This window comes from Solanum verrucosum, unplaced genomic scaffold (genome assembly GCF_900185275.1).
Source record: "Solanum verrucosum unplaced genomic scaffold, falcon-dt-bn FXZP01000273.1, whole genome shotgun sequence".
In the NCBI taxonomy this organism is placed as follows: Eukaryota; Viridiplantae; Streptophyta; class Magnoliopsida; order Solanales; family Solanaceae; genus Solanum; species Solanum verrucosum.
In genome coordinates, this window is record NW_026020163.1 from 253,298 (window position 1) to 359,933 (window position 106,636).

Sequence of the window (106,636 nt, forward strand, 5' to 3'; positions counted from 1 at the left end):
TTTGAATCCATAGGCTTATTTTATTGACTTTAATAACCTTAGCAACCTTTTTATCTCTCAACTTTCCTAATGTCCTTTTTACTTTTATGAGATGGTGTTTATATATATATAAGATGGAGAATTGAACCCTTATTGATAAAATGAAGTTTCAGGTAGTCAATCAATTGAGCTACATATAATTGCATGAAGGTGTATTTTCTACGTATCAGAGTCAAATAATTCAATTTTTAATCAATAGTGCATGAAGTAGTCATTTATATTTAGCACATGGCCTCTGAATTTCGTTCTACTACGCTAACAATTTAGTCCAAACTGGAGCTACATAAATGTACAAATTACTTCTTAAATAATTATATCCTTGTCTATCTATAGTACTTAGTCAAAATGTGTGGGTAAATTAAAAGATTATAAATCAAGTTGTGATTTGAACAAATCTATATTGCACAACTACTTCATTGTTTAATCTCAGCTGACAAGTAAATATTTTAATTTTGAGAGTGCACATTTAGATAAACTCAACTCATTTCCACTGTATTAGTAGAACACTTCAACTTACAAATTCAAATGATCATTTAGAGTACACTTCCAAAATATGAAGCCGGAAATAGACCAATTTTATATCACTCTTCAATTCGAATTAGCAAAAGCAATATCTCCTTGCATAATATAGATTCTAATTAAACATTCATGATCTAGATGTGAATGAGTCGAATGACTTATCCCTCGATCTATTAGTGAACTATCTCTCCAGAGATTGTGAAAAATGTTCTACTAGAAATATTCTTGTTATTCCTTTGATTCATATTCCCCCAAAAGTGGATCCCACTCTAATAGCTCCGAATAAATTAAATATGTGTGTTGAGATCGAAAACACTTTTTCACACTTTCATATATTAGGAGATTTCACTTGGAAAAAAAATGTTATTTATGTGTCATGTTGGCGTCGAATGTTCATGAGTCAGAGTGAGAAGAAGTTGAAGTGTCAGTTGATACACGATGAGTTGATGCCTACATATACACTCTTAAAATTAAAGACCTTACCTACCAATTGAGATAAAGTTTAAATTTCTATTGATGTATTATGTATATTATGCATAAACTAATTTCATATAATATATTTAATGTAATTAACTTATTTACCTACGTGATGTATGCTTGCAAACCACTCACAAAGCATATCCAAATTTTTAGCTTACAAAGTGTCTTATAGTAACATTTTATGTACATTTCGATCACTTGGAGAATTGAACAATAATACGACTAACACAATGAGAAAAATAGAAAAATCTCAGTAGTTCAGTTGATTGACTATTTGAACTTTCACCTTATTGGCATGGGTTGTACAATACTAAATTATTACTTCATCTTTTACAATGATGAGAAAATGGGAACACCTGGTAAGGTACCTCCACCATCGACAATGAAGATATTGCCCGTTACATATTCAGAAGAATCATGAATCAAATATCGAATTACTGTTGTTAAAGCTGGATCTGTTGTTCCAATATATATCTCTGAGGGAGGGTTTTATAAAGAAATTTATGTAACCATTTTTGTTGTAAAAGGCTCTCTGTTATCTCAGATTTGAATATTCTTGGTGATATTGAGTTCACCCTGATCTTGTCTACTCCTAATTCAAGAGCCATTATCTGCAATTCGATCATGATCAAGTAGATTTATCATAATCTATAAACTCAAAATATTGACTCAACACGCATAGTGAAATATCTATGTGGAAGAGAGCTAATAACAAGTCATCTCAACGTACATTCATCTTTTAAGTCTAGAGAAATTAATTAACGTACCTTAGTGACCATGTCAAGAGCCATCTTTGAAGAAGCGTAAGCAAGAGTCCCTGGTACTACTACTCGATTTAGGGCAGCTATTGAAGTTATATTAATAACAGATCCTCCACCCTGTTTAGCATCACGCATATGTCTACAAACATATTTTGACACTAACCATGCCCCTCTTAGATTTGTCTTAAAGGTATGTTCCCACTCTTCCTCTGACAATTTGAGTGAAGAGCTCACACTACCAATATAAATTAGCCAATTTCCTATTATTATCAGTAGTAGCGGAAACAGGATTTCATACTATAAATCAACATATATGTACGTTAGTTAGCAATGTTATGTTCAATTATATTACTTCTAACACTGACATTGTTAACCAAGACATCGATACGTCCAAAGGCGTCCCAAGCTATTTTTACCGCGGCCTCAATAGTAGCACCATTAGCCATGACATCAAGCTCGAGGGCGAATGCACGCCGGGCCGGGCCCTCTGAATTAATCTGGTTGCAGAGATTTGTCAGCCTGTCAACACGACGGGCTGCAGCAATGATCCTGCAACCGGCTTTTGCTAAGTCGAGACAGAACTCTAGCCCGATTTCCGAGGAGGCCCCTGTCACCATCACTACTTTCCCAGTCAGGTCTTTCCATGGCTCCATTGTTCAATTTAATTATTATGCTGAAATAATGCAATAGTGAGAGAGTTATATATGCAGGGTTCAAGAATCTAAGTTGGCCAGCCTAATTAGCACTATCGTACCTCGTGAACCGTAAATCCTTAAGAACAACTTGTATCAAATTATATTATAGAGTGACGGAATCAAAATTTTCATAACATTTCAAAATATTAAAAAAATAAACATACAATATAATATTACTAGTTGTGATTATTGTAATTAGTTTAAATACAATCATGTGGTTGAATTTTCCTAATTATAGATCTTGAAATACATCAATAATTTGTTCTAATTACAACTTGATTTATAATCCTATAATTATTAATTCACGCATTTTATAAATAAACCAACTATACACAAGGGATATAATTATTTAAGAAGTAATTATTAGTACACTAGATTTAATTTAGACAAAATTGTTAACGTAGTATTGAACAAAAAATTAAGAGGCCATGTGCTTAATTGACTACTTTATGCACTATAAATTATGTGTATATTTAAGAAGTAATTATTAGTACACTAGATTTAATTTAGACAAAATTGTTAACGTAGTATTGAACAAAAAATTAAGAGGCCATGTGCTTAATTGACTACTTTATGCACTATAAATTGTGTGTATATTTGGACCATTCCATGTAACTAGTTCAATATACAAAAATACAAGCACCTCTAGATCTGTAATCGACGATATGTATTAATTAAATAACTTTGTCGTATCTGATTCTTAGTAATGAGGCCATTAGTGAAATCTGTTTTGCTAATTTTCTTAAATAACTCTCGCATGGTTAGTTTGGCAAGATGTGCAACTATTGAATGAATAAAATAAGCCAAATCATTAGTAAATACGTACTAAATACTGGTAGGTAATTTCAATCATTTAATTTGGATCATGACCATATACAATTATTGATACAAGTAATAGGATTAGGAGAAATAACTATACATATAGCCTTTGTCATTTTATTGATGTATTGTCGGTGAATGTTTTTTCTTCCTAGTACTAGATTCCAGTTTCATGTTCCATCATTATTAAAACTTTATCCATTAGAATATTTGTTTTATTATATAAATAATTATTAGCAATATTTTATAAACCCCAGACAGTACTCACGTTGTTGTTTCCATGGTCGGTGTCTGGACACCTGATAACAGTGAGGAGGGATGACGTTCTTGATATCACCAATTGTAAAAGGAGGCTTTGAAATTGGTACTCTTTCGAGAGGATTTTTCTTTTGTTCAGTAGTCTTAGTTGTTGGAGTAGACATATTGCCACCGCCTCTCATTTTTTTGTTCTTCTATCCTATCAACGTGCGGAGAATTCGTTGAGAGTTTGTCAAAAAAATAATAATTAATTTGTTAATAGAATAGAAAGAAATATTTTTGGTAAAAATTGGAGAAGTTCAAAAGATACCTTCTTTTAGCCTCACCTAAATGCGTAGAGAGTTCTCTCTTCTTTATAGAAAATAGAGAACAAGAGGTCTGGCCAACTCTTTTTAAAAAAGGAATAACCATATGGTATTCATAACTTAATTATTAGTTTGACTAGTCCTGATCCTTGCGATGCAGAGAAGAAGCATTTTCTATCAAATAGTCAAATTTATTTGACTGAGGCCTAAATATTCCATTTACCCCATTACAACCTTTTGGTGGTCGACTAAGCCAGCCAAATTTATTCGTTAAATAAAAATAGTAGATATAGATCTGAAAATAAATTAGTATACGCTAGTAGAAAATAAAAGCGGCCATATGTATATATATATATATGAGTTAAAATTTTCACTAGTTAAGATGACTCATAATATGAAGAAGTAATTAACACAATAATTTTTTTTATTAGAGTTCGTTAAAAATATGATTGTGATAATTTTAAATGAAAATAGTACAATCACGTGGCTGAATTTTCCTAGTAATAAATCATGAAATACGTCAATATGGATTTGTTCTAATTACAACTTAGTTTATAATATTTTAATGAACCCACACATTTTGACTAAGTACTATTGATATAAGCAATTTATTTAAGAAGTAATTAGTACACTTATGACGTAGCCTACTACTGGATTTGCATGCATGGTCAGAAATATGAGATTTCTGACTGTCTCCCTCCCTCGAAACTTTCCATCAGAAATTTGATGTTTTTTTCAAAAAAAATAATATAATTAATTTCAGCAATTATTTTCATAACAGGAAGTATTAGTACTCATTCACACCAAAATGATTGTTACATATAAGTAGATATTTATTTTATTGCATAATGACGGATTTAACAATACAATAGTAACAACTTAAACCAACATTTAACAATAAAATACAACAAAAACACACAATTATTCAAAATCCTTGCACCTTCTTAATTAGGTTAAAACATTTAACCAATTCCAAGTAATTGGTCTCTTGGTATATTACTTTCAAAGCTTGTTTTTATACCAATAAACACCTCTACCTTGAGATCCTTCATCCTTTTCCACATAGATGCACTCCTTTGTATCCCTCCACATTGCCTTTATAATTGGGGTATCATCAACTTGGTAGTAATCTCCTAGCAATGGTTTAATAGCGTTGGTCGCCTCCATTGCATGGTAATGTGATATGTATGAGAATATATGATGCAAAACATGAGTATCTGTAACATTATGGAACACCTTATTTAGTATACCATAGTCTCTATCCACCGTAGCTAAAGCTCCTCTTAGAAAATCCCACTCCGATGAATCATAATGTGGCAATGAAGCATGAGTGTGGTGCATAAGAGTGATCAGCACTATAAATCCATTCACAATTAGGAGAGGCACTCCATAGATGCATAGAACCCAAGTTAGCCCTTGTGTCATAGCAAGGCGGTATAATACATAAGTAGTTGCAATCACACCTGCATCTGAAATGTAGATTTGCATTCTCTCGCGGTTAGAATATAATGGGCTATTTGGATCGTAGTGACATGTAAAACGTTCATATTTTTTGCCGGAGATATTGAACATCAAGTATAAAGGCCAGGCAAAAGTGAGGGTGAAGGCAAGTACGAATACTCGTCCTAATGGATTGTTCAAGTATTTGTAGTACCATCTTAGTTTGGATTTAAACCTAGGTATGTAAACTTCATCATTCTCAAGGGAACCTGTGTTGGCATGATGGCGACGATGACTATGCTTCCATGCAAAGTAGGGTGTTAAAAGGGCAGAGTGGAGGATATGGCCAACAGTGTCATCTACCCATTGGTAATCACTAAAGCCATGATGACCACATTCATGCCCAATGACCCATATTCCAGTGCAAACACAACCTTGAGCGATCCAATAAGCAGGCCATGCAAGGTAAGTTAATGGGGATGGAAGGAGGTGGAAGTAAGTGTTGGCAATATAATAGAAGATGGAGACAAATATGAGATCTTGAATAAGATAAGAGAAGGAGCGAATTAGAGAACGTTGGAAGCAGTGAGGTGGAATGGCCTTCTTGACATCGCCAAGTGTAAAAGGGGGCTTTGCAGATGGAACTCTTTGGAGATGATTTTTCTTTTGTTCATTTTTAGTTGTTGGAGTAGACATATTTCCACCAGCTCCCATGGTATTCTCCTGTCTCTTGATTAATCCTAAAATCTGCATCAATTAAGTTTACCTCAAATTAACTTTGGTTTACTATTATATATAGTTATAATATAAAACAATTAATCATTACGTAAATATGATATGTATTAAACAGAAATTAAAACAATTCAACCATGGCAAATCAAACATAAATGTTTCATTAAGAAAAGAAAATGTTAAAGTTCATAGTTTTTGATAGGATGATAAGCGGTTAATCTAAATTAAAGCCAAGATCAAAAGAGACAAATTTTTGGCCTTACTCTTTGTTTAAGAAAAAGAGATGAAATGCCTTAATAATTCTGATGAGTGGTTTCTCACTTAGTGAAAATATTGTGTGTATATAATGGCTATACATGGGACCCACTAGCCATCCTCTTTTGACCAATCCATGCACACTACCAATTTTATTATTTGGTAAATTTAATCTATTTCCATGGATATTTTGATTTAATTGGTGAGAAAAGAAAAAATAACAATATTTTTATACTATTTTATTGAGAATCTGTTTCCACCACATATTTTTTTTAGTGATCTGATTAAATGGAAATGAAAGGGGGATTCATAATCTATAACACAAATTTTTTAGTGATTTATATTGAGAAAAACGTTTGGGTTTGATAGTGGAGCCATTTTCCTGGCAATTTCATCCATGTCTATATACTACATCGCAATTGGAAAAAATAAAATAATACAAAGATTATTGTATAAGTTAATTATACGCGTACATAACTATTCTGGAAATTAAAATAGAAAACGAACAAGGAACAAATTAATGATGCAATTTTTTTGTACATAATTATTAATTTTCTTAATACATTATAAGGCCTCCAACTTTAATAATGGCAGATCAATAAACTGACAAGGTGGCTAGAGTTATTTAAGAATGTAATTAAGTACAGATTACCGGCATGGGTTGTGGTTGTTAACATCCAATTGACCTAATATTTTCAAAATTCGTAACTATTAAGTTTTATTTATTCAATACTTCAAAATACAACTTTTATAATTTTAAATAAGTTTTATTGATAATTATCTTTATTTGTCAAAATTTCAGGATTTTTTATCAATTAATTTTAATTACATTATTTTTTGTCACAGCCGGTTGACTACGTTCAAATATTTGTTCATTTTGATTAAATCATTGTTTCTATTAAATTACATTTTTTACATGTCATTAGTTACGTTCATTTCATTTTATTCGTTACATTTGTTAATATTCATTTTGATATTTTGCACATTCTAGAAATTCATTCAAATATAGATAAGTTTTCATACACAGATATTTTATTAACTAGTGATTTTGGCTCATAGTTTTAAGATAATGATATTGTACTATTGGTGGTTTTCGATTTTCTATTTAAGCTATTTCTTAGTCATTAAGTTAGGGTGGTGGATAAGATTTAGGGATAATTTTTAAATTTTTTTAATCTTTAGAAATTTGTTATAGTATTCATAATTTTCCATCATAATCTGATATATTGTGTGTTTAATGAAAATTTTGATTCCGTCATTTGATACAAGTTGTTCTTAAGAATTTACAGTTCGCGAGGTACGATAGTGCCAACTTAGATTCTTGTACTCTTGCATATATAATTTAGGACTACATAGTCCTAAATTTTGAACAAAATTCCACGTGCTTGACTATTCGTGCACTTAAAGTGGGTGACTCAAATAGCAACCAAATACTAATTTATTAATGAATAATAATTTAATATCAATCTACAACTATACATTAAAGCAAATCAAATAAACATTACTGTATATCCAATAAAAATATAATAATGGCCCAAATGATAGTTACTAAATTTAAGGTACTTGTACTAGGAGGGTTTTTTCTTCTTTTCTTTAATCAACATGTACTAGGTAGATATTAAACCACTTTGTCCTAAATAAGTTTAATTTGTGCAAGTTACAAAATTTAAAAATACATAGACATACGGTTAACTTAACCCCAATATACACAAACTTATTCATTGATCAGCTAATTAAATACGTCAACTTGACACAGATATATCTCGTGAATTATCAGACAAGACATGACAAAATATTTGTCTTCCAATAATTGCATGATATGTTATTATATTCTTGTTAGAATGTGTGTTGATATATCTTATAATTAAGATCGATCGATCGATTCACGCTAGTGACTAGTTGTTTAGCATAATTATTTGATATTGTTGGCACCTACTACATATAAATTGTAATACCTTAAAAATACATTTTCCAGTAGCTAGTCGACTATATTGACTAAAGATTAAACAAAAAACTAATTGTGCCAATTATAAAATTGGGAGAAGGATATTGCGTAAGATTACGGAAACTAATTAAACGTTTTTACGTTGAAAGTGCCATTTGATTTATTTTATTTCAAAAAAAACAAATTAAAGTTTCATTTACCATAATTTAGTTAAGGGTAAGTATAGCTCATAAATAATGGACAGGATGGAGTATAGCTTATTAACAGGAAAAAGTGATAAGAGCCTTAGGTCCATTCAGTTTAGGTAGAGTTAGTAAACTTCACTTAAAAATAAAGATGGTAATCATTTGATTCTAACAAGTGGTATCAGAGTTAAGGTTATGAGTTTGATTCTCAAGAACAATATAGTTGCATGACTCAGCATGAGACAAGTATTGGAATGAAGAATGTTAGGTAACGTTAACATTCTACGTACCTATGAAGAGACTATAGGCTCTTAGTAGATATTAGACTTAATTAAGGTGTCATGACCCAATCTCAGATTCGTGACGGACATCATTGACAACATCTCCCTTATCGAACGAACCTTAACTCAAATATCAAATATATTTGGAAAGGGGAGATGTTGGATGCCGATCAACAATCAATAACGACAATAACATCATTATAATTAATACTATATCACAAAGACACAAACTGAGAATTTTCAAAATCTAAAGAAAGTTCATTTTATATGGGACAAACTTAGGATGACAAAGTTGAAAAAAAGAGGTTACTTTAATTTTGAAATCTTAAGTTTTCTTGTGAATACTTTATAGTAAAAAAATTTAATACTTAAGAAGAGAAAATAAGGTAACTTTAATTTCCCTCCATTCATACAATACAAAAAAGAATAGACTTTTAGGAGTAGTCCGATTGGAAAAGTAAAATGATATATTTGGACTCAACCAATTATGAGTAGGGTCGGGTATAAAATATCGAAAATCGAATTAACGAATCGAATAAAAATTTTTGGTTATTTGGTATGGTATTGGGAGTAAAATTTTAGAATTATGGTATTCGGGTTTGGGTTGGGTATGAGACATTATAACCATTTGGTATTCAGTATTTTCTGAATACCAAATTATTTACTTAATGAGGGTCATATATCAACATATCCATTACTCATTTGTACAAGTCCAAAGAGAAAGTTAAAGAATAAGCATGAATAATCCAAATACATGTCTTTTAGTTGTATTAGTCTGTTTTCTTGATGTCTTCTTATTTGTTGATCTTCTATTATATCGTGCGTCCACATAAAAAAAAATAGAAATGATTAGAGAAATAGTATTTTCTCAACTTTCACTTTGACTAACATCTATTTTAACGAATTAGTTATATTGGAGACATTTGACTGAAATTGAGCACGAGGAGTGACAAAGACTTGACGACCTCTACCTTATTACTAATTAAAATTAAAAAGATAAATACACTATGTACAAAGTGCAATTCCCTTCTTTCAAAATTCATCAAGTTAAAAACTATTTTTTTAAAAAATAAATAGGAACATGTATAGGAGATTTCAATTTAATGTTCTGTGAAGGTATATATGGTTAACTTTTAAAATAAAATATATTCATTAAATTTAGTAATAAATTCATGACATGTATTATTTCTCATATAAATTTTTCATCGTTCAATTATGACTAATTAATGTATTCTCACTTTTATCTTTTATTTGTTCTAATTATATTTCTTTTAATTAATTCACACATTTTAACTATTGGTAGACAATGATATACATATAATTATTTAATAAATTAGTACACTTACATAGTCCTAAATTTTGATAAAGTAGTTAACGTAGCATTGAACAAAATTCAGAGACCACGTGCTTGACTATTCGTGCACTAAAGTGGGTGACTCAAATATCAACCAAATAATAATTTATTAATGAATAATAATTTAACATCAATCTTCAACTATACATTATTAAATAAAAAAACCTTACTGTATATCCGATATAAATATATAATAATGGCCCAAATGATAGTTACTAAATTTAAAAAGTACTTGTACTAGGAAGGTTTTTTTTTTTTAAATCAACATGTACTAGGTAGGTATTAAACCACTTTGTTTGTCCTAAATAAGTTTGTAGAAGTTTCAGAATTTCAAAATACATATACATACGGTTAAACTTAACCCCAACTATTAACTTGATACACAAACTTATTTATTGATCAACTAATTAAATACGTCAACTAGGTCCAAGTGTATCTCGTGAATTATCATATGTACGTGACAAAATATTTCTTTCAATAATTGCATGACATGTTCTTATATTCTCGCTAGGATGCATGTGTGTTGATATATCTTATAATTTAGATCAAATTCACATTGGTGACTAGTTGTTTATAGATTAAAAGTTTGAATAATATTATTTGATGTTGTTGGCACATACTACATATACCTGAAAAAATACATTTTTTGAGTAGTCGATTATATTGACTAAAGATTAAACAAAGAAGTAATTGTGCCAATTATAAAATTGGGGAGAAGGATATTGCGTAAGATTACGGAAACTAAAACGTTTTTACGTTGAAAGTGCCATTTGAATTTTTTTTAAAAACAAATTAAAGTTTCATTTACCATAATTTAACTAAGGGGTAAGTACTATAGCTCATAAACATAAATAATGGACAGGATGGGAGTCTAGCTTATTAATAGGAAAAAAATGATTTAGAGCCTTAGGTTCATTAAATTTAGGTAGAGTTTGAAAATTTCACTTTAAGCGTTTGATTCTAACAAGTGGTATCAGAGTTAAGGTCATGAGTTCGATTCTCAAGAGCAACACGATGCATGAGACAAGTATTGGAAGAAAGAATGTTGGGTAACGTTAACATCTTGTTTATGAGATTATAGTTCGTGACCGGCATCATTGACAACATCTCCCCTTATCGGACGAAACCTTAACCTCGAATATCAAATTGGATGCCGGTCAAGTTGATCTTGTGAACTTAATAACACTATCATCTCAACAATCAAATAACGACAATTAATCAATATATCACAAAGTGAGAATTTTGAAAATCTACAAAAAGTTCATTTTATATGTAAATGGGACAAACTAAGGATGACAAAGTTGAAAAAAAGAAGTTACTCTAATTTTGAAATCTTAAGTTGGATTGTGAATACTTTATAGTCAATTTTTTTAGTACTTTTAAGAAGAGAAAATAAGGTAATTTTCCCTTTATTCATACAAAATACAAAAAAGAAAGGACTTTTAGGAGTAGTCCAGTTAGGAAAGCCCAATTTATGCAACTTACTTTCCTTATTAGTCGGTATAAAAAAGAATGATATATTTCTATAATAAGTAACAATTTAACTATAAAATGTCTATTTTATACTTAATGAAATGATTTACAGCCACACAAATTTCTATAATTTATTTTGAACCACAAATTTTAAAAGTCTTAATTTCTTTCTTAAACTTTGTGCCGAGTCAAATTACCTCACATAATAACAATGGGACAGAGGGAGTACAAATTATGAGTAATCTTAATAAACGTATTTTGGGGGATTTAACTTTCACTTTCACTTTGACTAAGATTTATTTTAAGGAATTAATCAATGATAGATTAATTATATTGGAAATATTTGACTGAAATTGAGCACGGGGATATCCAACGAACATGCAATGTACTGCATGAAACTGCCAATATAATCTTATGCCCACCTTTATTTACTTTTTGGATATTAAATCTTTTTCAAATCTGCCATGTTTGAACAAATTAAAGTATTGGCCAAACCAACCATCAAAGGGTGTCATATGATGGATTGAACTCTTTCATGGGTTTCGAGTTTGAGCTATGAATATGTATACATATAATAAAATAATTATAAAGAGCGCTTTGTTAAATAGATGGTAAGAAGCGTTTCCGCTTGGAAAGGCCTTACACAAGGCGAATTTGAACTAGTCAGACCAATGAGTTACGAATATAGAAAGGTCCAAGAATTATACTAAAGAGGTTCAAATTCTTCAAGGATTTTAGCACTGAAGTCTATTGTATTACTCCGTCCATCCCAATTTATGTGACACTTTTCGAATTTCGAGATTCGAACAAGTCTATCTTTGATCGTAAATTTTTCATATATCTTTTAATTATTTTGAATTATCAATTAATGTGACTTATAATACTTTTTACGTAGTTTACAAATATATAAATTTCATTTCAAAAAAATTGAAGATTTCATGCGCAAATTTCTGGTCAAACTTTAATTGTTTGACTCTCGAAAACGAAAAGTGTCACATGAATTGAGACAGAGAGAGTAAAATTATGAGTTCAGATGTATTGTTTATAGTTTGTTATAACATTAATAAACTTTTACGTATAAATTTATATTTTACATTGAAAATACTGAATTTAGATGAACTAGACATATATAGCAATAATACACTACCTTTTGTAAAATAAAATAAAATAGAAGGGTTAGGGCCAGACCATTGGGCTCTCGTTTTCTACAATATCTATAAAAACCAAGAGAATGTGGGAGATTGAAATATCCAACTTCTAGGTAAATTAAACGCTAAAAGAAGATCTCTTTTGAACTTTGAGGTATTCAATTTAATTCCTTTCTTTTCATAACAAAAAAATCATCTTTATTTACAAAATAAATACCATTTTTATGAACTATGATGATTTGAAGCTAATTTAATTTAATTTAATTATTGCAGATTTAGGATTAAGCAAAAATGGGAGCTGGTGGTAATATGTCTAATCCAACAACTAAAAATGAACGAAAGAAAAATCCTCTCGAAAGAGTGCCAAGTTCAAAGCCCCCTTTTACAATTGGTGATATCAAGAAGGCTATCCCTCCTCATTGCTTTCAACGCTCTCTCATTCGCTCCTCCTCCTATCTTATTCACGATCTCATACTTACCTTCATCTTCTACTACATCGCCACCACTTACTTCCACCTCCTTCCATCCCCGTATTCTTACCTTGCATGGCCTATTTATTGGATCGTTCAAGGTTGTGTTTGCACCGCCCTATGGGTCATTGCCCATGAATGTGGCCACCAATCCTTTAGTGATTATCAATGGATAAATGACACTATTGGTTTTATCCTCCACTCTTCACTTTTAACACCATACTTCTCATGGAAATATAGTCATCGTCGTCATCACTCCAATACTAATTCCCTTGAGCATGATGAAAATCATGTGCCCAAACTTGAAGTCAAATTAAAATGGTACACCAAATTATACGTGAATAATCCACTAGGACGATTATTATTAATTGCATTCACACTCACTGCTGGCTTACCTTTATACTATACCATCAATATAGCCGGTAGACCTTATGATCGCTTTGCAAGTCATTTTGATCCATATAGCCCTATTTACAATAATCGTGAAAGGCTACAAATTTACATCTCAGATGTAGGTGTAATTGCAATTATTTATTTATTATATCGCGTTGCTCTAACACAAGGGCTAACTTGGGTTATATGCATCTATGGGGTGCCCTTACTAATTGTGAACGGGTTCATCGTGTTAATAACTTTACTACACCACACTCATGCTTCATTGCCACATTATGATTCATCGGAGTGGAGTTGGCTAAGAGGAGCTCTAGCTACAGTAGATAGAGACTATGGGGTTCTAAATAAGGTGTTTCATCATATAGTAGATACACACGTTCTACATCATCTATTTTCAAGTATACCACATTATCATGCTATGGAGGCAACCAAGGCTATCAAGCCATTGCTAGGAGAATACTACCAATTTGATGGAACTCCATTTTACAAAGCAATATGGAGAGATTTTAATGAGTGTCAATATGTGGAGAAAGATGAAGGATCTGAAGATCAAGGCATTTTCTGGTATACAAATTACAACATATAATATTCATCAATAACTACTTAACTAGAATAATTGGCTAAATGTTTGCCAATTCATGAGTACGTTGTTGTTAGTATTTTGTATTATGTATTTTCATAATAATAGTGTATTTGTATTGTTACTTTTGCTAAGTCATTGGAAATAATGTTAAAACGATCAATTTATTGTTGATGCACTATAATTTATTGTAATCATGTTGAATTTTTTTAGTGTTAGAGAACTAAAACATATAATTATAATATAAATATTGGATTAATTGAGAAAGGTCCAAATAAGTCGGTATTTATGGGTATATAGTGAGAATTCAGATATTCTCAACTTAATTTGAGATTGAGGTATTGCAATATAAAGTAAGTAAAAAAGTTTGTATGATTATATTTGGACATTTATTTGTAGCTTTTAATTTGAAAAGAAGAAGAAGAAAAAGGAGGTTTGTGATATTTGAAGATTTATAAAGTAGGGGGAAATATGGTGAACAATTGAACAATACAAATGAGTTACTTTTTTCTAGTACATAACAATTTTTTGACCAATTTATCACAATAGGTAACATAAATAATATCAAAATTTATTCGTCCGTTGTAATTTGTGAACAAATCAACAACACATGCAATGTTATAACTTACTTATGATGTATAACTTATGTTGCATTGAACAAGTTCAATTGAATTTGACTTATTTAACTGTCTCATACTCTTATTTAACTTCTTCATTTTTTCTTATATTTATACAAAACGTAACCAAAAATTCAAGATCACTCCTTATAAAAGTTATTCATGTAAATCACTCCAAACAAACTAAACCTGTACTGAATGGACCCAAGTCTCTATATCATTTTCCAATAATAAATTATAGTGCATGAAACATTAAAAGTTTTTTAATGTCACATGCAACCTATGTTTTATTTTTGGAAATCTTACGTACGCAATATCCTCCCCCAATTTTATGATTTAATTAGCACAACTACTTCATTAATTTTTATGGTATGTAGGCACCAGGGATACCACATAATAATATATTTTGTTTATCAATTATTTATCTAAGATAAGACAAATCAACACATGATTAATTAAAAAGAACCACATGATATACGAAATTGCAATTTTTAAGTTATATCTTTTTCATCTGACTCATTTGGTAGGTGTTGGAATCTAAATTAGTAGGCGTTTAGCCATGTGATACCATATCACGATATGGTATCGTGAGATGGAATCAGCGTTTGGACATGTGATTTTACGTTGATTCCATATCATGAGAGGTGATACCATATTCTCCAAAAACCATGATATGGAATCATATGGTGATTCCATATCATGATTTGAGATATTTTAATACAATACTTGATCCATGAGATTATATTTTGTTAAAACAACCCCACATTTTTATCTACTAACCATTTGTTTCATATGTAAATAAAATTTAAGTGCACATTTATATTTTATGTGTAAGTTATTAGTATTTAATTATATATTTCCTATCAACTTTGTTTAAAGAGATAATATTTATTTTATGACTTAGCATTGTCTTGGAAGCACTATTTTTATTACTTTTACAAACATTATTTTTATGAAGTGCATTCTATAATGCTTCCAATTTATTTTATGTTCACTAAACTAATATTGATGTATTTTTTATTTGATAGGATTGTGTTGGTGCGATTGATGGAACATATATAGAAGGGGAGGTTCCTAAAGCGGTGCAACATACATATCGTAATCGCAAAGGAAGAACATCACAATATGTCTTATGTGCTTGTGATTTTGATATGCGATTTACCTTTGTCGCTGCTGGTTGGGAAGGTACTGCACATGATAGTAAAGTACTTGAGAATGCACTTGTTGAACCAACGTCACAATTTTCATTTCCGCCACATGGTAACTTTAAATTACATCCTTAGAATAGATATTATTTATTTACACAAAGTTGTCTCATTTAAGTCACATATGCTTTTAGTAATTCTTTATAAAATATTTTTTGGTAGATAAATATTATGTTGTTGATGCTGGTTTTCGAAACACACAAGGATTTTTAGCTCCATACAAATGACTACACTATCATTTGCAAGATTACCGAGGAAGTGAAAGAGAGCCTCAAAATGCCAAAAAATTATTTAATTATAGGCATTCTTCTCTGTGCAATGTGATTGAACGGACTTTTGGAGCTTGGAAAAATAGATTTAGAATACTGAAACAAGGCATGAACCATTATGATATTGATACACAAGTGAAAATTGTCATAGCTTGTGCAGTGTTACATAATTATTTGCGAGAATACCAAAGTAGTGATGAAATATTTATGGTCTATGAACATGAAGATATAGTTGCGGAGGATATTGACCAACAAATGGCTCAAAGTAACAATGTTGGTTCGTCTTCTCGGTCACATGATCGAGAAATGCAAGTTCAACGTGAGGAAATTGTCCGTACTATGTGGGAGGATTATATTAAAGACTAGTACACTACAATTTATGTTCAATTTTTTTTTATTAAATTAAAGTTAGATGAAGCAATTACTTAAGTGGAGAACAAATAACTTTGTAATAATTTATTATGCGATTTTATAATTTTTTGTTTATTTGATAAGATTGAATAAACAATTGGGGCTATTTTAATAGTTTTACAACTTATGGAATTTTTATGTTTATGAGAAAATATACAACACAAAAATTCCATATCACATGACCAAACAAACCTTCAATTTCATCTCATGATATCATATCATGATTCCACATCATGATACCATATCACATGGCCAACACAGGCCCTTATAGCTACCCTCTTAATTTTGCTTAATACTACTTTAACAATTTTAATTTGTCCAATTTAATTGTACTCACTTTTTAAGTATAAGTACTCTAGTCTTGACTATAGTTAGTCAAAAAATGTGTGAATTAATTAAAATTAAATAAATCAAGTTATAATTAGAAAAATCTATCAGGAAAATTCAACCACATAATTGTACTCTTTTTATTAAATTACAATCACAACTACCATCATTAGTAAGTATTAAAAGCGAAAATGTTGAATAATTTTTTACCTTTTTGACTAAAAAAAACGAAAATAAGTTATTTTATATATATCCAAACATATGAAATCTTTCGTACTTCAAATATGATTAATCTCTACTTGCATCACTTTGTCTTATACACTTATTCCATTTTTTGGGTGTTTGGTTACAATTTTCATTTTTCAATTCCAACATGGTTAACAATTTCACCGGGTAACTTATTTTGACATTATTATTTAATTTGTACTTTATTTTTAAAAAAATATTTGCATATTATATTCACGTAATTTAATTAGATATATGATGTTCATACGTTTCTATTTAAAATAAACAAAAATAATTGAACTTCAGGTTTTTTGATATATTACACTTCGTAGGACCATTAAGTCTAGCATAGGTGATGCCTACCTAAGGTCTGGTCTCTTTTTTGAAGATATATTTTTATAAGATATATTTTATGGTATGTAGGTACTAGGAATACCACATAATAATTTTTTTTATCAAATAATAAAATCATAAACTATAATATAAAATAATAATAATAATAATAATTATAATAACATATGACAAACAAAAACATCCTAGAACATAAGAAAAGGAGGATGGAGCAGCACATGAATCTACTAGTTGTACGATACATTTAAAAGAACAACATGATATATATATTAGGTGTATACAATATTATATTAATTTGAATTTGGCAAATTATTGTATACCGAATCTAAGATGTATATCTACTCTAATAATTAACGATGTCAGTCCATTGGACAAAAGTTTTAATAATTATAACAAAAATGACAATAACATTATTAGAAAGCTAGATACAATCTCCACTAGAAGTGAATTAATAAGAACCATATGATATACTTTTATCAACCTTTTTTATTCAACATTTGTTTTTATAAACTATACTAAATTATAGTATTCAATATTCATATTCACATAAATGAGAATATACAAATTTGATTCTTTTTAAACGTCTATAAACAACCAGTCTCAAGTAAAATTAAATAAGGATGAAAGGAACATACAAACGTTTATATCATTCAGCACAATTTTGGATCAATTCGTTTGGTATACAAACTAAATTATTTTGAGTTATAATTTTTTATATATAAATTTTAAGTTGATTTATCTTAACTAAAAATTGCGATAAAGTAATCTCAAATTTAATTGATAATAGGGATATTAAATCTATACCATTAACTAAATATGATGTAATTGTAATATTAAATTTAATCTGAAAATATTCCATCTTATCCCGGTGACCAAATGACTAACTTCTTAAATAATTCATATAGTTAGTCAATGTGTGAATTAATTAAAAGAGAATAAACTAAGTGATGTAAATTACTAGTAAACATCAAATGAGTAATTTTTTCAGCATTATTTGAAAGCGAGAGACAAAATTTCATTAGACGTGAACTAAAAAGAACCATATAATATACTTTTATTGATTGATATTTGATTCATCTGACTCATTTGGTACGTGTTGAAGTCAAAATAAGAGCACAAATATATGGACTATTAATAGTGCATTAAGCAGTCAATATATTACATGCATTGATATGTTAACAATTTTGTCCAAATTTTGAATTATAGTCTACTAGCTTCTTAAATAATTCTATCCTTGTTATTTGTTAAATAGGTAGTCAAAATGTGTGAATTAATCAACAAATTATATTCCAATAATATTGATATTAATAATTACATTAGTAAAATAGTCATGTTTGGCTGCCATTTTTCGTCCATATATTAAAGGTGCATTGCTATTGGGCACATTATAATTGTATATAAATAACAATGGGGAATTGAAAAGACTTAAATATGTCATCGAACTCATTTACGTCATCGGTTAAAAAATTGTCCAATTTATGCCATATCGCCATTATGAAACAAGCTCGTTTATGTCAGTACAATCTCACAACTAGAATTTAAAAAATACTAACATAGCTATATATAGTGAAGGGTGGACACTTGAATACTAATTCGTTGAAATATTATGCTAGGTATATAAAAAATTATACAAAGTATCTAGATTAAAAAAATATTAAATCTCGAATACGAAAATGATGAAACTGGAATCTAAAGCACATTGACCAAAAGCATTGATAAATCGAGCCTTTCACTCTTACCTAACGCAATCTATTCTACTTTTATAGAAAGTATCAGAAACTAAATATTATTCCATTCGTTTCAATTTATGTGGCACTATATATTTAGCTTTTGTGATTCAAATAAATTTTTATTTGATCATAATTTTTTCATATATCTTTTAAATATTCTGAATTTTCAATTATTATGACTTATAACACTTTTTATGTAATTTTCAAATATATGAATTCTATTTCAAAAAACTTGAAGATTTCATATCTAAATTTACAATTAAACTTAAATTATTTGACACTTGAAAATATTCGAACTGTGCCACATAAATTGAGACAAAAAAATTTATATTTTATTAATGGAGAAAAACTTTTAAATGATATATTCTTTAATGATGCACCAACTTCTCCCCTAAATAAAGATATTCTCTAATAATTACACTACATTACTGAAACTTTTGATAATCCACAAACTTCTTCAACATCACTAGCCAAACCTAAAATCAAACATATATAACTTTCTAATTCAAAGTTCTGAAATGGAATGTGATTAGGGTGTTATTGTCCCTTTAGAGTGCTAACAGTCTCACTACAAGAAAAACGACCTTTATCACGATCCAACTCGCCACAGAGTGGCAATGTCGCTACAAAAAGTTTTTTTTGTGGCGAGTAAAGGTCGTTGTCTTTTGAGATCCTCCCTTGGTTGATACCTTCTTGTGGAGACAACAAATATTTGCCACAACTAAATAATCAACTTGCCACAAAACTACGTACCCTTTTTTTCCCCTAATAAACCATTCACCTAGACTATACTAGCTCGAGGTGATTGGGGAGGGGGTTAGACATTGACCTCTACCTCGTATATAAATATTAGCGGTAAATGAATTAATGCTATGACATACTTTAGCGATGTTTATATAGAGTATTGATTATAAATATCATATTTATTATCACCGCTAAATATAATATATATAACATTAATTATGTTATTGTCGCTGAATAATTACCACAAAATCTTTTATTTATCGCAATGAGTGTGTTTCTTTGCCCTGATCCCGAAGACAGGAACTTTTAATTCTCTATTAATACATATATAATATTGTAAAGAGGTCACGAAAAATTGAGCATTATATTTGTCGCAACTTATAAAGTTGCCGCAAATACCTTTTGTGGCGACTGATTAACTTGCCACGAAAACTTAACTTTTAGCAACGATTAATAGAGTCACCATAGAAAGTTGTCGCAAAAATTCTAACACTCAAGCAGCAAGGAATACTCTATAGAAATGTTGAATAAAGCACGGTATGCTTGTGAGTTACTTTTTCTGTCCCAATTTATGTGACCGATAGTCAAATAGACTAATATTTGGAGGTAAAAAAGTTTGTATGATTATATTTGGACATTTATTTGTAGCTTTTAATTTGAAAAGAAGAAGAAGAAAAAGGAGGTTTGTGATATTTGAAGATTTATAAAGTTGGGGGAAATATGGTGAACAATTGAACAATACAAATGAGTTACTTTTTTTCTAGTACATAACAAATTTTTAACCAATTTATCACAATAGGTAGCATAAATAATATCAAAATTTATTCGTCCGTTGTAATTTGTGAACAAATCAACAACACATGCAATGTTATAACTTACTTATGATGTATAACTTATGATACATTGAACAAGTTCAACTGAATTTGACTTATTTAACTGTCTCATATTCTTATTTAACTTCTTCATTTTTTCTTATATTTATACAAAACGTAACCAAAAATTCAAGATCACTCCTTATAAAAGTTATTCATGTAAAATCACTCCAAACAAACTAAACCTGTACTGAATGGACCCAAGTCTCTATATCATTTTCCAATAATAAATTATAGTACATGAAACATTAAAAGTTTTTTAATATCACATGCAACCTACGTTTTATTTTTGGGAATCTTACGTACGCAATATTCTCCTCCCAATTTTATGATTTAATTAGCACAACTACTTCAATTCATTAATTTTTATGGTATGTAGGCACCAGGGATACCACATAATAATATATTTTGTTTATCAATTATTTATCTAAGATAAGACAAATCAATACATGATTAATTAAAAAGAACCACATGATATACGAAATTGCAATTTTTAAGTTATATCTTTTTCATCTGACTCATTTGGTAGGTGTTGGAATCTAAATCTACCCTCTTAATTTTGTTTAATACTACTTTAACAATTTTAATTTGTCCAATTTAATTGTACTCACTTTTTAAGTATAAGTACTCTAGTCTTGACTATAGTTAGTCAAAAAATGTGTGAATTAATTAAAAGTAAATAAATCAAGTTATAATTAGAAAAATCTATCAGGAAAATTCAACCACATAATTGTACTCTTTTTATTAAATTACAATCACAACTACCATCATTAATAAGTATTAAAAGCGAAAATGTTGAATAATTTTTTACCTTTTTGACTAAAAAAAACGAAAATAAGTTATTTTATATATATCCAAACATATGAAATCTTTCGTACTTCAAACCTGATTAATCTCTACTTGCATCACTTTGTCTTATACTCTTATTCCATTTTTTGGATGTTTGGTTACAATTTTCATTTTTCAATTCCAACATGGTTAACAATTTCACGGGGTAACTTATTTTGACATTATTATTTTATTTGTACTTTATTTTAAAAAGAATATTTGGATATTATAGTCACGTAATTTAATTAGATATATGATGTTCATACGTTTCTATTTAAAATAAACAAAAATAATTGAACTTCAGTTTTTTTGATATATTACACTTCGTAGGACCATTAAGTCTAGCATAGGTGATGCCTACCCAAGGTCTGGTCTCTTTTGAAGATATATTTTTATAAGATATATTTTATGGTATGCAGGTACTAGGAATAATTTTTTTTTATCAAATAATAAAATCATAAACTATAATATTATGACAAACAAAAACATCCTAGAACATAAGAAAGGGAGGATGGAGCAGCACATGAATCTAATAGTTGTACGATACATTAAAAAGAACAACATGATATATATATATATATATATATATATATACTAGGTATATACAATATTATATTAATTTGAATTTGGCAAATTATTGTATACCGAATCTAAGATGTATATCTACTCTAATAATTAACGATGTCAGTCAATTGGACAAAAGTTTTAAAAATTATAACAAAAATGACAATAACATTATTAGAAAGCTAGATACAAACTCCATTAGAAGTGAATTAATAAGAACCATATGATATACTTTTATCAACCTTTTTTATTCAACATTTGTTTTGATAATCCACAAACTTCTTCAACATCACTAGCCAAACCTAAAATCAAACATATATAAACTTTCTAATTCAAAGTTATGAAATGGAATGTGATTAGGGTGTTATTGTCCCTTTAGAGTACTACAGTCTTACTACAACAAAAATGACCTTATCACGATCCAACTCGAGGTGATTGGGGAGGGGGTTAGACATTGACCTCTACCTCGTATATAAATATTAGCGGTAAATGAATTAATGCTATGACATACTTTAGCGATGTTTATATAGAGTGTTGATTATAAATATCATATTTATTGTCACCGCTAAATATAATATATATAACATTAATTATGTTAGTGTCGCTGAATAATTACCACAAAATCTTGTATTTATCGCAATGAGTGTGCTTCTTTGCCCTAATCCCGAAGACAGGAACTTTTAATTCTCTATTAATAATACATATATAAGTGTGCTTCTTTGCCCTAATCCCGAAGACAGGAACTTTTAATTCTCTATTAATAATACATATATAATATTGTAAAGAGGTCACGAAAAATTGAGCATTATATTTGTCGCAACTTATAAAGTTGCCGCAAATACCTTTTGTGGCGACTTCTTAACTTGCCACGAAAACTTAACTTTTAGCGACGATTAATAGAGTCACCATAGAAAGTTGTGTTGGGTTTAGCAAGATGTGAATGAGAAATAAAAAGAGAAAATGGAAAGTGGAAGAACCAATGAAAAAGGGGGAACCAATTTTGGAGGGAAAATGAAAAGTCATCATTGCAAAAGTGCAAATGAAAGGTCATTTTTACCATATCGGTAGAAGAAAGGAAATTGTTGTCCTTATATTAGGAAACACTTCCTTTAGTTCTTAAAGGGTTAAGAAGAAGGTACCCCCTCGCGCCGTCGTCGTCACTCGGCCTCGGCTTTGGATTTGGATTTGGATTTGGCAAATGATTTGATTGATAATATTTTTGGACAAAATTTATTTAATCAATCTTGTTAAATCATTTCCTTTCTCTTATAAATTAATTTGGCGCAACTGAATTTATTTGAAATTCACGTGTCACAGTAATCCTTCCAAAAAGTCGTTACTTTTCCCAAACGGTATTCATTCCGAAAAGTCGTTACTTTTCCCAAAGGACACAATGTTCTGGAAAAAACGGGTCTGAACAGATTTTCTGAACAGACGCGTTCCTTGCTGCAAATGGCTATAAAATTGTCGATCGACTGAGTCTGTGTGTGCTCTTGTTGCTGTTCTTGCATTCGCTGAAGTTATTGAAGTTTGAGGTACCGCTACTTCTTTAACAGGTTAATCCGTTTTATCTTGGGAGGAATTAATCTGCAACCTCGGGTACAGTGAGGGGATTAAATTTCTTAAGGAAACACAGTGGTTTCTATGGACTCGGATTAAAAATCATTCTGTCAATTTCATTTTTTTTCTGTTTCTGTATTTTTGACTAACCTGAATACAGGAGATAACAATCTTAAGAAATTTAATAGTTTCTGTATTTGAGGTTTCTGGAGATTAAAACCTTTATGGTTTTCTACTCTGTTTGAATTTTTAAAATTCATTCGGTTAACGATTAAAAGAACATAAAAACTTTATCGTTAAATCAGAAACAGTCTGTGTAAAGATTTAGTCTTTACTGGTAGTATTTCACATACTAAATTTGTCTGCCATTTGTGACAGAAAAATGACTAATTCAAGTCAAGTAAATGCTGGAACAGTAAGTGCTGCAACAACATCGGTTGCACACAATCGTTCAAATGCTGCCCTAGCACCGGCTGAGAAACCTGCAAAGTTTTCTGGAGTCGACTTCAAGAGATAGCAGCATAAGATGTTCTTCTATCTGACTATGTTGAGTCTGCAGAGGTTCATTAATGAGAACGTTCCTGTTATGTCGGATGAAACTCCGCCTGAAGAACGATTCTTGGTAACAGAAGCATGGACACATTCTGATTTTTTGTGTAAAAATTATATTCTGAGTGGCCTGCAGGATGATCTGTACAATGTGTACAGTAATATGAAAACCTCAAAAGAACTCTGGGATGCTTTAGAAAAGAAGTACAAAACAGAGGATGCCGGAATGAAGAAGTTTATTGTGGCAAAGTTTCTGGACTATAAGATGATAGACAGTAAGACCGTCGTCACCCAAGTTCAAGAATTGCAGGTCATAATCCATGATCTCCTTGCTGAAGGTATAAATTTATTTAATACCTATGTTGAAAATATTAAGTTTATTCTTAATACTCACATAATCTTTAATGTAGGATTGGTTGTGAATTATGCGTTTCAAGTGGCTACAATTATTGAGAAGTTACCTCCATTGTGGAAGGACTTCAAAAACTACTTGAAACATAAACGCAAGGAGATGACTGTTGAAGATCTCATGGTAAGGCTGAGAATCGAAGAGAATAACAAGGCCGCAGAAAAGAGATCGCGTGGTAATTCAGCAATATCTGGAGTAAATATTGTTGAAGAAGATCCCACAAAATCAAAGAAAAGAAAGAAAGCATCTGATCCAAAGAGCAATCCTCCTAAGAAGAAATTCAATGGAAGCTGCTTCAACTGTGGCAAACGTGGTCATAAGGCTACTGAATGTAGGGGTCCCAAGAAGGACAAGAAGCAGGATCAAGCAAATTTGGCTGAATCCAAAGGAGAGATGGACGATCTTTATGCAATGCTTTCAGAATGCAACTTGGTTGGAAATCCAAGAGAATGGTGGATAGATTCTGGTGCCTCATGCCATGTTTGTGTCAACAAAGAATTATTTTCATCATATACTCCAGCACCTACAGACGAGAAGTTGTTTATGGCAATTTTCGCTGTTGCAAAGGTGGAAGGAACTGGCAAGATCCTCCTAAAGATGACATCAGGCAAGGTGGTGACTTTGAACAGGGTCTCGTATGTTCCGAAATTGCGAAAGAACCTAGTTTCTATACCAATTCTTACTAAGAATGGATTCAAATGTGTATTTGTTTCTGATAAAGTTGTAGTAAGTAAGAATGAGATGTATGTAGGAAAATGTTACCTCACTGAGGGCCTTTTTAAACTCAATGTAATTACAGTTGATATGAATAAAGATTCTGGTTCTTCTTACTTGCTTGAGTCTAAATGTTTATGGCATGAACGTTTGGGACACGTTAATAACAAAACCTTGAGAAAACTGATTAACTTAAATGTTTTGCCTAAATTTGAGTGCAATAAATCAAAATGTCAAGTTTGCGTTGAATCTAAGTATGCTAAGCATCCTTATAAATCTGTTGCAAGGAGTTCATATCCCTTAGAACTGATTCACACTGACATTTGTGACATGAAGTCAACACTAACACGTGGTGGGAAAAAGTATTTCATAACTTTTATTGACGATTGCACTAAATATTGTTATGTCTATTTGCTAAATGGTAAGAATGAAGCAGTAGATGCATTTAGGCAATATAAGACTGAAGTTGAAAATCAGTTGGATAGAAAGATCAAAATGATCAGAAGTGATAGAGGTGGAGAATATGAATCTCCATTTGCAGAAATATGTTTGGAAAATGGAATAATCCATCAAACTACTGCTCCTTACTCTCCACAATCTAATGGAATTGCAGAAAGAAAAAACTGAACTTTAAAGGAAATGATGAATGCCTTACTTATAAGTTCAGGTTTACCACAAAACTTGTGGGGGGAGGCTATCCTTACAGCAAATCGAATACTCAATAGAGTACCTCATACGAAGACACATGTTATTCCATATGAGAAATGGAAAGGTAGAAAACCCAACTTGAAATATTTCAAAGTGTGAGGGTGTCTTGCCAAGGTCCAGGTTCCTATACCTAAGAGAGTGAAAATAGGGCCTAAGACTGTGGATTATGTATTCATTGGATATGCCACAAATAGTAAGGCATGTCGATTTTTGGTTCATAAGTCCGAGCATCCGGATATTCATAATAATACGATAATGGAATCAGATAATGCTGAATTTTTTGAACATATCTATCCGTATAAAACTAGACTTGAGTCATCTAGTGGGGGGTCTAAACAACCTCGAGAAGAACCAAAAGAGAATGAAACCAATGAAGAGAGTCCAAGGCGCAGTAAACGTCAAAGGACAGCTACTTCATTTGGATCTGATTTTGTAACATTCCTTCTTGAAAGTGAGCCTCAAACATTCAAGGAAGCGATGTTGTCTAGTCTAGCGACTCAACCTCTTGGAAGGAGGCTGTCAATAGTGAGATTGAATCAATCTTAAGCAATCATACATGGGAGTTGGTTGATCTTCCTCCAGGGAACAAACCTTTGGGTTCTAAATGGATCTTCAAAAAGAAGATGAAAGATGATGGAACTATTGACAAATATAAAGCAAGACTTGTTGTCAAAGGCTTTAGACAGAAAGAAGGTCTTGATTATTTTGACACATACTCGCCAGTGACTAGGATTACATCAATTCGGATGTTAATTGCCCTAGCTGCAGTATACGGTCTTGAAATCCATCAAATGGATGTGAAAACTGCATTCTTAAATGGAGAGTTGGAGGAAGAAATCTACATGGAACAGCCTGAGGGCTTCGTAGTTCCCGGCAAAGAAAAGAAAGTATGCAAACTTGTTATGTCACTTTATGGACTAAAACAAGCACCGAAACAATGGCATGCTAAGTTTGATCAAACCATGTTGTCAAATGGATTTAAGATCAATGAGCGTGATAAATGTGTTTACATTAAAGACACTACGGGTCAGGAAGTCATTGTATGCCTATATGTGGATGACCTGCTGATAATGAGCAAGGACATTGCCAATATAAAAGCTACTAAGCGTATGCTTGCTAGTAAGTTTGATATGAAAGATCTAGGAGTAGCCGATTTGATATTGGGAATAAAGATTCAGAAAACTCCTAACGGTCTAGCATTGTCTCAATCTCATTATATTCAAAAGGTACTTGAAAAGTTCAAGTATTTGAGTTTCAAAAAGGCAAAGACCCCAATTGATGTGAACCTTAATCTCGCTAAGAATAAAGGTGAAAGTCAATCTCAATTGAATTACGCTAGAGTATTGGGAAGCTTGATGTATGTCATGAATTGTACACGACCAGACATAGCCTGCGCTATAAGTAAACTGAGTCGATACACAAGTAATCCCAATCAAAATCATTGGTTGGCAATAAAGAGAGTTTTGGGGTACTTAGAAGATATTCAAAACTATGCTTTGCATTACAACAAATATCCAGCAGTTCTTGAAGGATATAGTGATGCAAATTGGATTACTGGGTCAACTGAAACGAAATCCACGAGTGGATATGTTTTCACTATTGGTGGATGAGCAATTTCTTGGAAATTATCCAAACAAACATGTATAGCTCGCTCTACAATGGAGTCAGAATTCATCGCCTTAGACAAGGCAGGTGAAGAAGCTGAATGGCTCCGGAATTTTTTAGAAGATATTCCGTTTTGGCCCAAACCAATGGCCCTTATATGCATACTGTCACGCCCCGAGCCTACACCCTGGGCGGGACCGGCACCCGGAGACCATTTCTAGCCCCAAGCGAACCCTTGGCCTGGCTTTCTTAACTCAGCGGAAACCTCAACAGAATAACTCAATGCAATGCAATATTACAAAACAACTTAACTTATAAAATATGGCCATAAAGGCAACTCGAATCTCAAAATAGAATATTTACATATATATATAGATGAGAGACTCAAAACTAACTGACTGACTGTCTGTCTATGAAGCCTCTAAAATACTGAGATGGATGTTGGGACAGACCCCGCAACATCCTAATAAAACAAAAACTAAGAACACAAAATAATTGAGTCCTCCGGAATGCAAGGAGGCTCACCACTGACTCTGGAGTGCTCAGCTGGATCAACGACGTGCAGGATGCTGATCCGGGGTACCTGAATCTGCATCATCAAACGATGCAGGCCAACTGGCATCAGTACATGAAATGTACGAGTATGCAAGCTGGAAAACTAAGCAACAAAGGCTAGAAGGAAAACTGGAAGAAACTGAATAGCTTACCTGGCTCAACTTAACTCAACCTGACTGACTTCTTTCAATATAAGGCAATTTAAAACAAGTGCGATATAAAGAAAGATTGCTTAAAACATGCTATGAACTCTGTGTGTATACAAGGATACAATAAGCCTGAAATGTGTATAAAAATACAATGAACTGATGTATATAAAAAATACAATAATCTCTGTGTATGAAAAATACAATAACTGCTGTGGGAGTTTCTCTAACCGACAACCATCACATAAGAGCTATAGTGATGATACAACGATCGACCTCACGCTGCCAGAGCATCTTATACCCGGCCAAAGGTATAAGACCTGAACTGCCTAATGGATCCACTAGTCTAATCTGAAAAGGATTCATCTAAAAAGTATGATCCTTTTCTACCCATGGTGGCTAACATGGTTCTATGGGGGCTGTGGGTTCTTTGAACGCTCCCCCAATTCGGTGCTCGATACTACTCCCAAAAATGTACTGGCTCTTATGTTTTTAAAACATATTTCTTCCTGCTGATATGAGATAATTACTCAAAAACTAGCCCGAAGGCTTTTTGGAAATCTCAGTTTCCAACCTTGTTTAAATGTAAAAACATTTCTTTAAAACTTCTTTGGGAATACATAGTTCCCTAATAACTTTGAGAAAAGAACTCAACTTTAAACTCTTTACTTTACTTGAACTCTTGGCTTGATGTGAAACTCTTAACTTAACATGAAACTCTTAACTTTTGACTTGACTTGAAACTCAATACTTAACTTGGAACTTGAGCCTTAGAATGAAGTTAAAACGCTCAATGAAGACTCTTGGAAAACCTTAAAGACTTGCTTTGACTTACTTACTTCTAAGCTTGACTTCACTTGACTTGGAAACTAACTTCACTTGAATTGGAAACTAACTTCACTTGACTTGTAGTTTTACTTGACTTTTGGAAGTACCTTGGAGTGTTGGAAACAACTAGGAAACATAGGTTTAATACCTAGGAACATGTATAAAAAAAGAAATGGTGAATGAAAGGGAAGGATTGGTGTCCTTGGCACTAGGAGAGGTGCAACAGCCCAGCCCCTTTTTCCCCAAAAATCCGACTTTTTCCCCTTGTTTCTTTCCAATTCTAAACCCTCTCAACCTCAAGGTTTCAGCAGCAACACTTAGAATCATAAAGACCCTTATTATACAATAGATTCAACTCAAAAATCACAGCCAGAAATCTGTACTAAATCAGCAAGAACTTCAACACAACACCACTACAACTTCAACAACCAATAAATCTTCTCTTGGAATTAAAAACGAGTTGGTGTGTGGGGGTATGAACCAACCAACACTAAGGATCATAAAATCCCTCAATATACAATAGGTCACAACTCAAATACACAGCCCAATCCTGTCCCACAACCAACAATAACTTCAACAACACAACTAACAACATCAACAACAACTAACAACTTCAACAACTTCAACAACAAATCCAATCTCTTCTCAAATCATAAAAACGAGCTTGGTATGTGGGGGGAAAGGATAAACCCACACTAAAGACTCACATACCTTGATAGGGATCACCCCCGACGAAAATCCACAATGATCTTGACAAATCTTGTTGATCTCCTCTTTCTTCTCTTCTTCTTCTCCTTCTTCTCTTCTTCTTCTCTTGAACCCTAACTCTTTCTCTTTCAAAATGGGACAAAATGATCCAAATATCAGCCTAATACAACAATATAAGCTCAAAAGAAATTATTTGTGAAAAGACCAAAATGCCCTTAAATTTCCGGAACGGAATCCCTGCCAACTGCCCAACTTTCAAAGATCATAACTCGCTCATACGAACTCGGAATCGAGAAAACTCAGTGGAGTTGGAAAGATCGTTCCACAAGCTTCGAAACCATAACTGGAACTACTCCTAAATCATCCTGAGCTAGGAGTTATGACTGCTCAAAGTTGGCCAAAAACTCACTGATTTCCACACTTAGCCAAATTTTCCAGATTTTAAATTTTTCCAAAAATGACTATTTCCAAATTTCAAGCTTCTTCATATTCATTTTTAAATTGTCGGATGTTACACATACACTGCGATAGTCAAGCTGCAATAGGAAGGGCTGGAAGTGTTATGTATAACGGGAAGTCTCGTCACATAAGACGAAGACATAACTCTGTTAGACAACTACTCTCTAGTGGAATTATCACAATTGACTATGTAAAGTCAAAGGATAATGTGTCGGATCCACTTACAAAAGGCCTAACTAGAGAGGGAGTTGAGAGATCATCGACGGGAATGGGACTATGGCCGAGAACAAGTCATCGTGGCGGTAACTCTACCTAGAAGACTGGAGATCCCAAGATCTAGGTTCAAGGAGATAAAACAAAGTCATAGATAACGGTTCAACATTGTCAAAACATATTTGATGGTCCATTCTCATGATGAGACAATGTTCAGTAACCAGGATAAAGGCATAAGGACTTTTTAATGGTTTCTAAGTTTGATACAGGGTATATCAAATAGTGTATCTACGGGATAACACAATTAGAAACCACCTATCTAAGTGTGAAGTGTAAGCCGCTTCAAGGAGAATCCGGTAAGGCCAGTTCTCTAAGCACTTATTAATCGAGATGTGTTCATGGCTGAAACGAACAAAACAATGAGAACCAAAAACAGTTCAAGGGTTGATTGTGTGACTTATGTTGTCTAGGTATACACTAAAGCTCGACGGTTCAAAGATATCAAATCTACCGATTGACCGAGTATATCCGATATATGTTCACTACGGAAAGTTTAAAGGGAAACCTACTTATCCAGATGCGATTAGCCCTTACTTACAAGACACACAAGTTTTTCATGCATATATTTTAACAATAGCCATTCCCCATTCATGTGGGGGATTGTTGGGTTTAGCAAGGTGTGAATGGGAAATAAAAAGAGAAAATGGAAAGTGGAAGAACCAATGAAAAAGGGGGAACCAATTTTGGAGGGAAAATGAAAAGTCATCATTGCAAAAGTGCAAATGAAAGGTCATTTTTACCATATCGGTAGAAGAAAGGAAATTGTTGTCCTTATATTAGGAAACACTTCCTTTAGTTCTTAAAGGGTTAAGAAGAAGGTACCCCTTCGCGCCGTCGTCGTCGCTCGCTCGGCCTAGGCTTCGGCTTTGGCTTTGGATTTGGCAAATGATTTGATTGATAATATTTTTGGACAAAATTTATTTAATCAATCTTGTTAAATCATTTCCTTTCTCTTATAAATTAATTCAGAATGTTAATTAAATAACATAATCAATTTGGCGCAACTGAATTTATTTGAAATTCACGTGTAACGGTAATCCTTCCAAAAAGTCGTTACTTTTTCCAAACGGTAATCCTTTCGAAAAGTCGTTACTTTTCCCAAAGGACACAATGTTTTGGAAAAAACGGGTCTGAACAGATTTTCTGAACAGACGCGTTCCTTGTTGTAAATGGCTATAAATAAGAGGGTTTTTTTTTCGTTTTTTCAAACACTGAAATTTTCCCTCTCTGCATACATTTTCTTACATAAATAAAATTATCGATCGACTGAGTCTGTGTGTGCTCTTGTTGCTGTTCTTGCATTCGCTGAAGTTATTGAAGTTTGAGGTACCGCTACTTCTTTAACATGTTAATCCGTTTTATCTTGGGAGGAATTAATCTGCAATCTCGGGTACAATGAGGGTATTAAATTTCTTAAGGAAACACAGTAGTTTCTGTGGACTCGGATTAAAAATCATTCTGTCAATTTCATCTTTTTTCTGTTTCTGTATTTTTGACTAACCTGAATACAAGAGATAACAAGTTGTCACAAAAATTCTAAGACTCAAGCAGCAAGGAATACTCTATAGATATGTTGAATAATGCACGGTATGCTTGTGAGTTACTTTCTTTGTTTCAATTTTTGTGACCGATAGTCAAATAGACTAATATTTGAAGTTAAATTACATTATGGACAGGAAAATAATATGCATGTGAAGCTGCCAAGTAACTGGCTCTTTTGTTATGATCTACATTTGCCATTGATGAACTAATAAAATTGGCAAGTGTGCATGGATTTGTCAAAATAGGATGGCTAGTGGGTCCCACATATATTCACATTATATAAACACATAATATTTTCACAAATGAGAAACCAATCAGAAGTAATTAGGCATCTCATCTTTTCCTCTTTTTCTTAAAGAACAGAGTAAGGCTAAAAGAATATCACTTTTGATCTTCGCTTTTAATTTAATACCAGTTGTTAGGATTAAACGGTTATTATCATATCAAAAACTATGAACTTAAACGCTTTCTTTTACTAAAGAAACATTTATGTTTGATTTGCCATAGTTGAATTGTTTTTCTGTTTGATACATTAATTGTTTTATATTATAACTATATATAATAGTAAACCAAAATTGATTAGAGGTAAACTTAATTGGTGCAGATTTAAGGATTGAAGAGTACAAATGGGAGCTGGTGGAAATATGTCTACTCCAACAACTAAAAATGAAAAAAAGAAAAGTCATCTCCAAAGAGTTCCATCTTCAAAGCCCCCTTTTACACTTGGCGATGTCAAGAAGGCCATTCCTCCTCACTGCTTCCAACGTTCTCTTATTCGCTCCTTCTCTTATCTTATTCAAGATCTCATACTTGTCTCCATCTTCTATTATATTGCCAACACTTACTTCCACCTCCTTCCATCCCCATTAACTTACCTTGCGTGGCCTGCTTATTGGATCGCGCAAGGTTGTGTTTGCACTGGAATATGGGTCATTGGACATGAATGTGGTCATCATGGCTTTAGTGATTACCAATGGGTCGATGACACTGTTGGTCTTATCTTCCACTCTGCACTTTTAACACCATACTTTGCATGGAAACATAGTCATCGTCGTCATCATGCCAACACAGGTTCCCTTGAGAATGATGAAGTTTACATACCTAGGTTTAAATCCAAACTAAGATGGTACTATAAATACTTGAACAATCCATTAGGACGAGTATTCGTACTTGCCTTCACCCTCACTTTTGCCTGGCCTTTATACTTGATGTTCAATATCTCTGGCAAAAAATATGAGCGTTTTACATGTCACTACGATCCAAATAGCCCATTATATTCTAACCGTGAGAGAATGCAAATCTACATTTCAGATGCAGGTGTGATTGCAACTACTTATGTATTATACCGCCTTGCTATGACACAAGGGCTAACTTGGGTTCTATGCATCTATGGAGTGCCTCTCCTAATTGTGAATGGATTTATAGTGCTGATCACTCTTATGCACCACACTCATGCTTCATTGCCACATTATGATTCATCGGAGTGGGATTATCTAAGAGGAGCTTTAGCTACGGTAGATAGAGACTATGGTATACTAAATAAGGTGTTCCACAATGTTACAGATACTCATGTTTTGCATCATATATTCTCATACATATCACATTACCATGCAATGGAAGCGACCAAAGCGATTAAGCCATTGCTAGGAGAATACTACCAAGTTGATGATACCCCAATTATAAAGGCAATGTGGAGGGATACAAAGGAGTGCATCTATGTGGAAAAAGACGAAGGATCTCAAGGTAGAGGTGTTTATTGGTATAAAAACAAGCTTTGAATGCATTCGTTCAGAATTGTTAAATGTTTACCTAAGAAGGTGCAAGTATATTTTGAATTGGGTGTTTTTGTTGTATTTTATTGTTAATGTCACTAATATGTATTGTTAAATCCGTCATTATGCAATAAAATAAATAGCTACTTTTGTAGCAATATTCAATTTGGTATGAAATGAAAAATGGGAAGGAATTGTTAACTAGGGTTATATAGTGTTGACAACTTGACTCTTTGCTAAATATTGGGCAGGTCGAATGATTTGCTACTCATGACAAGGGCATCAATAGCTAGCCCCAAAATATAACAGAGGATACTTATATTTCTTATAGTAGAGTACACAACTCAAGTGTTAGAAAAATACGGAGTACTATATATATGTTTCACTGGTGAAGAATAAATCTATTTACGACTACTACATACATACATATGAATCGATTTGATTTACAACTCAAATAATGTATACTAATAATTTAACATGGATATATAATTAAGCTGTCAACACTATATGTGGCTGATGAAATTAAGATGTTAATAGAGTGCAGAGGATCTGTTATTAACATCTCTTCAGTTGCTACTCGGAGGTCTTGCTTATGCTGGCTTTTCACAATCGAACCAAACCAATTATATATACAGATACTTGGCCTGGTTAAAAATCACTTGTTGATGACATTTTATTTTCTACATCAATAGACTAACTGATGTATTATCGAACTGTCCATTTAATTTCTTAATTCTCTGTTATTCAAATAATCGGGAGTAATGGCCAAGTGTAAAAGGAGGTTTCGAAGATGGAACTCTTTCGAGAGGATTTTTCTTTTTTGAATCTTTAGTTGTTGGACAAGACATATTGCCACCGCCTCCCAATTTCAATCCCAAAATCTGCACCAATTAAATATGAAAATGTGTTAAACATAAATTAAAACAATTCAACCATGTCAAATCAAACATAAATGTGGAAAGAAAAACTTTAAAGTTCATAGCTTTTAATATGATAATAAGCGTTTAATTCTAATAAATGGTATTAAAGTCTTACTCTGTTCTGGGAAAAAGAGAAAGAGATCAAATGCCTATTGAGTGGTTTCTCGCTGTGAAAATAATGTGTGTATGTGGGACCCTCATTGCCAATTTTATTAGTTCATCATTGGCAGATTTAGATATCTGCACAACAAAAGAGCCCATAGGCTTGGCAGCTTCATGCACATAGTTGTGTGTAAAGATTCCAATTTTATCTTAATTTGTGTAGTTGTCTGATTAACAAATTTATAATGAGATCCAATATATGTTTTGGTAATCAATTTTTAGCTAATTTTGGTTTGTGTACTTTAGGAAAAAGGATTGAAGTAGAGCTGTCAAAATGGACTTGGAATCAAGGTCGGGTTAGGTTGCTTTTGTGTAATTTTCTTGGAGGGACAACTTAATAGTAAATGACCCTCTTTTTATTCATACCATAAATTAGGGACCTTTTAAATTATGATTTAAAGATTTCTTTTGAACAAACTGGAATTTATTAGTTATTACAAACATTGGACGAAATTTAACATTTTGTCGGTAAGGTTGAGCAACGTATGAACAAACATATTGTGATCCGAAAGGATAAGTTTTCAAAATAAAACAATACGACTTATCCCTATATAGTAACTCACAAGCACATACACATTGTTGTAATGTCCAAAAGACTCTTTTAATCATGGTTTACTTTGACATCTATGTATAAGTATTCCTTCATATTCAAAGGTTTTTATGCAAAATTTCGCTCTGATATCTCCTAAAGCGAACTACGCATGCACACAAATACTACAAGAAATTCGAGTTTCCATGACGACTCATAAATAGCCTAAAAAAGATTATTCTGACTATCCGTAAATCGCCTAAAAGTGAAATACTTTTTTTTTCTCCCTACCCGTACTCAAAAAGGATGTTCTTGCTTTATCCTTTAGTATGACTCAAACCCTCAATCTACCAGTTGATAGTGAAGATGCTCAACCACTTGAGCAAGTCTCACTTATCATAGCTAATCCTAGAATTGTTCTATCACATTGAATTTGGTATAAAAATAATACAGGGAGTTTTTACAATATAACTATATATTCTAGAATTAAAAATAGATAACCAAACACGAAACAAAACAATACAATTTGTTGTACCATTATTATTTTATACTCTCTCCGTTTTAGTTTGTTTGTCCTATATAACTTGACATAGAGTTTATGAAAGTAAAAAAAAAATTTGAATTTTGTAGTCTTAAGTAAAATGTATGTTTAATATATCAAAATGTCCTTTAATCATATGGTTTTAAACATGACATGAAAGAAAAATTAAAATAAAAAAGTTATCGAAAAAGGGAAGTGACATGTAAAAAAAAAATATTAAAAAGAAAAAAAATATTGATAATAATAATATTGATAATAATAATAACGATAATAATAATAATAATAATAATAATAATAATAATAATAATAATAATAATAATAATAATAATAATAATAATGACATTAACTCAATTAAAGCTAAATATTCTTGCGGCAATAAATATTATCACTAAAGGTAAAATATGTTGTCACTAAATGTCTCTCTGTTGTAGTATGTATTCATTCAGTTTAGGTAGAGTTTCACATGCACAATAAATCATCCATGACGATCCATTTAGACTTGTCACAATTAATCCAATACTCTTGTGTATTTTATTTATCGAGCACTAGAAATTTTCTACATGCATACAAATCTCTAAAAAAACGAAAAGATTGGACTTAAGGTGTTAGTAGTAATAAGATATATTTAATTAGAAGAGAAAAGAATGTAATTTGTGCTCCATTTGTAGAAAAAAGAATGTAATTTGTGCTCCATTTGTAGAATACAAAAGACAAATTAATTTAACAATTCGACCCTGATGAATGGAAATGAATGAAATTCCGAGTTGTTTTTAAGTCTTGGGTAATCCTCCTCAGTTTCAGTGTGTTTTTGAGTCCACCCCAACTAGTACGTACTCATCGATGCTCCATGTTAGTTTGATGTAGGATATATATGTATCTTAGAAGTTTAATTTGTTTCACTCATTTCTGGCTTGATATGATGGATTATGCCTCGTGGTTGCGATTCTTAACAATGTATTTATATAAATTGTTTTTTTTACCCCTTCTAGGAGTTTCCACCTTTTTGCTCCCTTGGGTGTTTACCGCCTGAACACATTCATATAAAAAAGACATATTCATAGATGCTGAACAATAAATCTAAAGTAACAATACAAATACAATACTATGAAAAGACACAATCCAAAATACTTAGGCTGAACATTTAGCCATTTATTGCTAGTATTTCAAATTTAGAAGTTGTTTTTATACCAGAAAATACCCTTTCCCTGAGTTGCTTCATCGTCTTTCTCGACGTAGATGCACTCAAAATCCCTCCATATTGCTTTGTAAAATGGAGTTCCATCAAATTGATAGTATTCTCCTAGTAATGGCCTCACAGCTTTAGTTGCCTCCATCGCGTGGTAATGTGGTATACTTGAGAATAAATGATGCACAACATGTGTATCTGTAATATTGTGGAACACCTTAGTTAGCACACCATAGTCTCTGTCTACCGTAGCTAGTGCTCCTCTTAGCCAATCCCACTCCGATGAATCATAATGTGGCAATGAAGCGTGTGTGTGGTGTAATAAAGTTATTAACACGATGAACCCGTTCACAATTAGTAAGGGCACCCCATAGATGCATACAACCCAAGTTAGCCCTTGTGTCAGAGCAACGCGATACAATACATAAATAGTTGCAATCAGACCTGCATCTGAAATGTAGATTTGTAGTCTCTCACGATCATTATATATCGGGCTATATGGATCATAATGACTTGCAAAGCGATCATAAGGTCTACCAGCTATATTGATGGCATAGTACAAAGGCAGGCCAGCAGTGAGGGTGAAGGCAATTAATAATAATCGTCCTAGTGGATTATTCACGTATAATTTGGTGTACCATCTAAGTTTGGTTTTAACCTTTGGAACATGGTTTTCATCATGCTCAAGGGAATTAGTGTTGGAGTGGTGACGACGATGACTATATTTCCATGAGAAGTATGGCGTTAAAAGTGCAGAGTGGAAGATAAAACCGACAGTGTCATTTATCCACTGGTAATCACAAAAGGCCTGATGGCCACATTCATGGGCAATGACCCATACTCCGGTGCAAACACAACCTTGAAAAATCCAGTAAATAGGCCACGCTAGGTAATAATACGGTGATGGAAGGAGGTGGAAGTAAGTGGTGGCAATATAATAAAAGACGGAGACAAGCACGAGATCTTGAACAAGGTAGGAGGAGGAGCGAATGAGAGATCGATGAAAGCAGTGAGGAGGGATAGCCTTCTTGATATCACCAACTGTAAAAGGGGGCTTTGAACTTGGCACTCTTTCGAGAGGATTTTTCTTTTGTTCTGTTGGAGCAGACATATTGCCACCGCCTCCCATTTTTGTCTTCAATCCTGAGGCTGCAACGATTAAATTTGTTGTGAGAAGTCGAAAAATAGTAAATAGAACAAGAAAATGAGAGTTTTTGGTAAAAAAGGAAATACCTTAAAAGTTCAAAACACACCTTTTAGCCTTTACCTGAAAGCCAGAGAGTTCTCTCTTCTTTATAGAAAAATAGAGGTCTGGCCAACTATTTTTTCTTTTTTAATTTACCATCTGATATTCGGAACTCGGTTTTGACTAGTCTAGATTCCCAGGCTCACTACCATCCATTTAACTTAGAAGCGTTCCTTATCAAGAATTTCTCTACTCTCATAGCTCAAACTCGAGACCTCTGATTAAGTATGGAAAAAATTTCCCCTTGCATCCTTTGGAGGTTGATTAGATCTGAAAATAAATTTGTATATACTAGTAGTAAACTAAAGAGGCCATATGTATTCTTGATGGTTCCATGTGGTTTAGATTCCTTCATTATTAAAACTTTAATAACCCCATACATACAATGATGCTATTTACTCATGATCCTACATTATTGAGCAAGCCTCCTAATCCTCTTAATATACTTCAAGTTGATTTTTCAAACGTTCACTCAACTAATGTTAATTATTGTCGTATTAACTACAAAGTCATTCAATTGATATTTTTGATGAATTTTGCTGACGTGAATTTCTTAGCAGGTCGTGTGTTGGAATGTATGTGTCCACTAGTGATCACAGGACCAGGTCCTTTAGAACTGTTATAGTGCAGGAACTAGTAAATAGCTGAAAGTAAAATGTGCACACACGATTTTTATTGCGTATGAACTGTTGAAATCCATGAACATGGCCACATTTCAACTGAACAAAACATCTCAGTGAACTGACTCAAAGGTGAAGTACTGAAGTAAGTTTTTATTGTGTATGAACTGTTGAAAAATATCCAGAAGAGAAAAATCCACACCAATATCTAGAATAACTAGCCAAGAAGCATGGTCCTATTATGTACGTGCTCACGCCTAGGACTAGCTAGTACCTGAAAATGTTGCCTCGTCTGCAGATACAATGGAGAAGTTCCTCAACACGTAGGCCTCATAACGAGACTGCTCAGTATATTGGCGAAAATTGTGCACTCTGCTCCTTTTGACTAACTATATGATCAATTCATTTTAAGGGAGATTCAAGGACAATAAATAATACAGTCTATCAAAACATTGTATTTCAATCACATAATGTAGTACAAATACAATACGGTATGAAAACAATACATAATAGAATGACAGGAAACAACAATCCTAACAAACTATAAAGAGACCTCAGTTCAAAATACTTATTGTGACTCATGTTATCCAAATCGATTTTTAATTCATCTCGTTTTTATACCAAAAAATACCTCTACCTTTAGATCTTTCATCCTTTTCTACATAGATGCACTCCTTATAATCCCTCCATAATGCCTTATAAAAAGGGGTACTATCAAATTGGTAGTATTCTCCTAGTAATGGCTTGATAGCTCTGGTTGCCTCGAGTCCGTGGTAATAGATGATGCAAAACGTGAGTATCTGTAATGTTATGGAAGACCTTATTTAGTACACCAAAGTCTCTGTCTACCGTAGCTAGAGCTCCTTTTAGCCAATCCCACTCGGATAAATCATAATGTGGCACGGAAGAGTGGGTATGGTTCAAGAGAGTGATTAACACTATGAAGATGTTCATAATTTGGAGGGGCACTCCATAGATACATACAAGCCAAGTTAGCCCTTGTGCCAAAGCAATGCGATACAACACATAAGTAGTTGCAACCACACCTGCATCTGAAATATAGATTTGTTGCCTCTCGCGATCATAATAAATCGGTCCATGTGGATGATAGTGACTTGCAAAGCGAGGATAAGGTCTGCCAGAGGCATTGAAGGTCAAGTACAAATGCCACCCAAGATTGAGGGTGGTGGCAAGTCCGAATACTCGTCCTAGTGGATTTTTGTTCAAATACTTGGTGAGCCACGTTACTTGGGATTTTAGCCTTGGCACATACACTTCATCATACTCAAGGGAACTGGTGTTGGAGTGGTGACGACGATGAGTATATTTCCATGAGAAGTATGGTGTTAAAAGTGCAGAGTGAAGGATAAAACCAACAGTGTCATCTACCCACTGGTAATCACTAAAGGCATGGTGGCCACATTCATGGCAAATAGTCCATATTCCGGTGCAAACACAACCTTGAACAATCCAGTAAGTAGGCCATGCTAGGTAACAATATGGGGATGGAAGGAGGTGGAAGTAAGTGGTGGCAATATAATAAAATACAGAGACAATGATGAAATCTTGAACAAGATATGAGAAGGAACGAACAAGAGATCGCTGAAAGCAGTGAGGAGGAATGACCTTCTTGATATCGCCAATTGTAAAAGGAGGCTTTGAAAATGACACTCCATTTTTCTTCTGTTCTGTTTTATCAGACGACATATTGTTGTCCTGCTTTTTCAATCGAAAAAAAACAACTACTACTTCAACAACTTGATATCAAATTGAAACTTTCTTTAGGAAAATACTTTTTTACAAAATTTTCTAGTCTAGAGTTTATTGAAGAAAGTAGGTACAGATTCCATATTTGTTACATATTATTGGAAGAGAAAGAAAGCAATAGAGAAAAATTTCATTCAAACTGTACATGTGCATTTATACAAAACAAAAGGAATAAATCTGTTACTATACTACCAGCTGTCCTTCTCTTATTTTGTTTCTCTCTAATTGACTAATTGTAAAATGTATAAAAATAAATAAAAAACAATTATCTACATATATAATGGAATATATCTGAAATGTTCTTTGGACAGCTGTCATGATTCCCAAATGAACGATCAAGATGAGTTTGATGAAGATAAGATCTGATTGTGATCAAAGGTTGAGATGATTTCAAGAAACAGGAAAGAGAATAAAAAATGAGAGATAATCAGACTTTGTCCATTCTCTTTGAGATCTGAATTGAGTTCACTTCCATGGTGAAACTCAATGTTGTGATCACCAACATCTGTCATGAAATAATTACTAAGTCATCTTTACCCATCCTGTCTATATTCAAGATAATAAAATTTGACATTATTATAACTTTGTCTAGTTGTTTCATTTGTAGAGTCCCCATACTGTTGTTTATTGATTAGATTTTGGTGGTTGGCCACTGCTGGGCAAGCCAGACAATGTTGAAATGTTTTCTTCCTATGCGTAATTAATAAAATCCGCCCTATGGGTCATATTAAACCACACACACAAAAAAAAGGTAATACAATAGCTTTTGATCTTTATAATCATATGATTATATTGAAGATAAACATTAAATTTGCGCTTAACAAAACCTTGTTAGGAGACCACAATACATTCCCTCAACTAGCGTGGGACTTCGTATTCCCACACACACTCGATCAGGACATGAAACTAGAGTGTGGATAACATAACATAGATGCATGTTTCAACATTACGAAATACTGTAACAAGAATCAGTGGGTCTGGCTCTGATACTGTTATGAACTAGTCTCAGCCCAATGTTAATACCTACACGGATGTCACACAACTAGTTATTGGGACCCAGAGAAATCGACTCTTATTACTTGATTGCGATGTGAGAGACTAAGAACTAAAAATTCGTCATCTCACAGAACTGACTCAAAGGTGAAGTAAGTTTTTATTGTGTATGAACTGTTGAACAACTAAAATTGTGCACTCTGCACCTTTTGACCAACTAAAAGATCAATTCAATTTAAGAGGGATTCAAGGACAATAAATAAATAATATGGTCTATCAAAACACTGTATGTCAACCACATTATGTAGTACAAATACAATACGTTATGAGAACGATACATAATAAAATGATAGGAAACAACACCTAAATTCAAAATATGTATTGTGACTCATGCTTAACATTTAACCAAATCGATTTTTAATTCATCTTGTTTTTATACCAAAAAATACCTCTATCTTTAGATCTTTCATCCTTTTCCACATAGATGCACTCCTTATAATCCCTCCATAATACCTTATAAACAGGGGTACTATCAAATTGGTAGTAATTTCCTAGTACTGGCTTGATAGCCTTGGTTGCCTCGAGTGCATGGTAATGTGACACCGTTGAGAATAGATGATGCAAAACATGAGTATCTGTAATGTGGTGGAAGACCTTATTTAGTACACCAAAGTATCTATCTACCGTAGCTAGAGCTCCTCTTAACCAATCCGACTCGGACGAATAATAATGTGGTACTGAAGAGTGAGTGCGGTGCAAAAAAGTTATTAACACTATGAAAATGTTCATAATTTGGAGGGGCACTCCATAGACACATACGAGCCAAGTTAGTCCTTTTGCCAAAGCAACGCGTTACAACACATAAGTTGTTGTAATCACACCTGTATCTGAAATATATATAGATTTGTAGCCTCTCACGATCATTATAAATCGGTCCATATTGTGGATGATAGTGACTTGCAAAGCGACGATAAGGTTTGCTAGAGGCATTGAAGATCAAGTACAAAGGCCACCCAAGATTGAGGGTGGTGGCATGTCCGAATACTCGTCCTAGTAGTGTATTTTTGTTCAAATACTTGGTGAGCCACGTTACTTGGGATTTAAGCCTGGGCACATACACTTCATCATGCTCAAGGGAACTAGTGTTGGATTGGTGACGACGATGAGTATATTTCCATGAGAAACATGGTGTTAAATGTGCAGAGTGGAGGATAATATCAGTAGTGTCATTTATTCACTGAAGGCCTGGTGGCAATCATCCATATTCCAGTGAAAACAGAACCTTGAGCAATCCAGTAAAGAGGCCATGTGCTAGGTAACAAGATGGAGACGGAAGTAAGTGGTGGCAATATATATTGTTATCAGACGACACCCGATTTTTCTTTTATTCTGTTTTATCAGACGACATATCGTTGTCCTATCCTGAAATGTGCAACAATAGAGACTTCGAAAAATAGAAATTTTCTGCATACCTTCTTTACAAAATTGCAAAGTCTAAGAGTTTTTTAAGAAACGAAGTACAGATTTTGAGATAATTAAATACTTAATTTTCTATTGACACCACAAGATTAGTCATATATCTTTGAAACATTACTCTTAACAGATCACAAAAGAATATTTAAACTTACTTTCTCAATTATGGAATCTTTTGTTCAGATCAAAGTCTCTACTTACTTTCTTAAATAACTCTAATCTTGTCAGTTTGCATTCAATGTTTGGTTACAATTTTCAATTCCAACGTGGTTAATACATATAATATAAATGATTATAATCTCTATATTAGTATATCCTATTGATTTAATGTGTATAATAAGGTAATCTATATTAATTACTCACTTTGTCTCAGTTTATGTGAGTCGCGGGGTATCTAGATGTGCATACTCAAAGACCAATGTATGTCTTTTGCCTCTAAAAATGCCGCATCACATTTTTCTTTTGGAAATTCAAGATTTTGTTTGAACTTGAAATTTGCATTGGTAGTACAATATCTTTTGATTTGAATAATCATGATTATATTTTAATAACTAGAATATTACATGGGGGTTTCAACATTACGAAACACAGCAACATGAATCGGCTCTGATGCTGGTATGACCTAGTCTCGGCCCAATGTTGATACCTACACGAACATGATATCATGAACGCAACTAGTTATTAGGCCAAGAAGAAGCAATAAAACTGGAAGGCTTTCATAAAAGGTTGATCTGGGACTCAGGTCCACTTGACAACTAGCTAAAAGGACGACGGATGAGAAAGAATGGTTTATGCCAATTGTTAGGAAGGGTCTATATTCCCTTTGTCTCCTTTCCGAGTTGTCTTTGGCTTATCTCTTTCTAGTTCTTACTATCCTTTAATTTATCCTACTGTGTAATTGGAATATATCTATGAGTATCTACTGAGAATTTGTTCATTACATCATATGTGAAGATACGACCATTGGATCTAAGTCAACTCATAAATGGAAAAATTGTCCGAAATCATGTAAAGAGACGCTATGACCCATACTTCCCTCAACCAATATGGAACTTATTTTAACAGTCTTAAGATACATTTCACTTTGAGAATTGAACAAAAAGAAATACATGTCGACAAATTATGAGATTCAACGTTTTCATATCTTCATGAGCTAATTTTAGAGTGACGAGAAAATTGGAACACCTGTTAAGGTTGCTCCAGCATCGACGATGAAAACATTGCCTGATATATATTCTGAAGAATCATGGATTAAGTACCTAACGGTTGATGTTAAAGCCGGATCTGTCGTTCCAAGAGTTCTCAGAGGAACGGTTCTTACAATAACATTATTGATCCCTTCTTTTTCCATAAGACTCTTTGTTATCTCGGATTTGAAAATTCCTGGTGATATTGAGTTCACTCTGATATTGTCTACTCCCAACTCAAGGGCCATCATCTGCCATTCAATTACTTGAATTATTAACTTACCCTAACATAGAAGTAAACAATGGAAAAAAAATAAAAAAATCTCTATCTAGCTACCTTAGTGACCATGTCAAGAGCCATCTTCGAAGAACTGTAAGCAAGACCCCCAGGTATTAGTACTCGATTTAAACCAGCAACTGAAGAGATATTAATAACAGAGCCTCCATCCTGTTTAGAATCACGCATATGTCTACATACATATTTCGACACCAACCACGCCCCTCTTAGATTCGTCTTATAGGTATGTTCCCATTCCTCTTCTGGCAAATCCAATGAATTGTACACATTACCTATGTAAATATATTAAAATACAACCAAAAAAAAAAAGAAAGTTAGAATGAACTTGGTAACAAATTAAGAAACTAATTTACATAATAAATTTTCAGATTACCTCTAAGGCCTGCGTTGTTAATCAAGACATCAATACGTCCGAAGGCATCCCAAGCTATTTGTACAGCAGCCTCAATAGTAGCATTATCAGCAGTGATGTCGAGCTGGACAGCAATTGCACGCCGAGCCAGACCCTCTGAATTATTAATCTGGTTGCAGAGAGTTTTCAGCCTGTCAACACGACGAGCAGAAGCAATGATCCTGCATCCGGCTTTTACCAAGTCGAGACAGAACTCTTGCCCGATTCCCGAGGAGGCCCCAGTCACCATCACTACTTTTCCAGTCAGGTCTTTCCATGGCTCCATAGAAAAACTTGTGGTAGAGAAGATTGAGAGCCAGTTGTTGTTTTATGCAATAGCTAAGTAGTCTATCTCTCTCTTTTCTGTTCTCTCTGTGTGTCTTGTGAGATTGATGAAGAGCCTACTTATATTCTATTCCAACAAAAGTAACCAGAACTCTCGCGAACCTTGAAAATTAAGAAATTCCTGATATGGAGGAGCACTACCTTCTTTAATGGGCGCTCCTATGTAACACGAATCTGAATTAGTTTGAGTATCGAATTAACAGAAAGTAAGTACTAAGCCTTTTAATAATGAAAAAATGGAATTTAAAGCTCGCATGGACAGTACAGAAGTGCATTGAACCTTCAGGCTTTAAGCATATGGTCTGTTTTTTTGTTCAATCAGATCTATCTAAGGGTGTGTTTGGTATGAAGGAAAATGTTTTCCTCGACAACAAGTAAATTTTTTACTTATTTTCTCATGTTTGATTGGTGAGTAGAAAATATTTTCCGAAAAAGATTTTTTAGTGTTTGATTTATGAATGAAAATTATTTTTGAGAAAATATCTCTTTTTTTTACTAGAGAGTAGAAAATAATTTTTGAATTGAAATTGAATTTTTTTTTAAAAAAAAAACTTAATTTTTTTTGGGAGGGGGGAGGGGGTGGGTAGGGGTGATGGTGTAAAAAAATAAATATTTGAAATTAAATTTTTTTTAAAAAAATAAACTTAATTTTTTTTTGTGGGGTGGGGTGAAAAAATAAAATTTTGAAATTGAAAATATTTTTTAAAAATAACTTTTTTTTTGGGGGGGGGGGGGGGTAACCCCGGGGGTAAAAGAAAAAAATTTGAAAGTGGAAATATTTTTTAAAAACAAAATTTATTTTATTTGGGGGGGGTGGTAGTGGGGGTGGCCGGGGGAGGGGTGGGTGAAAAACAAAAATTTGAAATTGAAAGTTTTTTTTATAAAACAAACTTTAAATTTATTATTATTTTGGGTGGGTGGGTGGGTGGGTGGGTGGGTGGGGGGGGTCGAGGGTAGGGATGGGATGAAAATTGAAGTTGAAAAATGCTTTTTAAAAATAAGCTTTAAATTTATTTTTTCAACAAAAAAAATTGTAAGTTGAAGTTGGAGGAAAGTTTTGGAAAATGGTTTCCTTAAGTTTTGAAGGAAAGTCATTTTCTTTGAATTTGAGGAAAATAAGTTGATTTGGAAAACATTTTACCCAACCAAACATGAGAAAATTGGAAAAACATTTTCCTTTCATACCAAACACACCCTAAATGTGTGCTTACTTTCTTAAATAACTCTAGCATTGTCAGGATCAGTCATTAATGAACATAAAATTGGACAAAATAAGTTTTTTTTTTTCCCTTTTATGAGGGACGGAATTACAAGGTACATTAAGGAGTGATGGGAAATTACAATCGAAACAAACATTACTTAAAGTAAGTAGATTCTTGTATTCATTTTTTAGAGCTTGTTTTTAAACCAAAAAACACCATTATCTTGGCGTCCTTCATCTTTCTCCACATAAATGCACTCCCTTGACTCCCACCACAATGCACTCCCTGGCCAACTTTTTTTTCTTTTTTAATTTACCATCTGATATTCGAAACTCGGTTTTGACTAGTCTAGATTCCCAGGCTCACTACCATCCATTTAACTTAGAACCGTTCCTTATCAAGAATTTCTCTATTCTCATAGCTCAAACTCGAGACCTCTGATTAATTATGGAAAAAATTCCCCTTGCATCCTTTGGAGGTTGATTAGATCTGAAAATAAATTTGTATATACTAGTAGTAAACTAAAGAGGCCATATGTATTCTTGATGGCTCCAATGTGGCACGGAAGAGTGAGTATGGTTCAAGAGAGTGATTAACACTATGAAGTTGTTCATAATTTGGAGGGGCACCCCATAGATACATACAAGCCAAGTTAGCCTTGTGCCAAAGCAATGCAATACAACACATAAGTAGTTGATATAACACCTGCATCTGAAATATAGATTTGTAGCCTCTCGCGATCATAATAGCTCGGTCCATGTGGATGATAGTGACTTGCAAAGCGAGGATAAGGTCTGCCAGAGGCATTGAAGATCAAGTACAAATGCCACCCAAGATTGAGGGTGGCGGCAAGTCCGAATACTCGTCCTAGTGGATTTTTGTTCAAATACTTGGTGAGCCACGTTACTTGGGATTTAGCCTTGGCACATACACTTCATCATACTCAAGGGAACTAGTGTTGGAGTGGCGACGACGATGAGTTTATTTCCATGAGAAGTACGGCGTTAAAAGTGCAGAGTGGAGGATAAGACCAATAGTGTCATTTATCCAGGGGTAATCACTGAAGGCCTGGTGGCCTAATTCATGGCCAATCATCCATATTCCAGTGAAAACACAGCCTTGAGCAATTCAGTAAATAGGCCATGCTAGGTAACAAAATGGAGACTGTAAGTAGGTGGTGGCAATTTTTGAACCATTCTTTTCCATAAGACTCTTTGTTATTGCAGAGTAGAAAATTCCTGGTGATATTGAGTTCACTCTGATATTGTCTATTCCTCTAAGAACTCTTGGAACGATAGATCCAGCTTTAGCATCAGTCGTTAGGTACTTAATCCATGATTACTCAGAATATGTAATCTGGCAATGTTTTCATTGTTGATGCTGGAGCTACCTTACCAACTGTTCCAATTTTCTCATCTCTCTAAGATTAGCTCATGAAGACGTAGAATTTTATCTGATCGTTTAGCTTATTGAGAAATATACAATATGATCAAGAAATGGATATGTACGTTGGAGAAAAAAAATGTTTGTTTTGTTACATTATAGAGTGCCAGTTAGCGTTAATTTCTCAAGGTTACCGAGTATTTTTCTAGGAGAATTCAGTCATGAAAGACTATAGAAATTAACAGGCATATCACCACCTTACAGAACTTATAGTAATATATCTGCTTGCACAGCTTAAAATGATTACTTATAAACAGGACATTTTCCCAAAAGAGAGATGGATCAGTTTAATACATATACATGAAAACATACTATTTACCCAAAAAGAAATATTGACCAGTTTCCAGAGCTGATAATATACAAAAACACGCCATTTTACCTACTTCATGTGCAGATCGTTTCATGTATCGCTTCACCTCACAGCCAGATATTGCACAAAACGACAGCTTGGGACATCTACTCCATAGCAGTTGTTCATTTCAGTCATATAGTTAGAGGTGAAGCATATCGGTGTTCATTCCCTATTTGGCGTTAGCTCTGCTCCTTCTGGCACTAAAGTTTGCATCATCTGTGCGCAGTTAAACATGGTCAGCATACAACATCCAAGTGAAAGGAAAGACAGTTCAACAAAAAATACAAAAAATGATACGATACCTTCCAATCATTGTAATCATATCTCAAGATAAACTGGTGGCGTACAGCTCCACGATGTGTAATGCTCCGCGGAACTGGAGAATTGATTCATCATATTACAATTCAGAAAGGAATAAAAGCGAACAGATAAAATAAAGTTCAATGATCATATATGTGAAATAACTCGTGATATGCTTTTGGTTTTAATGTCATAGTATAATTTCTCATCCAGAATGGCAGAGTGAATTTACCTATCTTGCAAGCGAAACGAGAACCAGTTTCATCAGCGGAGATTGAAGCCTGCCCATTGTGTACTAAAAAAGAAAGTGCAAACAAATTCTCGACAGTATGAGCAAAGGAATTTCTCATTAGAAAGAGTTCGTCAAGCATGACACTTTTCTTCTCCTTTAAGAGCTCCGATATGTTTGACATATTCTTGCTAACATCAAATTTGTCCTCGACAGTTTCACCAGCAACCTATCAAAAAGACTCGGAAAATGGAAGATCATTTATCAACCAAACAACGTAAAAAGAGTGGCAAACACAGTCGATGGCCTCGGCTTTAGTTTTCTTCAAAATGCATATGGAAGCTGCAATCTCAAAAGATTGCATAGGGGAAATGACCATACCAATTGTGGCCGAGTAAGGTAGACCTTTCTCGGAGGCAATCTCCTGTAAACCACAATCTCTTTTGGATAAGAATGATAAACTACAAGCTGATTCTTTGGCTTAAATTCAGTTTTCAGAACTCCAAGCCTGAGAACGAGCCGAAAGCACTCAACAGATTAAACATAATTACATTATTTTTTATTTGTTCTCTTCAAATTCACTATTAAAGAAATGAAAATCTTACATTGTCTTGCAACCTTTGCCTTCCATAAACACGAGTGAAGCATCAGCTCCAATCTTTTCCCAATTCACAGTTTTTAGTGACTTCCCAATGATGAAATGTTCCATTGCATTCTTTGAACGTCCTTTTCGTAAACCATAGACTTGAAGCAACCAAGAGATGAATATAGAAGGTGAGATACTACAATTGGGACGTAATTGGAGAGATTCCACAACAGTTTTGGTAAGTCCAAGCAAGGCCTCTGCATCCGCCACTTGCTCTCTTGGCCTTTTAACTGGAAAACCATACATTATAAAGTATACCAAGAGAGAGAAGCAGGGGAAAATACATAACAATTTGTTGCAGCAATTTCACGTGGCCATTGATATTGAGATAACACATTATGAAATCACATTTATAGCTTAGTGAGTCAAGAGTAAAGTTAATCACACCTTGGAGAGTAGTACTTCAAGCAACAAACCAAAAATTGTAACTTATCGAAGAAAAGAAATCATAGCCTATTTTGGAACAACATCAAGAGTAGGATAATGAAAATGAGACGATACACATTGTTCTTTAGATATACATACAAGGAAAAAGACTTTTCACAAAGCAATGTCAGGTGATACCCCTTTCTAAATTATGCCACAAGAAAGAAGCAAATAGGAGGTATCCAAACACATAAAAGACCATGTTTGTTCCCTCTGTCATAATTCACATGATGCATGATCTTTTTTTACTTTTTCTCAAGAAAACCAACCTCTTTCAATATAGTTTAGAAAGAATTTAACTTTAAACTTCCAAATATCAATGGCTTGTTCCTAAACCAAAAGTTCTAAGAAAAAAAAGTCTTTTTTTCTTAAACTTCATGTCCGAATCAAAGTGCATCACATAAATTAGGACGTCAAAAGTACATGAATACACACACATATATAAAAGGTCAGTTCATTGCACTAAGCTCCCGCTATGCACAGACCAGGAGAAGAGCCAAACCACAAGGGTCTATTGTACCTAACCTTACAAGAGGTTTTTTCCACAGCTCAAACTCATAACTCACATAGCAACAACTTTATCAGTTACGCCAAAGCTCCCGTTCACACACACATATATAAGAAAGCTAATAAAATATACCATTGAGATACAAGTCCTGAACACTATTCAACACAATGTTGAACTTATTTGATCCTGCAGCTCCAAGTTCACATCTTGTCTCTGCATTTCAAGAAAACCCCAAAAACCAAAAAAATAAAAAAAAATTGTAGCAAAATCAATGGCATAAAAAGTGTAAAAAAAAATTACAAATACCATCAACAATGGTTCTAATAAGAGAGTATTGTAATCGAACACTACGACGAAGTGAATCAGACTGATTAGTAAAGTCATTGATCTCATTAAAAGCTTCAAGATTTTTTAGCCTTTGTGACAAATCATTTATTCTACTTAATTCTTTATCTTCTTCTAGTTTAATTTTCTTAGCTCTAGTTCTTGGACTCATGGCTTTACACTCTTCTTCTTCTTCTATGAAAGTTGAAATAGTAAAACAAAAGGGGCTTGGCTTTACTTTACTTTACTTGCATTGAGAAATGTGAAGAGTATATGAGAAGGCTAATTATTAGTACTACTAGTAATATATTGGCTAATAGTAGGATATTTGAATTTGAAAAGACTTGCATCATGTCTCTCACGTAAGCTTTATATTTCACTATTTCCAATACTCCTTCGTTATGTTTACTGTGACACAGTTAGAATTTCTAGAGTTGATTAAAAAGCTTAAAACTTCTATGTTTGAATTTATAATTAAAATTTAGAAGATTGAATTTCGAAATTCTTATGGTTAATATAGATTTTGATGGATGGAATAATTTGTTTGTCCTTCTAAAATCTGATTAATATAAAAAGTACTTCTCGCGTTTCAATTTGTTTCTCGCCTTTTTTTAGTTTGTTTAAAAAATATTAATTTATTTCTTAATTTAAAAACTTGTTAACTGCATCGTCTCACATGTTATGTTTAAGATCACAAATTAAATATCATACAAAAATATAAAGTGACACAAAGATTTTGATTTATTTTAGACCGTAAATTTTAAAATTCTTTCTTTTTTCCTTAAGCTCCATGTCAAATCAAATAACATCACATAAATTGAAATATAGAGAAAAAATTATATATTAAATAAGTAGTTATCTGTTTATGTCGGGGGTTACTGATTCTAACAAATATAAAAAGTGACCAACCTCATTCATTTGTCGTTCGAAAGTCTATTGTAAACAACATTTTTACCTCCCAAGAAAGGTAATACTAGCTACACTAAATTAGTTCAATGTAAACATCATTTTAAATTTATAAAAAATAATAATAATTCATGTTCGATGTGAAGATATTATTTGTATAATGTAAAAGACTTATATTAAATAATTAGTTACTTTAGTTAAACTTATACCTGTTTATGTCGAGGGTTACTTATTCCAACAAATATAAAAATTGACCAACCTCAATCATTTGTCGTTCGAAAGTCTATGGAAAATAATATTTTTACCTCCCAAAAAAGGTAATACTACTTACGTTAAAATAGCAAAGATAAAATTACGTATAATAAATTTCTTGACTATATTGGGAAAAGATGAAGCCCAAAACAAAAACAAAAAAACAAAAATATAAAAAGTATAGTATACTTCTTCAAGTAATAACTCAACCCATAAATTACCAAAAAAATGCTTTCCCACATTTCAGCTTCCCTTTCTCACACCTCTTCTTCCACCACCGCTTTCTTCCTCTCTTCCACCGCTAAATTTCTCCGACCCAGATGCTCTTTTTGCCCTAAACCCCCTTTTCAGTTCCCAATTCATCAAAAACGACACCGTTTTGTGTTTTCTCAGAGCACAGCAGCTTCAATGGACTCTGCTGCCACTGTTGATTCAGTTGCTGATGATTTAAAGAAACAAAACTTAGAAGGAGTTGAAATTAAGCTTAAATTGAATCTTGAAGAGCTTAATTGGGATAACTCTTTTGTTCGTGAACTACCTGGCGACCCCAGAAGTGATAGTATTCCAAGAGAGGTTTGTGTTCTAATTTCTCAAAGATTTTGTATTCAAGATTGAATTTTTATTTGATTGAATGTAAAAGGTGTTTTTTTTTATTGGGGATATTACTCTTTATGGTGTTAAAAGTAGTTGATTTGACTTATACATTATAGGCATAATAGATAAAGACAGTTAAAACTTGGTTTCCAAATTTTATGGGCCATGTCAGCATCGGGTGGCTATGAGACATAGTAAAGATGAGTTGGAGTGTTTGGTTGCTAGTTGAAATCTAGTTGAGGTGTCTAGATGTACACTCTTAAAGTTGGAGTGCTTGCTTGCTAGATGAGATCATGAGACTAAGTTTGAGTGTTTGTTTATGTGTTATGCCTATATTGTATTAGTGATAGTGAGAGAAGATACTAAAATCTTGGTCGAAAAGTTAATTTGACTGAGAAGATGTCTCAAAAGCTCAAATTTTACGTAGTAATGCATATTCAAGATTGGATTTTTGTTTGAAGACATGAGAAACTGGTTGGAATATCTTGAGTTACTCCCTTCATCTGTGTGAGGTTGTTCACATTGCCTGTCCCAATCCCAGTAAAGGAGGAGGGTTGCTGATGGTCAGTCGGAAACAACCTTTCTACCCATAAAGGTTGGGATGAGTCTGCATACATTTTAGTTACGCTCCCTAGACCTCACTTGTGGGATTACACTGGGTGTCTTGTTGTTGTTACTCCCCTTCGTCCTATTTGTGTGATTGTGTTTGCCGATTATGAGGTTAAATTGTTGATTAGAGTTATATATTGTATTAGTGGTAGTGGAAGAAAATATTAAGGTAATCGTTGATAAGTTAGTTTGATTAATCATATCAAAATAAAATATTTGAATAGCTTAATGAAATTGAATTCTGGAAAGTTGTGCAAGAATGGTGTCAAATATCTTAAAGTCCAATAAATATAACTGTAATGTATATTAGAACAGAAGTACTACATTAGTGAGAGCTTGGGAGAAAATATTGAAGTAATGGTTAAAATGTAATTTTGGTACAGAAGGCTTCACATTGAAGTTTAAAACTTGGTAAGTGTAAATGTATAATGAATTTGTATTACTTAAGTTGTCAGCGTGTAGAAATGGGATTATGTCAAATATTCTAGATGTCTCAAGTCTCAACATGGGAAGAGTGCCGTATAAATTGGGCTGGAGGGAATATTGTTTATTCATAACTAGCTAACAAGTTAGGTTTATAATAGATATACTTGTGTTGGTGTGCCATAGAAGTTATTCCTTGATTGCAAAAAATGTGGAAAATAGTTGTTACCTATGTGATAAGCAATGCAGTTTGCATTGAGTTTGAAATGTCAGTAACCGGAAGATAGAATCCTTTTGCAAGTCATTATCTGTGTCAAACATTGTGCTTGTAGGTGTTGCATGCTTGCTACACGAAAGTGTTACCCTCTGTACCGGTCAATAACCCTGAGCTTGTAGCATGGTCAGAATCAGTTGCAGAGTTACTTGAATTAGATCCTAGAGAGTGAGTTTTTAAAAGCTTGAGATGTCATGGCAATGCTAATTGTGGCTTGATGAAATTGTCATAGACTTCCTTTAATTTTTCAGATTTGAGAGGCCTGATTTTCCCCTTATTTTCTCGGGGGCATCACCATTGGTGGGAACGTAAGTTTCTTGAAGCTTGTCAACTTTTTCTTTGAAATTTTAGTAATGAAACAACATCTAAGGTTGGACTTGATTCTGCAGGATTCCTTATGCCCAAAATTATGGAGGACATCAGTTTGGCATGTGGGCCGGGCAGTTAGGGGATGGTAGGGCAATAACTCTTGGAGAGATTTTGAATTCAAAGTCACAAAGGTGGGAGCTGCAGCTTAAGGGTGCTGGAAAGACCCCATATAGTCGTTTTGCTGATGGTCTTGCAGTGCTTCGTAGTAGCATACGAGAATTCCTTTGTAGTGAAGCAATGCACGGTCTTGGAATCCCAACAACACGAGCACTTTGTCTAGTGACGACAGGAAAAGATGTCATGAGGGATATGTTCTATGAGTATGTTCCTCAGCAACACTTTTTTATTTTGTTTGATAAGTTGCATAAATCAGCAAGAAATCATCTTGCTAGCCTTGAATTGTATTTTGTGTTCTCTTCATCTTTGCCTTCAAATCATCTATGCCTTTGGAAGAATGAAACTGTGAGGAGTTCGATGAAGTTGATGAGAAGCACCTATAGACTTCTTTATGGGGAGGTTTGGAGTCTGCATAGTAATTCATGTCTTAGAATAATACTCCACATAATTGTTACTTTGTTCATTCTAGTGCATTTTCGTTTCCACTATTGATTATTGTCTTCTGTCTCATGCAGTGGAAATCCCAAAGATGAACCTGGTGCAATCGTCTGCAGAGTTGCCCAATCGTTTCTGCGTTTTGGTTCTTATCAACTGCATGCCTCTAGAGGAAAAAAGGATTTTGAGATCGTCCGTGCTTTGGCAGACTATGCCATTAGACATCACTTCCCCCATTTGGAGAATATGACTAGGAGTGAAAGCTTATCATCTAACACAGGCGAGGAAGACAATTCAGCTGTGGATTTAACTTCAAACAAGTATGCAGGTAAATATAAAGGTTATCTTGAAGATAATGTGGGGATTCCCTTGCCTATGAAAAATTTAATCTCCTTATAAAGACTGCATATAGAGTGCACAAGGAGAGTAATGGCAGTTGTTCATTGAGGACTAATCAGTGTCTCAGACTTCTCAATTTTTGGTGATACTCTTAATCATATTCAAATACTCCCTCCATTTCAATTTGTTTGTCTTACTTTTCTTTTTAGTCCATTTAATAAAGATGTTTCTTTCCTTTTTTGGCGTAACTCTAAATTTTTTACTTTCCACATGTCATGTTTAAGACCACAAGATTTAGAAAGAATATAAGTGCACCAGTCCATGTATACTTTTGACAATTTGCTTCCCTACATCCAATTGATTTGGGTGCATTATTTCAGCATGGGCAGTGGAAGTTGCCGAGAGGACTGCGTCCATGATTGCCAGGTGGCAGGATGTTGGTTTCACACATGGAGTCATGAACACTGATAACATGAGCGTGTTAGGACTCACTATTGACTATGGTCCCTTTGGCTTTTTAGATTCTTTTGATCCCAGTTACACACCAAATACCACTGATCTTCCTGGCAGAAGATATTGTTTTGCAAATCAGCCAGATGTAGGTTTATGGAATATTGCGCAGTTTACCTCTGCTCTATCTACTGCCGAGTTGCTAAGTGATAAAGAGGCAGATTATGCCATGGAGAGGTATCTTTAGATACTAGCATTTAGCCATTTGCTCAAATGTTATGTCTCTGTGATTGCTCGATTATTTCTCTGTTTTGCTGTTGTTGATGTCTATCTGTTGACTTCTTTAGATATGGTAACAAATTCATGGATGATTATCAAGATATCATGACCAGGAAACTTGGTCTGGCGAAGTACAATAAAAAGTTGATTGGTGAACTACTCAAGAATATGGTCTCCGATAAAGTTGATTACACAAATTTCTTTCGATCTCTATCAGACATCAAAGCTGATCCTGTTATTCAAGAGGACCAATTATTGATTCCTCTTAAAGATATTCTTTTAGATATTGGTATGGAACGCAGGGAAGCCTGGACAAGCTGGGTAAAGTCGTATATACAAGAGGTATGTGACGGTGAATTTACTTATTCAAATAATACAATGCTGCCGCCTCAATCCCAAGGGTCGGCTATATGAATCCTCAGTGTCTATGTCTGGTCCATTTAGCTCATTTCAGTCTAATCTTATACAATTTTCCCAAATAGAATGAAGCATATAATGTGTTTGGATTTGGTAAAGCTTCTTGAGCTCAATATTGCAGTGAGTAGGGTAATATCAGGTCGGGTAACATAAGGTCCTTTGAAATTGGACTTTGTCCTGGAACTGCCCGTATTTGAATTGTTATTCACTTCAATAATAAGTTGTTATGGTTTTGTTCTTTAAACTGTTGTCAAATGTTCTTTTAGGATAGCTAGGTGCTCACCTTGTTTGTTCCTTAGACACCAGTAATGGTAGGTGGTAATGGATAACAGTTTCTATCCATGGGAAGATTTTCAAATTCATCCCCTCCCCTGCCTTATTCTTCAAGGTTTCCATCTTTCCAGTCCCCTCTTCCCTGGGCCTAAAAAAGCAAGAAGAAAGACATAAAGGAAATAACAGATAGTAGACGTAAGCAATGGGTGAGAAGTAGTTGTGACACCGTTCTTGTATGGCATTGAATGTGACTCTTATATTCTCATCAATTGAAATGGCTTGTCATGTTAGCATCCTGCTTCTTCCTCTTTTATGTCTAACACCTTGTGCTCAGTTTGTGCTGTGGCAGAGACATCCTTCTACAAGAGGTGTGAGATGACTTATATGTAGATAATAGTGTGGTCGCCCATTAGGTGGGAGAGGGAGGGGGCTTGCCCCATATCCTTTTTCTCCTTATTAGTAGTAATATTTAGTAATCACATAGTTTCTTATTCTTCATGTGTGTCTACTATTTGTTGCTTCATTTTGCTTTATATCTTGATATTTGTTGTCATTTTTTTCTGCTTGCAACCCTTCCATGAATAGCTTCCCTTTTAAGCCAAGGATCTATCGGAAACCTCTTTACCCCACAAAAGTAGGGTAAGGTCTGCATACATCTCACCCTCCCTAGACCCCACTTGTGGGATTACATTGGGTATGTTGTTGTTGTTGTATGTAAGTTGTGTTTTTTCTTAAAAGATAGTATCTATATATAAGGCTGATACAACTTGAAAAACAATGTTTAGAGTAAACATCAATTTGAAGCAGGAAGCGAAGCCTTGTAACTTACACAACTTGACGTTAACTCATTTGCAAATTGAATAGTTGAGTTGTGATAATAGACAGACATTGCTTGCGTAAAATCCTGCTTACACCATTGTTTTATGCGGTTGTTTTGTGTGGAATCTTCTCTGGAAATCATCAAGTTCCATTCTTGTATGTGAGGTACTTATGGTGTCACTTTTCTACCTCTTGCAGCTCTCTACAACTGGTGTATTAGATGAGGAGAGGAAAGTTTCAATGAATTCAGTAAATCCAAAGTACATCCTCAGAAACTATCTATGCCAGAATGCCATTGATGCAGCAGAACAAGGCGATTTTGGGGAGGTTCGGCAGTTATTGAAGGTTATGCAATGTCCATTTGATGAACAACCTGGCATGGAGAAATATGCACGCTTGCCTCCAGCTTGGGCTCATCGTCCGGGTGTATGCATGCTTTCTTGTTCCTCATAAGGTTTCCGGGTGTATGCTTATGCTTTCTTGTTCCTCATAAGATTTCCACTATGTAATACAAGAGTTTCACTTGTATATATATAATAGAAATCAGTTCTTCGTTCTTGCAGTAATGTGTAAAAAGTACATTAACAATTGTATTGTAAGAAGAAGATTCAGCTCGATTCGCTGCAAAAGAGAAAGAACTCCTGGTAACATTTTCACACGTTATTGCATTTGGAGAAGTTTTTTTTTGCAGGTTCTTTGCCTCGTTGGAGCTCATTTGTTACGGAAGTCTTTATGTAACATTTGATAATCAAACATTATTTTTTTCTCTTGATTTTCTGAGCAGAACCAACCTTTTTTCTTAGTTCTGGAAAAAATAGTAATAAAAAACACTATATATAAATACAAGATTATATTCAAGTGTGCGTGATGTGTATTAGGAGTACGTCAGGAGTTTGAATTATGTCATAGAAACCCATCGTCCATCATCATTTTTTTCTCTATGTGCTCACATTGATACTTTATACCCTATGTATCTTATCATTAACTTGCTGACTTTGATTCATATTTCCACTCTACAACAAACAGGTCCTTGCTTATTGAAATCCAAAGCTTTCAACTATTGTCCCGTGATTTACGCGGAAAAAAATGAGACGTAGCATCCTTGAGGTTTGGAAAATGGGCACTGTGATACTCGAGCTAACGATGATTGAAGGCAGAGATTGGACAGAGATGTGAAACAGGTGTATGGGTTGATGACAGAAAGATAGGCGTGATTGGAGTTTGGATTTCATCTCATGGATTATCATTCAATGTGGATCCAGATTTATGATTCTTTAACCATATTGTGCCTTGTGGAATTGCAAATAAAGATGTTACATCTTTGACAATTGAAGCAGATATAGAGTTTCCTGCTGAAGAAGTAATCCAACGACTGTTAATTTGTTGTTTTGTGAGAATATTTGGGTACAATGATGTAACTTTTAAGAATGATCTGTAATTTGATAAGCAAATACTTGAATGCAATGTGTAATTGATGTGTGCATTCGTTCCTCGATGGACTTTTCCTACTTAGAGACGTTCAAGTGGCAAAACCAGGAATTTCGTTAAAGATGTTCAAGATTTGATACATATGTATAAAAGTAATATTTGATCTATATACCCAACTTTCCACCATTGTAAGTAATAACTTTGCCCTTGTGTTCAAGAGAATCCAAACAACTATTGCAGGTTTAACGTCTGGCTAATACGCTATCCAACTTGTTTCACACTCTTCCGGCATATGCTGCAGGAGTAAACATACCTGTCGCCTATGCCTACAACGTGTTGAATCCCACATCATTCACTTAGGAATGGACTGGCCTTCAACCTTCCTATATGGTCGTGCACAATCTTCCCATCACGAGCTAGCTTTTGGGGTGCAAGCCTGAGTTGACCCTACTAGTTTCACAATGAAAAGATTTCAAAGTCCGAAGGAGGTGATATGACTGATCCAACAGTTTATAGAAGTATAATTGCTAGTTTTCTATATTTGACAGCAACAAGACCTGATCTCATGTCCGCGATAAGTCTTCTGTCGAGGTTTATGCATGCTATATGTCAAAGTCCATCTTGGTGTAGCTAAACGGACGTTGAAGTATATCAAGTGAACTGTTGATTATGTTATTTGGTTTTAAAACGAAGAGCAAGGACAATTGATGGGTTATTCAGATAGTGAATGGGCAAGAAGCGTTGATGCTACGAAAAGCATTTGTTGATATGCTTTCACACTTGGTTCAGGCATGTTCTCATGAAATTCAAAAAAAGCAAGAGGTGGTAATTCAATCTTCTGCAGAAGCAGAATACGTACATCACCCCGCTGCTGGTGCAACTAATCAGGCTCTAAGATTCTAAGTGATCTGGAGCAAAATCCCAGTGAAGCTACTGTCATTAAGGTTGACAACAGGTCAGCAATATCTATAGCCAAAAATCCATTGCAACATGGGACATAGAAATCATATAAATGTGAAATTTCACGCTAGGGGCAAGCAGAGAAGGATGACGAAGTTAAACAGTATAGTTTTTTCTCTGAAGTTCCAAATGCTAACATATTGAAGTAATATTTGACCTATAAACACGGTACAATTATTCAGCGAAGGGTACAATTATTCAGCTAAGGGTGTTTGACAGATCACCTTCGACACGAAAAACCAAACAATCGATCATATATATATATATATACATCTTCAAGTGGTAACCTGAATACACTAGTTTTATAAGCATTTCTTCAATTTTCCTCATGTATATCTTCAGCAGGTAAGCTCTTCTATCTTTTCTGGAAGTTGAAAACCTTAATAGCCAAAGCAAATGTGACGGCAAAAACAACAGCATATGCAACAGTCACAACTGCAGCTACTCCAATAAAATCATGCTTGAACCCGAAGTAACGCCTAAGGAATTGTTTGGCTGTTTCATCACTATCAGTAATTTTGTTTTGGAGGTCTCCGAATTGTGATGCAACCAAACCATACAATGTCCAGGCAACAGGATCAGCCCAATAGTACCATCTCCACCATATGGGCATACTCTGGTTATTTAAAAGAAAAAACAACGAAAACATGTCATCATATTCAAGCTCCAAAATTGATATTCATGTGAACAAAATGGAAGTGTTTCAAGAACTTACAGGTCGTGGAACAATGAATCCTGAGAAGAGATTCCACATTCCATATCCGGAGACAGAGACAATTTGCGCGACATGTTGATTTGGGGTAATGGCAACGCTCATCATACCATAGAAGGTGAAGTACAAGAGAGTGAAGAACATTATGAACAAGTACCAAAAGAACTTACTCTCTGTCCATTCAAATCCAATCATAGCATAGACGATAACACCAAAGGAAACAGCTTGCACAAAGACATACGGAATTTCAATGAAAGTCTGCAGATTAGAGTTATTTAGACTTTTTAAACCGGAGATTGGCTTGTAAGAAGTTAAATCATCTGCTTACTTGTCCAAGGCATAGGGGATGGCAGAAAACATTCCAGCAGCTCTTTCTCTGTAATATACTGTACGCTCAACGGCTACAACAGGCAATACTGATGATGCATTTTGAAAACCAAGGAAGAAAACAGGAGTATACATTGATCCCAAAGCGTTAAACAGGTCTTGTTTCTTACCCCTATAACACACAGAAATAAGCTTTTAGCATTAAAAATTAAAAGTATTTTCCAGACTATATGAGTACTTGTTTCGTCATATGTTTAGGGACTTACACTTTACTACCAAGATCCCAGAACATTGTCCCAATGGCCAAGGCGATGAAGATTGTAAAGATATATCTGACTGCAGTATAAGCAGGATTACGCCAGTATGACCAATGTTGCTTCCAAAGGCAAGCCATACATTGGTTCCAAAATGGTTGTGCGTATTGATTGTCGAAATGCAGGTCTTTTGTACCAGGGCGAGGCACGCTAAGTTCACTAATCAATGTTTTATTCCTCCTATAAAGGTCTGATTTCTTGTATAAATCAGTAAAATCAACCCCCAACATCGTTTCCTGAGCCGAATTTGTGACTTCTAACATCCAAGTTGCTGGATTGTAGCCATCGTGTATCTTACTTACCCCAGGAATTGACTGAATACAAGAAGAATTAGTTTGTTATTCGATCGTATTAACTTGAAAAATGGGAGGCTCATTTATCTGCTTAGACAACTTACCTCAAAGTATCTGATCAAATGGCAAGAATGGTGACCCAATGGACCAACATATATCTCTTTTCCTCCTCGTTTCATTAGAAATAGCTGCAAAGAGTGGTCTGTATATTAGTATTTGTACAAATATGTCACCTTGACCTATATCAACCCCAAAAGCTAACTCATGACGGGAGGATTGTCCAAGTCCATATAAGCAGATCACTAGTCCATTCCCCAACCAATGTGAGACTTTTACCCACTCTTAACACCCCCTTCAGTCCCAAGCCCAACTAGAGTGTGGACCGGGAGCCCAAACGGGGATGGACTTGGCTCTGATACTATGTAAAGATATCAAAAGAGAAAGAAGACACATTTATTAAATTCACCTCGTCAAAGGCTTCAAAAATGTCGATACTAGGCTGATGGATGGTACAAACAACAGTTCTTCCTGTGTCAACTGTGTTCCTAACAGTTCTCATAACAATTGCAGCAGCTCTTGCATCCAGCCCTGAAGTTGGTTCATCCATGAAAATGATAGAGGGGTTTGCCACTAGTTCCACTGCAATGGTCAACCTTTTGCGTTGCTCGGTTGAGAGACCGTTGACTCCTGGCAGACCAACCAACGCTGACCTTAATGGTGTAAGTTCCACAAGTTCCATAACTTCATCAACAAACATCTACACAAGGATATTAAATAGGAAATGTCATCATTTCCACCTTTATTGCATTTAACTGATATTCAAAAGGAGCCAACCTTTCTGGTCTTTTCATCAACATCAGAAGGTAAACGCAACCAAGCTGAGTATACTAATGACTCATAAACTGTAACATAAGGTGAATGGATATCATTCTGCTCACAGTATCCAGATATACGTGCAAATGTTTCTTGCTTCTTCGGATAGCCAGAGATCTTGATACTACCTTCAATATAACCTCCTGTTTTTCGTCCGGCCATTACATCCATCAACGTTGTTTTTCCAGCACCACTAACTCCCATCAATGCTGTCAAAACACCAGGCCTAAAAGCTCCGCTTACACCATTCAGAAGTACCAATCTATCCTCAGTAGCACCTTGATTTTTCATTTCCTGGAAGTATCATTGGGAAGTTCAGTATCACTGGAAAGTATCATAATATTTGATCCTATAATAATTCCAGCTAGTTACCTGAGGCATGTTAACAGAGTATGTTACTTCATCGAAGGTGATGGAATGTGGTTCGAATGGAAGAACCATTCCCTTTTTCTTATTCTGGTCCTCACTAGTGGACACTTCTTTCTCAGTGTTTGTTGTTTTGGCATCATCACTGTCTTCTGATATCATATCTTGCGGCTTACCAAATGCTGTAGATATTCAACTAAACATTCAATGTATTCACCTTTAAGGAAAAATAAATGGAAAAACTCTAAAGATACTCACGGTTGAGATAAGCGAGTGCAAGACTGTAGAAGATGTTAAAGATGATATTGAATCCAATAAGTGCACCGACACCTATCCAGTACCAGTATGCATTTGGGAAGAACCCTCGGGATCTTACAACTGCAACTCCAAGTGAATCAGTTCCAATTGGTGCAATGTGTTTCCACCTTTTCCCATCAAATTCATTCACAAGAATTGAATTCATAGAATACATCAACGGTGAAGACCAGTAACCCCATATCCACCATTTCTTCACATCATCTACAATATTAGCAGTAGTCGGTTTTAGCAAGATAAAAGCTTCTACAACCACATAAATCAACAAATATACCTCGTGAAAGAACGAATCCACCCAATCCAAATAGTAAAAGCAGAGCAAATGTTCCATATGTATTTGCAACTCCCATGGTCCTTCCAGCAGCCCCAATGAAGCGGCACATTCCTGATGTCATCTGGTTTACTAAATGAGTATCAAGAAATGTTTGAATAATCTGCAGAAGGAAAAAAGGAAACTGTTGAAGTTAACCTGATATTTATGCTGCATCATCTTTATTTTAACCTTACCTTACAGGGCTTGGATCAAATCCGATTACATAGTAAGTGAGGAACACCCAAAGGCCAACTTCAACAAATGCTATAGGGATTTTGAGTATCCATGAGGGCATTGCATAAGCCCATGAAGGGAAAAACAGAAGGTCCCTCTGCTTGTAGAAGATAGGAAGTTTGTAAATTACCAAGCCTATCTCAATCATTCCGCTAAACATAATCAGAATGACTATAAAGAAGAGGGCACCAGCATATTTTCCTCCATCTTCTATAGTATCATGGGGCATCTTAGTACGGAAAAAGAGGGTCATTGTTATGACTGCCATAATCATATTCTGCGAACAGATTTGAGGCATTAGTACTTGCAAGCAAATATGATGAGCCGGAGACGTGAAAATTTAATATTTTTATAGACAAGTGATCACCTGAATGAACTTGAAGATGTAAATAAATGAGTTCCTCTTCATTAGTAAGAGTTCTCGTTCAGTGCAGACCTTTAAGAGTTGTTTCTTCCCTATACCATACTTTTGAGTTGACAAAGCAGCAGGATGGCTTTTGCTCTTGTCATATGAAGCTGCAAGCTCATCCGCGAGTTTCCTCCCAACATGGAACGATTGATATGCCTCAGCAAATTCTTTTGAGGTGATAAACCGGTAAGTTTCATCCTTCCTCACCCAATATTGCTGTTGATCTTTCTTTGAAGTCACCTGCAACAAATTTAAATTTTCACCATCAGAAGGGAAATAGACCATTGCTTGTCAACCTTATTAGTTTTGTAGTTTCTTGTAAGACATACTTCTTGCAAGAAGTCGGCCACGCCTTTTCTATCAGGACATCTGAAGCCCATGGACTCGAAGAAGCCAAGGACATCCTCTCGAGGGCCCTGATAGACAATTTTTTCATCTGATAGTAGAATAATGTCGTGAAACAAGTTGTACGTCTCCGGTGCTGACTGCAAGAGAGATATCACAGCAGTTCCGTTCAAGATTTGCACATATGCACATATTGTCTTAGAGATTTCACTATTGAGTAAGTGGTGGAACTATCCAATCCAGTTGAGATTTCATCCATGAAAAGTGCCTTCGACGGTCCAACAAGCATTTCACAGGTTGTCACGCGCTTCTTTTGTCCTCCTGAAATACCCCTTATCATTTCATCTCCCACCATAGTATCTGCACAAATATCCAGTCCCAAAAGCTGCAGTAGAATACACGAATCACTCAGTTATCAAATTTTCTTCCACCTTCTGATCGTCGGGAATTTCGAGAAAATAGTGAACATCACTTTTTGTTACCTTCAGAACATAATCTGTAACAAAAACGGCTTCTTGTCTCTCTGTTGCTAATGCCTACATTGTCACAAAATAATTATAAGCATTTGTTTTCGAGAAAGAAAATATTCTAGTTGCTTACCTTCATGAAAATATCAATATCAGGATCTGGCTTGATTTTAGCTGCTTTCTCTCTTCTTGACAGTTCAACCAACATCTCTACAAAAAAATTCCGAGAAACATCAATCGATATATCAATCTACGTTAGTTAAATTTCAACACAAAATGATTTTTATTGAACCAGAAGTTTGAAATATAACCATAACGCGAGCCAACTCCCTGGCATCTGGCAGAGAATTCCAAGGTTTCTCTCAGTCATTTCTCCAATGTGTAAATCATACTGGCTAATATAAGCAGCTGTTCTTTGTGGCACAAATTCATTCATTTCATGTCCATTATAGGTCACTTTTCCAGTAACCTGATTTCAGAAAAACAGAAAAAAAAAAAACCAAATACAAACATTTGGTTTGGAGTTTAAGTTCTATGCATTGACAGTCTATGATAAGAACATATTAATTGTTGAACTGATAAAAATGATACTAATCTTTGCAGTCAGTATATATAACTTAAGTCCCTTCGATACGTAGAACTAATGGTGTTACCTTAAGGGCAGAGTCAAGCTTTCCAGCCAAAGCTAATAAAAAAGTAGTTTTCCCACAACCTGGAGGTCCTAAAAGCAAAGTCATTCTGCAAGGCTTAATGATACCACTCACATCATTAAGAATAGTGAGTTTCCTCTTTCGACTCGGTAGAATATGGAGAGAGTTCAACATATCCTATGAATCCAAAACACAAAACAAAAAAATAAGTTACAAACATCCTTTTTGTTAAAGAGAACTGAGATTCGAAATCAAGATTTTCTTTTAGATATATTTTACCTCAAGAAAATTAGTGATAAAGTTGATAAATGTAGGCAAAGCTCTACTTCCTATATATGCATCTGCCTCAATAGTTAAATGCTCATATCTTACTTCTATTTCTGGCAAATCTATCCCTACTCTGTGAAAAGAAATAAAAAATGTTAAATCAAAAGAGAAAAACAACTAGTCATAGATAAACAACAGTATAACAATAACTACGTTTCAATTCTAAGCAAGTCCGACTGCCTATATGAATCTTCATCATCTAAGTCGCTCCATTTAAGACCGTCTAAGTTAAATACTATATTAAAAAAAACTAGTCTTAGATAAACAACAGTATACCAACTACTATGTCCCAATTGTAAGCAAGTCAGATTGACTATATGAATCCTCACAATCCATGCCACTTCGTTTACATATGTCTCAGTTTAATATTTCTCCCTCCATTCCAGTTTATGCAAAACTGGTTCCTTTATTAGTTCGTTAAAGAAAGAATGACACTTTAACTTTTCATTCTACCTTTAGTGAGAAAATTATGTTGCCAGACAAGTGATATGCCATGTCTACAGCCACAAGTTTCGAAAATTTTTCTTTCTTAATCTTCTTGCGCAGTCAAATTATGTTACATAAATTTGTACAAGGAGTATAAAAGTTAGTTTCTTTAACACTATAGATTATCTAGATTTTCTAACAACGTATATATCTCTAACAACTCCTAACGAACATTGAACCTAAAGTAAACTCCGTACACTGCTAAAATGTAATCACAACTATATAGATATTTTTCGTCCACCAAAGACGACAGAAGGTTCATCAACTTACCTGTCAATTCTTTGCCTGAGTTTCAACAAGAGCTTCTCATTATCCTCTTCTGCAACTTTGACAAGCCTTTCAAGCAACTTGTTTCTTTCTTGAAGGCCAATATCATGTATATCAATTTCAGCAGATGCACCTTGTGATCCAAACAAGAGACCTTTTCTCAAACAATCAAACGTTGGAAGTTTTTCAAGAGCTGCCCATTTAAGAGCCTCTTCATCATCTTCGTCCCTCGTGGAATGATTAAAAATCTCCCCATCATTGCTAGTCCACCTAGAGTTGTTAGTACTATTCCCCTTTAAACTTAAGCTCCCTTTCAAACTATTTCCCCTGATTATTCTTTCTCTCAAACTAGTACCTCTTGAATTTGTTGGCTCCATTTTGAACCAAACAAAGTTAGTTAAGTGTGTTGCTAAAGTTTAAAAGCTAAGGGATTATTATATAATAGCAAGTAGAAAAGGAGGGGGGCTATTGAATAATAAATAGTTTGACAAAAAAAATTAATTTTGCCCAATGCTTTTGAATATACTTTATTAACTCAATCGCCTAGTGTGCATCTAAAGAGTAGCGGTTGGGGATTAAAAAAAAGACTATCAGACATTAATTATACGGAACAGGAAGAAGTCGGTTTTACTAATATTAAAACTAAAAACAAGCATACATCAGTTCTTCATTGGTTTGGATCTTATCGATTTTTTTGGTTTTTTGTCATTTTTTTTAAACAGAGACATTTTATTGTACCCACACTCAAAGGAAGACCACAAGCTCAGAGCTCGACGAAATAGAAAGTTTCAAACATGTTGAAAATGGGGTTAGCAGTGATATTTCGGCGACTATATTCCAGACAATTACTTTATAAGAAAATTGTCATTTACAAATAGATCTTGATGGTATTAATTGAAATAAATAGTGAGGAATAGTTTAAGGACTCAGTTTAAAAACAAAGTTATTTTTAAACGTAAAATAGATATTTAGACTTATATATCAAATTAAAGATTATAAATCAAATTAGAATGTCAAGGCAAAGAACTAATCTACAAGCCAAAAGTGTGTAACTATGATTTTTAGATTGACATTTATATAATCGATTGGTCCCGATTTTTTTCTATTACTTTTTGCTTAAAACCAAAACCAAACCAAAGCTTGTCAATTGTTAAAATTGCATAAAACAAACAACAACAACAAAAAGTATTCTTTTCCAATTTGATTCGATTTTTGGTTTGGTTTTATTTTTTGGTGTAACAACTCTAGTGATCCAGGCCAACTTTATTGGCCACTCTGGTTATATATTGTAGTATCTAAAACCATCAAAGTTTTCTGCTAGAATTAAAATGCTTAAGAATTGACATTAATTGGGACATTAAATATTTTGTTACTCTATATATTTATGTTAGGTTCAATCTATTTTCTTTTGTTGACTCTACATCTTTAAGAGTTGTATATCTTCTTATAACATTGCATATCTTCTGATCTTTTTTTCTATCCTCTTATAGACTCCTTAGTCGTTCAAAGACGACTCAATAGAATTGATAATCTGGAGTCGAATTCTAATAAAAGATCTCAAACTTTTTTTCGAAAAGAAAAAAAAAACACTAGATTTTGATTTAAAGTTAATAATTTTTCTTATAATCAATTTCTTCTAATAATTTTAGTTGATAGACAATATATCCATTTAACCTCTCTTGTATGCATCATTAAAGAGTTGGGCACGTCCAACTATCATTCAACTTCGATTAATTAATGACGGATTTTTCCTCTTCTATTTTTTGGCCATTATTTCAGTTTTCATTTTGACGCCTCAACTAAGACCAGTACTTGATAAACATTAAAAACAGAGATGTCAAACTTCATTATTTCGATTCAGATTAGTCTTACACATTAGCTTCGACTTCCTGAAAGTTCAAGAATACCAAAATAGTTACAAAATCGATTCAAACTAATGAACTTACAAAATCAACGGGACATTTCACTGCATAGTAATGCGATACAAAACAAACAGAACATATATATATATATATACTTCTTCAAGTGGTAACCTGAATACACAGGTAAGCTCTTCTATCTCTTCTGGAAGTTGAAAACCTTAATAGCCAAAGCAAATGTGAAGGCAAAAACAACAGCATATGCAACAGTCACAAATGCAACTACTCCAAGAAAATCATGCTTGAACCCGAAGTAACGCCTCAAGAAATGTTTGGCTGTTTCATCACTATCAGTAAGTTTATCTTGGAGGTCTCCGAATTGCGATGCAACCAAACCATACAATGTCCAGGCAACAGGACAAGCCCAATAGTACCATCTCCACCATATGGGCATACTCTGGTTATTTAAAAACAATGAAAACATGTCATCATTTTCAAGCTCTAAATTGATTTTCATGTAGAACAAAATGGAATAGTTTCAAGAACTTACAGGTCGTGGAATCATGAATCCTGAGAAAAGATTCCACATTGCATAGCCGAAGAGAGAGACAATTTGCGCAATATTTTGATTTGGGGAAACGGCAACGCTCATCATACCATAGAAGGTGAAGTACAAGAGAGTGAAATACATGATAAACAAGTACCAAAAGAACTTGGTCACTGTCCATTCAAATCCGATCATAGCATAGATGATAACACCATAGGTAACAGCTTGCACAAAGACATATGGTATTTCAATGAAAGCCTGCAAATTAAAATTATTTCTTTTTAGACTTTTTAAACCAGAAATTGGCTTATAAGAAGTTAGAGCCTCTGCTTACTTGTCCAAAGGCATATGGGAGGGCAGAATACATTCCAGCAGCTCTTTCTCTGTAAAATACTGTACGCTCAACGGCTACAACAGGCATCACTGATGATGCATTTTGAAAACCAAGGAAGAGAACTGGAGCATACATAGATCCCATAGCGTTAAATAGGTCTTGGCTCTTACCGCTGTAATACCAAAAAAATAAGCTTTTAGCATTAATAACTGAAAGCATTTTCCAGATTATGAGTACTTGTTCCGTCATATGTTTGGACTTACACTTTAGTACCAAGATCCCAGAACATTGTCCCAATGGCCAAGGCGATGATGATTGTAAAGATATATCTGACTGCAGTATAAGCAGGATTACGCCAGTATGACCAATGTTGCTTCCAAAGGCAAGCCATACATTGGGTCCAAAATGGTTGTGAGTATTGATTGTTGAAATGCAGGTCTTTTGTACCAGGGCCAGGCACGCTAAGTTCTCTAATCAATATTTTGTTCCTCATGTAAAGATCTGATTTCTTGTATAAATCGGTGAAATCAAGCCCCAACATCATTTCTTGAGCTGAGTTTGTGACTTCTAACATCCAAGTTGCTGGATTGTAGCCATCTTGTATTTTACTTACCCCAGGAATTGACTGAATACAAGAAGAATTAGTTTGTTATTCAATCGTATTAACTTGAAAAACGGGAGGCTCATTTATCTGCTTAGGCAACTTACCTCAAAGTATCTGATCAAATGGCAAGAATGGTGACCCAATGGACCAACATATATCTCTTTTCCTCCTCGTTTCATTAGAAATAGCTGCAAAGAGTGGTCTTCATATTAGTATTCAATGTCAAAAGAGAAAGATGACATTTATTAAATTCACCTCATCAAAGGCTTCAAAAATGTCGATACTAGGTTGATGGATGGTACAAACAACGGTTCTTCCTGTGTCAACTGTGTTCCTAACAGTTCTCATAACAATTGCAGCAGCTCTTGCATCCAACCCCGAAGTTGGTTCATCCATGAAAATGATAGAGGGGTTTGCCACTAGTTCTACTGCAATGGTCAACCTTTTGCGTTGCTCAGTTGAGAGACCATTGACTCCTGGAAGACCAACCAAGGCTGACCTTAATGGTGTAAGCTCCACAAGTTCCATAACTTCATCAACAAACATCTGCACAAGGATATTAAATAGGAAATGTCATATGATTTCCACATTAACTGCATTTAACTTATATTCAAAAGGAGCCAACCTTTCTGGTCTTTTCATCAACATCAGAAGGTAAACGCAACCAAGCTGAGTATACTAATGACTCATAAACTGTAACATAAGGTGAATGGATATCATTCTGTTCACAGTATCCGGATATACGTGCAAATGTTTCTTGGTTCTTCGGATAGCCAGATATCTTGATACTACCCTCAATATATCCTCCTGTTTTTCGTCCGGCCAATACATCCATTAACGTTGTTTTTCCAGCGCCACTAACTCCCATCAATGCTGTCAAAACACCGGGCCTGAAAGCTCCACATACACCATTCAGAAGTACCAATCTATCTTCAGTGACACCTTGATTTTTCATTTCCTGGAAGTATCATTGGAAAGTTAAGTATTATAATTTTTTTATCCTACAACAATTCCTAGCTAGTTACCTGAGGCATGTCAACAGAGTATGTAACTTCATCGAAGGTTATAGAATGCGGTTCAAATGGAAGAACCATTCCCTTTTTCTTATTCTGGCCCTCACTAGTGGACACTTCTTTCTCAGTGCTCGTTGTTTTGGCATCATCACTGTCTTCTGATATCATACCTTGCGGCTTACCAAATGCTGTAGATATTCAACTAAACATTCAATGTTTTCACCTTTAGGGGAAATGAAAGGTGAAACTCTAAAGATACTCACGGTTGAGATAAGCTAGTGCAAGACTGTAGCAGATGTTAAAGACGATTGTGAATCCAATTAGTGCACCGACGCCTATCCAGTACCAGTATGCATTTGTGAAGAACCCTCGAGATCTTACAACTGCAACTCCAAGTGAATCAGTTCCAATTGGTGCAATTTGTTTCCACCTTTTTCCACCAAATTCATTCACAAGAATTGAATTCATAGAATACATCATTGGTGATGACCAGTAACCCCATAGCCACCATTTCTTCACATCATCTACAATATCAGCAGTAGTCTGTTAGCAGTAGTTGGTTTTAGCAAGATTAAAGCTTCTACTAACACATAAATCACCAAATATACCTCGTGAAAGAACGAATCCACCCAATGCAAACTGTAAAAGCAGAACAAATGTTCCAAATGTATTAGCAACTCCCATGGTCCTTCCAGTTGCCCCAATGAAGCGGAACAATCCTGACGCCATCTGGTTTACTAATATGAGTAGCAAAAACTGTTTGAAAAATCTGCAAAAATAGACTCATGTTAAGTAATCACAGGAAAAAGGAAACTGTTGAAGGTAACCTGATCTTTATACTGCATCATCTATTTCTTCTCTTACCTTGCAGGGCTCGGATCAAATCCGATGACATAGTAAGTGAGGAACACCCAAAGTCCAACTTCAACAAATGTTATAGGGATTTTGAGTATCCATGTGGGCATTGCATAAGCCCATGAAGGGTAAAAGAGAAGGTCCCTTTGCTTGTAGAAGACAGGAAGTTTGTAAATTGTCAGGGCGATCTCAGCCATTCCGTTAAACATAATCATAGTGACTACAAAAAAGAGGGCACCAACATATTTTACTCCATCTTCAATTCTATCACGCGGCATCTTAGTACGGAAAAAGAGAGTCATTGATATGAGTGCCATAATTGTAAGCTGTGAACAGATCAAAACCATGAGGCATTAGTACTTGCGAGCAAATATGATGAGCCGGAGACTTGAAATTTAATATTTTCATTGACAAGTTGTCACCTGAATGAACTTGAAGATGTAAACAAATGAGTTCCTCTTCATTAGTAAGAATTCTCGTTCAGTGCAGACCTTTAAGAGTTGTTTCTTCCCTATACCATACTTTTGAGTTGACAAAGCAGCAGGATGGCTTTTACTCTTGTCATATGAAGCTGCAAGATCATCCACGAGTTTCCTTCCAACATGGAACGATTGATATGCTTCAGCAAATTCTTTTGACGTGATAAACCGGTAAGTTTCATCCCTCCTCACCCAATATTGCTGTTGATCTTTCTTTGAAGTCACCTGCAATGAATTTAAATTTCCACCATCAGAAGGGAAAATAGATCAATCATTGTCAACCTTATTAGTTTATTGTAAGACATACTTCTTGCAAGAAGTCGGCCACGCCTTTTCTATCAGGACATTTGAAACCCATGGACTCGAAGAAGCCAAGCACATCCTCTCGAGGGCCCTGATAGACAATTTTCCCATCTGATAACAGAATAATGTCGTCAAACAAGTTGTACGTCTCGGGTGCTGGCTGCAAGAGAGATATCACAGCAGTTCCGTGCAAGATTTGCACAGATTGTCTTAGTGAGTTCACTATTGAGTAAGTAGTGGAACTATCCAATCCAGTTGAGATTTCATCCATGAAAAGTGCCTTTGACGGTCCAACGAGCATTTCACCGGTTGTCACACGCTTCTTTTGTCCTCCTGAAATTCCCCTTATCATTTCATCTCCCACCATAGTATCTGCACAAATATCCAGCCCCAAAAGCTGCAGTGGAATACACAAATCACTTAGTTATCAAATTTTCCTCAGCCTTCTGATAGTCGGAAATTTTGAGAAATTAGTGAAACATATTTCTGTTACCTTCAGAACATATTCTGTAACAAAATTGGCTTCTTGTCCCTCTGCAGCTAATGCCTACATTGTCACAAAATAATTATAAGCATTTGTTTTAGAGAAAGGAAATATTCTAGTTGCTTACCTTCATGAAAATATCAATATCAGGATCTGGCTTGATTTTAGCTTCTTTCTCTCTTCTTGTCAGTTCAACCAACATCTCTGCAAAAACAATTCCGAGAAACATCAATCGATATATCATCCACGTTAGTTAAATTTCAACACAAAATGTTTTTTTTAAAGAACAAGAAGTTTGAAATATGATCAAGATTCATTACAACAAAAACAACTTTTAGCGGCAATAAATATGCATATTAATAAAGAGTGCTAAAGACTTTACTAGCATTAATTAATTGTCAATGGATCCAATATCGCTATAGGCTTTAGGGACATTTACAAACCGTGCTAAATGCCTCTAAAAAAACATATATAGTGGCAATTAAGTTATTGTCGTTAATTAATTGCCACTAAAGATAATTTTTGGGTTTAGTGATTAAGAAAAAAGGAAAGAAATTCTAACCATAGCTCGATCCAACTCCCTGGCATCTGGCAGAGAATTCCAAGGTTTCTCTCACAGTCATTTCTCCAATATGTAAATCATACTGGCTAATATAAGCAGCTGTTCTTTGCGGCACAAACTCATTCATTTCATGTCCATTATAGGTCACTTTTCCAGTAACCTGATTTCCAAATAACAAAAAAGCAACCACACAAACAAATGTTTGGTTTGGAGTTTGAGTTTTATGCATTGACAGTCTATAATAAGAAGTATATATTAATTGTTGGAACGACAAAAATGACAACTAATCTTTGAACTATCAGTATATATATAGCTTAAATCCCTTCGATACGTAGAACTAATGGTGTTACCTTAAGGGCAGAGTCAAGCTTTCCGGCCAAAGCTAATAATAATGTAGTTTTCCCGGAACTTGGAGGTCCTAAAAGCAAAGTCAATCTGCGAGGCCTAATGATACCACTCACATCATTAAGAATAGTTAGTTTCCTCTTTCGACTCGGTAGGATATGGAGAGGGTTCAATATATCCTATGAATCCAAAAAAATAAAAAGTTAGTTACAAACATCCTTTTTGTTAAAGAGAATTGAGATTCGAAATCAAGATTTTCTTTTAGATAGATTTTACCTCAAGAAAATTAGAGATAAAGTTGATAAATGTAGGCAAAGCTCTACTTCCTATATATGCATCTGCCTCAATAGTTAAATGCTCATATCTTACTTCTATTTCTGGCAAATCTATCCCAACTCTGTGAAAAGAAAAAAGAATTGTCAAACAACTAGTCATAGATAATCAACAGCATCACAATAACTACGTCTCAATTCTAACCAAGTCGGACTAATGACAATATGAATCATCATCGTCCATGTCGTTCCATTTAAGTCAGTCTCAATTAAATATTATAAAAACAAATTAGTCTTAGATAAACAACAGCTTAACAACTACAACGTCTCAGTTTGTAAGCAAGACATTTGACTATATGAATCCTCACTATTCATGCCACTTTGTTTACATATGTCTCAGTTACATATTAATATTTCCTTATTAATTCATTACAGAAAGAATGATACATTTTTATACCTAGAAACACCAAACTTAGCTTTTTATTCTACCTTTCGTGAGAAACTTCTGTAGCCACACAAGTGATATGACATGTTTAAGGCAGCGAGTTTCAGAAGTTCTACAGCCACATTATGACATATTTAAGACCACAAGCTTCTAACAACGTATGTATATATCTCTAATAAGTCCTAAAGACTCCTAACGAACATTGCTGATATTTAATCACAGTTAAATGGTGTCGTCTATATAGTTATTTTTCGTCCATCAAAGATGACAGAAGATATATACATTCACTTACCTGTCAATTCTTTGCCTGAGTTTCAACAAGAGCTTCTCATTATCCTCATCTGCAACTTTGACAAGCCTTTCAAGCAACTTGTTTCTTTCTTGAAAACCAATATCATGTATATCAATTTCAGCAGATGCACCTTGTGATCCAAACAAGAGACCTTTTCTCAAACGATCAAACGTTGGAAGTTTTTCAAGAGCTGCCCATTTAAGAGCCTCTTCATCATCTTCGTCCCTCGTGGAACGATTAAAAATCTCCCCATCATTGCCACTCCACCTGGAGTTATTAGTACTATTCCTCTTTGAACTTAAGCTCCCTCTCAAACTACTTCCCCTGATTATTTTTTCTCTCAAACTAGTACCTCTTGAATTAGTTGGCTCCATTTTGAACCAAACAAAGTTAGTTAAGTTTAAAAGCTAAGGGATTATTATATAATAGCAAGAACAAAAAGGATGGGGGCATGCAATTGAATAGTATATGGTTTTAGAAAAACTAATTTTGCCCAAATTCTTTTAAATATACTTTTTCTAAAACTATTGACTAGTGCACACCTAAAGAGTAGCTAGCGGCCGGGGACTAAAAAAAAAGGACTATTTGTCATTAACAATTTGCTAGGTGTGTTCATAGATGCTTTCAGCAGCTATCCGCTCTGCACTTGGTTATTCAGCGTTTATCGTGGATACGATAACTGGTAATGTGTCCCTCCCACAATTGTACCCACATTCAAAGAAGGACCACAAGCTCGGAGCTCAACAAACAGAAAGTTTTAGCATGTTGAAAATGAGGTTAGCAGTGATATTTAATTTGGCAACTATATTCAAGCATAACACTATCAAGTATTTACTTTTTAAGAAAAATGTTTGTTTACCAATAGATCTTGATGGTAATAATTGTAATAAATAGTGATGAATAATTTAACGCAAAGTTATTTTTAACATGAAATTGAGTTTTTTACTTATATATCAAAATAAAGATTACAAATCAAATTAGAATGTCAAGGCAAAGTACTACTACAAGCCAAAAGTGTGTAACTAACTAACTATGATTTTTAGATTGGTATTTATCTAATCGATTTGGTCTGGATTTTTTCTATTACTTTTTGCTTAAAATTGAAATTTGTCCATTCTTTAAATTGAAAAATCAAACCAAACAAACCGGCCCTATGTGTCATATTAAACCAAAAAAAAAAAAAAAAAACCTAACCAAACCAAACAACGAAAAAAATGTCTCTCAATTGATTCGTTTTTGTTATTTGATTCGATTTTTCGATGTAACAACTCGACTTTATTGGTCATTCTGGTTATACTCCCTCTGTCCTTAATTACTTGTCCACTTTTGAATTGACACACCAATTAAGAAAACAATTAATGACATAGTGAGTTTACCATTTTACCCTATTAATTATGAAGTAGATGAAAAGTTTTACATTTTTCAAAGTAATTAATCATTTAATTGAGGGTATAACAGGTAAAAAAAAATTGTCCTTTCTTGATTTGTCAGAATGGACAAGTAATTAGGAACAACTATAAAAGGAAAAATGAACAAGTAATTAAGGACAGAGGGAGAAGGAGTATACTGTAGTATATCAGCATCCAAAACCATCAATTTTTTCCAGAATGACAGTACTAGGAAGTTGGAACAATAAATATTTTGCTACTGATCCTATATATTTATGTTGGGTCCAATCTATTTTATTTTATGTTATTTTTAGTTGTACTCTACATCATCTAGAGATTACAAAAGTCAGAATAAACTATTAAAAATCTAGTGGGAACTCTTCTAATATTTTTTCCTATCCACTTATAGACTCCTTACTCCTTAGTCGATCAGAAACGATTCAATAAAATTGATTATTTGAAGTCAAATTTTAATAAAAGATCTTAAACTCTGTATCGTAAAGAGTTAGGCATGTCCAACTCTTATTCATATTTTGAGGAGGTTAATTAGGCACTTAGTCCTGCCACCTCAAGTTGTATCTCTTTGCGTATTATTGATTTTATGTAAGATATTTCGTTAGTAATTTTAAAAATTCAAATATTTTTATTTGTTATGTATATTGATAAGAGTATTATCTTTTATTTATGTTGTTTTACTTTAATAAGATTATACAAATATCATGCCCCTAATTGATTACCACAATCATCTCTATTAAATGAAGGTGTACGTTTTGGCTATTTGTTTTCTTTAATAATGCTGTTAATAACCATTTAATTATTTTCCAACCCACAAAGTATTCTCTTATTATATAAGAGGGAGTTTATGATGGGACATTGTAATGTCCAATCATAAACTCCCTATATAATATATAATATATAATATAATAAATCATTTTTTCTACTATATAATATATATTTATTTTTCTACTATAAGGAAGTTTATATAATATATAATAATATAATATAATAAATCATTTACAAATGACTTAAAATATTTCATATTTAAAGGATATATAATAAAATAGGTTCAATCTCAAAATTCTATCCGGGTCACATATATTGGGACAGAAAAAATAACATATATCATTTTAAAATTATCAAAAAAGTATTATAAATAATAATAATTAACAACTTAAAATATCTTAAAGACATTTTAAAAGGGTTAATTTTGTAATTGTAATTTCTACTATATAATAAAAGGGATTTTATATAATATATATTCTACTATTATATAATATCATAATAAAACCCCTTTTATTATATAGTAGAAATAAATATAATATATATATATATATATATATATATATATATATATATATATATATAATATAATATAATAAATCATTTACAAATGACTTAAAATATTTAATATTTAAAAGATATATAATAAAATAGGTTGACTCTCAAAATTCTATCCGGGTCACATATATTGGAACAGAAAAAATAACATATATCATTTCAAAATAACCAAAAAAGTATTATAAATAATAATAATTAACAACTTAAAATATCTGAAAGACATTTTAAAAGGGTTAATTTTGTAAGTTTATCCATATTACATAAATTAGGACAAAGTGACCAGCAATGTAAGTTATTTGAAAGTTACATAAAAATATTATAAATCACAATAATTAATAACTTAGAACATTTTTTTTTTAAATGTAAATTTGGATGACTCTTCAAATTTCATTTGTGTCACATAAATTGAGACAACAAAAATAACATATATTGCGCCCATTTTAATTTATTTGTCTTAATTTTTTTTTATATTTAAAAATTGCGTAAAAATACTATAAATCATGATAATTGACAACATAAAATATTTCAAAAATAAATACATATAAAAAAATTTGATTAATTCTTGAAATTAATCTATCGTTAAAAATTATGTATAAAATACAATAAATCGTGATTTTGACCACTTAAAATATTTATTAAAAAAACAGAAAAAATAAATTGACTGATTCTTAAAATTAATCTATCAATGTCACATAAAATGAGACAAAAGTAGTAATATGTATTGTTTAATGTGAAATTATTGAAAACTACGTAAAATGTATTATAAATGTTAACAATTAACAACATTTGATTGAATCTTGAAATTTTATCAATGCTACATACATTGAGACAAGTGGAGTAATATATATTAAGTATTTAAAAATTACGTACAACCATATTGCTTTCTGTAGGCTTCGAATTATCGTGGTCATTTTTTAGGCTGATACAAGTTTTGTACTTTTTTTTTAATATTATAAATCGCAATATATATATATATAAAAGAGAACCTTAAGCCGCCAACGTGGCGCCACCACAAACTAGAATTTCCTTTCATTTTATTTATTTCCAAAACTAACCTTCCTCTTTCATGAAAAGTTGTGACATTTATAAAAAGTTGCGACTTTAATGAAGAGTTGCGACTTTTATGAAAAGTTGTGACTTCTATGAAAAGTTGTGACTTTTATGAAAAGGTGCGACTTTAATGAAGAGTTGCGACTTTTATGAAAAATTGTGACTTTTATGAAAAATTGTGACTTTTATGAAAGGTTGTGACCCTCCCGAAGGATTGCTACTTTTCCAAATAGTTGTTATCTTTCCGATAAGGCACAATAAACATTTGTTCAAACTACCATTTGTTGTCTATAAATATAGGGATTTCCTCCCATTTTAAAACAACAAAAATTTTGAACCTCTTCTTCTTCGCAATTAAATATTTGTGTACTTTGCTCCTGTTGAGTGGCTCGCTGACACCATTGCTTATGTTACAAATCCTGGTATGTATTTTTGCGGTCATTAATTTATGCTTATGTTATTAAGGATAAATGATAAGATGTAATAATTTTCATTTTCTTTTACATTATTAATGTTTTTACTACATAATCTTATATGTAAGACAATATAGTGTTTTAGTTTTAATGACGGATAGATTTTAAACATTATTTTATAAATTGCGTGATATTAAATTACCGCGCAAAGCGCGGGTAATTTTACTAGTAATTAATAATTTAAAATATTTTTAAAAATATATTAAAAATTTAGTTGGTTTCGGGAATTTTATTTATACTATATAAAATGGGACAAAGGAAGCAACATATATCATTTACAAATGACTTAAAAAGCATTAAAAATTAGAATAATTACCAATTTAAAATATTTAAAAGCTATATAATAAAATAGGTTCACTCTCAGAATTCTTTCAGGCTCACATATATTAGGACAGAAAAAATAACACATATCATTTTAAAATTACCAAAAAAGTATTATAAATAATAATAATTAACAACTTAAAATATCTGAAAGACATTTTAAAAGGGTTAATTTTGTATGTTTATCCATATCACATAAATTAGGACAAAGTGACCAGTAATGTTGGTTATTTGAAAGTTACATCAAAATATTATAAATCACATTAATTAATAACCTAAAACATTTTTTAAAAAAAAAATTAAAATTTGGATGACTCTCCAAATTTTATTTGTGTGACATAAATTGAAACAACAAAAATAACATATATTGGGTCCATTTTAATTTATTTGTCTTATTTTTTTTTGGGTTTTTTATATTTAAAAAATGAGTAAAAATATTATAAATCATGATAATTGACAACATAAAATATGTTTTGAAAAAAAATACAAAAAATTTCACTCATTCTTTAAGTGAATCTACCATAAAAATACTATAAATCATGATAATTGACAACATAAAATATTTCAAAAATGTTGTATGTGGATAGTCTTATTGTGCCTTGAATAGCGTCAAATAAAGTACAAGTTTGTGATAAAAAAACTTATTCCTTTATCCACACAAACAATCGCTTCAAAATCTCCGTTATTAGCCCCAAAACATACCATTTATATTATTGGGCTATGCACGGGCAACATTACCTAGTTGTCCTTAAACGGCAACTTTTTGCCAAAAAAAAAAGATTTTTATCATTGATGTATTATTTGGATACTTATCAATTATATTAATACTGGTTTAGTATAAGTGTATTACACGTATATACTTACTTAAAAGTTATAAATCATAAATTTATTGAAATAAAATGTGGACCTTTTATGCCATATTTTAGGTCATGTTATTAGATCAATAATATTTTTGCTAAATAAGCAACAATGATAAAAATTAAAAATAGGATAGAAATTAAAACTATGACCACCCTAAAATAGAGACAATCCATACAAAAAAAAAATCATATGTATCACTACTTGTAAAAAATTAGGCCTCTAAAATTTTGAGGCCTAAAACATTTGATTTATAGATATACAATTAATATATCATATATCTCCACCTTCCCTAATCTATTACTATATGTACTTACTCTATTGACTTTATGTTCGATGAACTTTTTCTTTTTGTGTTTGAAGTCATTTCGCTGGCGGGGTTAGGCCAGACCCCTACCTTATATGTTAATAATTATAACTAGAACCAAAATATAAATTACACGATAAAAATATGTAGTCTAACATTTTCAAAAGATATTAATCACTATGTTCATTTTTACTTGTTTACTATTGACTTAGCACTTTTTTTAAGAAATAATAAATAGAATGTCAATTTTACTATTTTATATATAATAAATTCAATGTTCTAATAAGTAATTATATTTAATATTCTTAAACTATAAATTATAAGTTAAATTTTTTAAATGGAACAAATAATAAGTATATCTATTTTTTAACAGTTGACATATAAAAGCGAACAGAGAAAATAATTTGTGGTACTAAAAATGCTCAATTGTCAATGCCCTATATACCTAGATGATGATGGAAGGTTCTTTTGGCTAATACAAATTAAACTTGGTAACTACAAAAAAAGTACATTAGCATTTACTCAATTTTTGGGATTGTTTCTTAGGTCTAATCCCACAAATTGACATTTTTCATTTTGTCCAGGTTCAAAACCCCAAGAATTGTCTTGTCAATTTTTCAAAGTTAACCTGAATAAAATGGCACAAGTAAATATTTCACTTTTGACAAATTTTTGGGCCATATTTGTCACCCTAGCGGACGATAACAAGTTGTCAAGTGGAATATTTACCCCATGCACATTCAAATAATATCATATTTGGAGCGAAGATGATTTAATTGGATAAAAAACAGGAATTAAGACGTTAGTATATCAAAACAAGTTTAAAATGTTGACAAATACCCAAGAAGTTCTTGATTACACAAGGAAAATTATTCAGAGGCGTATCTAAAGGAGGTCACCGGGTTCACGTGAATTCATGGTCCCCTCCCGAGATCATATATAGTAGTATTATATTTTTAAAAAAATATTGAAATATAGATGTGTGAACCCTCACTTGAAGTATCACATAATGCGATTATAACTGGGTGCACCTCTCTTCGCGAGGTTAGAAATTTGAATTTTATATTTATCTTGTTTTATTTTTCTTTCTAAAATTATGTAACACTTCTCTAAGTAGTAATTGGTATATATATTTTTCGATACTAAAAACCTAAATGTCGAACCGATCAAATTTATATCATAGATCAACCTTTTTATAACAGTGCACCCATCATTTCAAAATCGTGGATACGCTCTTTAAATACTAGTTTAAAACTATTACAAGATAGAGGGGTAGAACCAGGAGAGTTGGGGCCAACAATCAAATGTCAGTATCAAGACAAGTTTGGAATGTTAACAAACTCCAAAGAAGCTAGATGATCTGAAGTAAAATACCAGTTTAAAACTATTACAAGATAGAGGGTTATTAGACCCAAGAGAGGGGCGGACAATCAAAAGTCTGTATCAAGACAAGTTTGGAGTATTAGCTGAGACACCACAAAAGCTCTCGAGAGTTGCAACAACGCCGCGTTTACCCTCTGACATATAAAATGGAAGATATTTGGAACCATCAAAGGGCTTGTAAAGCAAATGGTGATCTTCATCAACAACTTCCTCTGGTGCTTTTATGATATACCCTTCTTTAGGAATTTTGGTAAAACCCATAGAAAACCTCTCTTCATTTCCCATAATAACTCTATGAGTAGAAGAATGCAGCCTACCATTTGTAAATGCCTACAATTACATATTAATTTAAGTTATATATACAAACAATATAAAAAAAAAAGAATTTTAATTTACACTATCAATAGTGTAAAAATATTACATGTTATAAGTGCATAAAACATAACGTTATGTATTAAATAAGAGTTTAAGTTATATAGATTGACAGTATATATAAACAATTTTTCACCATTAGGTCATCTTTATCAGTTGCACTAGCTAGCAGCTAGCATATCTTATTTTTAAGATTTCAAATCTACAGATATATATCCTTTGGATGACCTGATGATGAAAATTGTTTACATTGTTTATGTGTAAGACTTAAACTCAGTAAACAATTAGTCCCCAAAAAAATTAACTTGGCTACTACTACGCTACCGTCCCAAAAAACATCAAAGAAAAAAATTCACGAAAAACATTTTCCTTCCTAATCAAGCATATCCTAAGAAGGGGGGAAAGGGAGAATAAACTCAATCTCTTTTCAAGTGTATCGTTAACGGCCTCTATTCTTGACGTGAATGACCAACTAAATAAACTTGATAAAAATAGTAAGGCAATAGATGAACTTACTTTCAAACAATCACCAACAAAGAACATGTATGAATGAGGTGATGAGTATTGAAGATCAAGCCATTGTCCATTTTTGTCCAAAATTTGAAGCCCATTAACATGTTGATCATGTTGGCTTAAAATTGTTGAAATGATTTTATCAGTATGAGGAGGTACTCCAACATTTGTCTCCTCAGCTTTAGGCACTTTGTACTTCATACAATTAAGTAAGTAATCACCTGATTTTTTGTGCTCATCCAAGTATTTTTCCAACCCCAATTTCTCAAATACCATTATTCTTACCATATCATCAAATTCTAATAATTTCTTGGAGTAACCAAGCACCAAATCACTGCATAGATTTTGATAATAATGAGTAATTGCGACTTTACAAGCTTGATGAATGTAGAGTATATTCAGAAGGATAGCATGATTAGTAAATGTCGAAAAATGATCTGATGTCAAGAAGCAAAAAATAATGCAAGATAGAGAATGGACACCTTAATTTATCAATCCATATTTAACATGACTATGGGTGTCAAAATTAGCACATTAAAATTGTGAAGAATTTAACGTAACTCATCAATATAAGTATGTGATGGATTATTACTTAATAATTGGTTAAATTTATGAAAATTCACAAGCACAAGGATCAAAAGTTCACATATCAACTAGTTGAGGTTTAAATGTGCATAACACGAAATTACAATGAAAAAAATTACAACTTATCAATATTTGAGGTACTAATAGTGCAAAATTTATTTTAAAATGAGAACTCAAAAAGTGTAAATTATTTAACTATGCAAAATTGACTACTTTTTTGTCCTCTCTTAACAGGTGAATTAATGGTGAAATTTCCCCTTAGATCTACCCTTAACTGGCAAATGGTAGATTGATTAGCTACAAGAAATTTAACAAAAGATTAACAACGAAGTTCATAGCTAATGTTAGTTATACATACCAGAATTGAGGGTCTCCCTTAGGCCAAAGGATGTAGGAGAAGTTCTCAATTGCATTATGAGTGAGGACATTGCCAATCATCATTCTCTCTTGAAGTGGTGTTCTAGGATTATCTCTAGTATAACCTACCAACACATTTTGTGATTTTCCAAATTTTTCCTCCAAATTGAAATTAAAAACTTGTTTCAACTTTTCATATAGTTTTTCTTTTGGAATTTCTCCATCAAGTATAGCCTCAAAACAACCATATTTTTCTAAACCTTTGAAAACTTCATCTCTCACTAAATTCCATTTTTCACTTCCTTTTTTCCACTCTGATGAGTTCCTAAAATCTATAGTTGGAACCTTCAAATCCATCCTCTTTTCTTTTTTTCTAAAATCACTTTGTTGTTTACTTGTTTATGTGGTTGTTGTGTCTTTTGTTTGTATATATACACAGAATAATAATTTTTTAAATTATCATCACATGATCTGTGTGAAATTATAATTAAATATTACTGAATTATTGTCAACTTGAGTTAATTATTGCATTCAATATTTAAGTTTCTTTATTAATTATTGTTAATGCTATGTTGAATTGTGTAATTATGCATTCTAAATACCTTTAAATAAAATCATGTGCATTAAATGTAAATTTCCCTATAAAAATATGCTTTGACTATAATTACTTCTTTTGAGTTCATTAAAAGTGTTTAAAATTAAAATTAATGGTCAAAAATACATTTGAAAAGTATTATTATTTCTTTGCGAGTTATCTATTTGGACTATTATCAAAATAATAAATACCCCTCAAGTCTGATTAGACAAAATATTTAAATATAATCGTCTAAAGGCGCATGACAACTTAATTTGCCTATAAAGTTTTGTTGACACATTCACATTCATCGATCCATTCATGGTATATGTTGATAGTGTGACTCTCGTACAAAATGGACAATTGAAGACCGTTTCGAGCATTGTTATCAAGAATTCGATTCGAGATTAAATTTGTATTGTTACTTATTTCATGTGTGGGATTTATATAATATATTTTCAATATTAAAGGAAAATATTACATTTTAATTTATTGAAAGATAACTGTTCTTAGTTTTATATAATAAGGACTAAAAATTAGAAATTATCGATTTAGATGCTCATCGCCTTCTTGCTAAAACTATGTTCATTTTTCATGAATTTGTCAATATTATTGAATGCAACCACCTCCATGAACACAACAACAACATACCTAGTATAGTCCCACAAAGTGGAGTCTGGAGAGGATGGGGTGTAGGTAGAAAGATTGTTTGTCTTTCTGATAGACCCTCAGCTCAAGAAAATCGTTTTCTAGAACAGGTTTAAAATAAATGAAAGGGAAACCACCTTCATATGAAGATTACATACAATTTCAAATTGTGTGACTCTCATTTTCAAAGGGATACACAAAGATTAACAATTTGTCAAGTCACTTGCAAAATGAACCTAACTTCAAAATAGCTCTAACAAAAATACAATAAAACAAATGACAAAATGTACCATGAATTACTTCTTCTTGCCTGCTTTACCTTCTTTCCTTCTAACTATTTCATCAGCATATTTCACTCCTTTACCTTTGTATGGCTCTGGAGGTCTCCATTTTCTAATTGAAGCTGCAAATTGACCGATCTCTGACTTATCATAACCACTTACAGTGATTCTCGTGTTTTCTTCAACCTTAACTTGCAGTCCAGCAGGAATTTCCATCCTAACGGGATGAGAAAATCCGAGATTGAGAACTATGTCTTTCCCTTCGATGGTTGCACGATATCCAACGCCTACCAATTGAAGTTTCTTCTCGAATCCTTTAGAGACGCCGACTACCATGTTATCAGTTAGAGTCCTGCCGAGTTTGATGAAGAAAAAGAACATCTTCAGAGTAAACACTAAAAGTATGTGCATCTACATTGTCATTAGAATTGACTAACATAATAACAATGATGAGATTATGAAAATTTTCATATACAGTTGTTAGGTATTGGCGGAATGTTCGATAGAGCTGATGGTGTAAGACACATATTATGGCTTTCAAAGTTGAGAGGAAATCATTTGGGGTGCAGAATCATACCCTTTAATCACAAAATTCTGTAAAACTGATGATCATCATCAGGGAGACGAGAGTCGTGTAAATGAAAATTCCAAGTTGAAAATCACGTCTAATTGTTGAAATCATGGATATTCTTCTAGCTTAAGGCGTGTGTATGACACTTTCTGTAAGGATATTTACTCATATAAGTGTATCTCCTGGGATTCAACAAGCTCATCTAGTATTAACTAATACCAAAAACCACATGATTCATGGCTAGTATACCTAAACTAGTTCTTTATTAAAGCTCCTAAAACTCTACAACGACTAGTTAACGGCTAGTTTGACCATTTAAAGTAAGGGCAAAACAATAAACTACAAGTGGATAAAAACAAGGGACACTTCCTTGTGAGATACTTACAAATTATCAACAATCCCACGCACATCTCAAAAAGAATATCTATAAAATGAAGAAAGAAAACATATTTTGATATTTTGCTGGGTTTTGAGTATAATGGATTCATTTGGTATCTTTTGGATTACGAACCAAATACAGATGATATAAGATTTAACTTACAGCATAATTGGCAAAGTTGATTACTTTTATGAACCAAAAATTCTAGTTGTAAGCTAAGTTTCTTATTCATCACATTATACTCCCACAATTTCTATGGTTTATTGCAATTTTGCACTAATGTCTGATTATTCGTGAATGCTTTAGAATTTTGCCGTAATTTCATAAGAGCAGCCACACTCCACACTTGTATAGGTTCAATCATCAAGTGTGTGTTGCAGTGTAATACACCACGTAGAAAGGATATGAATAAGATTAAGAGTTTTACTCAACCTCACTATTGTGAGTATCTCAAAAGGAAGTGTCCCTTATTTTTTATCAGATTATTTATTATCTTCCCTAAGTTAAACTAGTCGTTAACTAGCCGTTGAAGAGTTTAAGGAGTTTTAATATGAAAGAACCAATTGAAGTACGTGGCTATAACTCAAAAACATAGATTTCTAATTCTTTCTACTTTCTCTTCATTCTTTTAAAGTTGGGTTTTTCCTCTTCAAATCTGCTGTTTACATTGAAAACTTTAAACCATACCCATTTTTTCCATTTTCCCCTCGACCAAAGTGTAGTATATGCACTTGTGGTTTTTGAGACTTGCAAATGGCCTATTAGCCTCCAATTATTATAAATCTTTCTCACCACCCCCATATTGTGATACCTTTTAGCCTAGAAACACTACGACGAGCACAGATATCTGTCCTTTGCTAGCAAGTCCTAGCTATTCTTACGTCTATATTCCCTCTTCTGCCCAATTTTTCACTTCTCATGACCTTAGAATCATTAATGCTGTCATGGAACTGAAGATATGCTACATTTGAACTTTGTTGCCAGTCAATCTTCTCATAGTGAGAAAGATTGTTTCTTTAACATGTTAAGACTGAGAAATATGAAGTATTGTTTTCTATGTTGCTCGGACTCTTCAAAAATGCTTCCCGGTGCAGGTCAGACCCTCCAAAAGTAGTGAACTTTTGAGGATCCAACACAAGTGCGACAACATTTTTGGTGATTCCGAGCAACATACTTCTTTTGCTACTTACAGTGACTGATGTCCACATTTTCGAGTCTCCTCATAGAAAAAGAACCATTCCATTATATCAATTTATGAAGTAATTATCGGCAAGAGGCTATAGCATGTAATATATATATCAATAGTTAAGATCAAATAAGTAAAGTTTAGAACCACAAAGAGGTTAACTATTTTGAAACTTAGAAGTGCTAATAAGTATAGAAAACTTCAAGGTGGTAAGAATAGACTGTCCTTCTTTACCTTATTAAGAGGAAAACATTATTCTTTCCTCTTCATTGACAACTAGGATAAAATCAATTAGGACTTGGACTGGGAAACATCTCAATTTGGTTTTAAAATATGATATCATATAATTGGAGAAGATCAATCAGACCCTTTATATCTCAATTTTTATGTCATAACAACTAAGCTCTCCCTAGTCCACATCAAAACCAGTCGTGAATTTCAAAGTAGCTACTCCAGTAAGTAGACTATAGCTTCTTGATCATAAGTAGTAGTAATAGGTAAATTATAACTTGGATTGTTTACCATATGTAAGAATAACAAAACTGAGAAAAGAAGTCAAGAAAACAGCACGATTAAACTGCAGACTACCTGAATAAACCATGCATCTGATTAGCGCGTCTTGTCTCCACGGCTTTTCTGACCCTTAGAATACCTCCATCTTCCTTCTCAAGCTTTACTTCTCGTGGATAAGTTATGGCCATCTCCCCCAGAGGTCCCTTAACTTTCAAATCTTGGCCTTCCATTGTGAGTGTCACATTGGAAGGTACTGATATTGGTTGCTTACCGATTCTTGATTCTTTACATTCGATCGTCTTACTCAAAAAACCAACACGACGAACAGCAACACTTGATACACGAAACCCATTCAAATTCCCGACGAAAGGAGACTGCAAAGTGCTGACATGAAATAAAACAAGAATAAAAGATATGTTTTTACAAGAAAGCCAACACCAATAACAGCCACACTCAAGATATGAATCCCATTCAAACCTCCCGATAAATGGAGACCTTAAATAGATAAAACAAGATCCAAGTTCTTATTTTTACAAGAAAACAAGCTAAACCCCGGCGCCCCCTCCACTGGCTAAAGCTTTACTCTTTAAATAAGGATACCCCAGAAGCTAAAAGACACAAAATTGCATAAAATTGACACAAACTGACCAAGAAACTACAAATGCACAATACCCAATTTCAACAATTCAAGAATAAACATGAAAATGTAAAAATCAACAAGCTAAATGCACCTAATATGTGAAGGGGAGCAGAACAATTAAGTTCCTTACCCTCAACACATAAAAGCTACAAACTTTATTGTATAATAAGGAAACCCCACAAGCTAAAAGACACAAAATTGCATAAATTGAGCAAGAAACTACAAATGCACAATACCCAAATTCAACAAATCAAGAATCAACATGAAAATGTAAAAATCAAACAAGCTAAATGCACCTAATACGTGAAGGGGAGCAGAACAATTAAGTTCCTTACCCTCAACACACAAAAGCTACAAACTTTATTGTATAATAAGGAAACCCCACAAGCTAAAAGACACAAAATTGCTTAAATTGAGCAAGAAACTACAAATGCACAATACCCAATTTCAACAATTCAAGAATCAACATGAAAATGTAAAATTCAACAAGCTAAATGCACCTAATATGTGAAGGGGAGCAGAATAATTAAGTTCCTTACCCTCAACACACAAAAGCTACAAACTTTATTGTATAATAAGGAAACCCCACAAGCTAAAAGACACAAAATTGCTTAAATTGAGCAAGAAACTACAAATGCACAATACCCAATTTCAACAATTCAAGAATCAACATGAAAATGTAAAACTCAACAAGCTGAATGCACCCAGTATGTGAAGGGGAGCAGAACAATTAAGTTCCTTACCCTCAACACACAAAATCTACAAACGTTATTGTATTATAAGGAAACCCCAGAAGCTAAAAAGACATAAAATTGCATAAAATTGACAAAGAAACTACAAATGTGCAAATACCCAATTTCAGCAATTCAAGAATAAACATGAAAATGTAAAAAGCAACAAGCTTTATAGTGTTAACAACAGAATCAAGAAACTAAATTTACCTGGTATGTAAAGAAGCTGTGAGTGAAGAGCTACTCATTTTTGAATTTTGCCTGCAAGTTACAAGACTGTCTCCCCTAAGAGCTGAACTATCTTGTTTAGTGGATGGATAGAGCCCTTTTTGCCTTGCACATTAAAGCGTATTGACAATTTCACCCCTTATCCTATTTCAACTAAATGACAACTTCCCCCCTCTATGTTACAAAGTTTCTCTTTTGCCCCCTATTGATTTAGCTAAAAAAAAAAAAAATTATACGATTTGAGTCAAAGTTACTGAATCTTAATGAAGTCATAAGATGTATGTTAGATCCGTAGGTAGATTTTTGTCCATCTCATATTACGTGAATTATTTATGGAGTTGAAAATATACTCTCTTCGTTCCAAAATAAGTGTCATCTCAACAAAAATTGTGTTCACAAAACAGAATATTGAAAAATTGAAACATTCCTTTAGAATTTGAATTCTTGATTATCCCAAATATTTTTAATGGAGTTGGTGATCAATGATGCAATCATTTTTCTACTACTAAACTATCTTCTCTTTCTTTTTTCTTTTTTTATGATATTGGTGTTTTCCATGCTTGGTTAAATGATACAGCACGATAAAAAATGATGGGTTAGACGTGCATTACTAATTTAAATTTTGCTTAAAAAAATTAATGAAGTTGAGAATGATACCTTATTATTACACTTTAGACATTTACACTATATATATATATTGTAAATAATGTTCATCATTCTTTGATGTATGCTACAAATAAAGATATATTTAGAATAAAGAAAGACCATGATAGTAAATATTTAAAAAAAGACTAGACAGACATTAATTATTGTATATATAAGTAGCTCAGCTACTATATCTCACATAATATAATTAATCAGAACAATCATGAAAGTATATAATGGCATCTCTATATTGGCTTGTTAACTACAGATTCACGTAAACATAGTAAATTATATTCAAGCCATATATATGTATTAAGAAAAATATATGAGTGTGGACTATAATATATTAATTTGAGATTGTTGTATGAGGCCATAAACTTCGAATTCTGAATGCACATCTAACGGCAAGTGTTGAGATGACGGTGACCACACGTTTCCCGGCGAGTTTGCGGCGGTGCCGGCGCCACCGGACATGGATGAGAATTGTGGCATCTTCATGTGGACTAGCTCAGCTTGTGCAATTGCTAATTGTTTGTGTAGAAATTCAATTTGGTGTTGTAAAGATGAAATAGTTCCAACACAACCATAAATTGGATCTTTCATTCTTGCATTTGCCTCATACACCATTGAACTCACTGCATCTCCTCGTTGATATTCTTGCAATTCCTATTGAAATATATCAAAATATATCCACTTTAACCAACTGTATATACAAGACTTCACGTTGCTTTCGGCTCGAACTATATATATAATTAAAAATAATATATATTACTTTATTTAATTTGTTTCTATTTATGTGATATATACGCCCATTTCAAAAAGAATTACATCCTGGTCTATTTCAATTTATGTGACTGTGTTTTGATTCGGCACGACGTTTAAGAGAGAAAGAAAGATTTTTAAAAATGTGGTCTAAAACAAGCCATAAAATGAAAATACGATACATGTAATGGGATGCAAATGGATTACATATTTCTAAATTTGAAGATAATTAACTTTACACGTCATATTTTACCCTTAATGAGTTTTTTTTTTTTTGTAATAATACAAATATTACGGCATTTTTAAGGCCACAAGTTTTAAAAGTTGTATAGATAGACACACAAAATGTCATGATATGTTTAAGATCATAAATTTCAAATTCTTCTTTTATACCAATTTAAACTATGTCACATAAATTTAAACGAATTATTGGCAAACTCATAAATAAAAATTGTTCTTACCTGAAGCATCTTGTTTACATTGCTAGCTCCAAATACTTTATGAACACTTGCAAACTTGTGTGGTTCATCACCTGGAAAATAAGGTGAAAAAACACAATCTTGTGTACATCTTCTCCTTAACAACTTACAAGCTGCACATGGAGAAGTTGCACCTTGTTTTCTACCACCACTCTCCTTCATACTACAAAACTCGTAAAATTTTGTGGACGGAATCACTCGATATACTTATGTGGATAAAAAATAATATTTATATTATTGATAAAATAGTCGATATGTGCACATGTAAACAAGTCTAAGCACCACTTTAATCTAAAAAAAGTTTGTTGAAATTTTAACTTCAGGTACACAAAAATTTCAATTAAGACAACTCGATACACTAAATTCCCGCTATACTAACTTGAAATGTGAAAGGGAAAGAAGGAAAAATTGGTTAAAGGGAGTGAGGGAGATTAGGAGCTAAATGTTATATAGGGAAAAAGTGGCTACCAGAAAATCTTTTGTAGGGCCAATTAAGGAAAACCTTTAGATATCGATTAACAAAAACATCTATTTCAAGTAGATCTTTTGTCCCTTTACTATAGTATTGTTGGGATTTGCTTACCATTAAAATATTTATTCATTCTTCTTTTGATTAATTAAAGGATAACCATCAATCAAATGAAATGAGGTAGAATTATTGATCTCGAAAATTTCATAAACTCTATAGAATATTTTAAAAAAATAAAAACAATTAGCATTGTCGAAGTGATCAAGAGATGATCTTCTTTTCGAAGTTTCGGCAGAAGCTTCTTGACAATCAAATACTTTAAGAAAATTTATGTCATCATTTGCTTGAATCATACAACACTTTGGCTATCAATGAAGAAACAAGAAGGAGAGATCAAGAAAAGTTGATCGATTTGAAGTACTATCAGACTTTTTTAGAGATCAGATAAAATTCAGGGAGATCTAAATTATCCTATATTAGAAAAATACATTGCTCGAGCCCTCAAATCAAGGAACAATCCAAAAAGAAAATTCAGGGAAAACATAATTGTCCTATTGTTTATTACTAGCTTCCTCTGTTTCATATTACTTGATCCCTGTTAACTTGACACGCTGTAAGAATACTTTAATTAGAAATGTATTTTATTAAACTAACCTTATTAACAGTGTAAAATAAAACAAAGAAGTAATAAAATCTTACAGTGTCGAGTAAAATAAAACAGACGAGTAATAAAATCTTTTTTCCCAACCAAAAAAGGGAACATTTATTGCATCTTGAGTAGTTGAAAATTTACTAGTAAATGTCTTCGACATATCAAATTTAATTTGTCAATCAAACTAGTGGATTTGTTAAAGATTTTTTATGTATATTTTTTTCAAATTATTATGACTTAGAAAAGTTTGGCTTGTGCAATAATATAATGAAGTGACTTTAGAAATTCGAAACCATTAACTAGCACGTTCATCGACAATCAAGTAGAATAAAGATTTGATTCATGTGAAAGCTAAATTAATATATACCATTAACTAAGATATTTGCATGCACGTCACTTTGAGAGTGACTCTATATTCACGAATACTTCGTGCATTGAATCGTCCTTTAATTTGTCACGTCTTATTATTTGGAGCTAGCTTATGAAATTAAAAGTTAATGTTCATGACGTAGAAAAAAAAACACGAATTAGTCAAGGAAAGAAAAATATCAATTCAATGAATCATCTCATAATCTTGGAAAATCTAACAAAATTAAGGCTTGTCTATTAATCTATTTAATTCCCTTGTTGCTTTCACTTACTAAATGAGAATTGTAAACGTTGAAAATATAAATATGTTGATATTGACAAATTAACTTTACAAAGATATATCGACATCAAATAACAATTCATTTAAACTATATATATGGCTCGAAAACTATTTCAAAGGATAGAGATCACATTATCATCAAGTAGACGAAACATTTATTATGTATATATATATATATATATATATAACATACTTACCTGAATAATGTAAAATGTCATTACAACATTTGCGTATACAAATTAAGCCTTATAATCTTATAGTACATGCTTAGAATACACACCACCCTCCATCGACTTCAGTTCTGAAATCGCAATAAAGATAGTGTTGTTGTTGCTTAAAACATCCATTAAAATTCCTAGAGATTGGATTGGCTACTTTCTCTTTATGTCAAGTCATTGATACTGTTTATATACAAGTTAAAAATTATTATTTTAATGATTTACATCAGTATATAATCCAATCTACGAACATGCAAACGTTTTTTTTTTACATTACTATATATTAGAAGAGTCTAGGATTTACTACCATTGTTCCAATTAAATCATTACAAGTGTCCAATACTTACTATATAAAATATATAAGTGGGCCCCACCTCCTTCCACTTAAATAATATTTTTCAACCTTATCATGGTAAAAGTTGAATTTATTATCCTTTTCATTTAATTTTATATGATATTATTTTTTCTATAAAATCATTATATATGTTTTAATAATTTAAATTTCAAAAACATTATAATTTAACTTTAAAGATTTTATTTTATCAAAATCTTGTACATTGAAATATATAGTTATGAATTTAAAATATTTTTAAAATCATATAAAAATTTCAATAACCTCTCAAATTCCATAATATAACACTTAAATACTAAATATTATATATTAATTACTATAGTATAAATGACTTAAATACTCCATATTATCTATTACAATAATTAACAATTATTTGACACTTTAAATTCTATCAATGCCATATAAATTAGGATAAAAAACCTAACATATAATATTTAAATATATTTAAAAATACTATAAGTAATACTATACATTACAATAATTAACAGCTTAATTATTTAAAACTTATATACAAAATTTAATTGACTCTCTAAATTATATTGGTACCACATAAAATGGATTATATGATAAACATATATTGTTTGAAATTGACGAAAAAGAAACAATAAATTACAATAATTAATAAAAAAATAGTCCACTCCAAAAAATCTATCAATTAACAACATATATTGTTTGAAATTGACGAAAAAGAAATTATAAATTACAATAATTAACAAAATAAATCTCTCGACTCCAACAAATCTATCAATTAATGCCACATAAATTGGGACATGGCAAATAACATATAGTATTAAAAAATTAGGTTCAAAATGTACTAAAAAATACAATAATTAACAACTTAATATATTAAAGAGACATAAAAAAGGGTTAATATTTAAAATTCTGCATGTGCCACATAAATTAGAACAAATAGAGTAATAAATATTACTTTCAAAATTATGTTTAAAAAAGTACTACAAATCACAATAGCTAACAATTTAAAATATTTTTAAAATCATATAAATATTTCAATAACTTCTCAAATTCCATAATATGACATAAATTTTAAAAAAAAAGTGTTATAAATCATAATAAATAGTACAATATTTAAACTACTTTAAAAGCATTATAAATTGTAATAAATAATACAGCAATTTAAATTACTTAAAATTTAACGACTTAAAAATATTTTTTAAAATGTATTAAAATTTTGGTTAATTGTCAAAACTTTACATGTGCCACATAAATTGGGACATGGAGAGTCACACATATTTTTTTAAAAAAATTACATTAAAAGTATTCTATCAATTAACAACATATATTGTTTGAAATTGACGGAAAAAAACTATAAATTACAATAATTAACAAAATAAATCTCTCGACTCCAACAAATCTATCAATTAATGCCACATAAATTGGGACATGGCAAATAACATATATTATTAAAAAATTAGGTTCAAAATGTACAATAAAATACAATAATTAACAACTTAATATATTAAAGAGACATATAAAAAATGCTTAATATTTGAAATTCTGCGTGTGCCACATAAATTAGAACAAACAGAGTAATAAATATTTTTTTCAAAATTATGTTAAAAAAAAGTACTACAAATCACAATAGCTAAAAATTTAAAATATTTTTAAAATCATATAAAAATTTCAATAACTTCTCAAATTCCATAATATGACATAAATTAAAATAAAATATATATATATATATATTGGCACGGGGTCCTATATCTAGTATAAGTACAAAAGGTGTCATATGATAATGAATTATTGTCCTTTTCTGTTAAAACACTTTCAACGGATCTATAATTGATATTTTTTTCTTAAAAAAAATTAAGATTTGAAGTTTATAATTTTTAAAGTCTATTTATTTTTATATATATATTATTACGAGTTCTTTTATTAAAAAACTTTTTAAATTTTTTTTATGTCCAATCAAACACGTAAGATTTACTAAAACAGGTCGAGTACGTGGGGAGAAACCTTGATAGCCATAATTCTTGTTATGAAGTGAAACTATGACCTTTTTCTTTTAAAAGAAAAAACACATAAAACATTTGTTGATATTATAATTTTCACCTCAAATTCATCTATTCATGCCATCAAAATCCCACTCCGCATCCGCCCCACCCCATTGCCATCCAAAAAAATTCAAATGAAAATTTTGAATTTCTTTTCTTAAAAAGATGTATGATCCATCAATGTTTCTTATTGGATTGAAGGTCAACAATATGTGGCCCAATTGATGTTAGAGCCTAAGCCCAATATGGAGTGAGCCCATATTTGCAAAGTGGTAGACTGGTAGTAATTGAGAAAACATTTCCTTGTGACTTTTCTTTTTAAAAATAAAAATAAATCACTAACACGTTAGGGTGGAATGGTCGAAATATCTTTTCTCCTAATTAGAAATTTCAGATTTGAGCTTCGGAAATGAAGAACCTTTTAGTAAGGAGTGTTTTTATCCTCTTAATAACAGCCCAATCCCATGCGCAGAGACAGAACAATAATTTGAAGTTCATGATTTTCTAAACCTCTCATCGAAGCTATAGCTCATTTAGTCAATTTAGTTATGAATTTTTCTAACACATGTACACGTACTAAGCACATAAGCATTGAATTCGTCTTAATCCGTAAACTAACAAGGTAGCTTCATCTTTGTCAATACGAATTTGGATTAGTCAGATCAACAGGCTTTCGAATATCAATACTTAGAAAAATAACATGTTTTCTAATTTTATGTCCTTTATTTATCAGTGTAAAGAGATTTTTAAAAAATTTGAAATATTGTTGGATGCCTTTGCTAAGAAGTTTTGTATGGTTCAGAAAGTAGTAGCATCAAGTTCTCTCTATCTTTAAAGGAGTAGTACCTATTTACTCTAAAGGTAAAGTAGGTCCCCACATTAAATATTTGGACCCCCCCTACCCCTAGTCCTACCCCCCCCCCCCCCCCCACGTCAAGAAAATATGTTAAGATTGACATTCTGGTTCTGTGGTAACTAACCAAAAAGACCAGAAATAGTTTGAAACTAGAAAAATTTTGTCCGAGTCGTTTAGTGTGAGATATAAAGTATAATAATTTCAGGATAAAATGTAGGATTTTTTTATGCCACGTTTGGTTGAAAGTATTAGGTAGTCCTTAGATTATTTATTCAACCTTTTTTTTTTGTCATAGTGATGAAATAAGTTATTCTATATACATGATGAAATAATTTACCTGAAATTAGTTATCTTCAGATAACTTGTTCGGAACCAAACAAGCCGTTAAGGTTAAAGATTGTCGTGGGGATGAGATCATCCATGACATGGTTCTCACTTCTAACAATTTTGGACCACTTTCCACTATGTTCTATATTGGATCCAAGAATGTTTTATTGCATACCATAACTCCAACTAATATGTGCATAGTCTTTACTTTTAACGTTATTTTACTTATTCTGTGAATCAGAAGCGAGACATGAGTCATGACTACCCTTCTTCTTGGATTCAAGACCTACTTTGCGGGCCAATTCGTACCTACGATATTATTAGGTGGAGAGTTTGGCTGAGGCAGCACAACTATCTTGAAGACTTTTGTTTAAAGGGTAGTTGTACAATCAAAGATAATTAGTTTTTTTTTTTCCTCTTTTCGAAGTAGCTATCGCAATAACTTTTAAATATTATTTTTTCAACTTAACTAATTGATGTCCAAAAACCTATTAATGTCTTGTTTCTTATATAAACTTTTATGTGTTCAAGAACTACATCAACTAAGTTCTTAGACTTTATCTAACTTCTTACCTTCTTCAATGCATAAGCTGAATTAATTGGAAAATAGATATTTGGAATATGTCACTTTCTTTGAAAAGAAAGGTGACACCACAATTAATACTTTACATATTAGCATGCCTTAGGCAATTATGAACATTAGCTAACATGCAACAACCCCTTCTGAATACTTTTCAAAACTTGATATTTTCCTTTAAACATATTAATGATAGGCAGTATCATCACTCAATTAATAGCATGGACACACTAAAAATGAGAAGAAGAAAAAAAAAGCGCTTGAATACATATCAATCATTTTAAGTCCACCATCGATAGCTGAAAAGAAAAAGAAGCTAAATTGGATGAAACGGTACTAGTAATGGTATGAGGCCTTTTGGAAAAAAATTGTGCGTATAGTACAATATTACACCATGTTAAAAGTATCGTTGTGATGTTTTAGCCCAATACTTCCTTTTATCTAAAAAAAGAAAAGAGTTATTTGGACTTTTGAATGGCAACACACACATTTACACAACATAATAAAAGGACCTAACCACTTAGGCTCATACTAAAGTAGTCCACAAAAGCAGCTGATAAAGTCCTAACATTCTATTCCTTTCACAGAACATAATGGACAATGGAAATTTTATGTACAGTTTAGGTTATAATGTTACATCAGATGAATCTGAATCTATCTTTTTTACACACCAAAATATGGCAACCCATTCTCTTCTTTTTCAAGTGCCAAAAAGAATCCACCTATCTGCTTTGCTATTTCCATTGTCAATCCTTTTCATCATTAGAATGTGCACAGCATTGCCCTACCTTATCATTTTGAATATGGTCTTCTATTCATGCGAGCAAATACACTTTGAACGCGTTTCCGATAGTGCCTGAAAACAATTCAAGAAAATGTAGTCATTGTCTGTATAGAAGTGAGAAATTTGAACAGAAGGAATCCCCTTTTGTTGCTCATTGTGATTAGTTTTGGGATATACCTTGACTTGTGTCTCTAGTTCTTTGATGTAGTCAGCTGCAAAGTCCAACATATCCGCCGTGTTTGTTTGCTGCAAAGAAATTGAAATTGGAAAACAAGAAAAAGAAAAGAATAAGAGAAGCAAATTTCAACTGAATCATATTCTATGTTGCTCGGACTCTCCAAAAATGTTGACGCACTCATGTTGGATCTTCCAGAAATGCACTGCTTTTGGATGATCCGACATGCACCCGTGGGCCTTTTTGAAGAGTCCGAGCAACATTCATATTTTGGGCACCGTAAGTTAAGATTACCTTATCCATATTGGGGACAAGCTCTTGCAGCTTCCTCATTCTTTCGCTTATTCGTGTTCTTCTTACCTAAGATAAGTAACAATTGAATCAGTACTTGCTTAGCCTATCTTTCAGGGATAAAAAGACAACTTGATTTAACTGATTTGTGATCTAGATTGAATATAAGAGAACTAGATTTTTTACTAGTGTGAGTTGTGTACCCTTTCGGCGATGCTACGAGGATGAGTGGCACAGCCTCTCTTTGCTCTGACTTTACATGGTACTGAATCTTGCAAGAGCTTCTCCATGGCGGATAACTCCGCTGATGTTTGAGGTAAACTCAAATGAGACAATAGAGTGGGAGGGCGAGCTCGACCTTCACTACTCTGATTACCAAAACCATGTATGCATGAGATTAATCAGGCATAAAGACAACATCAATAATAACAATAACGACTACGACTACTACTACTACTCAATCCCAAACTAATTGAGTAGGTCATATGAAGATGCAATTTTTTAGACCTGTTTCATTTCAATACAGGCGGTAAAAGAATGACAAATGTGATTATAAGTATAATACCTGATTATCAGATGCATTTCCATTGGAGAATGATCCGGCCTCATCATCTTCTGGTACTTGTAGGAAATCATCAGTCAAAATTTGTGAATCATCCCAAGAAGGCATGGGGAAACCTGCCATGTAACTCTCATCACTTTTATGGCCTTTACCAAAACATTCGTCGCCTCGTCTGCTCTCTTCTATGCTTTTAGCTCCAAATTCAGAGATTGGAGCTAATAGCCCCGAAGAAGTAGGTTGTCCGGATGGGAGAGCCGTTTGACTACTAAACCTGCTTGGATTGGAAAATGATGCTTCTCCAGCAGCATTAGTACCACTACCAGCTCCATAATTCCCTATGCCTCTCAATGCACCATAGTCTGTCAATTGCTGAAAAAGATTTAGTAACAAACTCAAAACACTAATGTCAGATCAAAACAATGGAAATGATCACAAACTTAGTAGCTCTGATTGGCTACCTGACTTTTCACCTTATTGGTGAGGATTCGATTCTCCACCTTGTAGTCCCCTCCCCCTTTTTCTAAAAAAGAAAACATCCCAAGAGAACCTACTTTTTCTTTCTTCCCTTGCCAAAGTATAATATAAGAATATCCCAGCAAAACAATAGTCTATGTTGTTCTTCTAGCTAATATCTACAAAGTTCATAAGGGAAGACTTGCATAGATATGATATCACTACCAATAAGATTTTCGTCTGTACAAAACAGTTGATGAGTAGTTCGTGGCAAAAATTGATGACACGCCTCGTTTCTCTTCTAAAACCAATTTAGCTATCTCCAATGACTATGACAAGTATGCATATGTAATTAATTTTCTAGAGCATAGCTTAAAATAGAATCTTGGCTCAATCCACACAACGCAAAATTCAAAATAAACATTTAAACGAATAAACGAGCTTAAAATGAATCTCCTCGTAAAAACAAAAACAATCCCTTCATCTGAATGTAGCCCATTAGTCAAGATAATAAGAATAATCAATACCAAAGATATTTAACCAAGACAATGCATACCATTTTCAATATTGACTTGTGCAAAGAATCCAGCAGGCGAACTGTTATAACGAGTAAGATTTGAGTTACTACTACCAGTACCAAATCCACCATCCATTTTCGTCTGGTTCAAACGATTATATCTGCCAAAGTTATCCATTCCTGAAGTAAAGTCTGTTGAATTGTGATTTTGTTGAGCTTGAGTTTGATAATTCATCTGTGAAGTCAAAGAATAATCACTATTCTGCTGAGTAATTTCTTGTTTCACAGGTGCAACGAACTGTGAATTCTGACTCTGTTGTTCTTGGCATTGGTAATTCATTTGCTGCTGTTGAGCTTCGTGTTCTTGTTTCATAGGAGCTACAACTTCAGATCTAACATCCATATTGCTCATGGGATTTTGATGAATTTGCTGACTATCATCAATTAGGCCATCTGGATTCGAATCTTGGGGACCAATATTAGCTACAAATCTATCAAAAACTTGCTTTATACCACTATTCGAAGCGCGAGGATTGAGCAACTGATCAAAATCATCTCTTGCATAACCACAGTTCCCACTCCCACCAGAAACATCAGCTGGATTATTACTACTCAATAAGCTGGTAAAATAAGAACTTGGTGCGGATCGATATCGAGTTAAACCAGAAGTCATCTGTTGCTGCTGATGACTTCTATCATCCATACTTTTCTCACTTCAAACACCTAAAAGAATTCTCCTTTATCAAGACAACAACTACTACTACTACGCCTAAATCTCAAACAAGTTTGAAATCAGTTATCTGAATCCTCACTATCCGTGTCGCTCCATTTAAGAATTCTCCCTCCACACACCCAAAAGAATGCTTTTTTATCAGAAAAAAAGAACAAAATGACACTGTATGCAGCTCAGATCCACAGCCTAGAATACCAAATATTAAATTACAGAAAATCTAAAAAAAAAAAACTTTTTAATAATGTCTATACATAAAGTGTTACCTACCAGCTTTAAATCTTGAATCCCCTTATGTATACAACAAATACCAAAACCATTCTCAATTCCATCAAAAAAATCAAAACCTCAAACCTCAAAATTCTCTTTCAGACCTTTTATCAAACAAATAGTAAACTTTTCAAGAACCCCATAAACAAAAAACCCAAAAGCTCAAATCTTTCAACTATGTGAGCAAAATTAAAAGACACCCACTAAAATTCAAGAATCAAGAACACAAATTCATATGCAAAATAGTACTAAAATTATAGCTAAGAATTGAAAAAAAAGTGAGCTAAAAAGCAACAGAAACAAGAACAAGGTAAGTTTATCAGAAAAGGGATAAGATTGAAAATGAAATTAGCCACTACTATATATATAAAAAATTGATTCTTGACACTAGAAATACAAACAGCAAAAAAACAGAGTACACTAAAAGCAATTTGCTGATTATTTTTTTTCAATTTTTTTGCTTTGAGAAAATGGATATGGTGGTGGCAGTAGGAGGAGGAAGAAGAAATATACCCCTGGTGGGGGTGGGGGTGGGGTGGAGGGTAGGGGGTGTAAGGGGAAAAAAGTACAGAGCCAATGAGAACAGCAGCAACAGAGAGATCTGGGATGTTATTTTTGTTATATTCTATTTTTAGCACTATATATGATGAAGTATTTATTGTATATATTTGTTTTAACATATTAATTGTAACCTTATTTAATTAATTTGGAGATATTTCTTGTTGTGAAATGAATAGGATTCCTCGACTTTTAACTGGAGATCTCGAGTTTTTCAAAAAAATAAGAGATCTTGAGTTTGAGTTTGCAAATTCCTCATCTTTTAACTAGAGATTTAAAGTTTGAGTTCGCTAATTTCTCGATTTTTAGTTAGAAATCTCAAGTTGAGTTCGCAAATTCCTCGGCTTTTAACAAGTTCGAGTTCTACAAATGAAAAAAATATATAAAAGAGAGTGCTTCTTTTCTTTAATGAATCTTATAATGGCGTGAATTTGAATTAGACAAAGATTCAATGGGATATCGAATGCGAGATAAAAAAAAAATGTTGGGCTTTATTGTTTTTTTGCAAAAGCTTTATTGAGAATTTTTAATGAAAGTTTATTTTTCTTTTTAACTTTCTAAAGTAAGCTTTAAATAGTCAGAAGCTAAATATAATAATTTTTTTTGATGACCAAACTAAATATAAATTTAAAAAAATTACAATATTGTATGACTAAAAAGATTGTGATGGAAGAAAAAAATATTTGATTCTTCAAATAATTATATTATAATAATATATAATAGGGAAAGTAGTTAATTTATCATTTATTTATTTTTAAAGGAGAATAATTCATAATTTAAACAATTTTGTCTATGTACAAATTTTGGACCACATTTTTAGTTGACCCCTAAGCCCTCAAAAGGGAAAAGAAAGAAACAAATCCTTGTAGTTTTAGGGAAATTATTTTTGACTGAATGAAGTTGAAAGAATTGACAAATCAAGATATTTTAACTGAAAAACAGTTGAAAATTACAAATAGATTTAAGAGAAATCCATTTAGAAGGTTGTTTATTGATCGAGCACGCTTATATCTTTATATATTTTGTGGATTATTATACTGAATCGAAATTTATTAAAGATCGAAATAAATAATTGCAGGTCCTTAAAATAACAAAACAATGAAACTAATTAAGTTCAAACTATGATTTAAGGTGGTGAGAATAATTAGCGTACTTGAAAAAAAAAAGAAACTTTTTATTTATTAAAAAATTGATTAACTTTTTAATTAAAAAATTGATCTGTCGAGGCAACCAAGTACACAGGTGTATACTCAGTGATTGGCTTAAATAAAATATTACTAATTAATTAATATTTAATCATCCGCGCTGAATAAACTAAACAGTCCATTAATTACAAGGTAGATTTGGTAATCTATTAAAGTATATAAAGTATGATAATGACAACTATAATAAGAATTAAACTCCTTTAATATCGGAGATTAGAGTTGGAAGTAAGCTATTTTTTCTTAATTAATTCCTTATGGTTTTGTCTTTATTTGGCATGTTAATTGAAACCAGTTAAATTTACGAGGTGCACAAAAAAAAAAAAAAAAAAAAAAATATATATATATATATATATAAAAACTTTTGAGAAAGACAACTCATCAACCGATTTGATCTGAACTCTTAAAAATGAGATAATTTCGATAATGAATAGCAAGATTTTAGTATTTTTCTCTATCGCTTTAAAATATTCACCCGATTGAACTTGTCAAATCAAACTTTTCAATATCGTAACACAGTATATGTCCTAATTGTTGTCCTTCATAACGTATTTAAGACATTAACACCTCATAGGGAGCTTGACTTTTGCTTTTAAATTATTATTTTTTAGAAAGTTTGACTATTTAGCCCAACATTTTGGAGGATAGGAACTAAATGCTTCATTAATAATTGTGACCTAATTTCTTATTTACTCTCAAAACTCATTATCAAGTTATAATCGAGTTGAAATTGAAATGGATTAAGAGAAGAAACATATTTAGACGACATAACTGACCTATAAATTAGACATTGAGATCGATCGAAGTTAGTCAATTAACTAAAAGAGACGATAAAAAATTCATTTTTAACCCTATATTATATCATACATTTGTCATCAATAACGGGACACAATTTTCATCACCTAAAGAATTCACTGTCTACTGAAGTAGGGGAATCTTTTTTTTTTTTTTAAAAAAACAATCAAAAAAAAAAAAAAAACTTCAATATTGTCACCAAGAAGCAACTACTACCAATTTTTCAATTCCAAAAAAAATATCATGAACTTAATTATATCCATGATTGAAGCTAAATAAAGAGAAATTATAATCATATATATGTAGGGTATATACGTTGAAATAAATTAATATATTAGTCAAATTAATAGCTGTATTTTTTGTTTTGTTAGGATAAATTAATTAACGATCCGATAATTTTGAATCCTTATGTAACACGTATTACTTGTAAAAGATTTTTTTTCAACAAAAAATGTGAATTAGGAAAGATTAGTCGGTGAAATATGAAGACTTTTTAGTATACCTATTATTATAGTGTGTTCTAGGGGTGTGCATTCAGTTTTACGGATTGATTTTGTTTTTGTACATTCGATTTGAATTTATCGATTTTTGGTTTTAAAGAAGTGTAACCCAATCCGAACCAAAATAAATTTTGTTTGGTTTGTTTTTTTCTCTTTTCGGTTTGATTATATATATATATATATATAATATTTTTTGTTTAACGTAACTAATTAAATAAATGTGTTTGATATATCATTAACTGCCTAATTCCCAAAATTAAATAATAGTATTCCAAATTATTACCATCCTTTTCCTTTTTCAAAAGAAATATATATATAATATTTTTTTGTTTAACGTAACTAATTAAATAAATGTGTTTGATATATCATTAACTGCCTAATTCCCAAAATTAAATAATAGTATTCCAAATTATTACTATCCTTTTCCTTTTTCAAAAGAAAAGGTGTTGGTGGATTGGTCGAGCACGGATCTCCTAAATGGGTTGTTTCAAATTTGAAATTCATTCCATGCTTCTCGGTTGAGTTCGTCGTACGAGGCTCACCAAGTATGATTTATTTCTCTTATATAGTTTACGGATAATTGCATTGGAGTGAAATTTCCTGCACACCCAAAGACAGCATTTGCGATTTTCTAAGTTTTTTGTGTGTGTTAGCTCATTAATATTTTGGTGATATGATTTTTGAATGATTTCTTTGAAAAACCTTTACGGAACCCTCCGTAGGGAGTTGGGGGAGAAGTACGTACATTATCACCATTTTTAGTGTCTATTTTGGGTATTTAAGGGCCAATTTAAAGAAAATAGACAATTTTTTTCAATTTTTCGTGTGTGTTAGCCTATGAATATTTTGGTGATACGGCTTCCTGGCGATTTCTTTGTGAAACTTTTATGGAACCCTCCGTAGGGAGTTGGGGGAGCAGTACGTACAGTTTCACCGTTTTGGGAGTCCATTTTGGGCATTTAGGGGGGAATTTACAGGAATTAGGCAATTTTCATGTGTGTTAGCGCCTGGATTTTTTGGTGATATGACTTCCAGACAATTTTGTTGTGAAACCTTTATGGAACCCTCGGTAGGGAGTTGGGGGAGAAATATGTAAGGTCTCACCATTTTCAGAGTCCATTTTAGGAATTTAGGGTCAATTTACAAGAATTAGACAATTTTTTCAGTTTTTTGTGTGTGTTAGACCATGAATATTTTGGGTGATATGAATTCCAGACGAATTCTTTACGAAACCTTTACGGAACTATCCGTAGGGAGTTGGGGGAGTAGTACGTACAATCTCACATTTTCAAAGTCCATTTTGGGCATTTAGGGGGTAATTTACATGAATTAGGCGATTTTCTCAATTTGTCGTGTGTGTTAACCCATGAATATTTGGTGATATGGCTTTTGAACGATTTTTCTTGTGAAATCTTTATGGAACCCTCCGTAGGGAGTTGGGGGAGCAGTATGTATAGTCTCACCATTTTCAGAGTCCCTTTTGGGCATTTAAGGGGCAGTTTACAAGAATTAGATGATTTTCTCAATTCTTTGTGTGTTATCCCATGAATATTTTGGTGATATGCCTTTCAGATGATTTCTTTGTGAAACCTTTATGGAACCCTACGTAGGGAGTTGGGGGAGTAGTATGTATAGTCTCACCATTTTCAGAGTCCCTTTTGGGCATTTAGGGGGCAATTTACAAGAATTAGACAATTTTCTCAGTTTTGTGTGTGTGTTATCCCATGAATATTTTGGTGATATGACTTCCAGACGATTTTTTTTGCGAAACCTTTATGGAACCCTCCCTAGGGAGTTGGGGAGCAATACGTAGAGTCTCACTATTTTCGGAGCCCATTTTGGGTATTTAGAGGAAATTAATAGGAATTAGGCGATTTT

The 106,636-nt window shown here is 32.9% G+C and overlaps 12 protein-coding genes, 1 long non-coding RNA gene and 4 pseudogenes across 17 annotated transcripts; 5 read left to right on the plus strand and 12 right to left on the minus strand.

Annotated features, from left to right (window-relative positions):
• Nucleotides 1-1,368: 1,368 nt before the first annotated feature.
• LOC125828520 (uncharacterized) lies at nt 1,369-2,458 on the minus strand (annotated as a pseudogene).
• A 2,235-nt stretch (nt 2,459-4,693) lies between these two features.
• Nucleotides 4,694-6,030, minus strand: LOC125828504 (delta(12)-fatty-acid desaturase FAD2-like). Its single transcript, XM_049507801.1, has one exon. The coding sequence runs from the start codon at nt 6,028-6,030 to the stop codon at nt 4,879-4,881; it is 1,152 nt and encodes a 383-aa protein (XP_049363758.1). The 3' UTR covers nt 4,694-4,878.
• Nucleotides 6,031-12,789: 6,759 nt separating this feature from the next.
• On the plus strand, nt 12,790-14,260 carry LOC125828503 (delta(12)-fatty-acid desaturase FAD2-like). The gene is made up of 2 exons (XM_049507800.1): nt 12,790-12,843; nt 12,963-14,260. Exon 2 carries the CDS (start codon nt 12,981-12,983, stop codon nt 14,136-14,138), a length of 1,158 nt encoding a protein of 385 aa, XP_049363757.1. The 5' UTR covers nt 12,790-12,843; nt 12,963-12,980; the 3' UTR covers nt 14,139-14,260.
• A 9,957-nt stretch (nt 14,261-24,217) lies between these two features.
• LOC125828429 (uncharacterized) lies at nt 24,218-26,232 on the plus strand. The gene is made up of 6 exons (XM_049507725.1): nt 24,218-24,334; nt 24,395-24,457; nt 24,521-24,659; nt 24,795-24,916; nt 25,025-25,428; nt 26,175-26,232. Exons 1-6 carry the CDS (start codon nt 24,218-24,220, stop codon nt 26,230-26,232), a joined length of 903 nt encoding a protein of 300 aa, XP_049363682.1.
• Nucleotides 26,233-32,957: 6,725 nt separating this feature from the next.
• LOC125828506 (delta(12)-fatty-acid desaturase FAD2-like) lies at nt 32,958-34,109 on the plus strand. The gene has a single exon (XM_049507803.1). The coding sequence runs from the start codon at nt 32,958-32,960 to the stop codon at nt 34,107-34,109; it is 1,152 nt and encodes a 383-aa protein (XP_049363760.1).
• Nucleotides 34,110-37,424: 3,315 nt separating this feature from the next.
• On the minus strand, nt 37,425-38,573 carry LOC125828516 (delta(12)-fatty-acid desaturase FAD2-like). The gene has a single exon (XM_049507813.1). It carries the CDS (start codon nt 38,568-38,570, stop codon nt 37,425-37,427), a length of 1,146 nt encoding a protein of 381 aa, XP_049363770.1. The 5' UTR covers nt 38,571-38,573.
• Nucleotides 38,574-39,906: 1,333 nt separating this feature from the next.
• Nucleotides 39,907-41,014, minus strand: LOC125828430 (delta(12)-fatty-acid desaturase FAD2-like; annotated as a pseudogene).
• A 1,470-nt stretch (nt 41,015-42,484) lies between these two features.
• Nucleotides 42,485-43,643, minus strand: LOC125828431 (delta(12)-fatty-acid desaturase FAD2-like; annotated as a pseudogene).
• A 992-nt stretch (nt 43,644-44,635) lies between these two features.
• Nucleotides 44,636-45,704, minus strand: LOC125828511 (uncharacterized). Its single transcript, XM_049507810.1, has 3 exons — nt 45,399-45,704; nt 45,065-45,297; nt 44,636-44,978 (listed from the first exon to the last, which is right to left on the minus strand). The coding sequence occupies exons 1-3, from the start codon at nt 45,700-45,702 to the stop codon at nt 44,700-44,702; spliced, it is 816 nt and encodes a 271-aa protein (XP_049363767.1). The 5' UTR covers nt 45,703-45,704; the 3' UTR covers nt 44,636-44,699.
• A 3,216-nt stretch (nt 45,705-48,920) lies between these two features.
• LOC125828432 (non-structural maintenance of chromosomes element 4 homolog B-like) lies at nt 48,921-51,363 on the minus strand (annotated as a pseudogene).
• Nucleotides 51,364-52,527: 1,164 nt separating this feature from the next.
• LOC125828489 (uncharacterized) lies at nt 52,528-58,347 on the plus strand. The gene is made up of 8 exons (XM_049507785.1): nt 52,528-52,922; nt 54,308-54,417; nt 54,501-54,557; nt 54,639-54,938; nt 55,251-55,498; nt 55,890-56,196; nt 56,307-56,580; nt 57,946-58,347. Exons 1-8 carry the CDS (start codon nt 52,578-52,580, stop codon nt 58,198-58,200), a joined length of 1,896 nt encoding a protein of 631 aa, XP_049363742.1. The 5' UTR covers nt 52,528-52,577; the 3' UTR covers nt 58,201-58,347.
• Nucleotides 58,348-60,396: 2,049 nt separating this feature from the next.
• Nucleotides 60,397-75,621, minus strand: LOC125828479 (pleiotropic drug resistance protein 1-like). 4 transcript variants are annotated; one of them, XM_049507772.1, is made up of 20 exons: nt 75,228-75,621; nt 74,495-74,615; nt 74,224-74,397; nt 73,874-74,033; nt 73,439-73,515; nt 73,321-73,374; nt 72,832-73,224; nt 72,468-72,749; nt 72,055-72,371; nt 71,799-71,959; nt 71,454-71,714; nt 71,203-71,378; nt 70,803-71,135; nt 70,433-70,723; nt 70,282-70,365; nt 69,837-70,198; nt 69,574-69,745; nt 69,243-69,497; nt 68,913-69,149; nt 60,397-60,514 (listed from the first exon to the last, which is right to left on the minus strand). In XM_049507772.1, exons 1-20 carry the CDS (start codon nt 75,599-75,601, stop codon nt 60,491-60,493), a joined length of 4,308 nt encoding a protein of 1,435 aa, XP_049363729.1. In that variant the 5' UTR covers nt 75,602-75,621; the 3' UTR covers nt 60,397-60,490. The 4 variants fall into 4 exon arrangements, with proteins under 4 accessions (XP_049363729.1, XP_049363732.1, XP_049363731.1 ...); XM_049507775.1 differs by lacking the exons at nt 68,913-69,149; nt 69,243-69,497 and adding an exon at nt 60,851-61,105 and having other exon boundaries at nt 60,397-60,751; XM_049507774.1 differs by lacking the exon at nt 68,913-69,149 and having other exon boundaries at nt 60,397-60,751.
• On the plus strand, nt 60,874-69,450 carry LOC125828525 (uncharacterized). Its single transcript, XR_007443052.1, has 2 exons — nt 60,874-60,965; nt 69,358-69,450. It is a non-coding gene; the product is annotated as an uncharacterized LOC125828525 (long non-coding RNA).
• Nucleotides 75,622-82,379: 6,758 nt separating the features above from the next.
• On the minus strand, nt 82,380-84,586 carry LOC125828509 (probable 2-oxoglutarate-dependent dioxygenase AOP1). Its single transcript, XM_049507807.1, has 3 exons — nt 84,174-84,586; nt 83,234-83,564; nt 82,380-82,675 (listed from the first exon to the last, which is right to left on the minus strand). Exons 1-3 carry the CDS (start codon nt 84,527-84,529, stop codon nt 82,406-82,408), a joined length of 957 nt encoding a protein of 318 aa, XP_049363764.1. The 5' UTR covers nt 84,530-84,586; the 3' UTR covers nt 82,380-82,405.
• Nucleotides 84,587-85,593: 1,007 nt separating this feature from the next.
• Nucleotides 85,594-90,037, minus strand: LOC125828513 (50S ribosomal protein L6, chloroplastic). The gene is given in 4 exon segments (XM_049507811.1): nt 85,594-86,027; nt 88,400-88,708; nt 89,906-90,009; nt 90,011-90,037. Coding segments are annotated over 4 exon segments (777 nt in total). The 3' UTR covers nt 85,594-85,690.
• Nucleotides 90,038-90,799: 762 nt separating this feature from the next.
• Nucleotides 90,800-92,212, minus strand: LOC125828517 (LOB domain-containing protein 4-like). The gene is made up of 2 exons (XM_049507814.1): nt 91,792-92,212; nt 90,800-91,234 (listed from the first exon to the last, which is right to left on the minus strand). Exons 1-2 carry the CDS (start codon nt 91,969-91,971, stop codon nt 90,905-90,907), a joined length of 510 nt encoding a protein of 169 aa, XP_049363771.1. The 5' UTR covers nt 91,972-92,212; the 3' UTR covers nt 90,800-90,904.
• A 6,300-nt stretch (nt 92,213-98,512) lies between these two features.
• LOC125828495 (transcription factor bHLH122-like) lies at nt 98,513-102,228 on the minus strand. Of its 2 annotated transcripts, XM_049507789.1 has the most exons (7): nt 101,704-102,228; nt 100,743-101,545; nt 99,737-100,092; nt 99,375-99,539; nt 99,175-99,240; nt 98,883-98,951; nt 98,513-98,777 (listed from the first exon to the last, which is right to left on the minus strand). In XM_049507789.1, the coding sequence occupies exons 2-7, from the start codon at nt 101,404-101,406 to the stop codon at nt 98,733-98,735; spliced, it is 1,365 nt and encodes a 454-aa protein (XP_049363746.1). In that variant the 5' UTR covers nt 101,407-101,545; nt 101,704-102,228; the 3' UTR covers nt 98,513-98,732. The 2 variants fall into 2 exon arrangements, with proteins under 2 accessions (XP_049363746.1, XP_049363748.1); XM_049507791.1 differs by having other exon boundaries at nt 100,743-102,228.
• Between the last annotated feature and the right edge of the window lie 4,408 nt (nt 102,229-106,636).

Bases quoted from the DNA above. Each gene is read 5' to 3' on its own strand.
- LOC125828429 (XM_049507725.1), top strand. From the start codon at position 24,218: ATGACTAATTCAAGTCAAGTAAATGCTGGAACAGTAAGTGCTGCAACA. The intron at 24,660-24,794 runs GTAAGACCGTCG...TCTTTAATGTAG, and splicing joins GGACTATAAGATGATAGACA to GATTGGTTGTGAATTATGCG. The intron at 24,917-25,024 runs GTAAGGCTGAGA...ACAAAATCAAAG, and splicing joins TGACTGTTGAAGATCTCATG to AAAAGAAAGAAAGCATCTGA.
- LOC125828479 (XM_049507775.1), bottom strand. From the start codon at position 75,601: ATGGAGCCAACTAATTCAAGAGGTACTAGTTTGAGAGAAAAAATAATC. The intron at 74,034-74,223 runs GTAACACCATTA...TTTGGAAATCAG, and splicing joins AGCTTGACTCTGCCCTTAAG to GTTACTGGAAAAGTGACCTA. The intron at 71,960-72,054 runs GTAAGAGAAGAA...CTATTTTTGCAG, and splicing joins TTTGATCCGAGCCCTGCAAG to ATTTTTCAAACAGTTTTTGC.
- LOC125828509 (XM_049507807.1), bottom strand. From the start codon at position 84,529: ATGGATTTGAAGGTTCCAACTATAGATTTTAGGAACTCATCAGAGTGG. The intron at 83,565-84,173 runs GTATGTATAACT...AAATCTATGCAG, and splicing joins AAGGGAGACCCTCAATTCTG to TGATTTGGTGCTTGGTTACT. The intron at 82,676-83,233 runs GTAAGTTCATCT...ATGTAATTGTAG, and splicing joins TTGTTGGTGATTGTTTGAAA to GCATTTACAAATGGTAGGCT.
- LOC125828495 (XM_049507789.1), bottom strand. From the start codon at position 101,406: ATGGATGATAGAAGTCATCAGCAGCAACAGATGACTTCTGGTTTAACT. The intron at 99,241-99,374 runs GTACACAACTCA...TACTTATCTTAG, and splicing joins CTCGTAGCATCGCCGAAAGG to GTAAGAAGAACACGAATAAG. The intron at 98,952-99,174 runs GTAATCTTAACT...ATTTCTTTGCAG, and splicing joins TTGTCCCCAATATGGATAAG to CAAACAAACACGGCGGATAT.
- LOC125828489 (XM_049507785.1), top strand. From the start codon at position 52,578: ATGCTTTCCCACATTTCAGCTTCCCTTTCTCACACCTCTTCTTCCACC. The intron at 52,923-54,307 runs GTTTGTGTTCTA...TTGTGCTTGTAG, and splicing joins GTGATAGTATTCCAAGAGAG to GTGTTGCATGCTTGCTACAC. The intron at 54,558-54,638 runs GTAAGTTTCTTG...TTGATTCTGCAG, and splicing joins GCATCACCATTGGTGGGAAC to GATTCCTTATGCCCAAAATT.
- LOC125828506 (XM_049507803.1), top strand. From the start codon at position 32,958: ATGGGAGCTGGTGGAAATATGTCTACTCCAACAACTAAAAATGAAAAA.
- LOC125828517 (XM_049507814.1), bottom strand. From the start codon at position 91,971: ATGAAGGAGAGTGGTGGTAGAAAACAAGGTGCAACTTCTCCATGTGCA. The intron at 91,235-91,791 runs GTAAGAACAATT...ATATTTCAATAG, and splicing joins ATGTAAACAAGATGCTTCAG to GAATTGCAAGAATATCAACG.
- LOC125828503 (XM_049507800.1), top strand. From the start codon at position 12,981: ATGGGAGCTGGTGGTAATATGTCTAATCCAACAACTAAAAATGAACGA.
- LOC125828511 (XM_049507810.1), bottom strand. From the start codon at position 45,702: ATGGAGCCATGGAAAGACCTGACTGGAAAAGTAGTGATGGTGACTGGG. The intron at 45,298-45,398 runs GTAATCTGAAAA...ATATTTACATAG, and splicing joins TAACAACGCAGGCCTTAGAG to GTAATGTGTACAATTCATTG. The intron at 44,979-45,064 runs GTAGCTAGATAG...ATTGAATGGCAG, and splicing joins CTCTTGACATGGTCACTAAG to ATGATGGCCCTTGAGTTGGG.
- LOC125828516 (XM_049507813.1), bottom strand. From the start codon at position 38,570: ATGGGAGGCGGTGGCAATATGTCTGCTCCAACAGAACAAAAGAAAAAT.
- LOC125828504 (XM_049507801.1), bottom strand. From the start codon at position 6,030: ATGGGAGCTGGTGGAAATATGTCTACTCCAACAACTAAAAATGAACAA.